The sequence below is a fragment of the Anomaloglossus baeobatrachus genome, chromosome 4 (assembly GCF_048569485.1).
Source record: "Anomaloglossus baeobatrachus isolate aAnoBae1 chromosome 4, aAnoBae1.hap1, whole genome shotgun sequence".
In the NCBI taxonomy this organism is placed as follows: Eukaryota; Metazoa; Chordata; class Amphibia; order Anura; family Aromobatidae; genus Anomaloglossus; species Anomaloglossus baeobatrachus.
In genome coordinates, this window is record NC_134356.1 from 532864792 (window position 1) to 532968487 (window position 103696).

The 103696-nt window shown below is 44.3% G+C and overlaps 1 protein-coding gene across 1 annotated transcript; it reads left to right on the plus strand.

The window, feature by feature from the left end:
• The first annotated feature begins 341 nt into the window (after positions 1-341).
• RLBP1 (retinaldehyde binding protein 1) lies at positions 342-69203 on the plus strand. The gene is given in 8 exon segments (XM_075342812.1): positions 342-726; positions 3398-3437; positions 5142-5270; positions 10174-10378; positions 60624-60802; positions 61161-61319; positions 63047-63157; positions 66692-69203. Coding segments are annotated over 8 exon segments (1209 nt in total). The 5' UTR covers positions 342-499; the 3' UTR covers positions 66851-69203.
• Positions 69204-103696: the final 34493 nt, after the last annotated feature.

Sequence of the window (103696 nt, forward strand, 5' to 3'; positions counted from 1 at the left end):
ACTTTGAAGAAATTGCCAGACTGTGCTGACACTACACTAGTATGTGAAGCAGGATAGGTCTCTTTTTTTGGTAGTTATCTCTTAACTTCAGACTTTAATTAATTTGTCCCCCACTACCTTCTAATATACCAAATGTAAGAGATCAGATTATATGTGCTTTATTTTTTATTTCTGCTGCTGTATATTTCATGTCAGGCAGTCTCTGAAAGGGCAAAGTTGATATTAATGAAGAATAGAGAAATGCCCTTTTTGCTGAGTGACAACCTTGGCTTTCTGCTGTAGAGCACTTGGTACATGTACTGAGAATTCTCTGACATTTTTACCCACTATTTTAAATACTAACGACTGGCAAAACTATTCTGTGCCAGATAAACTGCTAGCACAGCTCAGTAATTGCAGTCCTGAAGGACACCCTGGAATCCAGGGGACCAGCCAAAGGGTTATTGTTCCAAGCCCCACTCCACCAATTCAGTGTTCTCCTCATTTTGTGTAACATCTAATGGCATCTCCTGAATGTTCAGCGCTGATTTAATTAATAAGCCTGACTGAGTACTGCCTTGTGACGCCTAATCCCAACCCGGTGACTATACAAGCTTTGGGCTGGCGTCCTCTGAGCAGAAAAGTTGTGATTACAATCCATGCATCCCAGACATACTTTGCAGTTTTGAACTTTTCCAGATTTCAAACACTGACTTACTTTACCGTCTTACTGACGTCTGTTCACCGGTGAGTATGAGTGTGATATATTGACTCCGGTAAGTGTGCTCCTGTTATTTCACTTTTTTTAGATTGCACTTTATCAAGGGTAATAATGATACATGGCAGAACAGGAGGCAGAGGCTTTTCTGCCGGAAGATAAGGCGCTGATCAGTCAGGATTATAAGTGGAACTTGGGTTCTGCTGAATCAGGTAGCCTGGGCATTGCTTTTATATATATACTGTGTATATATATCACTATATCCGTCATTATCTTTGTGGTTTTCCATGCCGTCTGGAGTTCTAGTGTGGATGATTGTCATAGCGTCATACTCACTTAGTGTCTTTGCAACCTTTGTAAGACAGCTGTAGTTTCATCACTAGTGGGATCAGTATAGGTTATATAGAGTCTGATGTATGTGGAGTATTTGGAGTGTTTTTACTGTAATCAATAGCTACTTAAGGTGCAACTTATTCCTCACTATGGGGTGGAGGGACACTGTCTGGGACCCCACATGTGCCTCATAAACCTTAAGGTATAGTTGCACTAACCATTATTATTTCTGTATTGCTGTTCCTGTGGGTTGCTGTATGAGCATTTATCTGTCAAGAGGTAGTACTTTATTTATTGTACTCTAGTTACTACACCTTATCCTCCATATTGCACTTTATATGCTCTTATGTCCCACAACATCCAGGCTATACACAGTGTCCCTCTCGGGAGTTTTCTTGTTTGATCATTCTGTTTTTTTAATTGTTGTCAATAAAGATTTAATATTTGAATAATTATTAGTGATGAGCGAGTGTGCTCGCAACTGCTCAATACCCGATCGAGTAACAGGGCATTCAAGACACTCGGTGCTCGATGGATTATAGTGTGGGTGCTCAATATGCTCGATGTCCCAGCCGGCGTATTCTCTCTTTCTGGGAGTCCCTAACTGGAAGATCCCTAACTGGAAGACCGGTGGGAGAGCGAGAGAGAGATCTCGTCCCTGGCCTTCCTGTTAGGGAGTTTTGGAAAAATGCTTGAGTTTGCCATTTACTTCCATTATGCTCCTTATTTGAATCAAATCCGACCTGCTCAATTCGAGTACCGAGCACTTGTGCATTTTAGTGTTCGCTTATCACTAATCATTAATAATTATATGAATCTCTTGTTCACTGGTGTGATGAAAAATATATATCATCTGGTTTTGGTGTATCTCTTATGCATGTGTCATGCACTTTTTTCGAAGTATTTTATATTCTAAAGACTAACGCCTGTATAAAGACCTTAGGGTGCTTTCACACATCCGGATTTTTGCTCTGCGGCACAATACGGCATTCTGCAGAAAAACCGCAACCGGCTTTTATAACGCCGGTTGCGTTTTTTTTTGCATAGACTTACATTAGTGCCGTATTGTGCCGCAGGGGCTTGCGTTCGGTCCGGTTTTGGCCGCATGCGGCAGATTTAGCCGATGCGGCGGCCAGATCGAACGTCCCCTGCAACGTTTTTTGCTCCGGCAAAAAACACTGCATTGCGCCGCATCCGGCCGCTGCGGCGCATTTTTCAATGCATACCTATGGAGGCCGGATGCGGCGCGATGCGGAAAAAACCGCATCCGGTCGCCGCATGCGGTTTTTTCCACTGCGCATGCTCAGTAGCGTGCCGCAACCGGAAAAAAACGGACGGGCCGCATGTAAAAACTTATGCAGAGGATGCGGTGTTTTCGCCGCATCCGTTGCATAGTTTTCACAGCCGGATTGAGCCGCAGGGCTCAAACCGGATGTGTGAAAGTAGCCTGAATGTTTGGCAGACTTTGTACTCCAGGTGTATGATATAGCAGCATTATGAAGCTACATTGAGCCCACATGGCATGGGATATATGGATGAGGTCAGCACTGAAAAACGGAGAATGGGTTACGATATAAGCTCTGAAATGATCAAGAAAAAGAATGAATGTACAGTAGTACCTCTGACATTTTAAGGACTTTTATTTAGCCCTGAACTTTTTATATTGGTTAAGATATGCAGCTACATATTTCCCTGCAGATATGTAACACTGTAAAAAAGACAATCGGATATTTTCCTTTGATGAGCCTAATATTTTCTGTATGTGTTGAGAAACATGGAATATATTGGTGCATTATAAGTGCATAAATATTGTCATCTTACCTGCCCTATGTGTCTCCCTGTAACAGTGCTGAAGACTGACAACTGATGATCTTTGGCGGTAATCTAATGAGCAGTTGTCACTTCTTTATTTGCTATATTTATATAAATAGGTGAGGTAGTAGAATCCTTACTGGTGCGTTCCACCGAAATTGTCATGGGGCACTGGGCCCCAAAACGTAATCCTAATTCTGCATGACCCATGCTTGCTGACTGCATCCGTATATAAATGCTGATTACATGCAATATACTGGCTTTTTCTAGACTATCCTGCCAAGCATAATAGCCAATATGAGGTTATTATGTATTTGTGCTATTTAGTGAATCTATCTTGATGATTTCCAGGTTTCAGCAATAATTATGGGGAAAAGTTCTATATTGTCTTTAACCAAGTCATAAAGACTCAGCTGATATTTGGAGTTCCACAATATCCACAGATCTCCATCCTTTAATACTATTAAAACTATATTAATTTACTAAAATTAAGACTCAGGCATCTTCACTGTTAACAAGTTTCTATACCTTTTCTTCCTTTAATTATTTCCCCAGCTTCTTGCGTGGACATAGAAGAAGTGAAATGTCAGACATTGTAAGTATCACCTTGTACTTGGTAAATTGAGTCAGATCGTTTTTACCATTTATAACTTTTTTGTGGCTAAACAAATATCTGTTGGGTTGTAAAAATGGCTTCCCATGTTATTTGGGTAGGTTATAGCTAGGGATGATCGAATACCTTAAATATTCGGCTTCGTGAATATTTGCCGAATAGGTCGCTGCTATTCAACTATTCGCGAATATTTGATGCAAAATGTAAGTCTATGGGAAACCTGAATAACAACTATTCGTAACTATTCGGGCTTCCCATAGACTTACATTGCGCATCGAATATTCGCATAGCGGCGACCTATTCGTCGAGATTCGTGAAGCCAAATATTTGAGGTATTCAATCATCCCTAGTGAGAGAGGCTAAATACATTTCCAGTTGGCACAGAGCTTTTATACAGATAGTAAGATTGTGTGGTAAGAAAAGCAATTAAGACCTAGGCGAGGAAGAAAGGATCATTGTAAAAAGACTAAAGGCCACTTTACACACAGCGACATCGCTAGCGATATTGCTGCCGATCGCCTGTGCCCCTGTCGTTTGTGCGTCACGGGCAAATCGCTGCCCGTGGCGCACAATATCGTTAGTCCTCGTCACACATACTTACCTGCCTAGCGACGTCGATGTGGCCGGCGAACTGCCTTCTTTCTAAGGGGGCGGTTCGTTCGGCGTCACAGCGGCGTCACTAAGCGGCCGCCCAATAGAAGCGGAGGGGCGGAGATGAGCGGGCCGAACATCCCACCCACCTCCGTTCCTTCCTCATTGCGGATGGCCGCAGGTAAGGTGATGTTCCTCGTTCCTGCGGTGTCACACGTAGTGATGTGTGCTGCCGCAGGAACGATGAACAACATGCGTCCTGCAACAGCAACGATAATCGGGAAAGGAACGACGCGTCAACGATCAACGATTAGGTAAGTAATTTTGATCGTTAATGGTCGTTCGTGCGTTTCACACGCAACGACGTCGCTAACGTGGCCGGATGTGCGTCACGAATTCCATGACCTCTCGTTAGCGATGTTGTTGCGTGAAAAGCGGCCTTAAGGCTCATAATCTGATATTTTTCTTGATGGGAGCCTGCCAGCATCAAATGATTTGTTTAAACCAAGCAAAGGCGCTCAGTGCAGACTTGGCATGGTCATGCAGTTCAGTGCACCTTCCTAAATACTTGATTTCCATCTATCTCTGTCCCCTCTTCCCTGACTGTCAGTTCTAGCTTTTCAGGAGCCCGAAAATGGTGGCGATAGATGGAAAAAAATAAATGGGAAAGTGCACTGAACTGCTTGTCTGTGTGTGTCCAACGACTATCTGTGCTTGGTTTGAACAGTCACTGCATTGTGGAATCTCTAGTCTGCAGATTGCCTCTGCCCCTCGAAATAAATTATCAGCGCTGTGCATGCGATGCCAACTAGCCGTGAACGTGCTTGTCAGGACCCAGTTGTCGGGATTGATGCACATCCCTGTGGTGGCACCAGGATCCATTGTACATTTATGGCATTTAATTTCAATATGCCATAAATATTCCAGATGGGGCAACCACTGTGTATGGAGTATTTTTTTTCAATGAAAAGCAAGATAGCTGTCTCCCTAAACGAAAAGAAATCTATCTTCCTAATGCCACTAATTGGAGATATCAGAGTGCAATTTGCATAAGATGGAATTTAAAGTACCCTGGTGGGTGTTGGTCTGTTTTAGACAGGAACATATCGGATTGTTTCAGAAGAGGAGCAGTCACTCCGTGCCAAGCTAGAGCGTCTGACAACTAAAGACCATGGACCCGTGTTTGGCAAATGTAACAAGCTGCCAGAACACACAGTACAGAAGGTAATGATGAAATACTATACTCTAGAGCAGGGGTGTCAAACTCAAGACCCGTAGGCCAAATCCGTTCCACTACATCATTTCATGTGGCTCATGACATCAAGACACAGAACAATCGGCTGTGCACTTTGCCTGTACAGAGAGCCACACCTTCTGTATTCACTGCTTGTGAGCTTCTTTTAAAGAGCAGTGTGGAGGTGTGCTCCTAAACTCAAAATCCAAGATGGCACGCACCCCATGTGCAGGCGCCACCCTCTCTACTACATACTGGCTGTATGCTACTTTGACACAGCCAGTGCTTAGCAGAGGGGCAGAGCAAGCAAAAGGGAGCTGACACCATCTTGGAACCTGAGCAGACTATCTTGGACTCTGAGGTCCGGGACAGTGCCCTTAGCCCTACAACCCTACAACCCAGGGACAACTCTTGGATTGCCCTACAACCCTAGCCCTAGTACTCAGGGTCAACTGTGGTATAGTCCTACTCCCCAAGAACAGCTGTCATATAGCCTTACTAACCAGGGGCAACTCTCTTATAGTCCAACTACCCAGAGACAGCTGTCGTATAGCCCTACTACCCAGGAACAGCTCTCGTATAACCCTACTACCCAGGGACAGCTGTCATATAGCCCTACTACTCAGGCACAGCTCTTGTATAACCCTACTATCCAGGGACTGCTCTTGTATAGCCCTACTACCTAGGGACAGCTTTCATGTAGCCCTTCTACCCAGGGACAGCTGTCACATAGCCCTACTACTCAGGCACTGCTCTGGTATAACCCTACTACCCAGGGACAGCTGTTGTATAACCCTACTACCCAGGGACAGCTCTTATATAGTCCTTGACCAGTCTGTGCATTGCAGTCCATGCTCATGCTGTATTGCATGGAGACCTGCATGAGCCCTTACAATTATAAGCAGCCCTTTGACAGCAACAATAGTTCTCATTTAGCCCTCGGTGAAAATGAGTTTGACTTCTCTACTCTAGGGAGCTGTTAAACACTGACTCTCTGTTTGTACTACAATACTTTCTGCTTTCCAGTTACAGCACCATGATCCATAGGTTGCCCCTGATATTCTTGTTAGAAGGAATATGAGAGGAGGAATTTCTTTATAAAACTGTATAGGTGCTGTGTGGCTCCTGCATTAGCTTGACAGGTCAGTCCATTCTCTGTCATCTGCTTCCCCTCTCACAGATTTTGAGCACCGACACTGATGCTCATGTGAGATATCGGCAAGAGGCAGCAGATGGCAGCAAATGACAAAGGTGGACTAAGCTGCCAATGAAACGTCGGACCCAGGTACCGAATAGAGAATAAATACTGAGAGCTGGAGAGATGGAAGTGATTTTCTATGACCATGAACACTTAGTGCTAATCTAATATATAAAGCTGAATGTGTGTATGTGTGTGTGTATGTATGTGTGTATGTCCGGGATTGGCATCTGCACCGTCGCAGCTACAGCCACAAAATTTTGCACACTTACACGTCTGGACCCAGAGAGCGTCATAGGCTATGTTTTGAGGGGAAATTTTAACCCCGCGCTTTACAGTTATTCGCCAAAAAACCTGCCTCCATTAAAGCGAATGGAGCTGGGAGCCACAGTGCAGCCAGAACTTCAGAAGAATGCGCAGCCACGCCCTTATATGGAATGTTGGTGTGTCACAATGCAGCCAGGGAAAGAGACAGACACAGACAGGGAAAGAGGCAGACACAGACAGGGTAAGAAACAGACATAGACAGGGTAAGAGACAGACACAAAGAGACAGACAAAGAGACAGACTGACAGGGAAAGAGACAGACACAGACAAAGAGAAAGAGACAGACACAGGGAAACAGACAGACATGGAAAGAAAGGGTAAGAGACAGACAGGGTAAGAGACAGACAAAGACAGGTAAAGAGACAAACAAAGAGACAGACACAGGGAAATAGAAAGAGGGAAAGAGACAGACAGGGAAAGAGAGGCAAAGAGACAGACAGGGAAAGAGAGTGAAGGAGACAGACAGGGAAAGTGACATAGATAGACAGACAGGGAAAAAGATAGATAGACAGACAGGGAAAGAGATTGAGACAGACGGAGAAAGAGACAGAGACAGTCAGAGACAGACAGGGAAAGAGACAGACAGACAAAGAGATAGAGAGAGAGACAGAGAGATATATACAGAGGGGGAGACAGACAGAGAATGGGAGAGAAACAGAGAGACAGTTACTATCCCGGGCGTTAATACATTCTATTTATACATTCTATCCCGAGAATGTTAATACATTTTATTTTGTTAACAACAGTTATTAACCCGGGCGAAGCCGGGTAGTACAGCTAGTTTGTATATAACTTCAATGGTGGATTTCTCAGCTATGGCAGGGCAAATTTCTGGAATAATTGTATCAATTTACTAAGGATAACATACAGCCATATCTTTACTAGGTAAACCAATAAGAGAAGAGACTTGCAACACTTCTCTAGAAGTGAAAGGAAAGGACAATGATCCTGACTTAGTGAAAGGAAAAAAACTCAGCAGCTAAGAAGTCAGATGGGAGAAGTTCTTGCTGCCAATAATATATTTGATATTGACCAGGCAAGGAAGAAAGACCGATAACGTCCAATGTTTTGACTGACAATGGTCTGTTCCATGGACATCTATAGTGTATGTAAACCCGATATAGGTACATATTAGATCACATATAATGTGGTAGATATTATATACAAGATTACACAAAAAAAAGAGAAGGGTAGGGGATAAAGTGAAGGAAGGGAAGGGAGGAAAGAGGGGGTGAGAAAGACGGGAACATATCAATGTATGGTGTTACATAGAGTATATAGCATTATAGTTAACTATAACTACTGAAAATGAAGTACAGGATCTACAAAGTCAGCTTAAAGGGATGGTCCGAAGGCCAAAAATTGTTTAATCTAAATCCCTATCTATTTAGTGCCGTAAACTAAACTAATTTCTAATCTACTTGCCTTAAAGAATCCCTACGGTTCCCTAAGTACACTATCTAACTGTTATTGAATTTATTCCCTGCTTACTGTGTGATGATGATGCTTCATTTGAGACTCCCAGTGCATTCTGGGATACTCAAATGAAGCATCATTAGGGGGCAGAGGCTGCGGTCACTGCCACAGCCTCTGTCCCCTTCCTGAAACAAAGCTTCATTAGTGACGCTTATTTCAAGGGCTGGCCTGATCCCTGCTCTGTCCATGTGCGCTGTCCTTATGCGATGTGCAAAATGACTGCGCGCTCTGGGTTGCCGACTCAGATCAGTACTATCAAGCCGGCAACAGAGCAGAGCACACTGCCTGTGCACATGTGCACATTGTCAGAGGATATCTGTTGTTCAGCAGACACTAGCACCACCCCCGCAATTTACATCAATTGCAGAGGTGGTGCTGGTCTCACCACCTCACCTGGTCTCACCTGGAACACCAGGCATCCCCTGACAACATGCACAGATGGTCACTACCTGCGTGTTCATATAAGCAGAGACCTCTCAGTCAAGGTGAGTGGGCAGGATATCATCTGGGACCCACCTATACGACTAGTGCATTGTTCGGCTATTAAAAGTATGTTTTTCTCTGAAACGCTGCAGCGTTTCAAATTGAAATATTGAAATATTGCTGGTTGCAATCAAACACCCAGTGGCTGGTACATGCTGCTCACTGTTTGAGTAGCATGGATCTGCTAACAGGTTCCTTTTAAGTCCTCTGTGATTCCCAAAGCACTTAATGCCTTATTTACATATAAATGAAAACATTAATTACTCAGGAATGCAGCAATAAATAGAAGATGTAAAGATGTTGATTTTACATTTCAAAGACCTGAAGTCCTATGTGCAGTTTACAGACATATTCCTTTTAAATGGGTTGCCTGCTATAGACAGTGCTTATTAGTTAGTTGCAATCTTTGAGGGAATTCAGCACAGTGTTTAATTTGATTACAGCACCACTGCAGAGGACATGATGCAGCATATGGTAACCATTGAAAAAGTAGGTTGTCCATGCATGGAATTGCCAGATCCTCCAGATTGGAAAATGCTTTCAAGACTGGGGCTACATGGTGACTTTGGCCATAATGCAGGCCGTGTGGCCAAAGATCACTGTATGCCTCTATCCCATTGCACCAAAATTCAACTGAATGCTGTCACTTTGTGACTTGTAGGGTACAACTAACTCTCCAAAATTGTGAACCTGTATCACAGCCAAAGTTGCTATGTATACCCATCCTTAGGGTACGCTCACACGAGCGTAAGACTCGGACGAGTGCAATGCGAGAAAATCTGGCATTTCACTCGAACCAATGTTATTCAATGAGGGAGAGCGGATGATCAGCTTTTTTCTTATCCAGATTGTGGATGAGAAAAAGTCGTAGCATGATAATCGCATCAGCTGACAATGGAGGAGATGGGGAAATTAATCCCTCCTTCTCCTCCACAGCTCCCGGCCCCTCCTCCGCAGCTATGACCAGATTGCAGGATCAGATTACAGTTGCATGACACTCGGCTCAAGCTGGCAGCACAGTGCTATCGAATGCCATACCATCATGTGAATCCAGCCTATTACAGACAACCATTTTATTGCTGTTGAGAGACTAAAGTAAGGCATGTGTTTTCCAATTAGTAACAATACCTCAAGATATGGAAAAATAGCCCACATTTGCATCTACAGGAATATCTGCCATTGTCTAATGGAAGAGTGGCCCTATCACCCATAGAAATCAGTCCATCTAGAAAAAGATAACTGAACTGTGATTAACCTGAGCACACAAACCTATTATACTTGAGACAACCTTAATACATGAGGCCTTATATATTTATACATGTAAACATTTTGTCTCTCACATTCATATAAAAACACAACCATGAAGATTTATACACTGTATAATATAATGTTTTCTTCCACATTTATAGGCTAAAGATGAATTAAATGAGACAGATGAGAAGAGAGAATTAGCTATAAAGGAACTTCGAGACTTAGCGCAGGAGAAAGCGACCACTGGTGATGACCTCTCCAGGACAGTGGCAGAGAAGGTGGTGGGGAATGATGATTTCTTTTTTCTGCGTTTCATTCGGGCCCGAAAATTTGATATAAATCGAGCCTATGACCTTATGAAAGGTATGTAACTGCCTTCTTTCAGATGAGCATTTAATCAGTTATGTGTGTATCCTGCAAACTTGTGCTGTTGTACTGCAAAACTGTAAGGTCTGTACTGGGAGTTATCTTCTAAAGGCATTTAAGGCATATGGAAGCTTGACTGCTGCTTCCATAACACAGATGGAGAGAGCCTCTGAAATATGCAGAGGACTAGTCCATTCAATCTCCCATAAAAGTTCACCCAGTGGCGGAGGGGACAGGTCCCCTGTTCTCTTGATAAGTGGGGGTGCTAGGGGTGGAAACTTTATCTCATAGGCATATAAGATAGATCTGGTGCCATAAAAGTCTTGGTGAGAAGACATCTTTCATACAAATCAGGGTTAAAAAGGCCCTGTTGCCCTCCTCTCTTTCCTCACTCTTTTCTAATTCCCTTTCTTCCTTCTCCCGCTCCTTGCTCCTTTCTTTCCCTCTCTTACCCCCTCTCGCCCTCCTTATTTGTTTCTGGTTCCTTTTTCTCTCTCCTTCTCTACCTTTTTCTATTTTTTTTTATTTAATAAAGATTTGAGTCTGGACGCTGCAGATACTGGTATGGCAGTAAAGAAGGGTCCAGAGCTAAAGAAAATGGGTGAAGGCCCACATGACAGGGGCTGGGCCATGAAGGAATGATTAGGGGTTGAGGGATTTGAACAGGATGAGAGGAAGGGGAGGCGCAACGTACATTGGGGGATATATAGGGGAAAGTCCAGGAAAAGGGGCCATTTTGTGGGGAGCACGCAGAAAGGAGTCCCACCCACCCTCTTGGGTTTCGGTTCATATTACTTAAAACGATGTTGGGTTGAGTTTCAGGCGATCCTGTCACAGTGGTTGTGGCGATGGGATGGGGTCCTTGGAGGTGGTGAAATTGGGGTTCAGGGTGATTTATATGGATGATTCCATCCCGGATGGAATGAGTAATCAGTCATTTGGTACTTAGCGGGGCTCTGGATGGGGGTATGCCCTGGGAGCCGGTGGTGTTATACATTTCGAACCACTTATTGTGGTATGATGCCCTTGAGCTGGGGTTAATGGTTGAGGGTAAAATAGGTTTACATAAGTGATTTGGTGTTATGTGCCAAAAACTTGTAGCTTCAAGGACCTCACCCCAAAATGTGTGGTTATTTACATTGTTATGTTAATTTATGTTAATAAATGGCCGCAGTGGACAAATGTATCCAAAAAAAGTGTAATATGGTTATTTATGAAGTTTAAGGGTTGGGAAAGGGTTATGAGTGAGGGGAGAGAAGGTATGGAATGGAGGAAATTGGGCCATACAGTGTGAAGCAAAGACAGGATTGAGATACCACTTTGTGGACTCAATGATATCTTTATGGCGGAGTTATTGGGCTGTTAATTGGGGCACGAAATGAGTCCTATTGTGCTGTACACTGGATATACCTTGTGGAAATGGCTTTATGTCTGTACCTTCTAGCACCTTGTTGTTCTGTTGTGGTATTAATAAAGATTCTTGAAAAAAAAAAAGGGTTCCTGTTGTGTGGTAAAAAGTGGACAGTTTTTCCCTGTATTTTATTTTCCTATCCGTATTTTTTTTTTCTTCATTATACGGTTGCAAAAATATGGGCCTTTTATGTAGTACTAATCTTTATGGATTTTCTGGGGATGTGTCTTTTGGCTGCTCTGCATTATTATCAATGCTACCTTGGTAAAGACCATAAAAAATGACCACTAAAACAAAAAAAGTTCCATAACTTGGCAACCATATGGCAGATATATGAAAAAAAAGCCCAAAATGGAATACTCGGGGGACTAGGAGGAATAAAGTAACAGGCCATTCCTGACCTGGAGACAGGTTCTCTTTAAATCCATTTATATGGACTGATTATCAGCCATCAATCATTCATAATAACACTTGTTTGTGTGTACTGTCTGGTGTAAATATGATACTGATCACCACACAAACGGGCAAACATTCACTCGTCAAGTGCTCACATCAGTTATACTAGCAAAAGAATCACCTGGGAATGAGCTGCCAACAACATGATGCTGTATGGGTGAAATGATCATATTTTATGATTTTATGATCATTCTTCCCTATGCAATATTTAGCAGATCATGAGAATGAGCCTGTAAACAAATGCTAATTGAATTGTATATAGTATATTGTCCATTGGTGCTCGGTAAGGAGTGAAAATCATCCTGTCTAAAGGGGTCTTTAGAAGACCTGCCTGCCACGCTGTTATATCCATTGCTTGCATTGAACCAGAAATAACAAGATCAAAACCAGTGCCGACACTGCTGGATTATTGGAGCTGAATATAAATGTTATTATTTCACTGGAGGGAATTGAGAAGGAGGTCGACCAATTAGTGAACAACCCCTTTATTTTCAAAATAAAGCACTGTAGAACGCCAGTTTTTAAAAGAGTGTAATATACTCACTGTCAGGATTTGGCTCTGCTTGCTGGTTCTAGCAGTCGTTACATGACCTCTCAAATACGATTTTCATTCTTCTGGTCACATGACAATGAGCTTCTCGTCCTGACTCTCTTAATGAAGCAGCGATTGAAGTTTTTCACTGAACATTGACAGAATTATGAAGGGCAGTTTGTCGGCACATGACTGTAAATGTGCAAATCGTATGTGACGGCTCAAACTGCTTAAAGGGAATCTGTCACCAGATGTTTATAATACTCACCTGAGGGCAGATCAAAGTGCGCCTGTGCAGGATCTCAATGTCGGCTTGTGTGTAGTACGTAGAATGCGCCATCCACACTAGCTTCACATAAAGGACAAAGATGGCCGAAAGAGGAGGCGCAGACCCGGTGAACAGAGACACCCATCCCACCAGTCTGCTCTGCACCAACCGTTAGGTGAGTATTATAAATATCCGGTGACAGGTTCCCTTTAAGCTGTGCATAGCAAGTGGCACTAAACTGGATTTTTGCCCCAAGTACAGGAAAAACTAGAGTCACTCTGGTAGGGAGGTCCCCAACAAATGAATGTCAGGGAAGATCAGGGTTATTCATGTCTGATTTCGGACTAACAATCCATTTGTTGCCTAGAGATAAGCCATCGTAAGAGACGTCTGGCCACGGCTCTCGTATAGAAAACACAGGAACACTCTGCTGAGCAAGCGCTCCTGTGTATGGGAGAATTATGTGAAATACCCGCCGGCTGAAAGTTCTGATGAACCATCATTTAGCTTACAGCCATTGAAAGCATATTGGGGGCGTTGGAGAGAGCAACCTTATTTGGCACACCGGACCTCATATGCCTATGTGCACACAAGAGGAATTGGCACTTTATCCTTTCGGGTGCTTTATACTTTATGAAGTGCACATCTCTATTCAATACTTTAACGTAGTGTTCATTTTTCTATTTGCGTAGGCAGTTATAGCTTTAATAGTAAGGTAAAAAGCACAGCTGCGATGGTGTGTTATCCAAATGGTGGAGTGCCCCCCACTGGCGGAAACAGTGAGAAGAAGGCCCTTGTGCAAGAACAATATATTGGCCAATTAAAGCCCAAGAGCTCATCATGATGTACAATTCCACCTGCTTTGGCGGTAGTAAGGTGGTCCCCTAGCCTCTTGGGTCCCTGTCCGGCTGTACAGGGTGCACCAATAATATTACAGCTCTGGGGTGGGGGGGGTAGACAGTTCTGCAAGGTATACAGCTCTGGGTTGGGGGGACAGACAGTTCTGCAGGGTATACAACTCTGGGGTGGGGGGGACAGACAGTTCTGCATGGTATACAGGTCTGGGTGGGGGGATAGACACTTCTGCAGGGTATACAGCTCTGGGTGGGGGGATAGACACTTCTGCAGGGTATACAGCACTGGGGGACAGGACATACAGCTCGTCGGGATGTTAATGCTTCGGCTCCTCTCTTCATCTGTGGGTTGAGCCTAGAATGTATGGGCTCCTTCCAGGTTAGTGGGCGTAACCAGCTTCATGACAAATTAAGTCATACCTGGAAGGAGCCCATATATTCTAGCATCTACCTTCATCTGTGGGAGCGCTGTGCACGCTGCGTGTTAGCTCCGCCCACAGATGAACTTAGTCCCTACACGCGGCGGTGAAAGCTGCATGCAGGTGAGGATGTAAGAGCCTGCAGCCAGGGCCTGAGCAGTTAACCACTGATTTATCCTGTCTCTATATCAGTCTCTCTCTATCTGTGTCTGTCTGTCTCTCTCTATCTGTGTCTGTCTGTCTCTCTCTATCTCTGTGTCTGTCTGTCTCTCTCTATCTCTGTGTCTGTCTGTCTCTTTCCATGCCTGTCTCTTTTCCTGCCTGTCTCTTTCCCCGCCTGTCTCTTTCCCCGCCTGTCTCTTTCCCCGCCTGTCTCTTTCCCCGCCTGTCTCTTTCCCCGCCTGTCTCTTTCCCCGCCTGTCTCTTTCCCCGCCTGTCTCTTTCCCCGCCTGTCTCTTTCCCCGCCTGTCTCTTTCCCCGCCTGTCTCTTTCCCCGCCTGTCTCTTTCCCCGCCTGTCTCTTTCCCCGTCTGTCTCTTTCCCCGTCTGTCTCTTTCCCCGTCTGTCTCTTTCCCCGTCTGTCTCTGTCTCTTTCCTTGTCTCTTTCCTTGTCTCCCTCCTTGTCTCTTTCCTTGTCTCTGTCTCTTTTCATGTTTTTGTCTCTTTCCCTGTCTCTGTCTCTTTCCCTGTCTGTCTCTTTCCCCGTCTGTCTCTGTCTCTTTCCTTGTCTCTTTCCTTGTCTCCCTCCTTGTCTCTTTCCTTGTCTCTGTCTCTTTTCATGTTTTTGTCTCTTTCCCTGTCTGTCTCTTTCCCTGTCTGCCTGTCTGTTTCCCTGTCTGTCTGTGTCTATCTGTCTGTCTGCCTCTGTCTCTTTGACTGTCTGTTTCTTTCTCTGTCTTTTTCCCTCTCTGTCTGTCTGTTTGTTTGACTGTCTGTCTCTGTCTCTTTTCCTGTCTGTCTCTTTCCCTGTCTGTCTGTGTCTGCTTCTGTCTGTCACTTTGACTGTCTCTTTCCCTGTCTGTCTCTTTCTCTCTGTCTCTTTCCCTGTCTGCCTCTTACTCTGTCTGTGCCTATGTCTGTCTGCCTTCCTGTCTCTCTCTATCCGTCTCTTTCCCTGTCTGTCTGTCTCTGTCTGTCTGTGTCTCTTTGACTGACTCTGTCTGCCTCTGTCTCTTTGACTGTCTCTCCCTCTGTCTCTTTTCCTGTCTGTCTCTGTCTCTGTCTGTCTGTCTTTCCCCATCTCTTTCCCTGTCTGTCTGCCTCTGTCTGTGTCTTTGACTGTTTCTCTCTCTGTCTCTTTCCCTGTCTGCCTCTTACTCTGTCTGTGCCTATGTCTGTCTGTCTCTTTCTGTCTCTCTGTTTCCATCTCCCAACCGACATTTTATTACCTCACACATAAGCTACTTACACTAACAATTTCCTTTGTTCCTATAGCAACCAATCAGAGCGACTATTAATAACCTATAGCTTGCAGCTCCATTGACTTTAATGGAGGCAGGTTTTTTGGAGAGTAACTGTAAAGCGTGGGGTTAAATTTTCCCATCAAAACATAATCCATGATGCTCCCTGAGTCACATGGAGTGTCTGTGCAAAATTTCGTGATTGTAAATGCGACGGTGCAGATTCCTTTAGCGGACATACACACACACACACACACACACAGCTTTATACTGTACTAGCTGTAGTACCCGGGCGTTGTCCGGGATAGTAACTGTTATGATCCTGAACCATGGAAGATCACAATAGATCATTGGCAAAAGGTGACAAGAGCATTGGCAACTAATCTGGCCACCATCCCCTTACTGACCATCAACACTAGAAGTAGCTGAGGGGTGAACTATCATCCTATGCACCGCAAACCCAGCCGGAGAACTAGCTATCTTAAAGGAAGGAAGGATGAATAACTGTCTGCCTCAGAAATAGATCGTAAAAGGTATAGCAAGCCCCCCACATTCAAAGACTACGGTGATATAGAAAAATACAATACACAGATGTATGATAGGATCAGCAAAGGTGAGGCCCCATTGACTAAATAGGAAAGGATAGGAAAGGGGCTGATGGTAGCCAGACAAAAACCCTACAAAAACCCAAATACCTAATAGTACAAAAAAGTCCTCAGATCGCATGATCTGCACTCCATCCTATCTCAGACGCTCTTGTCAAACCAATGAACAGAAAACAGGAACAATTACAAATTCAAGAAGCAACAAACACATGAACTTATAGGAGCAAAACTCCAAAGATAGCTGCAGGGAGCTTCCCAGCAAAGCAACAGAGAGGGAAGATTCCTGCATGCAAATAAACTGAAAACAACCACAATAATTGACAACCCAGATAAGAACAAAAGAACAAAAACAACATAAGAAAGAACCAAGCACTTATCTGGGGTAGATGTGGTCAGAAGCAAGATGAAAAGGCTGGAGAGCTACAGGACAATGATAACCGGCTCAGCCTGCCAGGAGGTCAGGGTTTAAATAGGCAGAGAGTTAGCAATGGAAACGCCCATTGCTCCAGCACACCTGGTCTCCGTGCAAACCATTCCTGGCCACAAGAGGGAGCCTCACAGCAGCAAAAGCATAACTGACATTCACAACAGATAACTGTCTTTTTGTCTCTCTCCCAGTCTGTCTGTCTGTGTCTGTCTGTCTATCTCTTTCTGTCTGTCTCTGTGTGTGTCTATGTGTGTGGCTCTGTGTGTGTTTGTCTCTTTCCCTGTCTGTCTGTGTGTCAGGCTCTATCCATGTCTGTCTGTCTGTCTGTTTGTGTCTAACTCTCTGTCTGTCTCTGTATCAGTCTCTCTGTCTGTCTCTCTATCTCTGTGTCTGTCTGTCTGTTTCCCCCTCTGCCTCTTTCCCCCTCTGTCTCTTTCCCCCTCTGTCTCTTTTCCCCTCTGTCTCTTTTCCGCTCTGTCTCTTTTCCCCTCTGTCACTTTTCCCCTCTGTCACTTTTCCCCTCTGTCTCTTTTCCCCTCTGTTTCTTTTTCCCTCTGTTTCTTTTTCCCTCTGTCTCTTTCCCCCTCTGTCTGTTTTCCCCCTCTGTCTGTTTTCCCCCTCTGTCTGTTTTCCCCCTCTGTCTCTTTTCCCCCTCTGTCTCTTTTCCCCCTCTGTCTCTTTTCCCGCTCTGTCTCTTGCCCCCTCTGTCTCTTCCCCCCTGTCTCTTTTCCCCTCTGTCTCTTTTTACCCTCTGTCTCTTTTCCCCTCTGTCTTTTCCCCTCTCTCTTTCCCTGTCTGCCTTCCTCTGTCTGTCTCTTTGACTATCTCTCTCTCTCTGTCTCTTTCCCTGTTTGCCTCTTTCTCTGGCTGTGCTTATGTCTGTCTGTCTCTCTGTCTCTATCAGTCTCTCCACTGACATCTTATTACCTCACACATAAACTTCTTATACTAAAAATTTATTTTGTTCCTATAGCAACCACTCACAGCTTCTATTAATAAGCCGTAGCTCCTATCTCCATTGACTTTAATGGAGACCAGTGTTTTGGAGAGTAACTGTAACGTGCGAGGTTAAATTTTCCTGTCAAAACATAGTCTATGACATTCCCTGAGTCACATGGAGCATCTGAGCAAAATTTCGTGATTGTAAATGCGACGGTGAAAATTTCTTTAGCGGACATACACACATACATATGTGCCGCCCCTGCAGCGGTCGAACCGCTCAGATCCGGGGTTGCTGTGGTTCGAGGGTCCCGGACCTGGGGGCTTGCGACCACTCAAATGTAAAGGGGGCTATTTACAGGGGATAAATGTTCGTGAAACCACCCGTGGTTCACGGTAAATGGGAGTACCGCCGCTGCCGATGGGAGTACCCAGGGGAGATGGAGCGGGGAAGCGAGATGACTTTCCCTCCACTGGTAGGGCAGGCCCCGGGACTCTGGATGGTGAAGGTGCAGGGGTGCGGGGTGCAGACCATCAAATAGACTGTGACACATAAGTAAACCAAGTTTCTGGGTGCTGCTGCCTCTCTGGGGGAGCTCGTCCGGGAATCCACCCCCGTTGATATTACTGGTGGTCTTGACCTGCCTCCTTGCACTAATTTTAGATGTTTCTGACTGACCCCTCGGCCTGGAGCTTTCAGGGTCCCACTCCCTATATTTGAATAGAGGAGCTGTGCTCTTGATGGCTGACACTTGGGATTTCAGTGGGCCGCATGGGTTGGAAAGCCCTATTCCCCTCGTTGTGTTGGTGCCTTCGATCTCTGAGCTCTTGGGGAAAGTTCATAAAGAGACTATCCTCCACAGGTTAATTATCAGGTTGCGTGAAGCTACACCCTGATCTAGGGTCCAGTACCCCACCGTGCTCGGTACCAGTCTGGTTACTAGATATTCCAGTGCCGACCGTTCTCCAAAACTAAGTCTGGCTCCTTGCTCTAATACCCTGCGACCGGGTCTCTGACTCCTCCGATCCCAAACCACCGTCTGCGACCTAGTCAAAGTCTCCCGGGGAGCTACTTCTCCCCTAGCTCCTCACTCTCTGAGGGCTCCCACTCAACTCCTCTCCCAGCTCCCCAGGAGCTGCCACTTCAGCTCCTCTCTCTCTGAAAGCTAATACTGAACTGACTATGTCCCACCCACCAGTTTGCCTGACCCCTAGGCGGGTGGCCCTATTCCAGCTAGACCACCCACTAGTGTGCCTGACAGGGTGTGGTGTAAGGTGACTAGGATTTGAATGCTGATAGAAGCAATACCAAAGGTTAGGATCCCAGAACCATGGAGGGTTGGTTCCGCACTATAAGAAAAAGGAGTGCAGTTCCCTGTGACACCCTGACTAGTCCCGGGGCGTCACACATACATACATATATACATACATACATACACTAAGCTTTATATATTAGATATTAGATTTGGTCTAGTAAAATGAACTAAACCTGAATTTCAAAGTAAAAGTCATATTTTCAATAGCTGGATAATTAATTCATGTTTTTTCTTAGTTGCTCTTATAGCCAGTAGGTGGCGCTGGTGCACTAGCTTTATACGTATTTGCCAAACTGATGTCAAATGTTATAGTAACATATTTTCTGGGAAGAAAGAAGCTGACGTCTCACCAGATCTAGAACATGTGAGTGTGGGTCGAAAGATACTTTCAGTAGTATCTCTGCTCCTGAGTTCTAGCTAAATGTGAGCTAGCTGGACTCTATGGGATTTACCCTGAATAAGCGCAAAGCAGCCAGGGCTTTGTACAACATTGAACCCAATGCAAAATTTAGTTAGCCCTATTGCGTTGGCATTCACAATGTCACAACAAGCACCAGGACTCCTGCAGATACAATGTCACCCAGAAAAGCATCAGAGAGGACCTGTCACCAGGACACAAGTGGCCAGGGTTTGCTCTTAAATAATTCTTGTTGTTCCTGTTAGTAATTCGTTTTTTTATTCTTTTTCAAACTCAGCCATACAGATTCAGAGGTATGGGCCTTTTTATTTTATGCTCTTTTTTATTTTCTTTACCAACGAGGTATGGAACAGAGGGTAATACAGAAGGCAGAGATAGATCCCCAAAGGAGCCAAGAGCCCTTAGAAAGCACCACAAAATTTACCATCAAATAAAGAGGCCCATATCTCTGGAACCGTATAGCGGATTTTTTAAAATGTAAAATGTGGAATACTCAGGGAGGATCAGCAATAAAATGCAAGCAAAAACTGATCACTTTTGACCTGATGACATGTCCTTTTTAGACTTATGAGTACACCCCTCACATTTTTGTAAATATTTTTTCTTTTCATGAGACGACACTGATAATATAACACTTTGATACAATGTACAATAGTCAGTGTGCAGCTTGTATAACAGTGTCAATTTGGTGTGTCCTCTAAATAACTCAGTACACAGCCATTAATGTCTAACCCGCTGGCAACAAAAGTGAGTACACCCCAAGTATAAAATGGCCATATTGTGCCCAAAGTGACAATATTTGTGTGGCCACCATTATTTTCATGCACTGCCTTAACTCTCTTGGGCATGGAGTTCTCTGGAGCTTCACAGGAGCCGCTGGATCCTCTTCCATCCTCTATGACGACATCACGAAGCAGATGGGTGTTAAAGGCTGTACTCACATTTGTTGCCAGCGGTTTTGACATTAATGACTGTGTGTTCAGTTATTTAGTCTTCTCTGCTCGATTTCTAAAACTTACTTGGACAAAACGGAATTGATCATCTTTCTTTCTCCTTACTCAACCCCTCCAAAAGATCTATGCATCAGAGTCACTCTCCCCAGTCTTGCATGCGTGCTGCCTTAGGGTAACCCTCAACTATGCACTCTCCTTCAAGCCACACATCCAAACCCTCTCACCTCCCTCCAAGTCCAACTCAAAATTATTTCCCGAATTTGTACATTCCTTATCCAAGAATTTGAAAAAACCACTAGTGCATGCCTTCATTACTGTAATCTCCTGCTCTGTGGCCTCCTTCTAACACCCTCACAAACCCTACAATCTATTCTAAACTCTGTTGTCCAACTAATCCCCCGGTCCACCTGCTACTCCCCAACCTTTCTTCTCTGGCAATCTCTTCACTGGCTTTCCATTGCCCAATGACTCCAGTTCAAAACCCTATCTATGACATACAACGTCAACCGCAGCCTGTTTCCACCGTACATCTGTGACCTAGTCTGCGGTACTTATCTGCACACAACCTCTGATCCTCTCAAGATTTCCTTCTCTACTCCCTTGTTATCTCCTCTTCTCACAATCGCATACAAGATTTTTCGTCTGCAGCCCCCATATAGTCTGGAACTCTGTACTCCAACATATCAGACTCTCACCTACCTTGGAAACCTTCAAGAGGAACCTAAAGACCTCTTCCGACAAGCCTACAACCTGCAGTAACCCTCAGCCCACTATACCGATGCGCGCCGAGCTCTACTCTCACCTACTGTATTCTCAGCCATCCCTTATAGACTGTGAGCCCTTGCGGGCAGGGTCCTCTCTCCTCCTGTTTCAGTCTGTGCCTTATATTGTTTGATTATGGTATTTGTCTCTATTATGTATACCCCTTTTTACATGCAAAGTGCCATGAATAAATAGCACTATAATGATAAATAATAACAATTTAGAGGGCACACCAAACTTACACTGTTAGGGTACTTTCACACTTGCGTTATTTTCCTTCCGTTACAATCCGCCCTTTTGGGAAACAGCGGAATCCGTTAACGGATTCCGCTGTTTCCCATAGACTTGTATGGTTGACGGATTGTACCAAAAGGAGCTGCGTTGCTTCCGCTGGGCGACGCTCCGTTGCTTCCGCCCAGCGGGAGGAACGCAGCATGTAACGTTATTTTGAGCAGCGGAATCCTCTGGATTTCACTGCGCATGCTCTTTTTTTTTTTTTTTTTTTTTTTTTTTTTTAAATCAAACTTTATTTTGGCTCGCGGTGGCCGAACGTTCAGCTGAGCGCCCGGCCGTCGGCAAGCGACAGCGCTCAGCTGAATGACCGGCCACCAGCATGCCCGGCCGCCGGCAAGTCACAGCGCTCAGCTGAGCGCCCGCCCGCCGGCATGCCCGGGCGCCGGCAAGTGACAGCGATCAGCTGATCACCCGGCGGCCGGCTGCAGGGAGCGATCAGCTGATCACCCGGCGGCCGGGAGCGATCAGCTGATCACCCGGCAGCCGGCTGCAGGGAGCGATCAGCTGATCACCCGGCGGCCGGCTGCAGGGAGCGATCAGCTGATCACCCGGCGGCCGGCTGCAGGGAGCGATCAGCTGATCACCCGGCGGCCGGCTGCAGGGAGCGATCAGCTGATCACCCGGCGGCCGGGAGCGATCAGCTGATCACCCGGCAGCCGGGAGCGATCAGCTGATCACCCGGCGGCCGGGAGCGATCAGCTGATCACCCGGCGGCCGGCTACTGGGAGCAATCAGCTGATCACCCAGCGGCCGGCTGCAGGGAACGATCAGCTGATCGTTCACTATAGTCTGCCGCTGGTAAAACCGGGAAAAAAAAAAAAAAAATCAAAACGAATTGCGTTGTTTTGCAGCATCCGTTGCATCCGTTGTGTCACTATATGCAACACATCCGTTGCATCCGTTACACAACGCAATGCAACGGATACCGTTCAACGCAAGTGTGAAAGTAGCCTTATACAAGCTGTACCCTGACTATTTTACAGTGTATCAAAGTTTCATATTTTCAGTGTTGTCCCATGAAGAGATATAAAATACTGTATTTGCAATAATAATATGAGGGATGTACTCACTTTTGTGTTATACTGTATACTCACCTCCTCTTTCCCCTGCAGATAGAGTGCAAACACTCTGCCTGTCTTCCCTTTTTTTTTTTTAAACTAGCAGTTATCATGTTAATGCTGCACCCAATCAGTGGCTGCAGCAGTTAAGGTCCAGTCACACTAAACAACTTACCAGCGATCCCAACAACGATAGGGATCGCTGGTAAGTTGCTAGGAGGTTGCTGGTGAGATGTCACACTGCGACGCTCCAGCGATCCCACCAGCAACCTGACCTGTCAGGGATCGCTGGAGCGTCGCTACACGAGTTGCTGGTGAGCTCACCAGCAACCAGTGACCAGCCCCCAGCGCCGCGTGGAAGATGCTGCGCTTGGTAACTAAGGTAAATATCGGGTAACCAACCCGATATTTACCTTGGTTACCAGCTCACGCAGCTACACGTGCAGAGAGCAGGGAGCAGCGCACACTGAGCGCTGGCTCCCTGCTCTCCTAGTACAGCACACATCGGGTTAATTACCCGATGTGTGCTGCAGCTAAATGTGCACAGAGCAGGGAGCAGCGCGCACCGCTTAGCGCTGGCTCCCTGCTCTCCTAGCTACAGTACACATGGGGTTAATTACCCGATGTGTGCTGCAGCTAAATGTGCACAGAGCAGGGAGCAGCGCACACCGCTTAGCGCTGGCTCCCTACTCTCCTAGCTACAGCACACATGGGGTTAATTACCCGATGTGTGCTGCAGCTACATGTGCACAGAGCAGGGAGCAGCGCACACTGAGCGCTGGCTCCTTGCTCTCCTAGTTACAGCACACATCGGGTTAATTAACCCGATGTGTCCTGCAGCTACATGTGCACAGAGCAGGAGCCGGCACTGACAGTGAGAGTGGCGGAGGATGGTAACAAAGGTAAATATCGGGTAACCAAGGACAGGGCTTCTTGGTTACCCGATGTTTACCGTGGTTACCAGCCTCCGCAGAAGCCGGCTCCTGCTGCCTGCACATTTAGTTGTTGCTGTCTCGCTGTCACACACAGCGATCTGTGCTTCACAGCGGGACAGCAACAACTAAAAAATGGCCCAGGACATTCAGCAACAACCAACGACCTCACAGCAGGGGCCAGGTTGTTGCTGGATGTCACACACAGCAACATCGCTAGCAACGTCACAAAAGTTGTTCGTTAGCAGCGATGTTGCTAGCGATGTTGCTTAGTGTGACGGGGCCTTTAGGTACTATACTACTGGCTCCCCACTGAGAGATGGGAGCTATTATGCCAGTGTCATGTGATCACCGTTGCCACAACTGCTCAAAACAGGCCGGAAGGACAGCTGGAACATTGGTGGGGAAAAGAAGAGGTGGTTATGTTTTCATCCTTCTTAAATAACATTAGTCACAGTTTAAATTAAATGAATAAATAAAAGTCGGATAGCTACAAATATTGGTCACAAAAGTGAAAATATGCTTAAAAACATATATATTTATGGCCACCAGAGAGCTCACATTCATTTTTCTATACTATATAGGTAATACTTAAAGGGGTTTTCCGGTCTTAATCCACAAGTCTGCAGTCACTCTCTGCATCACTCTATGTGACTGCAGACTTATGAACCTGCACATTGCACAGACTGTGCACTTGGAAGGATTCGTCAGAGTCAGGACCAGTGGTCACATGGCTGCGAGTAAGTTATATGTTGAGGTAAATAGCTACTGGGTAATAATCCACTGGAGTATGAACGACAAATAGCAAAGTGAATAGCAAAAAATTACGCCTAAAAAATAATTTTATTGTGAACAAAATAATAAAAAGGTCAGAAAGGACCTAGTTTAAAATTGGACAAAGCCAAAAACGAACATAGGACAGAGCCAGAAACTAATTTAAATGATCCCCATTAGGATCAGCTGGCTACTAATAAGACACCCTATCATACAGATGTGAAGGATGTGTCATTTGTTAATTTATCACAAATAGGTGCTGCTATTATAGATGAAAAATAGGAAAGGAACGGTCTTACCCCATCTGCCGTATACCTATTTCCCTGGTTAAAGTATGGACACCTAATGCTGGATGGTTTACAGTTACCGCAGGCAGGATAACCTGGTCCTCGGACCTCTGACTCAGGATCCCCAAAGGTAAATAAACATGTGTCCAGCGGTGTAAAAAAGCTTCTCCCAACGCGTTATCTACTCATATCATCAGGGGAGATGTCCGGTCAACAAATGACCCATACAATATAGCATAGCATAGCATCGTATCAATTTATTCCATCAGGAATACACGAGTCCTGGGCAGCGTGCACGCTGCCCAGGACTCGTGTATTCCTGATGGAATAAATTGATACGATGCTATGCTATGCTATATTGTATGGGTCATTTGTTGACCGGACATCTCCCCTGATGATATGAGTAGATAACGCGTTGGGAGAAGCTTTTTTACACCGCTGGACACATGTTTATTTACCTTTGGGGATCCTGAGTCAGAGGTCCGAGGACCAGGTTATCCTGCCTGCGGTAACTGTAAACCATCCAGCATTAGGTGTCCATACTTTAACCAGGGAAATAGGTATACGGCAGATGGGGTAAGACCGTTCCTTTCCTATTTTTCATCTATAATAGCAGCACCTATTTGTGATAAATTAACAAATGACACATCCTTCACATCTGTATGATAGGGTGTCTTATTAGTAGCCAGCTGATCCTAATGGGGATCATTTAAATTAGTTTCTGGCTCTGTCCTATGTTCGTTTTTGGCTTTGTCCAATTTTAAACTAGGTCCTTTCTGACCTTTTTATTATTTTGTTCACAATAAAATTATTTTTTAGGCGTAATTTTTTGCTATTCACTTTGCTATAAGTTATATGTTGACTAGATGGGCGCAGCCTTGCTTAACGCAAGTGTGAGGTCACTGCTCTCTAGTTGGGTTCTAGAAGAGAGTCTACATGTTGGAAAATCTTTACAGTGCACAGTGTGCACGATGTGAGGATTCACAAATCTTCAATCATATAGAGAGACACATAGAGTGACTGCAGACTTATGAATTTAGTCCGGATAACCCCTTTAAATTTCACTTGGAGATGTTGGCTTGATACCGTAGTATTAAGAAGTGACGGTGCACAATATGACAAAATAAAAGAAATCCTTTCAAATATTCACACCAAACACATTCCCTTATTTACTGTGGTCACATCTCGTTCTCATAGGCCTTTGTAATACCTGACCATGTATTTTCTAACATGAACATTTTTGGAATTTTTCCAGAATGTTCTAAATAATTGCCCCTTCCTGACATTGACCACATTACCTTATGTTGTGTCATCACGTTGTGCTGTAGGATGGATCTGTTATTGATTAGCTTGTGTATAACGTCTCCTTCTGGGAATTTACCAGTGACCTGTTCCCTGCCTGTTCATGACCTGCCATGTTAATTATATTCTGTGGCCACCTACAGGGCTCTGCCTCATTACACAGACACAATACAGGAAGAAATGTGGCCAAAATGCTGCAAATTGCCTTGTAAACCCTTAGAACTAGCAACACAATCTCCTGGCTGATCCCTAAATTGTGCAACAAGAACTAAGTGATTGGGCTGCGTAACACACAGCTTCAGTTATGAGCTGAAGATGGAAGAAAGTATTTTTTGTGTTGGATATTTTACATTTTTAGAGTCTTGAGAATGCCAAACCTTCTCAATAGCTGTCAACCGGAAGCAATTCCTTCAAAGTGCTACATACACATGCACGCTCAGCTCAGAGAGTGTGCATGTGTTCTCAGTGGGGAGAAGTGAGTCACTATTAGACTCCTCTGATAACAGCCTGTCTCTCTTGAGAACAAAGGATCAGTTATGTTGAAATTTCATACGCTGATGTTTTGGCGCTGAAACCTGCTTTAGAGTGAAGATTATAGTGTCGCATCTTAGAGAGGTGCTGGTGGTGCATGCCCCCGGTGTTGGGTTCGGTGGGGTGTATATAAGCTCCTCTCATCTAAAGACCAAGGTAATATTCTGCCATGATTTAATGATTTATGTGGAATAGCCTTCTACATGGGTTTCTTTTTTTAACAATGGGGGGGTTCACCTGACCATTATTTGAATAAATTCATACAACATGCATCTTATATAGCATGACAATTCTTCCGCTCTGATATATATGTCTGTACAGATAAAATCAACAACTCTTGTATGAATGAGCCACGTATACTTATTATAATACTAGTATAGGGTCTGCTGATGAGGGGCATCCACATTTAGCTGTATGTAACTGCTTATACACAGTGAGATTACTCCTATATGACCTCAGCATCTCCACAGTTGGGATATCCCTCTTGAGGGTATTTCATCATTTGATAAGCAGAAAATCTATCTACCCATAGGTAGTAAAACCCTCAGTGTGACCATCATATTAGGACTTATCACACCCTGTATGTCTCGCTGTAAGTGAAAGATCATCATTGATTACTTCTTACATATAAGGTTCAGCAGGCTTGGTGAATTACCTTGCGAGCGCCCAAACGTTGGCTTTGCACAACACACTTCCATTGTATATAGACAGACCATACAGTTTCCCATGATTTATTTAACAAACTACCCATATTTTATCATAAAGATTCATAGGCTCGGAAAAATGAGCAGGAGCAAACCGCTCCTTGTCTCCCTCCTTGGCCCTCATCTACACAGGGAACCCTTCACAATCAATCATCTTGCTGCTTATTGCTGTTGCTTAAAGGAGTTATCCAGGATGGATGTTGATAGTCTATCTGACATCCAACGACATCATCAATAAGCTGTAACTATGCCTTGTGTTGGTTGGAAATTTGTATTTTTCGGAGCTGGAACACCAAAGCACTGTACACTATTTAATAGCCCTTCTCAGGTACTAGGGTTTGGCTCCCGGTGAAGTGTTTAGGAGCTGCGTAGCAATACCCAGGAACGGCCACTACAGTGTACGAACTGCAATCTATGAAGATAACGATTCCAGCACTCACCAAAATAAGGAAGTACGGTAGCTTAAACATAACTTTTAATAGATCATGAATGATTAAAATGAGAAAAGTGCACCCAATATAGAAAATTCTGCAGTTTTATACATTTTGGGTCACTTTGTATCCTTATTCATAACTAATGCTCAGTAGACTAAAGCCCGCTTTACACGCTGCAATGTACCTTACAATGTGTCGGCGGGGTCACATCGTAAGTGACGCACATCCGGCATTGTAAGTTACATTGCAGTGTGTGACAGGTACGTGCGATTGCGATTGAACGTTAAAATGTTCATCGCATACACATCGTACCTTTCTCTAGAATTGCACGTGTGGTTGTTCAATGTTCCCGAGGCAGCACACATCACAGTGTGTGACACCCCGGGAACATTGAACAGAACTTACCTGCCTCCCGCGGCTGCCGCCGATAATGCGGAAGGAAGGAGGTGGGCGGGATGTTTACATCCCGCTCAGCTCCGCCCCTCCGCTTCTATTGGCCGCTGTCGCTGTGACGTCGAATGTCCCTACCATTCCAGGAAGTGGACGTTCGCCGCCCACATCGAGGTCGTATGGACAGGTAAGTACGTGTGACGGGGTTTAATCGTTTGTGCGGCACGTTCAACAAATTGAACGTGCCGCACATACGATGGGGGCGTTGCAAATCGCATACGGTATCGTATGCGAAATTGCAACGTGTAAAGCAGGCTTTAGACTAAGATTTAAGAGGAATAGAATGAAATACGTTACATGTCATTTAATTAGGGAGAATCATGAACAGATATCATTGTAGAGGGTAAATTATACATGTGATACATAAATCTATATAAGATAAACCTGTTCTATAGTTTAGTCGCCCCATGTGCTGGTATCTAGTTTTGGAATCCAGAAAGGTTTCCATGACATAAACTTGGTGATCCAATCTCTACCCCTTCATTATCCACACACTTTCATTGCCACATATTTTTAGGAAACTCACGTCATCTCTGTGTATGTTAATTCTCCATATAAAATGTTTCTTTTCATCACTAATAGTTGAAGAAGACGTTGATTGTAAAGCTGCTGCTATATGTTCCACTTCTGTGACTTGCGGGAAGTGCATCTCACATCAATAAGACTTCAGGCCACACATTCGATTACATAGAGTACATAAGTGATGTTACAATTACTGAAAAACAGTATTGGACAATAGCGTACCACTAATGGTGGCAGAGCATGTGGTTACTATGGGGCCTATGAGTCAGGGGGCCCAGTGCTGGACCCTCATCGCACTTTCAACTGTTGAAAGCAATACAGGGTTTGATTATGTCACTACTGCATGCCTGTTGTGACGAAATGTGCAGAGCTGCAGAACACTTGCCACTGCAGAGACCAGTGCAGTGGGAGAAAGAGGAGAGGTGAGTATGTTTTTTTTTGTTTGTTTGTTTTTTTTTAAATCAGTGAGTATATTGGTGGAGGACTATGGGGGTGTGTGACGCCCTGGCAAAACCAGGTAGTCACACATGACTGTACCCCCCACCAAGGGTACAGGAATTGCCTCTTTCTTGGGAATTAACACCACATATCTCACACATAGGACCATCAGCCACAAATCCTAGTCGCCCCCATGGCAGCCAGGACACACTAGTGGGCGGCACCAGGCGGATGGGAATGCCCACCTAGGGGTCTTGAGGTGACAAGGGGCGGGAATGAGTTAGTTAGAGTTTGAGTTCAGTTTCAGTAGAGTTTGAGTTTGAGATTGGAGTTGGAGAAGCAGTCGGTGACAGGAGCTGAAGTGCAGTGTGGTCAGGGTTGGAGCCCTTGGACCATGGGAGGACCGACTAGGTGGCAGACGGCATTGTAGGGCCACAGGCAACGGAGATCCGGTCACGGGAGAACTGAAGTGGACCGGGGCAGGGTTGGAGCCCGCTGGTACTGACGACAGGAATCCAGTCCGGAGGTCGTGCACAGGCGGGGTACCTGGACCCTAGGACGAGGCAAGCTTCAAGCCCCTTGTTAATTGACCAGCGGGACAAGGTACCAGGCCTTGTTCAAGAGAAGAGAAGCCCAGATAGAGCAGACCGGCAGCCCAACGCCGGGTATAGGGTGTCCGCCAAGAACCCATTGAGATCCCACGGGTCAGTGTTTGCAGGCAACGGCTCCCTCTGCGTACAAAGCTGCAGGGGAGCGGATTTCTCCCGTTCCAAGCGGGTTTAATCAACACACAGCAAGACACAAGTGCAGGAGGAAGGGCCCCTACCTTACCAACCCGTGTGCTGGACCAGCACACCCCTCCAGAGGCAACCGGCATCTGGCCTTGGTTTACAATACGGACTCTGTGTGAATTCTTCCTAAGTGTGAGTACACCGGTGTCATCCGGTCCAACCTGCCAACGGCGCCCCAGCACTGCTCCCAAACTACATATGGGCCCCAGGACTACATTTCCTCTACCCGTGGAGGGGGTACCACCTTGCTGCCCCTACACCATCTGTCCCGGACGCCGGCCCTGAGAGGCAGCGGCAGTGCCACCATCCCATCACCGCAACCCACGGGTGGCGTCACAGACAATCTCCCCTGTAAATACCCCCCTCTTTCACTGTGTGCGTGGACGGGCGGTTGCACGAGCCCCGGGTCCGGTCACCACTCGAGCCCCAGACACGATCCCGGACCCCAGTGTCACTCGAGCAGCCCCGGTTGCTGCAGCGGAGGCGGCACCCGTCCGCGTCAGGTGCATTATAATATATGGAGGTCTATGAGGTGCATTATACTGTTTGGAGGACAATGGAGGTACTCTATAATATATGGAGGACTATGGATGATGCATTATAATAGAAGACTATAGGAGGTACATTATACTATATGGAAGACTATGGGGGGGTGTATTATACTATATGGATGAGTATGGGGTGCATTATACTATATGGAAGACAATGGTGGGCCCATTATTATGGGTTACATTATTATGGAAAACAATATTACACTATATGAAAGACTATGGGGGTGTATAATATTATATGGAGGACTATGTGGGGGCCATTATAATATTTGAAGGACTATGAGGGAGCCTTTATACTTTATGTAGGGCTATGTAAGGGCTGTGTTGGGAGCTATTATACAGTGTGAAGAGGTGTGCGAGTCTCTTGGCCCATTATTCTACATGGATGGCTGTGTGGGGGACCAGTTGGGGATCATACTGTGCTGGAGTCACCATACTTTGGTGGGTGTTGGGATAGTTGAGGGGGGTACAATAGGGTCATCATACTGTGCATTTGGAGGGTACTATGGAGGAATTCACTGTGGGGGTATCATATAGTGTTTGTGGCGCACTTTGGTTGGCATCATACTTTATGGGTACAATGAAAGGAGAATCTAGGGCCTTCAATAGGAGGAAAATTACTGTGTAAGGGGTGTAAAGTTGTGAGATATGTTCTTATGTGACCCAGCTGAATATTAATTAATGGGAGGTCCCAATTAGAACTTCTGCTATGGGGCCTCATGATTTCTATGTGCACCCCTGGTATTGAGATAGTGTACTGTGTATGTATGTATCTATAATCTTTGCATTGTAAAATTTTGGGGGACATTACACACTTAGCATACGTTAGACAGTTAAATGTATACCCTCTAACCATATCATCAAGTATTTTAAAGCAGCTGTCCGGTCATTAGCTACAAATCTGCAGTCACTCTATGTGACTGAAGACTTGTGAATCCTCACATCATGTGCAGTGTGAAGATTCTCCACTGCCGGGAGCGGAGGGCACGTGACCACAAGTATGTGATTTGTATAGATGCGATCACATGCTTACTAGACTGTATTCAGCCTCGCTCAATGCAAGTTTATTGAATGAGACTAGATTCAGTCTAGTCTGAATGTGACCAGAAGTATGAAAATCATATGGAAAACTGTATGTCTTAGAGTATATTGGCTGGTAAATTCAGTACATCCATAGTCATCAAAGATGTAGCTGGAATTGTGCTGATTTTGTAGCTGGATATAGTCTTTTGGATCTTGATTTCTTGGTTTGCAGGCTTCTTTCATGAGAAGCTTCATGAATTATATAAGTAGATACCCGCATGCCTAGTGGATTACACGATAGGTCAAATTTAATGTATCATTATGATCTTGTATAGTTTTATGAAACAAATATTTTTTACTCTCTACAATGACATCTGTTTATGATTCTCCCAACTGATACAACGTGTAGGAAAGTACATATTTAGACGCACCCTCTCTTTGTACTTACATGTTCGTCTCAGTCCAAGGAGCAGTAACAATGAGTAAGAATCCATAAGTGATCCAAAATGCGTAAAACTGCGGGATTTTTTAATTGGTACACTTTTATCATCTTTATCATGATCTATTGAAACTTATTTTTTAACTACTTGCTTATTTTGGTCACTGCTGGAACCGTTATCTTCATAGATTGACATTCATTTTCCTGAGACCTGGCTCAGTGCTTTTTTATGTCCTGTGCACCACGCCTGACAATAACTTATCCTAGCACAGAATTCAATCGTTATTATATATGCCTAGGACAGTGAGCTGTTTCCATATATTTTTTGCTTTCTCCATATATTTTTGCCCCCAGACCAAAATCCCAGGAGTAGTACTGGTGTGACCCTCCCTCGTTAAGGCCTCTTCATTGCCTAGCCCACGTGGTATCCAGACAAATCTCCACCTATTTCATCCAAGACAAATGTGTGACTCATTGCTGTTGAGGACAGACAACATTACAGCCTCCATTGCCATTTTGTTCTGCACCATAATAGCTTTTGAGAGCAGTGGCGTGAGGCCAATGGAACATCTGTAGCTGGGCATCTAGCATGGGGTGGCATAATGCTTGTTAGTTGGACCTCTGGTCTTCATTCCAGATATGCTAACAACTCTGCATTGTATTGCTTTGGTCATAGAACCAGTGGTACGCCCATGTCTCTAAAGTCTCCCAAAAGCTATTTTTTCAATACAACGCCAGGCCGCATAATGCTTCTGCTACTGTGATCAGCCTGCCTGGTAATGCCATAACCATCAAAACATCTTGGTCTTTGTAAAACTAGTTGAAGGGGTATTCTCATGTTAGATATTTATAGCATACTGTATCTACAGAAAATGCCGAGCATATCTCTTGGCTGCTGTGAATGCAAAGGTAATCATACCCAGGTTTCTCCTTTATTTTTATAAGGTGTCCCTGAATCAGGTAGATATGCTAGAAATGTCTAAAATTGGAACTCCTCTTTATTCTAAGCACTAGAAATAGGCCTGATGCTATCGCATCGGGAGTGCAGTGAAAAAAACATTTGTCTATGCTTAGTGGTGCTGACAGGAGCAGTGGTGAGTGGGGCTGGGGGCATACAGATCTGGTAGGGGGCATACAGATCTGGTGGGGGGGGCTGGGGGCATTCAGATCTGGTGGGGGGCATACAGATCTGGTGGGGGGGCTGGGGGCATACAGATCTGGTAGGGGGCATACAGATCTGGTGGGGGGGCTGGGGGCATTCAGATCTGGTGGGGGGCATACAGATCTGGTGGGGGGGCTGGGGGCATACAAATCTGGTGGGGGGGCTGGGAGCATATAAATCTGGAGGGAGGTGGTCTGGGGGCATACAGATCTGGTGGGGGGGCTGGGGGCATACAAATCTGGTGGGGGGGCTGGGAGCATATAAATCTGGTGGGGGGGGCTGGGGGCATTCAGATCTGGTAGGGGGCATACAGATCTGGTGGGGGGGCTGGGGGCATACAGATCTGGTAGGGGGCATACAGATCTGGTGGGGGGGCTGGGGGCATTCAGATCTGGTGGGGGGCATACAGATCTGGTGGGGGGGCTGGGTGCATACAAATCTGGTGGGGGGGCTGGGAGCATATAAATCTGGTGGGAGGTGGTCTGGGGGCATACAGATCTGGTGGGAGGTGGTCTGGGGGCATACAGATTGGGGGGGCTGGGGGCATACAGATCTGTTGGGTAGGGTGGGGGTCCTACAGCTCTGGTGGGGGGGTGGGGGCCTACTTTTCTGGTGGGGGGGTGGGGGCCTACAGATCTGGTGGGGGGAATAGGGGCATACAGATCTGGTGGGGGGGCTGGAGGCATACAGATCTGGTGGAGGGGGCTGGGGGTATACAGATCTCGTGGGGGGGACTGGGGGCATACAAATCTGGTGGGGGGGCTGGGGGTATACAGATCTGGTGGGGGTGGCTGGGGGTATACAGATCTGGTGGGGGGGCTGGGGGTATACAGATCTGGTGGGGGGGCTGGGTGTATACAGATCTGGTGGGGGGGCTGGGAGTATACAGATCTGGTGGGGGGGGCTCAGTGGCGTAGCTACTGCTTTTGCCGCCCGGGGCGGTCATCAAATTTGCGGCCCCCCTCCGTTGGCCGTCGATAATCCAGAAACTTTCAAAAAATCCGGAAAGCCATTAAAATATTTCTTTTTCATGGAACTAGAATCAAAGATCTAATTGTAGACTGCTGCTATTAGTCCTAGACGTTCCCTTTTTTACACACATATGTAGGCCTATTATACACCCACACAGCTCTGCTGCATGCATACAGACATACACACAGCTCTGCTACATACACACAGCTCTGCTGCATACATACACACACAGCTCTGCTACATACATACAGACACACACAGCTCTACTGCATACATTCAGACACACACAGCTCTGCTACAGACACACACAGCTCTACTGCATACATACAGACACATGCACAGCTCTACTCCATACATTCAGACACACACAGCTCTGCTGCATACATACAGACACACAGCTTTGCTGCATACATACAGACACACACACAGTTCTGCTGCATAGATACAGACACACACAGCTCTGCTGCATACATACAGACACACACACAGCTCTACTGCATACATACATACATACACACAACTCTGCTGCATACATACACAGACACAACTCTGCTGCATACATACAGACACACGCAACTCTGCTGCATACATACATACACACGCAACTCTGCTGCATACATACAGACACATGCAACTCTGCTGCATACATACAGACACAAGCAACTCTGCTGCATACATACAGACACACGCAACTATGCTGCATACATGCAGACACACGCAACTCTGCTGCATACATACAGACAGACACACGCAACTCTGCTGCATACAGACATACACACGCAACTCTGCTGCATACATACAGACACACACAACTCTGCTGCATACATACAGACACACAACTCAGCAGCATACAGACAGACATACATTTAGACACACACAGCTCTGCTACAGACACACACAACTTTACTGCATACATACAGACACATGCACAGCTCTACTGCATACATACAGACACACACAGCTCTGCTGCATACATACAGAGACACACAGCTCTGCTGCATACATACAGACACACACAGCTCTGCTGCATACATACAGACACACACACAGTTCTGCTGCATACATACAGACACACACAGCTCTGCTGCATACATACAGACACATACACAGCTCTACTTCATACAGACACACAGCTCTACTGCATACATACAGACACACACACAGTTCTGCTGCATAGATACAGACACACACAGCTCTGCTGCATACATACAGACACACACAGCTCTACTGCATACATACAGACAGACACACAACTCTGCTGCATACATACACAGACACAACGCAACGCAACTCTGCTGCATACATACAGACACATGCAACTCTGCTGCATACATACAGACACAGGCAACTCTGCTGCATACATACAGACACACGCAACTCTGCTGCATACATGCAGACACACGCAACTCTGCTGCATACATAGAGACAGACACACGCAACTCTGCTGCATACAGACATACACACGCAACTCTGCTGCATACATACAGACACACGCAACTCTGCTGCATACATACAGACACACAACTCAGCAGCATACAGACAGACATACATTCAGACACACACAGCTCTGCTACAGACACACACAGCTTTACTGCATACATACAGACACATGCACAGCTCTACTGCATACATACAGACACACACAGCTCTGCTGCATACATACAGACACACACAGCTCTGCTGCATACATACAGAGACACACAGCTCTGCTGCATACATACAGACACACACAGCTCTGATGCATACATACAGACACACACACAGTTCTGCTGCATACATACAGACACACACAGCTCTGCTGCATACATACAGACACATACACAGCTCTACTGCATACAGACACACAGCTCTACTGCATACATACAGACAGACACACACAACTCTGCTGCATACATACACACACAACTCTGCTGCATACATACAGACGCACAGACAACTCGACGGCATACATACTGACACACAACTCTGCTGCATACATACTGACACACAACTCTGCTGCATACATAGAGACACACAACTCTGCTGCATACATAGAGACACACAACTCTGCTGCATACATACAGACACACAACTCTGCTGCATACATACAGGCACACGCAACTCTGCTGCATACATACAGACACACAACTCTGCTGCATACATAGAGACACACAACTCTGCTGCATACATACAGACACACAACTCTGCTGCATACATAGAGACACACAACTCTGCTGCATACATACAGACACACAACTCTGCTGCATACATACAGGCACACGCAACTCTGCTACATACATACAGACACACAACTCTGCTGCATACATAGAGACACACAACTCTGCTGCATACATACAGACACACAACTCTGCTGCATACATACAGGCACACGCAACTCTGCTACATACATACAGACACACAACTCTGCTGCATACATAGAGACACACAACTCTGCTGCATACATACAGACACACAACTCTGCTGCATACATACAGACACACGCAACTCTGCTGCATACATACAGACACACGCAACTCTGCTGCATACATACAGACACACACAAAACTCTGCTGCATACATACAGACACACACAACTCTGCTGCATACATACAGACACGCAACTCTGCTGCATACATACAGACACACGCATTTCTGCTGCATACATACAGACACACACAACTCTGCTGCATACATACAGACACAAACACTCAACTCTGCCTTGTACATACACACAACTCTTCAACATACATACAGACACACACACAACTCTGCTGCATACATACAGACACACACACAACTCTACTGCATACATACAGACACACACAACTCTGCTGCATACATACAGACACACACAACTCTGCTGCATACATACAGACACACACAACTCTGCTGCATACATACAGATACACAACTCTGCTGCATACATACAGACACACACAACTCTGCTGCATACATACAGACACACACAACTCTGCTGCATACATACAGATACACACAGCTCTGATGCATACATACAGACACACACAGCTCTACTGCATACATACAGACAGACACACAACTCTGCTGCATACATACACAGACACAACTCTGCTGCATACATACAGACACACGCAACTCTGCTGCATACATACAGACACACGCAACTCTGCTGCATACATACAGACACATGCAACTCTGCTGCATACATACAGACACAGGCAACTCTGCTGCATACATACAGACACACGCAACTCTGCTGCATACATGCAGACACACGCAACTCTGCTGCATACATAGAGACAGACACACGCAACTCTGCTGCATACAGACATACACACGCAACTCTGCTGCATACATACAGACACACGCAACTCTGCTGCATACATACAGACACAACTCAGCAGCATACAGACAGACATACATTCAGACACACACAGCTCTGCTACAGACACACACAGCTTTACTGCATACATACAGACACATGCACAGCTCTACTGCATACATACAGACACACACAGCTCTGCTGCATACATACAGACACACACAGCTCTGCTGCATACATACAGAGACACACAGCTCTGCTGCATACATACAGACACACACAGCTCTGATGCATACATACAGACACACACACAGTTCTGCTGCATACATACAGACACACACAGCTCTGCTGCATACATACAGACACATACACAGCTCTACTGCATACAGACACACAGCTCTACTGCATACATACAGACAGACACACACAACTCTGCTGCATACATACAGACACACAACTCTGCTGCATACATACTGACACACAACTCTGCTGCATACATACTGACACACAACTCTGCTGCATACATACAGACACACAACTCTGCTGCATACATACAGACACACAACTCTGCTGCATACATAGAGACACACAACTCTGCTGCATACATAGAGACACACAACTCTGCTGCATACATACAGACACACAACTCTGCTGCATACATACAGGCACACGCAACTCTGCTGCATACATACAGACACACAACTCTGCTGCATACATAGAGACACACAACTCTGCTGCATACATACAGACACACAACTCTGCTGCATACATAGAGACACACAACTCTGCTGCATACATACAGACACACAACTCTGCTGCATACATACAGGCACACGCAACTCTGCTACATACATACAGACACACAACTCTGCTGCATACATAGAGACACACAACTCTGCTGCATACATACAGACACACAACTCTGCTGCATACATAAAGACACAAGCAACTCTGCTGCATACATACAGACACACGCAACTCTGCTGCATACATACAGACACATGCAACTCTGCTGCATACATACAGACACAGGCAACTCTGCTGCATACATACAGACACACGCAACTCTGCTGCATACATGCAGACACACGCAACTCTGCTGCATACATACAGACACACACAACTCTGCTGCATACATACAGACACAAACACTCAACTCTGCCTTGTACATACACACAACTCTTCAACATACATACAGACACACACACAACTCTGCTGCATACATACAGACACACACACAACTCTACTGCATACATACAGACACACACAACTCTGCTGCATACATACAGACACACACAACTCTGCTGCATACATACAGACACACACAACTCTGCTGCATACATACAGATACACAACTCTGCTGCATACATACAGACACACACAACTCTGCTGCATACATACAGACACACACAACTCTGCTGCATACATACAGATACACACAGCTCTGATGCATACATACAGACACACACACAGTTCTGCTGCATACATACAGACACATACAGCTCTGCTGCATACATACAGACACATACACAGCTCTACTGCATACAGACACACAGCTCTACTGCATACATACAGACAGACACACACAAGTCTGCTGCATACATACACACACAACTCTGCTGCATACATACAGACGCACACACAACTCGACGGCATACATACAGACGCAACTCTGCTGCATACATACATACACACAGAGCTCTACTGCATACATACATAAAGACACACACAGCTCTACTACATACATACATACACACATCTCTGCTGCATACAGACACACACAACTCTGCAGCATAAATACAGACAGACACACACAACTCTGCAGCATACATACTGACACACAACTCTGCTGCATACATACTGACACACAACTCTGCTGCATACATACAGACACACAACTCTGCTGCATACATACAGACACACAACTCTGCTGCATACATAGAGACACACAACTCTGCTGCATACATACAGACACACAACCCTGCTGCATACATACAGGCACACGCAACTCTGCTGCATACATACAGACACACAACTCTGCTGCATACATAGAGACACACAATTCTGCTGCATACATACAGACACACAACTCTGCTGCATACATAGAGACACACAACTCTGCTGCATACATACAGACACACAACTCTGCTGCATACATACAGGCACACGCAACTCTGCTACATACATACAGACACACAACTCTGCTGCATACATAGAGACACACAACTCTGCTGCATACATACAGACACACAACTCTGCTGCATACATACAGACACACGCAACTCTGCTGCATACATACAGACACACGCAACTCTGCTGCATACATACAGACACACACACAACTCTGCTGCATACATACAGACACACACAACTCTGCTGCATACATACAGACACGCAACTCTGCTGCATACATACAGACACACGCATTTCTGCTGCATACATACAGACACACACAACTCTGCTGCATACATACAGACACAAACACTCAACTCTGCCTTGTACATACACACAACTCTTCAACATACATACAGACACACACACAACTCTGCTGCATACATACAGACACACACAACTCTGCTGCATACATACAGATACACAACTCTGCTGCATACATACAGACACACACAACTCTGCTGCATACATACAGACACACACAACTCTGCTGCATACATACAGATACACAACTCTGCTGCATACATACAGACACACACAACTCTGCAGCATACATACACACAACTCTGCAGCATAAATACACACACAACTCTGCAGCTGCTGCATACAGACACACACACAATTATGCTGCATACATTCATACACACATAGGTCTACTGCATACATACAAACACACACAGCTCTGCTGCATACATACATACAGACACGCACAGCTCTACTGCATACATACAGACAGACACACAACTCTGCTGCACATATAGACACACACTCGGCTCTTGGGGGCCCACACACGCGTCTCTCGGGAGCCTACACACGCGGCTCTTGGGGGCCCACACACACGGCTCTTGGGAGCCCACACACGCAGCTCCGGAGGGCCAGCACATACGGCTCAGGGGGGGCATACACCTGGGGGAGGGAAGAAGCCCATACAGCTCACTGGGGCCCATAAACCGGATGGCTGGGAGGGAACATACAGGTCGAGGGGGGGAGGGAACATACAGGTCGAGGGGGGAGTTGGTGAGTAACACTTACCACTTGGTCACGGAGGAGAGGGGGCCCACACAGCGCCGGTGGTTGCTGGCTGGCACTGCGCCTCCTTCGTCTGTGGGATTGAGCAGGCCGTGCGGTAGCTCTGCCCACAGATGAAGCCCAAACCAGGAGGACGCTGTGGTCTGCGCGCCTTAAAGGAACGACAGCCACAGTTTCCTGGCGAGGACTGCAGTCCCCGGAACTCAGCCCGGGGGCAGCAGAACTGAAGACGAGTGACCAAAATGCCACCCCCATGACACGTGCCACTCGGGGCGGACCGCCCCCTCCACACCCCCTTTGCTACGCCACTGGGGCTGGGGGTATACAGATCTGGTGAGGTGGGATGGGGGCATACAGATCTGGTGGAGGGAGGCTGATGTCCCCTGCAGCAATAAGCACATTGTTTAGTAATGTGCTCCTGCTGGTTCCCTTCTGTCCCCCATTATGCCGTGTCTCACCTGTCCTCCGTGCCCGCGGAGCCTCCAGCTGCAGCAGACAGACTCTTCCGTGATAGCGTGCGGTGTACGGAGCGGCCGCTGCAGGTTGATGTCATGGCTTTACTGCAGTTGAATGCTTTACGGCTCCACAAAGCATTCAACTGCAGTAAAGGGCTGACAGCAGAATCGTCGATGGACCCAGACATGTGAGTATACAGCAGTGTGTGTGGCTGTGTTGTGTGCATGTGTGTGTATGTGCTCGATGTATCTATGTGTGTCTGCTGTGTGTGTATATGTGTGTATGCATGCGTGCAGTGAGGACCCGGAAGGCGGAGCATCGTTCGAACTGCGGCTGCGCAACGGACAATGTCGCAGTGCATCACGGAGTAGGGGAACAGACAGAACTGGTGATTATGTATGTAGATTAGTACAAGAAGTATCAATTTTCTGTCTGCAACTATTATTACCTGGCTGTATCTGTGTCCTAACATCGATTTTGTGCTACCTGGGCTTTTTATTGCCAAAAAACTTTACTGCTCCAATATCATCTTGAGGCTGAGGCTATGTACGCAAGTTGCGTTTTTAGCGGCTGTGTTTTTGTGCCAAAACACATGCGTTTTGGTTTTCCAGCAAACTCTATGGGAAAAGATGAATTTCTGTCCGCACTTTGCTTTTTTTCTGCAGCATTTAATTTGCATATTTTTGGTCAAAAACCATGCAGAAAAAGAAGCAGCATGTCAGTTGTTTTTGCCATTTCTGCAGTGTTTTGTTAACATTGCAGTCAATGAGAAATGGCAAAAACCAAGATTCTTCAATTTTCCTGCGTTTTACTTGCTTTTTAGGTGCAGAAAACATGCGTTTTAAACAAACAAAACCCATGCTTTTCTAACATTAAATTAATGGAATAATATGTCCCTTTACACACACACACATAATCCGACAAATAAATCAAAGAAAATTATGTTATTTTTTCTATTTTTGGAATTAATATGATAAAACCGCTATATTTTCAAGAAATATAACTATTTTCTTCAATAATTCTAAAATTATCTGTTTTGCTTTTTTTTCTCTTTTTTCATTCTGTTTGACTATTTAATCTTTATTTAGCAGTGTCTTGATGTTCAAAACGCATCTGTGAAAACGCATGTGGAAACGCATGGAAAAAGCGCTAAAAACGCATCAAAAACGCGGTAAATACGCATGCGTTTTTAATGCTAAAAAATGGTCAAAAGCCATTTTGTCAAAAACTAAGGGCTTAAAAACGCGCAGAATAAACTGCAGGCACTACAACGCAACGTGCGCACATAGCCTCAGTCCTAGTTTTAGCAAATATGTTGGGAGTGGTGCTGCATTCAGGTATTTCCCTCCATGTCTATGGCTGAAGCATGGAATTTCGAGAAGCTCATGGTTACAGAGAAACAGCCAGATAACTTTTTCCTTGAATAACTGTTGTTGTTTTGCCAGAATTAATACTTAACTGCTGTCAGTGTCTTGAAGCTTATACTATTTGATGTGTTGAATACCTAAGAGACCACTCTCAGTGGAGGGATATGTACCTACCTTGTAAATTTAGGAAATGTGTCGATAATCCTGTCAGGCTGTGCTCACATAGCGTTTAACATTCTTTTAGTGGTTCTCAGGGAGACCAGCCAGAGAAAACACTGCTGGCAGCCAGTGAGGGCGCTCAACACAGTGAAATCCTAGGTGCATTGCCCCCTGGGAATTATGCAAATCAAAAAGGTCTGTGGAGCCTCTGTTAGGAGTCTTGACATGGAAAATAGGGCCACTTAATATAATGGTTATGGTGGTCTCCTAAAAAGAGCCACTCCTTGGCTAGGTCCTTTCCGGAGGGATATCTGGCTATTTTCCGTATCGAGACAAGACTCCTAAGAGAGGCTCCACGGACCTTTTTGATTTTCAGTGGTTATGTCTGGGTTTACCTCCGAAGCCCCGCAAACGGGATTTGGGCGTATGTACTGATGGGGCCATTGACTTAAATGATTCACAAAGAGTTACTATGTGCTTCTTCTGACATTATTTTCGCTCATAAACGACTAGTTAAAGCGGGCAGCAGGACGTAGTCGACTATAGGTTGGTGCCCACCTCCAATAGCTGAAAATGGCGTCCAATAGAGCACACTGTGACTCCGTCTGCTTCATTATGGCCTCATCGGTGCATACACCTAAATCCCGTTTTGTGAGGCTTCAGACATAAGTCCAACAAAACAACTGAATATAATTTTAAAATGCTATGTGACTGTAATGTGGGACAGGGTGGTAGCCATAGGCGAGTTTTGTTTTTTTTTAAATTCTTTATTTTAAAGACAAACTCGTAGCAAAACAAGGTATTTCCTGTTTTGCACACGGAGCAGCATAAATTATATCAAGTATATAACATTGACATGTATCCTGATTCCTGACAATAGGCGAGTTCTACTTCATTAACACCCTGGCACGCTACAGAAAATTGGGGATTTTATGTGTGTGTATGTGAGTATGATGGTGCTGTTGCGGCTGTGGACGCCTTCACGTTCAGGCTGTTGAGTTGATATAAACAAAGTTCTCTTTACTCAAAGATAACCGTGGGTACAAAGGGTAGCAGGCAGTACTCTTTAGGCTTTCTCCTGCATAACACAAAGGCACAAACATTGTGATTTCGGGTGATGGCATTTTACTTATGGATGTTAAACAGGCATTAAAGTAAAGGTGAACCTCCATCCTTCTGGTACAGGGACACACGGGTCGATGTGTTAAGCTGTCTACGCCGTACCCATACTACTTGTTGTGATTCCTTACAAGGGCTGCTCCTAGAGCCGCTACCCTTGTCTTGTGCTTTCGGCTGGGCAGATCCTTTTCCTTTAAGTTCCCCACGACTTGCCAACACTGGACTCACTCCCAGAAAAGTCTCTCTATTGAGAAGGTATCACCCACTTACCCGTGTAGTAGGACACTGTCACCACTAAAAAGTATTTTGTAGGACTTGTTCCCTTTTCTAAACACACACACCCAACACTTGTCTTTTCTCTAAAGATGTCCATTTAACTCTCTTGAACTAGGAACTGCCTCACTCTATTTCTATTACTCCTTCCTCTTCCTGACTGACTAGCCTGACTAGGTATTAACCCTATTCTTTCCAAAGAAGAGTCTATATAAGAGTAAAGAGAAAGACAGTAACTTCTTGTGGCTGGTGGTACTGAATCTCACAGGGAAATTAACACCTGTTACCACAGGAAAAGATTGCAGAAATACAAACATTACACAAAGACAATTGGTGTCTTCAGGGGAGATGCAACAGCCCATTCACCTCCTTACATTCCTCCCTTCTCTAATGATAGTAGTCCCCGACCATCCTGGAAACCATTGCACACTACAATAAAAGATTTATAACATCAAATAACTTGACCTCTTCTAGCTTTCTTTCTCCAGAACTACACCAACCCAGGCCTACTCGGTTAGGACCCTGGAAGCATAATGTCCAAGTTCTTTAAAACAAAGGGCTCTTACGCCAACACAGCAAGTAGCCCTGTCAGTCCTTTTTCTTTAACCAGGCACAGCCATTCGATTATCCATGGCCACCATCCCAACAACAGTCCTTAGGACAGGGACACACGGTCCATGATGGGCAAAGCCCGGGTTTGAAAATGGTCAAAGTCCATATATGAGGACAAAGTCCTTCAGTCATGCCAGCACCCTTAAAAACCAGTAGCAAAGGACTCAATGAGTGCAACAAAATATACAACAAAAAAATTCAGCCGATACGGCTAAGTTGAGGCCCATTCAGCCTCGAGGGAGAACAGAAACAGTCCCTTTTCTATTTAACAGTCCACATACGCCTCTTAGAACCACAAGGGATTCTCAAGCAGTCCCTTAACAAAGGCTCTCTGGCCTTAAACTTGAGTTCAAAGGACCTGACTAGTCTCAACTTTACTTTTTTAGAAGGGCTCTCCGGAACTAGCCCTCTCTTAACATGACCAATCCATCTTCCGACTCCATCTTCCTAATGGATCCTCTTCCTTCTCAAACGAATATAGTCTTAGGGGTACTTTACATGCTGCTACATCGCTAGCATCGGTTAGCAATGTCGAGCGCGATAGCACCCGCCCCTGTCGCACATGCGATATGTGTTGATTGCTGCCGTAGCGAACATTATCGCTACGGCAGCTTCACACGCACATACCTGCTCGGTGACGTCGCTGTGACTGACGAACAATCCCTCCTTCAAGGGGGAGGTGCATTCGGCGTCACAGCGACGTCACTAATCGGCCAGCCAATAGAAGCGGAGGGGTGGAGATGAGCGGGACATATCATCCCAACCACCTTCTCCCTTCCGCATTGCTGGTGGATGCAAGTAAGGAGATGTTTGTCGCTCCTGCGGGTTTACACACAGCGATGTGTGGTGCTGCAGGAACGACCAACAACATTGTACCTGCGGTCAACCCGACATTATGGAAATGAACGACGTTACACAGATCAGCGAGATTGTACGCTTCTGTGCTCGTTCATTGTTCCATCTAGGATTTACACGGTCCAGTGGGTGTTACTGCTCTCCGGTCTGGTGCCTCCTCTCTGCGGTGATCGCCATCCTCCTTCTACCCAGCCCACTGTGGATGATGTGTCCTACATCATCCACACATGCTGGAATTATGGTCCTGCACAGGAGCACTTTGATCTGCCTGGCTGAGGGCAGATCAAAGCATTGTAGTGTGCATGCGTGTGCCGTCTTTAACCTTTCCTCGCATCTGCGAATTACAGTACTTTCATCTGACCTCAGCAGGGCAGATCAAAGTGCGCCTGTGCAGGACTGCAATGCTGGCCTGTGTGGATGCCGTAGGACATGTTATCCACACTGGGCTGGGTAGAAGTAGAACAGCGATCGACACAGAGAGGAGGCGCTGGGCCTGAGAGCAGTGACACCCATCTGGCCGCCCCCCCTAGATGAGTATTATAAAAGTGTTTTTTACGCTTTACAGTGCGATCTGGGCTCTTATATACAGTATTCTGAATGCTGTAAATAAGAACTCACTGGTGGTGGCTGCAGCTTATAGGGGCCAAATCTGGTGATAACTTGCCTTTAATTAACCCTACAAAAAGTAAAAAATACTTTCTTATTTTGCCCCACTTTATATTGCTGTTTTAATGTATCATTTGTCACAATCACCTGATAAGGTATCAATTCTTCTGTAGCTAATTATAGAAATTAATTTTGGAATACAGAGAATATTATATAAATTTCTGCTATAGAAATTTCATTTTGATGCTAACTTAAAAAATAGGTTTCATGACCTGTTAAGTTTCCATCTGATCCTCACATATCGTGACTGTTATACTGTGTAATGTAAAGTGGGAGTGGAGATGTTTGATTGGAGTTTCAAATGATGAGTATTACAGTAATGCACAATATGTTTAATAGTATAATAATGTTACAATAATGTGCTACAGAAAGTTCAGTTTATATATAACACACACGCATCCATAGAATTACTATAAAAAAAATCACACACACCCGCCTAATGAAGCAGGGGGCAAAACGTGCGTTGGGGCGCCAAAACACCTAATTCAGACAAACACTTAGTATGCTAAATATACTATTCTATTCTAACACAGGTAATTTCATGACTTTCTTTTGCCATTACTGATGTTATTTTATTCTGGGCACTATGCCACAAAACCGTCATACTGAATATGGGACATCTTATTAGAATATTCTGTATTATTATCCTCGGAATATTTAGTATTCTAGCTGTGTGATATGCAGCATTTATGTACCTTATTAACACTATTAATCACTTTATTCTTATACCTAAATTATGTTTTTTAATATATGTTTGAACTTAATAAACTAACACGAATGCTGTGATCTTTAGGTCACGGCTACTAATAACTGTTTTCCACTTGTCTGGATTATCCACTGTCCCTTTCCTGGAGTAACTTGGCTTTTTTTTAGCTATTGTCTTTTATTTTAACAAATTTAAATAAAACTAAAGAATTGTAAACATTAATATAGGGATTTTGGTTGTCTCACTTTTGTTCTTGGGTTGTTATACTTAAAAGATCAGCATAAATAAAAGAATCCGCAGTTGTGGAATCATATGTGCGGCTATCTTGTGACCGCTCAAGCACGTCCTTAGAAAGCAATATAGTGAACATAGAAGAAAAAAGGACTCGCCGTGCAAAGGAAAAGTATAGTCATATTGAGTCAAAATCACAACCTCCAAAAGTGCATATAAAAAATCACTTTTATTGTAAGACCAGATAAAAGGCCGGTTGGATTAACATCATATGTAAATATAGTTCAGTATGTAACGGGGGCAGGGGGCGCCTCAGGGGGTGTAGTCGGGTCCCCTCGCCTTGTGGGCCGCAGGCTGACCCCCGGCCCGGCCGTCACTAGTAAGACAGGTGTGTTGTTGGGGCAGAGTGTGGATGGCAGGGGCACATACATGTCAGCATTCTTTCTGTGCTCTTCAGCTCCCTTTTCACACACAGGAAAGAGGCAGTTACAGACAGCAGGTAAACTAAACACCAATTTATTGTATAGAGCTTCCATCTTTTTGTTTGCAGCAGGTTTACTTTAGTACGTTACAAGTTACAGGTCCTTTTCTACAAAAACGGTTTCCTTTTTCTCTACGGGCACTTTCCTTTGCCTGCAGGGGACATACGTTAACCCCCTAGTAGCTGCGCTCTAACCCGGATTTACTGTAGGGCAGATCCAGCACACACTACCGACTCTGGATAAGTTCTCACCTCTCCACTTCTTTGTCAGGGCACTAACCTTCGCCTGCAGGGGCCACTTGTTATCCCCCTGATAGCTGCACTCCACTCTAGTACACACCACCGGCTCCGGACTAGTCCCAACTCTTCCACCGTTTCTCATGGGTTTCCTCTGCTTTCTAGCCAAGAGTACTCACTCAGGCTGACTGCCTCGTCTCACTCCCACACTCTGCCCCGTCACCTCAGACCGAGCTTGCTCGCCTCTCACATCTCACTGCACACTGGACTCTGCATTCAGAACCCTTCCTTCCCCACCTAGGCTGCCCTGCCCCTTCCTTCCCTGCCGCTGTTACCAGGGGAACCACTGCTCTACACTGGCACCTAGTGGGGAAACAGTTTATGACAGGTAACATTTTACCATCAACATTTACAATTTGCCAGCATACTACTGTGGCGTCTTCAGGGGGGGAAAAACCGCTCCTTCACTACCAGGGGTCCGACTACCCCTTACAAGTACAAAAGTAGAGATCATGGAGTAACGAAGACAGGGTAAAAGCAGCACATAAACCCAAACATGGAAGGAAGTGATAGGCTGATTAACACTTCACCCTATGGATTTCCAGAGTAGCTCACAAACAAGTAGGAGTGATGTCCCATAGGGGGGACCAGGGTAAGTAAGGTTAGTCAGATCAATACAAGGAGAATGCATCACATGCATGTATCAGAAAGCTCCATGTGCTATATCAAATGTTCAGGGTTGAACCAGCCCCACAGAAAAACAGAAGAGTGTTAGATGGAGCATATCAGAGAGCATGTGAGAGATCTAATCGCACTTACCCATGTGTCAAATTGTATCAGCCAGATCGCAGAGTCGTGTGCCCCTACGCGTCTCGCCTATAGCTTCATAAGGGGGAGGTATAGAAGGAAGAGTGGCACTTCCTTCCATGTTTGGGTTTATGTGCTGCTTTTCCCCTGTCCTCGTTACTCCATGATCTCTACTTTTGTACTGAACTATATTTACATATGATGTTGATACTTAAAAGATCAGTCTAAAATGACCTGATAATGTATATTCTTTTGTAGCTAAGAATAGAAATTGATGTTTGCATAGGGAGGATATTACATGGATTTGATTGGAGTTTCAAATTCTGAATATTATAGTAATGCACAATATATTCAATAATATAATAATATTACATTAATATGATACATAAAGTTCTAGTTACGTATAACACACGTATCCATAGAAGAATTACTATAAAAATAAATCATACCATGAGAACAAAGGAAAAATAAACTGAATGATTAAAGTATTTCAAAGTTAATAGCCGGGTCCCATTAGAATAACGATTTTCTGAATTGCTTCCTTTCAAAAGTTAAACTTTTCCAAACACCGTGTCTTAGCGTTGGATGCCCAAAGGAGCCGTTATTATGAACAGAACTTATGAACTAGACATAATAAAACAGCAACACAACCAGCTAAGGGAATGAATATAAAGCCTTACTGTACAAGTGGCAGCGGCAAGACACAGTCACTTTGTAGTGAGTGTGAGGAAAGGGCCTTAGGGAGCCGAACAATTCCCCCTTCAGAAACCAGGGAACTGAGAGCTTCCCTTACTAACCAAACACTAGGCAAAAAGGAGACATTTACCATCCTATGACCGACTTCACAGGGATTTCCTAATTCAGAAATCATTTCCTCTCTTCCTTGATTAAAATTAACCCTTCACAAACTTAGTAAAGATGTGCTAAAAACTGTATAGGCACATAGTGTAATGGGGAATTAAACACCTCAAATAGAGTGCAAAGAGCAACCTGTAATAGTAACCTCAAATAGTAAGAGAAGCCTTCATAGGACAAACTCTACACTCTATGTAATAGAGAGCAGTACACAGTAATTTTTTTAATTTTTTATTTCAGGGTGATTTGGGGTTTTTACTTCACCATTTGGATTGTTGCATTCTAAAAGTGCTTTGTTCCTATTTCTTAGGCCTCTTTCACACGTCCATGAAAAACCACACACCTTTTTCACGGACGTGTCAAAGGTTCGTTTTGCCCTCCTTGAGCCGTGTTTATGGCACACGTGTGTTCTTCGTGTGTTATCCGTGATAACACACGGAGAACGGGAACTTTCTGCTCACTGTCCCTGGCTTCGCTGTCCGTGGTGCTGATCTTCGGTCTCCGGTCCTGCCGACTCCCTGCTGCTGCTGCTTCCGGCCGCAGAGAAGTGAATATGCAATGAGCATAATGAGCAGGGGTCAGAAGCAAGTGACAGCAACGGCAGAGTGTTTTTTCTCCGGCGCGTGTCACACGGAACACATCCGTGTGGTCCGTTTGCGTTCTGTGTAACACCCGTGATGCTGGAGAAAAACGGAAATGTCTACGTGTGGAACACACGGGCACACGTATGCTCCACACGTACACACGGTCCATGGTACAATACGCACGTGAGCACAGACCCATTGATTTAAATGGGTCTACGTGTGCCCGTGTCTCCGGTACGTGAGGAAACGGACCAAACACGTGCCGGAGACACGGACGTGTGAAAGAGGCCTTAAACTGGGTTTCCATACACCAGTGTTATCCATATCAGTTTTTTTTGTGCTCCAACTTATGTCTACAAATGATGTAAAAATTGTTGCAAATAGTACACAGTATATCACATAAGTGAGTACACCCCTCACATTTTTGTGAATATTTTAAAATATCTTTTCATGGGACAACACTGAAGATACGGCACTTTGCATACTTTGATTGTATCGGAGTACAGCTTGTATAACAGTGTAAATTTGGTGCCCTCTAAATAACACACAGTTATAAATGTTAAAACCGCTGTCAACAAAAGTGAGTACATCCCTAAAATGAAAACTGCCAAATTGTGCTCAAAGTGTCAATATTTTGTCTGGCCATCATTATTTTCCAGCACTGCCTTAACTCTCTTGGACATAAAGGTCACTAGAGCTTCACAGGAGCCACTGGAATCCTCTTTCATCCATCATGAAAACATCACTGAGCTGGTGGATGTTGTGCTACTCCACTTTCCATGTGAGGATGCACCACAGATGCTCAATAGGGTGTAGGTCTGGAGACATGCTTGGCACTTTTACCCTCAGTTTCTTTAGCAAGGCAGTGGTCGTCTTGGAGATGTGTTTGGGGTTGATATCACGTTGGAATACTGCCCTGCGGCCTCAAAGGGAGGGGATTATGCTCTGTTTCAGTAAGACACAGGACATGTTGGCATTTATGGTTCCGTCAATGAACTGTAGCACACCACGGCCAGCAGCACTCGTGCAGACCCAAACTATGACTCTCCCATCACCATGCTTGACTGAAGAAAATGAAGAAATTTTGGTCCCAGCTTCTGATTAAAAAAAGTTTATGTTCTTTATTGCAGTTATAAAAAGTTAAAACCTCACATGTAGTTGGACATGATGAAAAAACATGGAAATCTACATGTTTCGAACGCTAGACTTTGTAACACTAATCAGTCACATGACATCAGGCAGGAAGAATGGCTAATTTGGCCAATTTCACCTAGGGGTGTACGCACTTTTGTTGCCAGCAGTTTTTACATTAATGACTGTGTGTTGAGTTATTTCAAGGTCACACCAAATTTATATTGTTATACAAGCTGTACACTGACTACATTGTATCAAAGTGTCAAAGTATCAAAGTGTCAGTGTTGTCCCATGAAAAGATATAATGAAATATTTACAAACATGTGAGAGGTGTAATCACTTTTGTGATATATTGTACATAATTCCGAATTGGTATTTTGGACTAGTAGGGTTCCAAAATTAAAGAAAAGTTTATTTGTGCAATCCAAAAATATGCAAAGCAATATATAACACAACATATAGTTTTTTTCTGGTATGCAAATAATGTACTGGATTAATGTGAATTATATTGTAGCAAAATAGCAAACTGTGGAATCTATTCTTGCATTTCCATACAGCGTTGAACTGCCATGCCAGAGGAAAAAAGCTGGATAGCCAGACATTGAAATGAAGCTAAAGTCTCACCTGAAATGTCTTGTTTCTCTTTTTTTGCCTTTTTTATTATTTAAAATTAGATTTTATATAACTTCTTATTTTGATCCTACTGTTGTTTTATATGTTTAATAAATCATATCAGGGAGTTTGAAGCTGTGCCTGGGTAGGCCTCTCAGAGCTTTGCCTGGCTAGGGATTGTCGAAGCTATGCCTGGGTAGGGATCTCAAAGCTTTGCCTGACTAGGAATGTTGGAGCTGTGCCTGTGTAGGGTTCTCAGAGCCTTGCCTGGGTATTAATGTCAGCGCTGTGCCTGGGTATTAATGTCAGCGCTGTGCCTGGGTATTAATGCCAGCGCTGTGCCTGGGTATTAATGTCAGAGCCTTGCCTGGGTATTAATGTCAGCGCTGTGCCTGGGTATTAATGTCAGCGCTGTGCCTGGGTATTAATGTCAGCGCTGTGCCTGGGTATTAATGTCAGCGCTGTGCCTGGGTATTAATGTCAGCGCTGTGCCTGGGTATTAATGTCAGCGCTGTGCCTGGGTATTAATGCCAGCGCTGTGCCTGGGTATTAATGTCAGCGCTGTGCCTGGGTATTAATGTCAGCGCTGTGCCTGGGTATTAATGTCAGCGCTGTGCCTGGGTATTAATGTCAGCGCTGTGCCTGGGTATTAATGTCAGCGCTGTGCCTGGGTATTAATGTCAGAGCCTTGCCTGGGTATTAATGTCAGCGCTGTGCCTGGGTATTAATGTCAGCGCTGTGCCTGGGTATTAATGTCAGCGCTGTGCCTGGGTATTAATGTCAGCGCTGTGCCTGGGTATTAATGTCAGCGCTGTGCCTGGGTATTAATGTCAGCGCTGTGCCTGGGTATTAATGCCAGCGCTGTGCCTGGGTATTAATGTCAGCGCTGTGCCTGGGTATTAATGTCAGCGCTGTGCCTGGGTATTAATGTCAGCGCTGTGCCTGGGTATTAATGTCAGCGCTGTGCCTGGGTATTAATGCCAGCGCTGTGCCTGGGTATTAATGTCAGCGCTGTGCCTGGGTATTAATGTCAGCGCTGTGCCTGGGTATTAATGTCAGCGCTGTGCCTAGGTATTAATGCCAGAAATGTCAGAGTCAGTTGAATTCCATTCATTTCATCAGCCGGATAGCATGGTCTCCTCAGCTGCACTGTCTATACAGGAAGTGAGAGAGTCTTCAGGAGTTTTACAAGCAATAAAAAAAATGATACATTTCCAAAAATAGACAAAGCAACTTCATTAACATCTGATTATCGGAACTAAAATTAAATGCATGAAACATCATTAACTTCGGATAGAAATACAGTTTGTAATTATAAAATGGTCTGGCTTTAGAAGAAAATAAGTAAATTGATCTAGTAAGCAATGAAAATCTGAATTTTAGCATCAACAATAACATATATAATATGGTAGTAAATATTAATGCATTTATTACATAATAAGGATAATTTCCAAAAAATCCAATATATTTAATGTTCATTTCTTAACTCCTTTCTAAGCTTACCTTTTATAGATTACTGAATAAACAATATTAGAAAAAAAAGGTAGAAAGTTAAGGAAAATGGAGGGTGAACAAACAGTGAGGCACAGCCGATGACATCTCAGGGGTCTGTAAATCCACATAAGGGCACCATTCAGACGTCTGTGATTTAGATTTACGTAAAAACAAACAAGGAATCCGGCACTCAAATTTGCACAAGTCAATTAGCAATTTTACTGTGGCACAAAACGGTGTACAATAACGTGACGAGCGCCAGCACTACCAGCGATCACATCATCGCTTTTCCACAGCGCTCTCTCCTCCTGCACCCAGCGTGGCATCCGGACCGAGCTGCTTCCTCCCCTGGGTCAATCTCGCTGACCTGCTATTCCTGCTTCACATTCCTGTCAGTATACGTTTGAGGAAGGTTTCTTTGAAACCGAAACGTCATATTATTGTACACCAGTATTTGCCACATTAAAATTGCTGATTCACTTGTGGAAATTTGAATGCCGGATTCTTTGTTTGTACTATGTAGTTGGATCCTGTCCGGGCACCTCACCACACCAGGAGTGCCGTATTTGGTTATTGAATTAGATTTACGTAAAAGCACAGATCGTTGTTCATCAGTGCTGTGGATCTGATTGCCACCATTGATTGGTCAGATTGTCAATTTTTAACATTAGTGGTTCATCAGTGATTTTCAAAGTGACATAAGTTATTTTCCCCCATACACATCCGACTAAAGTAAGCCAGATCCTATGTGTATGGGGACCACCCAAAAATTCCCGAAATATGACATTGGGAAAGTTAACGATCGGGCAGTTTGAATTTTAACACCCAAGCCTTTTGTTATTTGGCAGTAAGCCACTGCTAAATTTGTTTGGCAGCAGCTTTCGCTACTCTTCGCTGAGCCGAATATTCATGATTGATGGAGATACAAGAAATAGCTGATTGCAAAATAAGCTCTCACGTGTGTGGCCACCTTTATAATTTATTAAACTGTTGAAAACATTACCTAACGTACATGTGATGTAGGAAAATCATACACTCAATAGTAAGATGGCAGAATTTACAAAAAATTGAATTTTCAATTTATCAAGAGAAGAAATATGTCAGTAAACCTAGATATTCACTTAATAGACAGTCCAGGATAATATGTTGAAATGTGTAGCCCTTGTTTTCCACTTGTGCAGCTGTCACTGTGTGAATCCATGAAATTGGCCCATACTAAATATAATGTGGTTTTTGTGTCTGAAATGAACTTTGAAAGAAATTACACATTGAAGTAGTTCTGGGACATTTAATAGAACGAGACATGAAGTTTCTAGTATGCTGACAGAAATACACAGACACCCACAAATGAGTCACATGTTAACAAGCTTCACGTAACCACATCACAGACCACCATGTACAGACCGAACAAAAAGTATCTTCAGTCTGGTGAAGGATTAAACAAAAAGTATCTTCAGTCTGGTGAAGGATTATGTAGAAGGGATGTACTCAAATAGCTACTTAGCTGGAAAAAAATAATATATATATAGTATATATATATATATATATATATATATATATATATATATATATATACTTTATATGGCCGAAAGTGTTGGCACCCTTGAGATTGTTTCAGAAAATGAAGTAATTCTCCCAGAAAATTATTGTTTCGGGCTGGACAAAATTGTTTGCACCCGCAATTTAATATTTGGTTGCGCACCCTTTAGCATAAATAACTGCAATCAAACACTTCCTATAACCATCAACAAACTTCTTATACCTCTCAATTGAAATTTTGGACTACTTTTCTGTTACATACTTTTCCAGGTCTCTCATATATGAAGGCGCCTTCTACCAACAGCAATTTTACGATCTCTCCACAAGTGTTCAATGGGATTTGGATCTGGGCTCATTGCTGGTCACTTCAACACTCTCCAGGGCTTTGTTTCTCAGAAGGAATTTTGGCTTACTCATGTACATTTTGGCAAACTGCATATGTCTCTGTGTCAGCAGTAGGGTCTTCCTGGGTCTCCTGCCATAGCGTTTCATTTCATTCACATGTCGATGGATAATTTATGTTGACACTGATTTCCCCTAAGCCTGCAGGACAGGTATAATGTATTTGGAACTTGATTGGGGCTTCTTATCCACCATCTGGACTATCCTGCGTTGCAACCTTTAATCAGTTTTCTTCTGCCATCCACAACCAGAAGTGCCATAAGTTGTAAACTTTTTGATTATGTTGTTCACCATGGACAAAAGAACATCATAATCTCTGGATATGGAGTTGTCACCAAGAGATTGTTGATACTTTTCAACAATTGTGGTTCTCAAGTCCTAAGACAGTTCTTTTATCCACTTTCTGTTCTCCATGCTTAGTGTGGAACACAGACACACAATGCAAAGATTGAGTCAATGTCTCCCGTTTTTATCTGGTTTCAGGTGTGATTTTCTTATTGCCCAAACCTGTTACTTGAAACGGGTGAGTTTGAATGAGCATCACATGCTTGAAACAAAGTTGTTTACGAATAATTCTGGAAAGGCACCAATAATTTTGTCAAGTCCATTTTTGGGCTTTTGTGTGAAATTTGCCTTTTCTCTCTTTTTTTTGTGTTGTTCCAATACAAACAAAGGAAATCAACAGATGAATGACAAAACGTGTAAATGCAATAATTTTTTTTGGAGAAAAACCTCATTTTTTGGAATAATTATAATTTAAAGGGTGCCAGGGTGCCAAATTCCAGCCATGACTGTATACATACTAATATATATATATATATATATATATATATATATATATATATATATATATATATATATATATATATATATATATATATATATATATATATACTAGAAAGTGGCCCGATTCTAACGTATCGGGTAGTCTAGAATGTGTATGTAGGTTAGCAGATTGAATAATAAGGTAATGAATGAACTGGATGGTTTAGGTTTCATTTAGTATTCATATAATTGTTTATATCCGTTAACGCACTGTGCTATTCTCCATAGACTTGTATTGACGACGTACTGTAACACAAGTGTCTGCGTTGCATCCGCTGGACGACGCTGAATCGTTATTTTGACGCAGCATCGGGCGGAGGAAACGCTACATGTAGCGTTTTTTTGGGTCGTTAAAATAATGCACATTGACAGATTCCATTGGAATCCGCCAAGGTGTCTAATGATTGTCTATGGTGGTGGATTCCGCCACTATGCGCTAAGCGTCGGAATCCACTGACAAATTCCGTCACATTCTACTGAGCATGCTCAGCATGTCCAGCAGAACGATCTAAATCGTTTAAAATCACTCCTGGTCTCTCTCCCCCCTCTCTCATACTCACCGATCACGGGCACGGCACTGCACGGCTGTCACAAAGCTCCGGCAGCTTTTCCTCTTTTGAAAATGCCGGCCGCTCATTATTCAATCTCGTATTCCCTGCTTCCCCCGCCCACCGGCGCTTATGATTGGTTGCAGTCAGACCCGCCCCCACGCTGAGTGACAGCTGTCTCACTCTGCAACCAATCATAGCCGCCGGTGGGCGGGTCTATATTGTGTAGTAAAATAAATAAATAATTAAAAAAACAATGTGCGGTCCCCCCCCCCCCCCAATTTTGATACTAGCCAAGATAAAGCCACACGGCTGAAGGCTGGTATTCTCAGGAAGGGGAGCCCCACGTTATGGGGAGCCCCCCAGCCTAAAAATATCAGCCAGCAGCCTCCCGGAATTGCCGCATCCATTAGATGCGACAGTCCCGGGACTCTACCCGGCTCATCCCGAATTGCCCTGGTGTGGTGGCAATCGAGGTAATAAGGAGTTAATAGCAGCAGCCCATAGCTGCCACTAAGTCCTAGGTTAATCATGGCAGGCGTCTCCCCGAGATACCTTCCATGATTAACCTGTAAGTTAAAGAAAATAAACACATACACCCAAAAAAATCCTTTATTTGGAATAAAAGACAAACAAAAACCCTCTTTCACCACTTTATTAAACCCCCAAATACCCCTCCTGTTCCGACGTAATCCACAGAGGTCCCACAACGCTTTTAGCTCTGCTACATGAAGCTGACAGGAGCGGCAGTAGAACACAACCGCTCTCTATCAGCTCCACGCAGCAACTGAAGTGAGCTGCGCGTTCAGCTGTGCCCTCATTCAGGTTACCCGTGGACACAGCTCTCGGGTGGAGGACTGCAGCTGTGGCCGCGGGTCACCTGAGTGACGGCACAGATGATCGCACGGCTCACTGTGGTCACTTAGGGGATTTGCGGTTACCTCTCTTTCTCTCTTTTCCCGACCGCAAATCTCCTTTTCCCGGTGAAACATTAAAAAAAACCAAAAAAACGCAAAACATTCTTCTACAGGAAACCGTTACTTTATTAGCACACTATTTGCAACGCATCCGTCACATGCATCACACATCGCACTGTGACGGATGCCTCACAACGCAAGTGTGAAAGCAGCCTAATGTGTGCGGGGGGTGGAGTGCGGGGTGGGTGGAGCCGAGCGGGCCCATGGCGCTGAGGACGTCAGTGCCGGGGACTGCATGGCTGGGGACAGGTGACTATCCAACTGTGTGTGTGTGTTCATTGTATACATGCGGAGTGCGGGGGGCGGAGCTGAGCGTGGAAGTGTCGGGCGTCGTCCTGTCAGCCCGTAGTTTGGCCTGTTCACTTAGGCTCCCTGCACACGTAGCCAGGGTAAATATCGGTTAACTAAGCAAAGCGCTTTGCTTGGTTACCCGATATTTACCTTGGTTACCAGTGTACACCGCTTAGCGCTGGCTCCTTGCACACGTAGCCAGGGTAAATATCGGGTAACTAAGCAAAGCGTTTTGCTTAGTAACCTGATGTGTACCCTGGTTACGTGTGCAGGGAGCCTTAGCTGAGCCGTTGGTCGCAGGCTCTTTAGCGCATGCGCTGTGGCGACGGTTGTCACTGTAATGATGTCACTTTAGAGCAAGACAGACAGACAGAATAAGGCAATTATATATATTACAGATACTGTGTATATCTATATATATAATTGCCTTATTCTGTTTGTCTGTCTGTCTCTCTTGCTCCAAAATTGTGTCCTTACCGTGACATGTCCTTACGGTGACAAACAGCTGATTGGCCGCTGGCCTCGCCATGGCCCCGCCCCCCCGCACGGATTGGCCGCTCGCCTTGCCTCGGGTCCGCCTCCCCCCGCACGGATTGGCCATGTCCTTACGGTGACAAACAGTGGATTGGCCGCTGGCCTCGCCATGGCCCCGCCCCTCGCACGGATTGGCCGCTCGGCTTTACGGATTCACCATGGCCCCGCCCCCCGCACGGATTGGCCGCTCGCCTCGCCTCGGCTCCTTCCCCCACACGGATTGGCCGCTCGCCTCGCCTCCGCCCCCCGCACGGATTGGCCTCTCGCCCAGGCTCCGCCCCCCACACGGAATGGCCTCTCTCACACACACACACACACACACATCAGATCACACTCACTCTCACACACCTCACACACACATCAGATCGCATCCACATACTCACAACATCCCGTGATATCGCTTGCTTCTCGGCGGCGATCCTGTGCGTGCAGTGATCTTCCAGGACCTGCCGGAGGATCACATGGCCGGAAGCATGTGGTATCTCCGGATGTTGTGATTGTGTCAGCGCGTATGTGCGATATCATCAGTGTGTCTGTGTGTGTGAGTGTATGCGATCGGATGTGCGTGAGTGTGTTCTGATGTGTGAGTGTGTGTGTGTGTGAGTGTATGCGATCGGATGTGCGTGAGTGTGTTCTGATGTGTGAGTGTGTGTGTGTGAGTGTATGCGATCGGATCTGTGAGTGTCGGCAGAGGAGCATGGCGTGCATCACTGCTGCTGGGACCGCACACCGGTGGGTACAGGGAGAAGTGGGGTGTGTGTGTGAGTGTATGCGATCAGATGTGTGCGTGTTTACTGTCTGATGTGTGACTGTGGAGCATGATGGGGGGTGCGCAGCATGGGGGATGGAGCACGATGGGGGGTGCACAGCATGGGGGATGGAGCACGATGGGGAGTGCGCAGCATGGGGGATGGATTACGATGGGGAGTGCGCAGCATGGGGGATGGAGCACGATGGGGGGTGCGCAGCATGGGGGATGGAGCACGATTGGGAGTGTGCAGCATGGGGGATGGAGCACGATGGGGGGTGCGAAGCATGGGGGATGGAGCACGATGGGGGGTGCGCAGCATGGGGGATGGAGCACGATGGGGAGTGCGCAGCATGGGTGATGGAGCACGTTTGGGAGTGCGCAGCGTGGGGGATAGAGCACGATGGGGAGTGCGCAGCATGGGGGATAGAGCACGTTTGGGGGGTGCGCAGCATGGGGGATGGAGCACGATGGGGGGTGCGCAGCAGGGGGGATGGAGCATGATGGGGAGTGCGCAGCATGGGTGATGGAGCACGTTTGGGAGTGCGCAGCATGGGGGATGGAGCACGATGGGGGGTGCGCAGCATGGGGGATGGAGCACAATGGGGGGTGCGCAGCTTGGGGGATAGAGCACGATGGGGAGTGCGCAGCATGGGGGATGGAGCACGATGGGGAGTGCGCAGCATGGGGGATGGAGCACGATGGGGAATGCGCAGCATGGGGGATGGAGCACGATGGGGAATACGCAGCATGGGGGATGGAGCACAATGGGGAGTGGGGATGGAGCATGATGGGGGGTGCACAGCATGGGGGATGGAGCACGATGGGGTGTGCACACCTCCCCCCAAAACACACACACACACACTGCCACACACGCACTGCACAACACACCACACACACACACATTGGGAAACACGAACACTGCCCTACACAGACACCCACACACACAGACAACGCCGCACACACACAACACCCAACACACAAACACCGCGGCACACACAAATATACGCACATACCGCACAACACACACATTGCACAAAACATACCTCCCCCCAAAACACACACCCCACACCCACACAAACCACGCAACACACATACACAACGATACAGACACACAGCGCTCCACAAATAACGACACACAACGCAACACACAAACACCGCTCTCACCCCCCGCCACACCCAGACAACACCCAGAACATGTACAGCCCCTACACAAACACTTGGTAACTACAGACAACAACATCTATATATATATATATATAACAAAAATCATACATTAACTACACAATACGTAAATTCTAGAATACCCGATGTGTAGAATCGGGCCACCTTCTAGTATATATATATATATATATATATATATATATATACACACACAGTATATATATATATATATATATATATATATATATATACACACAGTATATATATATATATATATATATATATATATATATATACACACAGTATATATATATATATATATATTTATATTTCAGGACTATTTATTTCTAACTGCTGATGTTATGTGCCTTTTTGAATGCTGCCTCCTGTTCCCGCCTGTTAGGGGTAGGGCATTCCATACCTTAACCATTCTTACCATAAAGAACCCTTTCCTACATTGGTATTTAATATACTTTCCCTGCGTACATAATGAACGTTCTATCATTTGTTGTACAGCTCTTGTAAAGAATAAATCATATGCATTGATCACCCATATAGATATGAATGAGATTGATCCAGTTAGTATACTATTATGTCACAATAACATTTAGAAAAAGGATATGTTATGATGAATAAATATTAATCTACAATCTTTCCAACAGGTTATGTAAATTTCCGACAGCAATACCCCGAGCTTTTTGAAAACCTTACACCGGAGGCAGTAAGGAGCACTATAGAGGCTGGTTATCCTGGGATTTTAACCAGCAGAGATAAGAATGGCAGAGTAATCTTACTTTTTAATATTGAGAACTGGGACTACGAGGAAATCACATTTGATGAGGTTTGTGGGGCTCTGTATGTTTATGTGTTAATGGTTGCCAAAATCCAACTTTTATATTAGTTGTGTCATTTAATGGCAAATAAACTGGACCTTGAGAATATTAGAGGATTGGAAATATTCTTGGGGGACATAAACAGCTAATTCGCCCGTGTATAACAATCTGTTCAGCCAAAGAGAACGGGCCACTCAAATGAAATTCAGAAAAGCCCGATAATGAAGCTGCTTTTATCCCTTGGTCAGTGCCTATTTGACTGTCCCATGAAGACCAGCTTGTTTTTATGCTGCATATACTGGATGTTTATAGTGAATATTCCATTAATTTTTATGGTGCATATAAACTACTAACATTCTCTTTCAGATTCTCCGTGCATACTGCATTATTCTAGAAAACCTCTTAGAGAATGAGGAGACCCAGATTAATGGCTTCTGCATTATCGAAAACTTCAAAGGATTTACAATGCAACAGGCATCTGGTATTAAACCTTATGAATTGAAAAAAATGGTTGACATGTTACAGGTAATATTAATACACAAATATATTGAAGTCCATTTTTATGTGGATATTACATAAACCACAGTTCAATGTGAAGCCCATCATGTGGTTGCTGTTCTGTTGCCAATAACTGAAAAATCGCTGTTGTTTGATATAAAATTATGGAATTAGTTTAAAAAGTGTTCATCTTCCTAATGGCTATAATATCTATCTAATAGCCCAGGGAGGGAGGAGGATGTCTCCTTACCAATACCAGTCCAGCTTTACATTCTGTAACCATGCCCATCTTGGATGTGATTGTCATCCTCCTGATTTGCTGAGTCTTCTCTTCTATGCTTAAAATCTTATCTATATGGAAGGCTACATGCTTTCCTTAGCATGTGCAGTGCACCTGTAGGGGGTGTTGCTTCTATGATCGGGTAAGCACGCTATTACTTTAATGATGGTGCTGCCCTTATGTTCTGTATTTGTGGACTAGATGGCAGGGTTGGTGCTCCCCTCTGATCTGTGCAGTTGGACTAACCCTGCCCAAAAATTGCGAAAGCTGAGAAAGAGCGGGACAAGAGCTTAGGGCGGGAACAGAAGAAGTCACCTGAGTGAATGAGAGAGAGGAGACTACCTGTGAGACAATCTGAGAATGATGGTTGGAAGACAAGCACAATGCTGGGCTGCGAGAGAGCCTGCGAGACGGACTGTGACAGAGCCCTGGTGTCCAAAGAGCCAGTACTGGATTGGGAATCTCCTGATGTCAGCGATCCTGAAGATAAGAAAAGATGCCATCCCAAGGAGACAGGCACACTGGTTCCGTGGACAAAGAGAAGTTACCCCCTGCCATGGAAGGAGAGTGCGCACCTGAACGGCGCAGTATCGAGCTCCCGGGAGCAGACGTGGTCCTCCATAGCAGTACTGTTAGTAATTTACTGGTGTACACCTCCAATACGGTTTAGCAAAGGCCTTGGTAGCCAAAACGTGGTAGCTGTGCAGCCCGAATAGCAGAGGCCAGTTAATTGTGATTGTAGAGTAGTTTGTAGCTTTTCCTGTATATCAAAGTTTTCTGCTGCATTGTGTTTGTAATAATCGGCATGACACAGTGTTGGTGTAGCCCAGGTAGAACCTGCAAGAGTTTGTTACTTGTATTGTTACAGTACTAGACTTTACTGTTGAACTGCACCTTGATCTCCTGTCCAATAATAATGCCGTAACCTTGTTTCTGCACCCTCATCTATTGCACCATAATTGAACTCTATTGCCTGTGGCGGTACCTCCATTTCCACTACACACCAATAAAAACAGGGAGAGTACACCAAGATTCATTGTGCATACTCAAAAGAGAAGGTAGTCTTCCATGAGTTTTCAAGCACCGAAGAGAAGGGGGACATCAATCACATGTAGGGGGCATGATGAAAACATGTGAGGCCAGAATGCTGCTCGGGAAGAGACACCGCCCTTCCTAGAGTAGACTAGTCAGGGTAATTTGAATAAGCCGAGGATGGCATTAAAAGATTATTTTTGAGATGTTAACTATTATTTTGGAAGTATCAGGGGCCTTATTGGGAAGCTAGCTTATCTTTCTAAATGGTACTGGAGGGGGGTTTATGAGTCTTTCGGGACCTGAGAGGTTCTTTTTAAAACTAAGCTTTGAGACAGGACCACAAGTGATTTATATAATAGATAATTCAGCATTTATTTTCCTTGGGATGAACATCTGTTTAGGATGAATTGGATCATTTTTCTTTGTATTTTCCATTTAGGATTCTTTTCCAGCAAGATTTAAGGCTGTTCACTTCATACACCAGCCATGGTACTTCACCACCACTTACAATGTTGTAAAACCATTTTTGAAGAGCAAATTACTAGAAAGGGTGAGTTTCGCATCATACAGATTAATTATGTTTACAAAGCTATATATTTGATAAGGTTTAAAAAAAAAAATACCATTCATTAAATACAATCTGTAATTATAATGTGTAGAATAGATTCTGTAGAAGGCAAAACACCAAAAGAGGCAATTGTACGGGAAAAAGTCCATCCTAAATCTAAATATGGTAATCAGAATAAATCCCAAGATCAACAACCCATCTCCAGAAATAGATAATCCATATTTTTCAAGAAAAGAAATTTAGATCTCTTTTGAACTCTTCCTACAAACTAAAAATCCTGCGATACAGCGTTGCATAGAAATACTGCTTTTACAGTAAAGATTCCCTATCTAGGATGTGACATCTTTTTTGGATAGCTGGATGATTTGTTTCTCTTTATAGATTTTTTTGAGTTCTCCTTCCATCTATACTCAATATTTTATCAAATACTTGAGCTCACTTTCTTATTAATGTGCCAACTAATGGCATGCATAAAAAACACAATAATTTGCTATTCACTCCGGAGGTGGCAGCAGAAGTTGACAAAATAACTCTTCTTAGATGATGCTCTGCAATATTTTTCTATAGCATGAGAGCATTGATTTTACTAGAACATGTACACCCCAGTGTATAATGAGGAGTTTTATGCTCTGGCTTCCTCCTGTGATCAATTAAAAGTATTTTTTTAAAGAACACTTGTAAGGTCCCCAAAACTTCCCAAGCTGCCTTCATTAAATATAGAGAATGCGTGCCAGAAATCATCTGTATGCCAGGCCGTGTCTCCTCCCTGAGATTTTGCAATGAAGTACTGTAGAATGTCTCACCTTTCTGGCCATGCTCCGTGTACCAATAAAGTGAGAGGAAATACCACAGTTGAATGCAAAAGTTTGGGCACCCATAGTCAAAATTACTGTTGTTTATTCATCTTTTACATTTTAAAAATTACAAAAAGGAAAATGGGTCGTACAAAAATTTTGGACACCCTTGGAAATTTGTGTACTCAGATAAAGTTGACGAAGGTTTAAAACCTTAATTAACCTGTTAGGCTATGTTCAAACAGGGCTTTTTTGGTAAGTTGTTGCTGCGTTTCTTAGCTGTAGATTTACTTTGTTTTTATGCAAATCCATGCTAATAAAAAGCTGCTATTTACAGGACCAGAAAAGTTTATGAGATTTCTGAAATTTCATACACACACACACACACACACACACACACACACACACACACACACACACACAAACACACAATCACCTGCAGATTTTTTCCTGACTGTTTTGTCAAATACCTGCATTTTTGCTGCAGATTTCAAAGAACGAGCATGTCAATTCTTTGTAGCATTTTTGCAATGTTTTTTTCATTGCTACAATCCATTTTGTAGAAAAAATGCAACAAAAACACCACTAAAAAACGCACCAAAAATGGAGATGACTCAGAGGAGATTTCCCGCCACAAGATCAGGCTTTGGTCAGGAAAAAACTTACCAAAAAAGGCCTTTGTGAACATAGCCTTAGGATTATGGCTTGTTCACTATCATTGTTAAGAAAGGCCAGGTGATGCAAATTTGACAGTTTTATAAAACCCAGCCACCTCTAACCTAGTGCCAATAAACAGCAATCATAATTCTTCTAAGTAGGTGCCCAGCATTGTGAAAATGAAAATGGTGGAGGGTCATAAAGCAGGAGAAGGCTATAAGAAGATAGCAAAGATTTTCAAGTTGCCCTTTCCTCATTTTCAAATGTAATTAAGAAATGGCAGTTAACAGAACAGTGGAGGTCAAGATAAGATCTGGAAAACCAAGCTAAATTTTGTGGAAGCTGCGCGTAAATTTGCTACAAAAGGACTCCTGCTTGACTACATAATACCTTTAGGAAGATTTAGCAGACTCTGGAGTTGTGGCATATTATTCTATTGTCCAGAGACACCATCACAAATATGGATTTAATGGAAGAGTCGTTGGAAGAAAACCTCTCCTGCCTCCTCACCATAAAATTCAGAATCAGAAGTATGCAAAATACCATCTAAATAAGCCTGATGCAGTTTGGAAACAAGTCCTGTGGACCGATGAGGTTTAATGAGGTTTAAATAGAACTCAGTTTGGTTACAATGATCAAAGGTATGTGTGGAGAAAAAAGGGCACAGAATTTCAGGAAAAGAATAGCTTGCCAACCATAAAGCATGGAGGTGGATCAATCATGTTTTGGGGTTGTGTTCCAGACTATGGTACGGGGAACATTTCACGGGTAGAAGGAAGAATAGATTCAATGAACTTTCAACAATTTTTTTATGCAAACAGAACACCATCTGTAAAAAAGCTGAAGTTGAAGAGAGTACGGCTTCTATAAATGGATGATTCTAAACACAAGACAAAATCCACAATAGACTATGTCAAAAGGTGCAAGCTGAAGGTTTTACAATGGTCCTCACAGTCCCCTGATCTGAACATCATTGAAAATCTGTGGCTAGACCTCAAAAGAGCAGTACATGGAAGACGGCCCAGGAATCTCACAGAACTAATAGACTTTTCCAAGGACGAATGGATGACAATCCCACAAACAAAAATTAACAGACTCTTGGCTGGATACAAAAAAGTATTTAAAAGCTGTGATATTTACGAAAGGGGGTGCTACTAGATACTAACCATGCCAAGTGTCCAAATTTTGCATCAGCCCATGTTTTGGTGGGTTAAAATGTCAAAGATGAAAATATTTTTTTTTTGCCTAAAATACAAAGGAAATGTGTCATCTTTAACTTTATGCCTTTTTAAGATCATTGTATCTTCAACTTGCTTACCTGTTCACAATAACTGTAATTTTGACCTGGGGAGCCCAAACGTTTGCATGCCACTATATCGGTTTTATTATGTATGCTCATGGCAAATGATGAGAACATCCACTGTGTCTGAGCCTTGCTCACTCCTCATCCCCCAGGTGGCATTACATGATTTACCTATGCTGAATAACCACAATATGAGGGGTCACCAGTGCTGGCACAGCCCAGTAGCTAATGATATTAGTCTCAATACATTTGCTCACGGATTACCGAATAACTATCCAGGAATTAGACAATGCTGATTCTCAGGTTTTATACCAAGCAGCACCCTGGATGTGTCCCTTGTGACATGGACTTAGGCGGGCTTCACATCAGCGGTATTCTGCCGCAATGCTGGATTCGGCACAAATGCGTTTCACTTCAATGCATTTCCTATGGACTCGCGGCAAGTCCCGGTCACATGCGGTTGCATGCGTCATACACAACCACATGTGACCGGAACTTGCCACGAGTCCATAGGAAATGCATTGCAGTGAAACACATTTGTACCGGATCTGGCATTGCGGCAGAATACCGCTGATGTGAAGCCCGCCTTAAATTTCCCATACACCTATGATAACTGTTGGCCGAATGACCTATAATCACTTGGTTTAGCTGATATTTTGGAATGTGGAGAAGGAAGAAAGTTTTTGCTAAACACATTAGGAACGTTTTTATCTTCTGATTTACAACACTAAGATGATTTATTTTGGAATAACCTCTAACCAGGTTTTTGTACACGGGGAGGACCTGGAGACTTTCTATAAGGAAATTGATGCTGACATCCTGCCAGCTGACTTTGGAGGAAGCTTGCCAAAATACGACGGACGGATAATTGCTGAGAAGCTTTTTGGGATAAGAAGTGAAGCCGAGGATACAGCTCTTTAGAGAAATGCATACATTTTACTATATGTATCTAAAAGTCAGTAAAAATGCTAAAAATGTATTACATCTGCTAGCTATGGTAGTGATAATAAATATTGAATTAAACACTACATATTATATATGTAATATCCCTGACTAAATGTTTTAGGGGTAGTTAGAATATTTATAGGAGTTATTTAATCATTTTAGAGTTATTAAATATGTGTGGCATATGCTATCCTTGTTGGGACCCCAGAATTGGCACAACAATGACCCCATGTCTCTACTGCTTCTATAGACGTATAGAGGAGCTGCCACAGGTTCAATGTTTTCCTATTCTTTCTTCCCAGCTTCAATGGGGGAGAAGGATCCCAAGCTCAGCCAGACAGGCTAACCCTATTGATCAAACATTTTTTTAAACAAATCTGGTGTTATATGAAAACCCATTTAAAGCTCAAAATGATGTCTATCTTCATCTATACAGGTCACGGAAATCCTGCGACTTCCAATATTTCATGTAATGTACAATAAAAAATTATATTGTGGTAACATGTTAGCCAGAAAAATCGATATAAAGTACTTTGACGCCCAAAAAACAGACAAAATGTATTCAAAGAGTGATACCTTTATTGGCGAACCAGAAAAATATTTGCAATTTTTTTCAGAGCACAGAGGCTCCTTTGCCAGGCAAAATTTGATATACAATGACTTGAGAAAATGGTTTCACAACAAAGGTTCCCATTCTATTGTGAAATATCACCGAGAAGATATCAATAATAGATATCAATGTGTCCCTCTTGATTACTAGAATGCTGGCGCCTTGGAAGTCTCCAGACCCCAACTCAAAATAAGGACATATTACCAGAGATGTAAAAGTGAGATTGTAGTATGTTAGGAATAAAGATGAGTGAACCCGAGGTTCGGTGTTCATACCAAACACAGACTTTACAAAAAAAAAAGTTCGGAGTTTGGGTGCTTTACGTACGCAAACCACTCGTGCGAGCATCACAGGGCTCGGGTACGCTCAGCCCAGTGTGAGCCGCTTGCAGTCTCTGAATGGCTTGCACTGGGGGTAACAACAGCATGATCGGATGTAGTGTGCACCCAAAAAAGAAAAGAATGGAAAAACCCTGCCCTCCCTTCCCCGGAAGTGTTCTGTTTATGGCTGGCTGCATGTGGGCGGAGACTCAAACTGCCCAATTAGTGACTTCCATCGGGGTTCAGGTCAAGTCCGGGTCCAAAATCAAATTGAACTTTATCAAAAGTCCGGCTGCACCAAACTTCCACGGGTCCGCTCATCTCTTTAGGAATCCAAGCCATATTTTTTACTTTCCATCATCCTTTGTGTATTACATCCAATTTTGATCTAGATAAAAGTACAGTATGAACGATTTAGCAGGAAAAAAACAAACAAAAAAAAACACATAAAGGAGCAGATGTATAAAAAGGAGCTTAAAAAATAGTTTTTCTTGCCAATAGCATCCAATCACAGCAGTTTTCATTTAACAGAACAATTTAAATAATGAAATGTAAATTCTGATTGGCTGTTATGGGCAGCCAGTTGGAAGTGCACTGCCATAATTATAGATAGTGCCATAATGGCTAAGGTTACGGTTTGGCTGCTGGGGCATGTGCCGGGGGACTGGAGGGGCGGAAGGGAGAAAGGTTGTCAACAAGCCACAGTGCCATGGATGTTTTTTAGACACAGGACTAGGGCTGGAACCTGTAAAATCCTGACTAAGACTGTGATACTGACAATTATTACATGTGAATGAAGCAGCCCATTTAATGAGCTCCGACCTTCTTCATATCAAAGTCTTGTGAACGTGTTTATTGCTTGTCTGAGACAGCAGATGAATCACTTGGCTTTGTGAAGTGACCGGGGCTGTAAGGGACCGATTTACAGGGTTCAGCAGTCATCTGTTTCATATAAAGGAGAGACCTAGCAGCTGTGACATATAATGATCTCAATCTCATAGTCTAGCTTGTAGCCGTGATGCCTTCCAGGCACATTAATACTGTAGCAGATAGTAGATCCTGGTTCTCAATTATAGTACCGGAGTAATTAGCAGTGAGGCTAAGTCCAGGGTGTTTCTTAAGATGGATGATAATATTTGTACAAAATGATTCTGGCCAATCAGCCGGGTGTCCTGCCGTATACATAGTCAAGTGCTTACATCAGTCTTCATTACAAGTATGTAACTGATATTTATGATCATTAACTTTGCCCTTATGATGTCATCCAACGCTGATATTCTAACTCAACAATTAGATATTTGTAGTGAGGTCCAGAATGAGGAGAATGGACACAACTTTCCATAGGATCCTAAGAATGTTTTGTATGGTCTTCTTCTTGAATAAAGTCTTTCAAGTACTATACGTATTTGCGTGTTTCTGTTTTTTATTTCTTTTCACAGAATGTGAAGCAATGTGGACAGTGTTATACATTTCACATATAATGAGATGAGTGACTAAATATATAGGGAATAAACCACTTATTACATAGCTGGCAGAAATACTTGAAATTGAATACAAGACCCAAGGCTTCCATGACCCACAAAGTATGATACTATGATTAAGGTAAAAGTACATGAAAAACATTTATTACTCATTAACAACCCAATCACTAAGGGGAGGGTGGTGTAGAGTGGCACAGGGGGCACGCTACATGAAATGACTGCTCCTAGCTGGATGTGTGGACTGCATATTTCTGGTGACGGCGGCTGGCCTGGACCAGGACTTAATTTTAAACAGCACTTTACTGTATGGTTCATTCTCTGTTACAACGTCACAGTCCAGATAGCGGGGACATATATTCTAGCACGTTACAGTTTTGCAAGGCATGTTTAGGCACAGTCTAGGTTCACCCTGGGTAGCTTCAGATCTTACTGTTCCTGTAAGTTGCAGTGCAACCCAGACCAGCGTTACAGGACAGTTTGTGACAGTCACTTTCCCTTCCTGCCTGTCTCCTTAAGGGTCACATCCTGACTGGAGTAAATCTTTCCCGGACCTAGAGGAAAACCAGTCGGGTAGTCAACTACGTTCACTCACCAGTTAAGATGTTACCTTGACAGTTAAGGGGACAGGTTGCAATCCTGTCCTCCAAATCCTATTGTATGGGGCCACTCTTTTTGAGGATCTTGTTTCAATGCTGTTTACACTCTGTGTCTCTGTGAGCACTGGAGCTTCACGCTAACTGTTACTGAGTCAGTAATACTGACTACAGTCCGCTAATTTTCTAAACAAGTACTATGCAAAACGTTATCACACACAATATTTACTATACACTATACGTTACATTATACATCACTATATCAACACTACACATCACAGGTTACATATTGTACATTACAATTCACATGACGCAATATTCACAAAAGGCGCAGGACATTATTCACATTACAATACTTACATTCATCCCCTCTTTAACAATGGTCATCCTAAACCATTCGGACTCCTTGACGACACCAATGCACACCAAATAAAACATTAAAACAGTCCCTGCTTGTATCTCCTGAACAATGGATGGTTTCATCCCCTCTTTTAGGTCAGCAAGACCCCGGTCTCACTAGGTTGGGACCCCAGAACAAAGAGTCCAAGTTCTTAACAAATAAGGGCCCTACAGCCAACAGAACAGCAGCTCCAACAATCCATGGGCATAGTTCATCTGATTTCAACCCCGTTGGGTCATCCACTCCCCTTCTCCCCAACAGTAGTCCTACAGCAAAGACACAGTTCATGAGGAGCAAGATACAGGGTTGGATGGCGCAGAGTCCATAAAGGGGCTAAGGGATAAAGCCCATTATGGGGCACAGTTCATGAGGGTATTGGGGCAAAGTCCATGGGGGACCTGGAGCAAAGTCCATGAGAGACGTGGAGCAGAGTCCATGGCTGGATGGGCAAAGTTTAGGGCAAAGGTTGTAGAAGCCTCCTGAGGACTAAAGTTTCCAAATCCAGCAGGGGAATACACAATGTGCGCAATGAAACAAAGGGAGGGGGTCCCACAACAACTGCCATTTGCAGCCAACAACAAAGAATGTCAGTTTTGACTAGTTCCTTGGATATTCAGGGGTTCAAAAACCACTCTGGCCTGGGTATACAACTGACTCAACCAGGATCCCAAGTACCTGAGGGCTTTGGCGCCGGCACTATGGCCCACCCATAGACAAAGGTCAAAGGCTCCTATGCAAACTGAACCACAGCAGTCTTACGAGCACCTGAAAGCACCTCCTGGCCCTTTTGTTGCACATTAGCTGCACCTCTGTCCAGCCGGCAGCTAGGACATTCTTTAATAGCTCTTTAATGGGCCACATGGGCTATTCCCTCAGTAATCCATAAAAGAAAAATAGACAGTCATTAGGCTGAAAAAAAAGAAATCCATCAGAGAGCTATCTGAAGTGTTAGGAGAAGCCAAATCAACAGTTTGGTATATTAAGCAAAAGGAGAGTGCACTGGTGAGCTTGAGAACTCAAAAAGGTGTAGATGTTCATGGAAGACAACAGTGTGGATGATTGCAGAATCCTTTTCAGGTTTAAGAAAACCCCCTCACAACATCCACTCAAGTGAAGAAAACTCCCCAAGAAGTACATGTTGCAGTATGTACCTGTACCAGAATGCTGGTAACAAGAAAGTATGAAGAAAGCTTGGAACGGCTCATGATCCAAATCACACCCCATTCATAAAACATGGAGGAGGCAGTGTAATGTCATGGGCATGCATGTCTTCCAATGGCACAGGGTCACTAGTGTTTAATGATGATGTGACTGAAGACAGAGGCAGCCGGATGAATTCTGAAGTGTACGAGGTGATACTTTCTGCTCAGATTTAACCAAATGCTGGAAGGTTGATTAGACGGCACTTCACAGTACAGGTGGACAATGACCCAAAACATAGTGCAAAAGGAAAACAGGAGTTTTTTAAGGCAAAGGAGTGTAATATTCTCCAATGGCCGAGTTAATCACCAGATGTCAATGACATCGAACATGCATTTCACATGCTTAAGACAAAACTTAAAGCAATACTTAAGAGTGTTTTTTATTTCAGTGCTGGAATGGTGCTTTAAATCTAAGGGGTACTTTACACGTTGCAACATCGCGAGCGTCGGCTAGTGATGCCGAGCGTGATAGTACCCGCCCCAATCGCACATCCGATATGTGGTGATAGCTGCCGTAGCGGACATTATCGCTACGGCAGCTTCACACGCACATACCTGCTCTGCGGCGTCGCTGTGACTGCCGGACAATCCCTCCTTCAAGGGGGAGGTGCGTTCGGCGTCACAGCAACATCACTAATAGGCCGGCCAATAGAAGTGGAGGGGCGGAGATGAGCGGGACATAACATCCCGCCCACCTTCTCCCTTCCGCATTGCCGTCGGGACGCAGGTAAGGTGATGTTTGTCGCTGCTGCGGGTTTACACACAGCGATGTGTGGAGCTGCAGGAACGACAAACAACATCGTACCTAAGGTCGACCCGACATTATGAAAATGAACGACGCTACACAGAGCAACGATTTTCGCCGCATTTGCGATCGTTTATTGTCGCACAAAGGATTTACATGCTGCGATGTCGTTACCGGTGCCGGATATGCGTCACTAACGACATGACCCCGACGATATTTCGGAAACTATGTCACAACGTGTAAAGCCCGCCTAAGTCCCCTGCCACCGGTCTTATACGCACCCTCCGGTGTTTTCAGTTTTTTCAGCCCCATCTTGTGCCCGTGACTTCTGACTGTCTGGAAGTCAGAAGTTATGTCGCAAGGTCTCAATACAAGTCTATGAGAGCAAGAACGAGACCAGAACAAGCCTCTAATAGACTTGTATTGATTTGTGACCTCCTGCTCACTCCATGAAACACTGGAGCTGCTGGCTGGTTACAAAGTGCCCGAGACCGACCAGAGTGTTGTTAAAAACATACGAAGATGCTGAAAGGTGAGTATAAGACAGGGGGCAAAGGACTTAAATTTAAAGCCACACTCCAGTGAAATAAAAAAAAAAACAATACACTGGAATGACGCTTTAAGACAGAAAAACCCACAAACAAGTAACAAATGAAGTCAGCTGCTTTAAAGGCCGGCAAAGCATCACAAAGGAGGAAACCCAGTGTTTAGTGATGTTCATGGTTTTGAGTCTTCAGGCAGTCATTGCCTGCAAAGGATTCTCTACAAAGTATTAAAAATTAACATTTTATTTATGGTAAAATTAATTTTTGTCCAATTACTTTGGGCTTTGTAGGAAAGTGGCTGCAATTCCTAAACGTTTCATAGAATATTTTGGTTCAACACCTTTAATTAAATGTTAAAGTCTCCACTTCAATTGCATTGCTAGACTGTACCTTTTTTTTCTATAAATGTATAAATCATGGTTTTATTTGCTGGCTGCAGAGCTACCAGCTCTCAGCCTCTACACGACAGGGCCAATTTCCATTTTTGCATTTTTGTTTCTTCCTCCCCTTCTTCCCAGAGTCATAATGTTTTTATTTTCTGTCCACATAGACATATTAGTGCTAGTTTTTTGTGGGACGAGTTGTACTGTTGAATAACACCATTCATTTTACCACATAGTGTACTGGAATATGGGTAAAAATTTCCAAGTGAGGAAAAATTGTGAAAACCCCCCATAATTCTGACTTTTTTTGGGAATTGTTTTAACAGTGTACATTTTGTGGTAAATTCTCATCAGTTTACGGCGATACCAAACATGTCCAGTTTTTTCATTATCTTAGTGGTGAAAAAACAAGTCAGAAGTTTGCAAAAAGAAAAACCCCACAATTTTGGCTTTCTTGAATTTTGTTTTGTTTACAGTGTTTACCAAATCGGGTTAATTACTTTTATATTTTAATCGATCAGACTTTTCTGAATGCGGCAATACCACATGTGTGTTTTTTAGAATCTTTATTTTTAATGGAGCAAAAGGGGGATGATTTGAACTTTTATGTTTTTCAAAAATGTTTCAAAACTTTTTTTTACGTTTTACTGTTTTTAATTTAATAGTCTCCTTTGGGTACAATTGTCCTTTGTTGTCTCCTTTGGGTAGCTGCAATTGTCTCCTTTGGGTAGCTGCAATTGTCTGATCGCTTGTGCTATATACAGTAATGCCACAGCATTGCATATCGTTACATAGTTGCATAGGTTGAAAAAAGACCTTGGTTCATCTAGTTCAACCTTCCTCCACCATTTCTACATTTTGTAAAAATCACAGTCTGCTTTGAGGCCCGGCCACAGGCAGAGTTTCAAAGGAGCGCTACTATGACAAGCACGGACGTTTTGAGCAGACCCCCTGCTGTCATAGCAACCCATTGGTGACCCACAATCTCACATCACAGGAGCTCCAGTAGGCGCTTATAATGGTGCTCCTTCATGCCGGCTCATGGTAAAGGTAACCTGTCACCAGGTTTTTCCCTTTTGAGCTGCGGCCACCACCAGTGAACAGGGCAGATCAAAGTGCGAATGTGCAGGAGCACAATGGTAACCTGTCTCTGAATGATGCAGGATGCACCATGCACATGGGGCTGGGCAGGAGGATGGTAATTCCACAAAATGGAAGAGGCGTTGGACCGAGACCAATGACACCTATCGGACCGGACCGTCTCCTAGGTGAGTGTTATAAAGGCATTTTTTAGGCTATACAGAGCACTCTGGGCTATTATATACAATATCTTGGAATGCGGTATATAAGGGCTCACTGGTGCCGCAGCTCATAAGGGAAAAACATGGTAACAGGTTCCCTTGAAATCATGCTGTCAGAGCTCGACAGTGGGATTTAACAGGTTAACAATCCACTCCACCTACAATTTTTAAAGGCAGGTCCTGACTGTAATACACAGTCATTACCTGCCAAGTATAGGACATACTGAGCCCATAAGCCTGCTCCACATAATTGCTTCCGACTTGCGCCATACATGTACGGCGGGTGTTGTGAAGGGGTTAGTGCTGAGCTCTATATAACCAAACCTACATCACAAATTGGCAGCTTTCTGTTTATAGTGTGTATAGGCAGAAAGCTGACAATCTGTGTGTGTGTGTGGGGGGAGGGAAGCTAATGAATATGGTGGACTACATGGTACCAGGTTTACTAGTCCTCTAAAGATAAAAATCACTGATTTATCAGCAGGAGATTATCAAAACTACACTAGCAGCCCAGCAAGCGACATCGCTGGAATCAGGGTCTCTGTCTCTACATTATGCTGCTTCCAGATTAGTTGGCATAAACCTGGTGATAGATTCCCTTCGTTCGCACCGAAAAAGTAGAGTGTTAGTTTAGTAATATCATTAAAGAAATGTCCTTTAATTATATCGTTAAGTGAATGGAGCCTGTAACACAACAATGTAGGACATAACATCCCATGGTAAGCAATAGAAGTACCGTATATTTTGCCACCGCGTCGTTGAGGTTTTGAATCTGAAACATATTTGAAAGATATTTTCTGGGAGAACTTTTGACACTTGAACTCTAGGCAGAAACTAGTTAAGTGTCAGCTTAGTTCCAGGTGTTTTTGTTTCTTTAATAAAGCAATAGATATTTTACAGACACATGGTACAGTTGCTTTAGATTATATACATATGGAAAAAATAATAAAGGTTAAGTAAGACAATGTGCGGGGGGATGGGAACATGGGATCTTATCATGTCTGTGCAATATATGTTTCGTGTCCTTAGGTCGTGAGGCAGCAACGGGAAAGAAAATAATGAATATGGTGATGGGAACACTGGGCACATTCCATTTATGTGACAACATTTGAGGAGTCTACAAATAAATATAAATTAAAATTAATGGTTATGGACTGTGCTGGGAAAGACGGTCACGTAATCAGGTGGGGTCCTCGTACAGAAAAAAGTGAGTGTTTTTCAAGAAACCATGGCGATCTGGCGTTAAATGTGGAAAAGGGTAAATTGAGTGAAAAGTTGAAAAACACTTCAGATGTTAAGTTATTGCGGCAAAGCCAAAAATGTCACTAATCCCAGTGATTTATGGAGCTTAACCATTTTGTAATGTGTCTACAATGTTCAGGCCAGAAGTTAAATGAAGAAAAAAAATATATAAATGTAAACTTCAAATTAATTTATTACTTAACACAGATATTAAGCCGGCAGCTATACAGAACCGTAAGTTATGTAATAAAGACGAGCGAATAAATTCACAGGACTCCTATCTAGCTGCTATATCAGAATTCTATGGCTGCCAGGCAAGATCCCTGCAAACCGCCTCCTACCCTAAAGGCCGCTTTACATGCTGCGACATCGCTAGAGATCGCACGCGCCCCCGTTGTGCGTGCGTCACGGGCAAATCGCTGCTCGTGGCGAACAATATCGCTGGTACGTGTCACACGCACATATCTTCCTAACAACGTTGCTGTGGCCAGTGAACAAACTCTTTTCTAAGGGGGAGGTTCAATTGGCGTCACAGCGACGTCACACAGCGGGCCACCAATAGAAGCGGAGGCGCGGAGAGCAGCTGCATTAACGTCACTCCCACCTCGTTGCCGGAGGACGGAGGAACGCTGTTGTTCGTCGTTCCCGGGGTGTCACACGTAGCGATGTGTGCTGCCTCAGGAACGACGAACAGCCTGAGTCCAAAATGAGCAACAATATTTGGGAAAGGAACGACGTGTCAACAATCAACAATTTTTGCCTTTTTTCGGATCGTTAGCGGTCACTCGTAGGTGTCACATGCAACGACGTCGCTAATGAGGCCGGATGTGCGTCACGAATTCTGTGACCCCAGCGATATCTCGTTAGCACTATGGTTGTTTTCTGTGCGTCATAAAATGTCAGGCAGCGCGGCTTTCTGAGCAGCAGCATGTCCATTTATGCTGTGGACACGTGATTGTTCTCCGCTGGGAGAATACATCTAAAGTCTGCAGCGCTCCAACCCTTATAGTGAGCACAGGCCACTGCGGTCTCCTGCAGACAACACTTGCAGCTCCGCAGGAGAGGACATGCTGCGTCCAGAATGCAGCATGTCCTAATCGTGTGCAGATACTCTGACTTTTTTTTTTTTATAAGTGCAGCCATTAGGTATTAAAAATACATTGTGTGCAGAATTATTAGGCAATTTTTATTATTGATGATTAATTTTATTATTGATCATTTTTGGCTTTGGCAAAACTTTATGGACATTTTTAGGTGCAGGATAATAATTGAATGCATTTTTTCCGCATCTAATGCAAGTGTAGCACCCACGGGGCAAGGGGTTAACTTGTTACTCGTCGCCAAGCCTAGTGATGTCGGATCTGGGAATGTCATGGGTGGCCCTACCCGACTTCGTGGCCCCGAGGTGTACAATAAAGAGGAAAGGGCAATGGAAGATAGGATGGTAGAGGTTTGTCTCATGACGCCACCTACGGTATGCGGCCAGGGAATAGCCGCTGCTGCTGTCATGTCCTCTGGGGTGGATGGTTATAGCAGCTAAGATGTTTCTGCTCCCTACGGGTGGAGTGGGCTTCAGGGAGGATGATGAGAGTTGTAGTGATGGCAGGCGCCAAAGCGCGGGGCGCTGGCGCCGGCAAAGACAGGCAGACACAGTCTCTGCGGGTTTAAGGTTTCTTTACTCACAGTCCTGGTTTACCTGGGAGATGCCGGTCACCGCCCTGCTGGGCCCCAGTCGATCCCGAGCAATTCGAGGTCACCGCCGGTGTTCCCACTGTGAGTCCTCCTGGTCAAGGTCCCTACAATCCCAGTGTATGTGGAATATGGAACGGACTGCGGGTGTTTCCTGCACTCACCGCAGACCCTGGAATTCCGCGTAGTTGTAGAGAACCCGGGCCGATCAGCCTGCTCCAAGCCACGGGTCTTACAGTGCTCCCAGAAGAGTGAAGGTACAGAGAATTTGCCTGGACCGAAGTCCCGACTGTGCTTCTCACCCCAAGCTGTGTCCAGGGCTAACAGACTACGTGTCGAGATGCTCCTTCCTTTTCCCCATGTGGTGCCCGCCCCCCAAGTGGTTGTCCTAGTGACCGGGAAAGTCCCATGCTTCGTGATGGTCACCCAATTATCTCCCCCAGGCTAACCCCTGGTGGGAAAGCACCTACCTGTGTGTTGGTGTGTGAATGTGAGAAACACCAGCAATTAACCTCTCCTAACCCGGGATGAGTACTACATCTTAAGGGAGATGCAGTACCCTGTGCAACTGAAGCCTCAGGGGCGCCACACAAGTCTATGAGAAGAATCTGCACAGAAACTCAGCTTGCCTGCAGGAGAAATTAACAAGCTGTGGATTTGAAAAAATGCACCAGAGATCAGTTTAGGCAGCGTAAAAAAGAAGCAGAATGGGCATTAGATCCTCTATAAATCCCATCCACTTTGCTGGAACTGTAAAACGTTGTGTTTTTTGACACAGTGAAAACATACACAGTCAAAAATGCACTAAAAGATCATTGTGGGAACATAACATGTGTGCAGAATTATTATGCAACTAAATAAAACGCACACATTACCCATATCAATTGTTTATTTTCAAGTTACAGTGATAATATTCAAACGGCTTAAAATGTACAAAAATACATTAGTAATTTTTAAAACAAAATGTCAGTGATTAATATTGCCCCATTTCTTTTCAATGGAGTCTGTCAGTTTCTTAATCAGTTAGTGATCAACTTTTTGGGCAGCACCAACCACAACCTCACAGGGTGAACTGTTTTTTCTTCATTGTAAATCTTCAATTTAAGAAGCACCTACAAGTTTTCAATAGAGTTTAGTTCATGGGAGGAAGTAGCCATGTCTTTTTTTCTTTCATCTTTAAGGCCTTTACTGGCCACCAAGCAGTGAAGCCTTCAATGCATGTGATGGAGCATTGTCCTACACAAAAATAATAGTTTTCTTTAAAAATGAAGACTTTTTTCTTTACCTCTACTTAAAAAAAGTGTCTTCTAAAAAATGGCAAAAGATTTGGGAGCTGATTTTGAGTCCATCTTCAATCCAAAAAGTTCCAACTAGCTCATCTAAAAAAATACCAGCCCATAACAGTGCCCACCTCTACTTTGCTGGTATCTGAGCTGAAGTGGAGGTCTGTGCCCATTACTGATCTAGCCTCATGCACATTAATCTGGTCCATCAAGTCATTCTCATCCCATGAATCAATAAAACCTTTGAAAATCTGTCTTCAGCTATATCTTGGCCCAGTTTTGATGTTTCACCTACTATGTTTTGTTCAGTGATGGTCGGGTTTCAGCCTTTCTTACCTCAGCCATGTCTTTGAGCGCTGAACACTTTGTACTTCTGGGCTCTCCCGAGAGGTTTCAGGTCTGGAATATGACAGCACTGGAAGATAATAGGTTCCTGGTTGCATCACGTTTTATTCCTCTCAAATCTTTGGCAGTTATTGTGGCTTTTTTCTCTCAACATGATTTTTTGTGACGCTGTTGAATATTTGCACCAAAACGTTTGATGAGGTGTGTGCAATTCATTATCCCAAGGGGGCACATGAGACCGTGACTTTTGTGGAGAGCCAAATCAATAGACTGGTATTAATTTTGCTCAATATTAATATATGAATTATTGTATCACTTAATGTTAATTAGAATTAGATATGCTGACACCCTCATATATACCGAATGAGCTCACACACAGCCTCTCCTATATAAAGTATGAACCCCCACACTCAGGGTTGTACTCACTTTTGTTGTCAGCGGTTTAGACATTAATGGCTGTGTGTTGAGTTATTTAGCGGACACACCGAATTTACACTGTTTTACAAGCTGTACACTGACTACTTTACATTGTATCAAAGTGTCAGATCTTCAGTGTTGTCCCATGAAAAGATCTAATAAAGTATTTACAAAAATGTGAGGGGTGTACTCACTTTTGTGATATAGTGTATATACAGCCACACATCACACATATTCTCAAGCATTTTCACCTCCCTCCATTCACCCAGAGCTGCGCTATGCTCCGGCATCCAGTGCATGGACACAGCAGAAGGGATGGCATGACATCATCATATCTGCTGTCTCAGTTGGATATGGTGATTGGTTGAAGGAGCTGAGGAGTCCTCCACCAATGTATTCACTGGATATTGTCATGCGTGCAGCCTGCGGGCCACTGGTTTCAGCCCTTTGGGTGTCTCGGTCCGCGGGCCGGACTGGAGCAGTCAGGGGGCTGTATGTGTCCCACGGGCCACACTTTGCCGAACCTTGCATTTGATGGCTCTTCGATCATGCCCCAATAACTTAATTTCAAGAGTGCTGCAGCACTCTGTAAGACTTTTAACAATTTCTTACTTTTCAGAGTCCGTACAGTCCTTGTCAGAGGAAAACAAGCTGCCTAATAATTCTGCAAAACTTGATAAAGGCTGTTGTATCCTTTAGCTACTGTGCCCCTCATTACACAAGTACATCACCCGATTTGCCTCATGCAATAAGCATTCGAGTTTATACAGATTGTAGTTGGAAAATATAAAAAAAAATAAAAAATGATGATTTGGTCAAAATACACATTGTGCAGTGCAAGATAAAATAACCATAGGGTGAAAAAAATCCCAGGCGCCACAGCTTTAAAAATTAATGTGTATGCATTAATGTCTTCAATATAGCACACATGAAGAATAAAAAAGACCAACCTAAAGGGCATTCCAGACATAAATAGTTTATCTACGGTCTCCAAACACATGTGGGTGGCAGGGAAGATGGTGTCATCTCTATTAACATGAAGAGGTCGGAGGCGGAGGGGTGACATCATGATTGATTGGACATTTATAAATATATAAAAAGCTCATTTATTCATTAAATACAATGGTACATTAAAATATGTATTTTAAAGCAGTACTTTTGGATACTAAGAAAGATATTTTTAGACTCCAGTTTTTTTACTTGCCATATTTTTCTGGATGGGAGGCAGATTTGTGCTAAGAAGTACTAGACGTCGAATGGTTCTCTTTTACTAGGCAATGTCCCACTAGCCAGATTCCTACTCCACACTGATGAGGGGCAAACACCCCGAAACGGCTGTCTGTGGATGGATACCATGTTTGGCATAGGTGGTCTCCTTGACTGGAGACTGCCCTTCCCGTGGTTGTTCCTTCCCGGTGAAAGACCTGGCTAGTTTCCTGCCAGCGTTGAGAAACATGTGATGGTGTCTCCGCAGGCCTTCTTGCTTTGAATATTTCCCAGGGGGCATTGCTCTAGAATCACTGCGTTGAGAAACACGTGATGGTGTCTCCACAGTGGTGGATGTTGATCTCCTTAAGGTCAACCATCCTTGCTCACATGTTCTCAATAACAGTCATTTTGACCTGGCGCGCCCAAAAGTTTACATGCCACTGTAGGGGCATAACTCTTTATAAGAACTGTAATGGAACACACATGGTTAAATACTGCAGGGAGCCTTGTGAAAGTAAACCTTTGACTTCTATGCTTTTTATTTCTATTAAAATAAAAGACATATGTCTTAGTACATGATTACTGGCAAAATTGACTGCAAAATGTATATATTTCAATAAAATTGTTTCACCCTAGGGAGATTATGTCAGTGATACATCTTTAATCTGCCCTGCTCTTCCTTTCCATTCCTGAGATTATTTTCTGGTGGTGCGTTGGTGCTACAAGGGTCCAGCATCACTGCCTCCATATTTTCTTGTCCACTTAATCCATTTAGTATGTATTTTAGATAGCACTTTTTTAGGGGTTTTTTTTTATGTAGCTTGTGCTGATAAAACAAATTTTTGTTCTACTCCCTTTTTTCACAAAATGTCATCTATGTAGTCTTGTACATTTGAGACATCTTTGTTATGAAAAGCAGTATGGTCTCCTTGTAGAGCATCTGCTTATATGTGGATGTTTTCACTGTAAGGTCAGGCAATTCTGTATGGACAATGTCCATCTGAAGATATTCAATTTCAGCTTATGGCTGAAATATTGGATGTTCCTGTTGCTCTTGAATAAAGGCAGATGCTTTGCATTCTACAATTTGTGCTGTATATTTTCAAGCTATGTTTCTAGGAGATACAGAGTTGTTATCCTCTGAGCAGCATCAATCTGCTCATAGAGTCTCTTCCTACAATTGTTTCCTGGGGTCATATATATGATGACATATGACGAAGTACATTCTTGGCAGTTTTACCATTAATAATGTTGGTACTAGAAGAGGCGTAAAAAAACACAACAAAATAGCATAGCCAAGATATATGATTAGCGATGAGCAGACTCGCAGATAACCAGAACCTGCGGATCCGGTGATCTCGTTTCGGGCCAGATTCTGGTCCCTATATAAGTCTATGGGGACCAGAATCCGCCGATTAAAAATGGTGATAGAAGGGATAGGGGGATTGGAGCAAGTGCAATGTACTTAACAAGGCTACGGCACGGCTGTAACTACTCCCAGGCCGCGCATTGACATTTGGTGCCACACATTAGACTCATTGAATATGCACTGCTTTCCCCACCCACCGACGTCTGTGATTGGTTGCAGTCATTCGTGCACCCACCCTGAGTGACAGTTTGTTTGACACTTCCAATCACAGATACTGTGTGCATCTATCGTGGTATAAAATTAAAACATTTGGTGTAAGGTCCCCCCATATTATGATACCCAGCACAGATAAAGCATACGGCTACAGGCTGCAGCTCGCAGCTGTGCGCCTATCTTGGCTGTGCATCAAAATAGGAGGAACCGCATGCGGCTTTTTTTTTAAATCTTTACAGTAAATACATTTTTAAAAACAGCATGCGGTACCCCCCACCACTCTCCCCAATTTTGATACCTAGCCATGATAAAGCCTGCAGCTGGGGGCTGGCACTCTCAGGCTGGGGAGATCCAGCCTAAAAATAGCAGCCTGCAGCCGCCAGGAATTGTAGCATCCATTAGATGCGACAAGCCCGGCGCTTTACCCGGCTCCTCCCAATTGCCATGGCCGCACGCTATGAATTCACTTACAGGAGAGCTGAGATAGTTGTGGGAGCTCATGTGGATTACGTCGGACCTGCAGGGGTGTTTTGGGGTTAATAAATGCTGAAAGAGGGGGCTTTTTTGTTTTTTATTCTAAATAAAGGATTTTTCGGTGTTTGTGTTTATTTACATTCACTTACAGATTAGAGATGGGGGGTCTCATAGACACCTGCCATTACTAATATAGAGCTTAGTGACAGGTGTGGGCTGCTATTAACTTATCTTAACTAGTCTTATATTACCCCAATTGTCACCGCACCAGGGCAATAGGGAGGAGTTGGATAAAGCACCGAGCTTCTTGCATCTAATGGATGTGTCAATCCCGGGCAGCTGCAGACTTCTATTTTTAGGCTGGGTTTCCTCAGCCTGAGAATAAAGGTCCCCAGCTGTCAAGCTTTATCATGACTGGGTGTCAAAATTGGGGGGACTGCACGTTGTTTTGTTTTTTTTTAAATTATTTATATGATTTATTTAATTTTATACCACGATGTAGACCCACAGACAGTGCCTGTGATTGATTGCAGTCAGACCCATTCACACATGCTGGGGGCGCATCTGACTGCAACCAATCACAGAAGCCAGGACGGCCGGTGGGCGGCAAAAGCAGTGCATATGGATGAGCAATAATTAGCGGACCAGGAAGTGAAGGCGAGGCCATAGGAGCAGTTCCAGCCATAACAGAGCCTCAGTAAGTATGATGCGCTTGCTTCATTCTTAATTTCTTTATTTCTCCTTTATTTTATTTGTTCATTTCCCTGGTGCCAAATCCGGATCAAACACCTGGAATCCCGGGCTGGGTCCGGTACCTGGGTACCTTTGAAACCGCGCGGATCTGGACTTTTACAGTCCGGGATTCGCCCATCACTATATATGATGTATGCTGTAAGTCTTATTCACATGGCTGGGGTTGGTGTACTAAGTTTCTTACAGAACAGTGTGTACAGACAACATTTGGTTGAGGGAGTGGGGCTCAAGTCACTTATCCCTTATATTAGGGAATAGGGAGGACCCCTGCACACATTAGTGCCTCAGCGGTAGTCTACAGCACTAAAGCACATTTTGGATATATAGTGCCACATTTGATTTTTAGTGGAGGGCACTAATGGAAGAAGGAATGTTGACAAAACAATGAAGATTAAAAAGTCTGTAAGGCCGATTTCACACCTGCGTTCAGCGCAATCCGCCGCTATGGAGAATAACGCAGTCCGTTAACGACTTGTATGGACGACGCACTATAACGCAAGTGTCTGCGTAGCATCCGCTGCACGACGCAGCATCGTTATTTTGACGCTGTGTCGAGCAGAAGGAACGCTGCATGTAGCGTTTTTTGTGTCGTTAAAATATCGCACCTTGACGGATTCAGTTAGTATCCGTCAAGGTGTGTAATGATTGTCTATGGCAGCAGATTCCGCCGCAATGCGCTAAGCGCACGGAATCCGCTGACTATTCCCGTCATGTTCTACTGAGCATGCTTAGCGTATGCAGCAGAACGATCTAAATCGTTTAAAATCACTCCTGGTCTCTCTACCCCCCTCTCTCATACTCACCGATCACTGGCGCGGCGCGGCTGTCACAAAGCTCCGGCGGCTTTTCCTCTTTTGAAAATGCCGGACGCTCATTAAACCATCTCGTATTCACTGCTTTCCCCGCCCACCAGCGCCCATGATTGGTTGCAGTCAGACCCGCCCCCACGCTGAGTGACAGCTGTCTCACTGCAACCAATCACAGCCGCCGGTGGGCAGGTCTATATCGTGCATTAAAAAAAAAATAAAAGAATTTTTATAAAAAAAAAAAAAAAACAGCGTGCTGTCCCCCCTAATTTTGATACCAGCCAAAATGAAGCCACATGGCTGAAGGCTGGTATTCTCAGGATGGGGAGCCCTCTAGCCTAACAATATCAGCCAGCAGCTGCCCAGAATTGCCGCATCCATTAGATGCGACAGTCCCAGGACTCTACCCGGCTCATCCCGAATTGCCCTGGTGCGGTGGCAAATCGGGGTAATAAGAAGTTAAATGGCAGCTTATAGCTGCCACTAAGTCCTAGGTTAATCATGGCAGGCATCTCCCTGAGATACCTTCCATGATTAACCTGTAAGTGAAAGTAAATAAACACAAACACCCGAAAAATCCTTTATTTGGAAAAAAAAGACAAAAAAACAAACACCCTCTTTCACCACTTTATTAAAATCCCCAAATACCCCTCCAGGTCCAACGTAATCCACACAAGGTCCCGTGACGCATCCAGCTTTGCTATATGAAGCTGACAGGAGCGGCAGTAGAACACGACCACTCTCCATCAGCTCCACGCAGCAACTGAAGTGAGCCTTACGATCAGCTGTGCCCTCATTCAGGTGACCCGCGGACACAGCTCTCGGGTGAAGGACTGCAGCTGTGGCCGCGGGTCACCTGAGTGACGGCACAGCTGTCGCGTGGTTCACTGCAGTCACTCAGGGGATTTGCGGTCACCTCTCTCTCTCTCCTCCCGACCAAAAATCTCCTTTCCCGGTGAAACACTTAAAAAAAAAACAAAAAACAAAAAACGCAAAACGTTCTTTTAAAGGAATCCGTTACCTTATTAGCACACTATTACTAACTGTACTATGCTACTATATACTATATTATACTATACTAGCACACGCTTTCACACTTGAGTTGTGAGGCATCCGTCACACAACACACTGTGACGGATGCCTCACAACTCAAGTGTGAAAGCGCCCTAAATGTTTTATTGCACATATACAGTATCAACTCAATATCCATGCTGAAAGTATGCCATAATGCAGACGTATAGAAGGCATTCTGTATGGTGAAGGGAAAAGCACCAGGACACAAGAGAAGTATTCTGCATCCATTACCTGGATATCTGAGATGTGGTCATTGACTGGAGGTGGAAGACAAGTAGCAAGAAGTCATTCTGTGTGTAAAGCCTGCTTTACATGTTACGATTCTGCATACGATATCGTATGCGATAGTAACCGCCCCCATCATATGTGCGGCATGTTCGATTTTGTTGAATGTGCCGCACAAACGATTAACCCCCGTCACACGTACTTATGCGTCCATATGACCTCGATGTGGGCGGCGAACGTCCACTTCCTGGAGTGGGAGGGACGTTCGGCGTCACATCGATGTCACGCGGCAGCCGGCCAATAGAAGCGGAGGGTCGGAGATGAGCGGGACGTAAACATCCCGCCCACCTCCTTCCTTCCGCATTGCTGTCCGGGAGCAGCAGGATGCAGGTAAGCTGTGTGCATCATTCCCGGGGTGTCACACACTGCGATGTGTGCTACCCCGGGTACGATGAACAACCTCACGTTCAATTCATGAGGAATGAACAACGTGCGTGCGATGAACGTTTTACCGTTCATTCACAATCGCACGTAGCTGTTACACACTACAATGTACCTTACGGTGCTGGATGTGCGTCACTTACGATGTGACCCCGCCGACACATCGTAAGATATATTGTTGTTTGTAAAGCGGGTTTAAGGAGTTTTCACTCCTGAAAGAATATTACTGTAAGTAAATAGCTATTTAGAAGAGCAATCTAAACAGGACAAGAATTAGGGCTAAAAAACAAATTCTTATAATTTCTTGAAACTCAGATAGCCCAACAGAACAAGTGCATACAGCAATATATGAGGGTCCACGCAAACACTCCATCATGGTAATTTCTCTTTGGAAGACGGGCCCATTCCATATTGGATTGTAATGGATCCTTAATAAGACATTATTTAAAGGACCCTATACTGGATTTCTGCATATTCCTGCACTTGACTCTTGATAGTCTACCCGTTTCATCTGCGCATCAGTGATCCTTTGGTTTGGAGGATGCTGATTTTTTTTTTTTTTATTCATTAAGTAAAGAAGCTTGAAACTTGGGAACTCTTGTTCAGGTCGTATCACCCCAGGTCTGGGGCCACAAGCTTCACAACTATGTAAAGAAAAAGTCAGCAGAATAAAAAGCTCATTTTGGTGCCTTTATGACTTTTTTTGGAATAGTTAATGGCCACTAACAAAAAATTACGTCGGTTCTCGTGGATTTTGTTATTTATTTGAATGACTCCATGTAATACTTCATCTCACCTGGAGCTGTTGGAGAAATGAAAGGATAGCAGCAAACATATCCATCAAAATTAACTGAAATAGTTATATAATAAGGATCCTTACATGTGCAACTTGTAGATGAGAAGCATGAGCAGATTCTGCAGTCAGCTACAGTACATAATTGTGCAGAAAACAGACTTAGCACATTTGCCCCTGTTTAATGTGTATATACGCCCCCATGTGTTCACATTTTGACTATAAAATCTACCCCCTCTTCATGTTAAAAGAAGTTTGATGAAGATGGCTGCCCTGACTAAAATTACGAATGACTTACTGCCAAAGTTAACAAGCACTTCTCTATACTCCTACTACTAGACCTGTCCTCAGCCTTCGATACCGTTGACCACTCCCTCCTATTACAGACTCTCCCTTCCCTTGGTGTCAGAGATCTTGCCCTCTCTTGGATCTCTTCATACCTTTCAAATCACACTTTCAGTGTCTCCCCCTCTCACACAACCTCTTCATCCCATCTATCTGTTGGCGTCCCTCAAGGCTCTGTCCTAGGACCCTTACTTTTTTTCTATCTAAACATTTGGCCTGGGACAACTCATAAAGTCCCATGGCTTCCAATACCACCTATATGCTGACGACACCCAGATTTACCTCTCTGGCCCAGATGTCACATCTCTGCTATCCAAAATCCTGAAATGTCTATCTGCTATATCCTCCTTCTCCTCTCACTTCTTAAAGCTCAATGTGGCTAAAACTGAACTAATCATCTTTCCTCCGCCTCACCTACACTCTCCACCTGATCTATCTATTACAATAAATAACACCATGCTCTCGCCAGTACCCAAAGTTCGCTGCCTCTGAGTGACCTTTGACTCTGCCTTATCCTTCATACCACACATCCAATCCCTCACCACCTCCTGCCGTCTTCAACTCAAAAATATTTCCAGAATCCGCCCTTTCCTCAATTCGCAATCTACTAAAATGCTAGTGCATGCCCTCATAATCTCTCGCCTCGACTACTGTAACATCCTCCTCTGTGGCCTCCCTGCCAATACGCTCGCCCCTCTCCAGTCCATCCTTAACTCTGCTGCCCGACTGATCCATCTCTCTCCTCAATACCACCCCGCTTCTCCCCTCTGCATGTCCCTCCACTGGCTCCCAATCTTCCACCGTATCCAATTCAAACTACTAACACTGACCTACAAAGCTGTGCATAATCTCTCTCCTCCGTATATCTCCGAACTAATCTCCCACTACACTCCAACACGTCACCTCCGGTCCTCCCAAGATCTCCTTCTCTTCTCTCTCATTTGCTCCTCATGCAACCGATTCCAAGACTTCCCCCGAGCATCACCAGTCTCCTGGAACTCGCTGCCTCAACACGTCAGACTATCCCCTACCCTTGCAAACTTCAAAACGGAACCTGAAAACCCACCTGTTCAGAAATGCCTAGAAATCTACAATGAACTCACTGCCGCCCAACCACCGTGCGGAGACGCCGCCCGACCACCGTGCGGAGACGCCGTCCAACCACCGTGCGGAGCTGCTGCCGCCGCCCGACCGCCGTGCGGAGCTGCTGCCGCCGCCCGACCGCCGTGCGGAGCTGCTGCCGCCGCCCCGACCGCCGTGCGGAGCTGCCGCCGGCCGACCGCCGTGCGGAGCTGCTGCCGCCGCCCGACCGCCGTGCGGAGCTGCTGCCGCCGGCCGACCGCCGTGCGGAGCTGCCGCCGGCCGACCGCCGTGCGGAGCTGCCGCCGGCCGACCACCGTGCGGAGCTGCCGCCGGCCGACCACCGTGCGGAGCTGCCGCCGCCCGACCACCGTGCGGAGCTGCCGCCGCCCGACCACCGTGCGGAGCTGCCGCCCAATCTACACCCCACCTACTGGGGCTCCTCCCCATAATCCTATAGAATGTAAGCCCGCAAGGGTAGGGCCCTCTTCCCTCTGTACTAGTCTGTCTACTGTAACTTGTATATGTATTTTGTATATAACCCCATTCTCATGTACAGCACCATGGAATTAATGGTGCTCTATAAATAAATAAATAATAATAATAATAATAATAATAATAATTATAGTTTTTCCCATCTCACAAGGTGATAAATGATAACAGTGTTAGGACATGTCATGACTTTATGATTGGTTGGGATCCAACTACTTGACTAACCAATCCATGGTAATCGAGTGAAGATGGCGCAGAATTGGAGTTGTGCTGTATTATCTTCTAACTTACAAAGTTTTGTTTTCTTCATATACATTTTTTCTTGAGGCATTCAAAAATTGAAAAGAAAAAAAAAATGGCAAGAGAAAACAGCTAAAAACGTTTGTATTTTGAGGAGCTTTCGTTTTTCTCAAGCGATTTGGAAAAAGTTTGTTCCAAACTTCCTAAGGCCTAAAACACACTTCCGCAAAAAAAACGTCCGTGTGACACGGTCCGTTTTTCGGGTCCGTGTTCCGTTTTTTTTGGGGCGTTTCACCGGTACGTATGGCATCCGTGTGATGGCGTATGCGAGCCATGTGTACGTGTAAAATGGCCGTGTTTGTGTGTAAAATACCCGTGTATGTGTACGTGGAATGTCCGTGTGGAATGTCCGTTTGTGTGTTGCACAATGTCGTTGATACATGTCGGCTGACAGCAGACAGAGTTGCGCGATGAGAATGAACTCGGGTGAACTTCACCCGACTTCATTGTCATGCCGCGGCTCTGTCTGTGTGCCGTGTACTGATTAGCGGTCACCTGTGAAGGATTCACCAGTGACCGCTAATCCCCCGAGTGACTGAAGTGAGCAGCCCTCTCTCATAGTTACCACTCCCCGATCACCAGCACGGCGAGGAACAGCTGTGCAGAGAATACGCGGCAACAAATACTTTGAATATGCCGGCCGCTCATTAATCAATCTCATATTCCCTGCTTTCCCCACCCACAGACGCCTGTGATTGGTTGCAGTCAGACACGCCCCCCACGCTGAATGACAGCTGTCTCACTGCACCCAATCACAGCAGCCGGTGGGCGTGTCTATACTGTGCAGTAAAATAAATAAATAATTAAAAAAACCGGCGTGTAGTCACCCTCAATTTTAATACCAGCCAGATAAAGCCATACGGCTGAAGGCTGGTATTCTCAGGATGGGGAGCCCCACGTTATGGGGAGCCCCCCAGCCTAACAATATCAGTCAGCAGCTGCCCAGAATTGCCGCATACATTAGATGCGACAGTTCTGGGACTGTACCCGGCTCTTCCCGATTTGCCCTGGTGCGTTGGGAAATCGGGGTAATAAGGAGTTATTTTCAGCCCATAGCTGCCAATAAGTCCTAGATTAATCATGTCAGGCGTCTCCCCGAGATACCTTCCATGATTAATCTGTAAATTACAGTAAATAAACACACACACCCGAACAATCCTTTATTAGAAAAAATAAACACTAACAAATTGCCTTGTTCACCAATTTAATAAGCCCGAAAATGCCCTCCATGTCCGGCGTACTCCAGGATGGTCCAGCGTCGCTTCCAGCTGTGCTGCATGAAGGTGACCGGAGCTGCAGAAGACACCGCCGCTCCTGTCAGCTCCACGCAGCTAAAGAAGGGAATAGCGCGATCAGCTGTATTCAGCGTTGGCCGCGAGTAACCTCAGTGACAGCTCAGCTGATCGCGCTATTCCCTTCATTAGCTGCGTGGGGCTGACAGGAGCGGCGGTGTCTTCTGCAGCTCCGGTCACCTTCATGCAGCAGAGCTGGAAGCGACGCTGGACCATCCTGGAGTACGCCGGACATGGAGGGCTTTTTCGGGCTTATTAAATTGGTGAACAAGGCAATTTGTTAGTGTTTTTTTTTTCTAATAAAGGATTGTTCGGGTGTGTGTGTTTATTTACTGTAATTTACAGATTAATCATGGAAGGTATCTCGGGGAGACGCCTGACATGATTAATCTAGGACTTATTGGCAGCTATGGGCTGCCAAAAACTCCTTATTACCCCGATTTGCCAACGCACCAGCGCAAATCGGGAAAAGCCGGGTACAGTCCCAGAACTGTCGCATATAATGTATGCGGCAATTCTGGGCGGCTGCTGACTGATATTGTTAGGCTGGGGGGCTCCCCATAACGTGGGGCTCCCCATCCTGAGAATACCAGCCTTCAGCCGTATGGCTTTATCTGGCTGGTATTAAAATTGGGGGGGACCGCACGCCGTTTTTTTTAATTATTTATTTTACTGCACAGTATAGACACGCCCACCGGCTGCTGTGATTGGGTGCAGTGAGACAGCTGTCACTCAGCGTGGGGGGCGTGTCTGACTGCAACCAATCACAGGCGTCTGTGGGTGGGGAAAGCAGGGAATACGAGATTGATTAATGAGCGGCCGGCATATTCAAAGTACTTGTTGCCGCGTATTCTCTGCACAGATGTTCCTCGCCGCGCTGGTGATCGGGGAGCGGTATGAGCCGGGGGAAGAAAAAAAAAAATGAGCGCCAATATAAGTATGACTGAGAACAGCAGAAAAAAAAGGTAAGTATACTGACTTTAATTTAAAAAAAAACAAAAAATAAGATCGCTAGTGTAAAAACGCACACGCACGAAACGTGCTGAACACGGACATACTCCGTGTGCGGTACGTGCAGGCACGGACCCATAGACTAAAGCGGGTCCATGCCTGCATGCTGCCGGCCAAAAACGGACATGTCGTCTGTGTAGAAAAGCGCACACAAGAACTTACCACACGGTCACACGTTCCGTGTGATTTTATGTGTGTGTGCCATCTACCATTGAATAACATGGGTCTCCGTGTGTACGTGTCTCCGGTACGTGCAAATACGTACCGCACATGTACAAATTAAACGGATGTGTGTTGCGGGTCTAAGACATTGTTTGCAGCCCTTTGACAAAACTGTTTTCTGGGTGCTTTTAAGGAGGATTTGTTCTAAAAAAAAAAAAAAAAAATACCCTCAGTGTGCACATAGCCTAAAGACGTACTTTAATTAGAACATGGCCTGTCTTTTGGAAATGAATTGCCTTTCTACCATTTTGGGGACATAAAAGTAGTAAGGGGTTAAATGGCCCTTTAAATGTTAATGTACTGTTGGCAAGATTGGCTACTTAGAGCCATTTAACTCTTTGGAATTTCTGGAATTTACCATTATCTGCTTAAATATTGAGACAAAATAGCTTTCAATGGTCAAGAGAGCGGGGATCTGAAAGACACAGCTGGTTTTTCCACAGTGCATGCAATTGTAGTGTTAACTTTCTTTAAAGATTAGGAAATTCCAATGGTAATAAAAAAAAAAAAAAATAGATAAGGGTGTAAGAAGTCTATGTGCACAGCATAGATATGTTTCCTCCTAAAGGCCCAGTCACACACAACGACTTACCAGCGATCCCGAAAACGATGCGACCTGATAGGGATCGCAGGTAAGTCGCTGGGAGGTCGCTGGTGAGATGTCACACAGTCAGATCTTACCAGCGATGCAGGAACGATACAGGTCGCAGTAGCGACCTGTATAACGATCTCAGCAGTCATTGTGACCCTGGCACACAGTGTCAAACACAGTGATGTGTCCTACCCAGCAGGACATCGTCTTTGAAGAAAATGACCTGGACCATTCTTCAACGACTAGAGATCTCACAGCAGGGGCCTGATCGCTGGTAGGTGTCACACATAACAAGATCACTAACGGGATCGCTACTGCGTCACGGAAACCTTGACTCAGCTGCGATCTCGCTAGCGATCTCGTTATGTGTGACGGTACCTTTAGGCTATTGCGCACGTTGCCTTTTTGTGTGACCACAAAGATGCAGCATTTTTGTGCGGTTTTGGCCGTTAAAATAATGCACAAAAACACACGCGGTAAAAAAAGCATAAAAAAAAAGCATGCGTTTTTGCGTGTTTTACTACATTTTGCAGCGTTTTTTCCAATGCATTGCATGGGTGAAAAACGCTAGCAAAAATGCGGAAATAATTGACATGTTGCATTTTTGTGGTCACCACAAAAACGCACCTCAAACAAAACTGCACTGTGCCCACAGCAAAAATGAAAACTCATTGATTTTGCTGGGGAAGCAAAGTCATGCAATCTAAAGACCAAAAATGCACCCAAAAAACGCGTAAAAACGCCACGAAATATGCACCTAGCCTTAAGGGTACTTTGCACACTGTGACATCGCTAGCCGATGCTTGCGATGCCAAGCGCGATAGTCCCCGCCCCCGTCGCAGCAGCGATATCTTGTGATTGCTGTCGTAGCGAACATTATCGCTACGGCAGCTTCACATACACTCACCTGCCCTGTAACATCGCTCTGGCCGGCGAACCGCCTCCTTACTAAGGGGGCGGGTCGTGCGGCGTCACAGCGACCTCACACATCAAGCGGGCAATAGAAGCGGAGGGGCGGAGATGAGTGGGATGTAAACATCCCGCCCACCTCAGTCCTTCCGCATAGCCGGCGTGAGCCGCGGTGACGCAGGTAGGAGATGTTCCTCGCTCCTGCGGCTTCATACACAACGATATGTGCTGCCGCAGGAACGAGGAACAACATCGTACCGTCGCTGCAGCTACATTATAGAAATGTCGGACACTACACCGATGATACGATTACGACGCTTTTGCGCTCGTTAATCGTATCATAAAGGATTTACACACTACGATAGACAGCGACGCCGGATGTGCGTCACTTTCGATTTGACCCCACCGACATCGCACCTGCGATATCGTAGTGTGCAAAGTACCCCTTAGACTCTAATAAAGAACTACATACAATAGAGATCATTCAGTTTACGCAATGAAAGGTGCTGGTTTGCTATAAAATGTCTAGTGTTCCACTCTAAAAAGAGAAAAATCAAAGTAATAGAAGATAATTCTTTACATTTACCTTCACTTTGAGGTATTGCTGAATATTATTACATAGGCTCTAATTTATCAAGTGGTTTATGGCAGTATTCTGGTATAAGACTGATTGAAAAAGTTTGTGAGGCGCTGGATTGGAACAATGGTCATAGAGAGGATTCCATGGCACTAAGGGATAAGGACTTTGTCCAGCACGGGGAGCTGGTTATATCCATGTCATTGTTGTGTTTTATTAGATATTTTCTTGCTCATCAGTTTAAAGGAACACAATAACACATTCATGGATCAGGACAGACGCCATGGGAGACAAAGTTCACATGTACACATACCAGGCACATCCAAATCCTGGAGCCATGAGGCAGAGACATGCAGGCTGGATCTTATGTACACAAAAGGCCAGGCAGGATATTGGTAGAGAGAAGCAATCATTTCATTACTCTCCTTAGGGGTGCTTCACACACAGCGAGATCGCTACTGAGATCGCTGCTCAGTCACGTTTTTTGTGACCTCATTAGCGATCTCGCTGTGTGACACTGAGCTGCGATCTGGCCCCTGCTGTGAGATCGCTGCTCGTTACACACAGCCTTGGTTCGTTTTTTTATTGTTGCTCTCCCGCTGATAAGCACACATCGCTGTGTGTGACAGAGAGAGAGCAACAATCCTGAATGTGCAGGGAGCAGGAGCCGGTGTCTGACAGCCTGTGGTAAGCTGTAACTAAGGTAAACATCGGGTAACCAAGGTGGTTACCCGATATTTACCTTCGTTACCAGCCTCCGCAGCTCTCACGCTGCCAGTGCCGGCTCCTGCTCCCTGCACACACAAAGCTAAGCGGTGTGCGCTGGTAACTAATGTAAACATCGGGTAACCATACCCGATGTTTACCTTAGTTACCAGTGTCCGCAGCTTCCAGACACCGGCTCCGTGCAAGCGCAGCGTCGCTTGCACGTCGCTGCTGGCTGGGGGCTGGTCACTGGTGAGATCTGCCTGTTTGACAGCTCACCAGCGACCATGTAGCAATGCAGCAGCGATCCTGACCAAGTCAGATCGCTGGTCGGATCGCTGCTGCATCGCTAAAGTGTGAAGGTACCCTTAGTGTTAGGGTCTCAGTTAAACTACTGTTCTCCCAGTCACTAGTCCAATCATGTGGATGGAGATTGTAGACCCAGTGGTGCCATCACCACAGGAGGTCTCTCATGTGGACCCATATGAGAGGTTCGGCTTCAAGAAAATACATCCACCAATGCACAGTTAGCATTGGACAGGGTGTGTCACAGGTGCACCCAAGGGGGTCAGCTTGGGGGTATTTAGGTCGTGAAAGAGAGGAGGGGGCTTTGTTGCTGGCTGTAGCTGGATACACACGCTATGGTCATGGTATCCGTTATCTGGAGGAGCATAGACACACTACAGACCATACTGGCGAGAGACACAAAAGCTATGGTCCAATCAAAAGTTGGGAGACCGTGGATATTGCCTGGTATGGGGGCAGTGGAACTACCGCTAACAATTTGGCATCTCGTGAACAGGGGGCATCTCGTTTTGGCCATCTACCCAGAGATGCTGTAAGACCATAGCCGGAATAATGAAAATAATTTTATTGTTAACCTGCCTAGGTGATTAATACAACTCACAGCCTCAGATCTTCACAAAGCTCAAAAGTTTTTGTTACTTTGACAAACCAGGTCTAGCCAGCTCCACTTTTTAAAAAGTGTGCAGATCTGGGATGGGACGAGGCAAAGCCCACTAGTTATGCACAGAAGTAGCATAAACCACACCAGTTCCCCTTGATGGAGTGACATTTCTGTCGGAGACACATGGCAGTTATAAGATGCATACGCCTCTAAATGATTATGTCGTTTTTTTAAAGGTGTATTTGCACCAAAAGATTGTGAACTAGCGTTTCTAGGAACAATTTTTACAAAAATGTTGCAGTATTAACAGGCTCTTTTGAGTGTACGGTAAATTGTTACAAAACCTGAAGGGAATCCTGATGCCAGTAAAGTCTATGAGAATCCTGACGTGTTATGCACACACATGGCTTGTGGACTTGCAGATTTGGTGCAGAAAATAATTTGCAGCATGTAAATTCTGTCAGCATTTTGCAGCGTGTTTTTTCCCCCATTGACTTCAGTGAAGTCAGACAAAAACACTATAAAACGAAGGCATAAAAATGATTGCGGATTTACTGTGTTTCTGCATGTGTTTTCAGACAGCAGTAAATGCTATAGAGATAGGTTTTTATTATCTATTTGGCCTCCGTGTCAATATGAATGTCACATGGCCCCTGGGCATTCCTGGAGCACATTCATATGGTAATTATTCTCCTGCATTTTTTATAGGTGTATTAAACATATTATAATGGTATGGGTGGTTGTTTTGATTTTGCATCTTAGTCTGCTCATTTTTTTGCACTGGTTTAGTTCTCCCTTTGTGAGACTCCCAAACGTTCACACCTTGGAACATAGTCGCACAGACCAGATTTACTTTCATATGTCTTTATATATTGACCCTATGCATCCATTATTTAAAATCTTCTTGATATACTATGTGGATATGGGCGGCACGGTGGCTCAGTGGTTAGCACTGCAGCCTTGCAGCACTGGGGTCCTGTGTTCAATTCCCACCAAGGACAACATCTGCAAGGAGTTTGTATGTTCTCCCCAGGTTTGCGTGGGTTTTCTCCGGGTTCTCCAGTTTGGTCTCATAATCCAAAAACATACTGAATGGGGATTTAGATTTTAAGCCCCAATGGGGACAGTGTTGCCAATGTGTGTAAAGCGTTGTGGAATTAACAGTGCTATATAAATTAATAAATATTATATAATATTATTATATACCTTTTCATCTTCTATTTACAACCAATGTGGAGGTTTAATTCAGACAATTTTTATATTGTGCCATGGGTCTACATCACACATACATGTTTATGTACCAATAAAGGATTTTTACATTAATCATTGGAGAAGAGAGTCTATTTCTGTCAGATCTATAAAAATAGCTACAGAGAGCGACAGACATACAATAAAATTTCATCCTATGAAGATTAGACAGCTTTTTATTAATAAAAAAAAGAAAAAAAAAAAAAAAAAAAAAAAGAAGATGTAGGGTTCTCCACAATTTTTATAACCAAAAGGTAGACAGCTGAGCTGATATTATCGGGCTGGGAAAGTCCATGATTATTGGGCCCTCCCCAGCCTAAAAAATATAAGCCTGAAGCCGCCCCTGAAGTGGAGCATCACAATAGATGCGCTAATTCTGGCTGCTCGCCTTTGCTCTTCCTAATTGCCCTGGTATGTTTACAATCAGGGTAATGGTTTTTGGGGTTGATGTCAGCTGTGTAGTGTCAGCTGGCATCAAGCCCTGGGGTTAGAGGGGTATCTATCAGACACCATTACTAACCCATTAATTCAAAAGAAAAAAAAAAATAAACTACTTTAAATAAACATTCCACCACACTTTCCCTGATTCATCATTGTATAATAATAATAATAATAATTTTTAATAAAAAAAATACCAAAAAACAATGCAGGTCTGACATAGTCAACAAGTGGAAACCTGAAAGACATAACAAAAAGGAATAAAAACAAGACACTGTCCATGGTTCACCAATTTATTAGAAAGTAAAGTTCTCAGGTCTGATGTTGTCCAGAGATTCCCATAATGTTCCTCGATTACATATATAAAAGGCTACAGAGCCTCAGAACATAGCTCCATAGACATTACGCAGCAGCCACTCGCAGCTTATGCATCTCAGTCTAGTGTAGTTTAAAAGGTGCTAGTGTGGGGATGTGAAATCCCTGAAAACTAGTGTAGGTATAAGACTGCACACTCTTTTTAAGAACGAATTAGCGACAATTGAGCTCCTGCTATATATGGCGGTTTCCCATAGATCATCTTATATAGGACACTGGATACAATACCCAGGCATTATCCTGCTGACCAAACATCTATAGGACAAACAGGAATCTAACCTGTGACCCTGATTTCCATATGCAAATTAGCAATTTATTGTGACCAAGGTCCAGGAGGACCGAAACGTCAATTGCTCAATTGTCGTTATTATATTAAAATCCACATTTGTTTTGCATCAAATTGACTTGCCTTCTTGCCAATTTGTTCTTAAAAAGAGTGTACAATTCACATTCCTGACATCACCACTCAAGAGTTGTCGGGTGTCAGAGTGCAGTGTGAGTTGGGAGTGGCTGCTCAAAGTATGGAGACTCGTTATGCGACTCCATAGCCTTTGATCGTCTGAGTCGGGGAACGTTGCAGGAATAGCTGGACTATGTCGGACCTGGGAACTTTACCTTTATCACCAATTTATTAGAAAGCAAAGTGTTTTGTTTATATTGTTCTCTTTTTCGGTCTTTCAGATTTCCATGTGTGGACTATGTCAATCATTGGACTACGTCCGAACTGCATTATTTTTTAAATTGTGAATCAGGGAAAGTGTGGGTGTGTGTGTGTGTGTGGGGGGGGGGGGTTATTTAAGCGAAATATTTGTTTTTTTTTCTTTTTACATTCTGGGTTAGTAATGGTATAGTATAGTATTAGACACCTCTCCATTATTAACAGGAAGGCTTGATGCCAGCTGATACCACACAGCTGATATCAACCCCAGAAACCATTACCCCAATTGACAATGCACCAGGACAAATTGAAAAGAGCAGAGGCAAAGCACAGGAAATGGTGCATCTAACGTGATGGACCACTTCTTGGACAGCTGGGGGTTGGTATTTTTAGACTGGGAAGGGCCCAAACACCGTGGACTTTCCCAGCCTGATAATATCGGCTGTCTGATTTACCTTTGCTGGTTATCAAATATAGGGGGGGACCCCATATAATGTTTTTCTTTAATTATAAAAAGCTGTCCAATAAGTTCCACATGAATCAATTTAATTATACTTGTATATCTTGGAATTGTGAGAGAGGGGAGCCAGCATGATCTGAAATTGGCATGCATAATATAAAAAGTGAAAATTCACACATTTATTCCAACTGTACTACAATAAAAAAAAAAAAAAAATGAGATTTTTAGCAAATAATTGATCAATTTTTTGAGCCACCCCTGTCAACGTCACGGCAAATCTCAATAGGGGGGTCCTACTCTACATTCTGTATTTCATGTGCCATGCGGCCTCCTAGATAAAGTTAAAAGCAGAACCATAATAGAGCACACATACCTGTAACCTGTATATAACCGCTTCTATGTTGCAAAAAAGTCACTTGTGGATAGAGACCAGCCCAGGTCCCAGCATGTGGAGCAAGCTCTGCACCATACCAGGACTATATCAGAACTGATCCTCCCAGTGCCAAACAGCAACCATTGATAAAGGCGAACCAGATCCAAGATGGTGCTTAATTAGCATTGCCTGTGGAAAGGGGTGAGGTAACTGAATCTGAACAGCTACCAACAGGAGGAATACATAGCAAACCAAAATCAGGCATGCATGGCATGGTGGTGACCGGCCACCAGAATTTGTAGCATAACTACGACCAAACAGAGAGAGAGGGGAGCCAGCATGATCTGAAATTGGCATGCATAATATAAAAAGTGAAAATTCACACATTTATTCCAACTGTACTACAATAAAAAAAAAAAAAAATGAGATTTTTAGCAAATAATTGATCAATTTTTTGAGCCACCCCTGCCAACGTCACGGCAAATCTCAATAGGGGGGTCCTACTCTACATTCTGTATTTCATGTGCCATGCGGCCTCCTAGATAAAGTTAAAAGCAGAACCATAATAGAGCACACATACCTGTATATAACCGCTTCTATGTTGCAAAAAAGTCACTTGTGGATAGAGACCAGCCCAGGTCCCACCATGTGGAGCAAGCTCTGCACCATACCAGGACTATATCAGAACTGATCCTCCCAGTGCCAAACAGCAACCATTGATAAAGGCGAACCAGATCCAAGATGGTGCTTAATTAGCATTGCCTGTGGAAAGGGGTGAGGTAACTGAATCTGAACAGCTACCAACAGGAGGAATACATAGCAAACCAAAATCAGGCATGCATGGCATGGTGGTGACCGGCTTGCTCCACATGCTGGGACCTGGGCTGGTCTCTATCCACAAGTGCCTTTTTTGCAACATGGAAGCGGCTATATACAGGTTGCAGATATGTGTGCTCCATTATGGTTCTGCTTTTAACTTTATCTAGGAGGCCGCATGGCACAAGAAATACAGAATGTAGAGTAGGACCCCCCTATTGAGATTTGCCGTGACGTTGGCAGGGGTGGCTCAAAAAATTGATCAATTATTTGCTAAAAATCTCATTTTTTTATTATAGTACAGTTGGAATAAATTTGTGAATTTTCACTTTTTATATGATGCATGCCAATTTCAGATCGTGCTGGTTCCCCCTTTTTTTTCTCTGTTTTGACCGTAGTTATGCTACAAATCTGGTGTCTGACCAACACCATACCATGCACGCCTGATTTTGGCTTGCAATATATTCCTCCTGTTGGTAGCTGTTCAGACTCAGTTACCTCACCCCTTTCCACAGGCAATGCTAATTAAGCACCATTCTTGGATCTGGTCCGCCTTTATCAATGGTTGCTTTTTGACACTGGATCAGTTCTGATATAGTCCTGGTATGTGTAGGGCTTGCTCCACATGCTGGGACCTGGGCTGGTCTCTATCCACAAGTGCCTTTTTTGCAACATGGAAGCGGCTATATACAGGTTGCAGGTATGTGTGCTCCATTATGGTTCTGCTTTTAACTTTATCTAGGAGGCCGCATGGCACATGAAATACAGAATGTAGAGTAGGACCCCCCTATTGAGATTTGCCGTGACGTTGGCAGGGGTGGCTCAAAAAATTGATCAATTATTTGCTAAAAATCTCATTTTTTTATTATAGTACAGTTGGAATAAATTTGTGAATTTTCACTTTTTATATGATGCATGCCAATTTCAGATCGTGCTGGTTCCCCCTTTTTTTTTCTCTGTTTTGACCGTAGTTATGCTACAAATCTGGTGTCTGACCAACACCATACCATGCACGCCTGATTTTGGCTTGCAATATATTCCTCCTGTTGGTAGCTGTTCAGACTCAGTTACCTCACCCCTTTCCACAGGCAATGCTAATTAAGCACCATTCTTGGATCTGGTCCGCCTTTATCAATGGTTGCTTTTTGACACTGGGAGGATCAGTTCTGATATAGTCCTGGTATGTGTAGGGCTTGCTCCACATGCTGGGACCTGGGTTGGTCTCTATCCACAAGTGCCTTTTTTGCAACATGGAAGCGGCTATATACAGGTTGCAGGTATGTGTGCTCCATTATGGTTCTGCTTTTAACTTTATCTAGGAGGCCGCATGGCACATGAAATACAGAATGTAGAGTAGGACCCCCCTATTGAGATTTGCCGTGACGTTGGCAGGGGTGGCTCAAAAAATTGATCAATTATTTGCTAAAAATCTCATTTTTTTATTATAGTACAGTTGGAATAAATTTGTGAATTTTCACTTTTTATATGATGCATGCCAATTTCAGATCGTGCTGGTTCCCCCTTTTTTTTCTATATCTTGGAATTGTGCAATATGTTTATATGTCTGCCTGTCTATATGTAGCCATTATCGATCATATTCATTGCTGTCCAAAAATGCTAGAAAAAACACAGATGAAAACAGCATGCCAAAACTAAATTGAAAATGCGGCAAAAACACACTTTTTTGCTGCTGAGTTTATCTTGCCAAGAGATGCAGAAATTTCTGCATTCAAATACTCAACGTGTGCACATACCATAAAACCTATTATTTCTTCTTTATATAGAAGAGCAGTGATTTAGTAGGCAAACTGCCATATACATCACATGATAAAATCGAGCCTGCTGTATTTACATCATATAGAAGACTGATGAATATACATCACATAGGATAAGGTGAGATTGCAAAGTATACATCACATTAGAGACACACTGCTGTATATACATCACATAGGATAGACTTTGACTGCTGTATATACATCACAAAAGATACACTGCAACTGTTGTATAGACATCACATACAGTAGGATATAGGGTGACTTGTGAATTTGTCACATAAGATACACGGCGACTTCTGTGTATACATTATATAGGATACACTGCGATTAATGCATTTACATAATCACACAGGAGCTACTGATGTATATACCTCACAAAGTATACAGCAAGTGTGCTGTATACATCATATACAATACTTGTATGGGACTTAGAATTGTATTACACCTTTATTAAATCATTGTAAAAGATTTGGAAACCACAATAGAGTAAGGAAATAACTTTAAGGTAACAAATGAAAACCATTACATAAAGTTAATAGGCAGCAGATGTTCATGATCTTTAATAGACACTTCCTTGCGTGTTCACAGTACCTTATATGGAGAAGGCCATCTGTGGTAGATTTCACAATATGTTGGTTTGTGTCTATCGGCATATAAAAAAAAATATTCTCAGCTCAAATGATTTTGACATAAAAGTATTTTAAAAAAGGTTAATTTTCTAATAAGGACAGGTTATTGTCAATATATTGAACATTTACACAGATTCAGAATGTATACTAGAAAATTGTATAATACAAATGGCATATTATTAAATAGGTTTCTTAGACTATGAGGCAGGTGTACTTGCTTTGAAAAGTAATAGTGGAATGTTTAATCCTTTCTAAACGTTTTGCTATCCAATTCTAAAATTAGCACATCACGAGTCCAGCTCCAGACTTCCCATACAATAGCAGGTGCTGGTTTGTCCACTAAACAAATCCAAAACCTGTAGGTAAAATATGCAATTGTCTATTGGCGGCACAGGTGCGCTAGTGGAGAAGGTGTTCAAGATGGTCGATTATTTGGTTTTTGCTCTTGGAAACAACAAACATTGCATTGCACTTGATGTAAACTGCTACAGAAATTCGATTTTCTCCCACCCATTAGTTTACATGCATATTTGTCACTGGATTTAACAAGATCATCTGTATCATCACAAAACAGCTTAGCCCTGATGAGGATGGTGTACTTACTGTGTATATTCATCTTCACATTTTTTTTATTTTTTGATTTTCATCCAGAAAAAAAAAATATTTTTCATCTTGTCACTTGTATGCAATCTGTCTAGCATTCGTTTTTATATATCAGCAGTAGGGATGGGCGAACCTGAACTGTAAAGTTCGGGGTCCGTACCCAACACATGGTGTTCATGGACACGAAGCTCTGGGAAGTTCTTGTTACAGTTTGGGTCTAGTTCGGTCCAGGGGCTTAAAAAAAAAAACAAACCCCCCAAAAAAAACGGACATTATTTAAAAAACATACAAACTATACTTACAGGTCCCACGACGAGTCCTGCAGACTGTCTCACGGCCTCTTCTGCATCCGATTATTGCTGTGGTGCACTCCCAGTAACCACCACTGCCTAAAGGACCTTCCGTGATGTCCTAGCCATGTGACCAGTCTGCTGTGAATGTTGTACAGACATTTTGTTAGACTGGCCACATGGCTATGAGGTCATGGCAGGTTAACTTCCGGCGACTGTGTTGGCTCATGGACTCAATTGAACTTTGACTGTCACTGTGCGAGTGTCACATCGGCATAATCTGGTACGGCCGCACACTGTTCCGACAGGAGAGTCACCCTTCTGGTCACATGGGCATGACCTCGCCACAGGTCCTGCAGGGCAAAGAGTAAATCGATGGTATAATACTTATGCTAATGCTAACAGGGGGAGGGGATAACTATGCAAACCTCCTCCCCCTGATATTATTTGATCCTTTGCTGCTGTCACTCAAGAAGCTGCAGATTTTATAAATTTTACTTTCTTGGATTTCAAAACCTAAACATCTGAGCTGAGCTGACCACTACAGGTATGTATAGAATCAGCCTGATAGTGCCAGTATAGCACTGGCTTTAGCTTATATATGAAAATCCTGGTGATTGGTTCCCTTTAAGGAACCTAGCACTTTAGTGACATTAAATGGCCATGTTTCCTCTAGTGATAAATCTACTTTAAAAGGCAAGTGTTCGCATAAAAGGACTTTTCAAACTAAACACAGTAGTAGTCTTGAAATAGTCAAGCAGTTCAGTGCGCTTTCCCCCCTACTAGTTTTCCATCTCCGCCCACCTTCGCTT